This window comes from Amblyraja radiata, chromosome 18 (genome assembly GCF_010909765.2).
Source record: "Amblyraja radiata isolate CabotCenter1 chromosome 18, sAmbRad1.1.pri, whole genome shotgun sequence".
NCBI lineage: Eukaryota > Metazoa > Chordata > Chondrichthyes > Rajiformes > Rajidae > Amblyraja > Amblyraja radiata.
This window is the reverse complement of record NC_045973.1, coordinates 10,180,380-10,324,558: the sequence shown is the minus strand read 5'-3', so window position 1 is coordinate 10,324,558 and position 144,179 is coordinate 10,180,380. Positions and strand designations below refer to the sequence as shown.

The 144,179-nt window shown below is 42.6% G+C and overlaps 1 protein-coding gene across 3 annotated transcripts; it reads left to right on the top strand.

Moving 5' to 3' along the window:
- Nucleotides 1-35,934: 35,934 nt before the first annotated feature.
- mdfic2 (MyoD family inhibitor domain containing 2) lies at nt 35,935-87,113 on the top strand. 3 transcript variants are annotated; one of them, XM_033036697.1, is made up of 4 exons: nt 35,935-36,174; nt 36,770-36,857; nt 83,956-84,225; nt 85,594-87,113. In XM_033036697.1, the coding sequence occupies exons 2-4, from the start codon at nt 36,770-36,772 to the stop codon at nt 85,848-85,850; spliced, it is 615 nt and encodes a 204-aa protein (XP_032892588.1). In that variant the 5' UTR covers nt 35,935-36,174; the 3' UTR covers nt 85,851-87,113. The 3 variants fall into 3 exon arrangements, with proteins under 3 accessions (XP_032892588.1, XP_032892589.1, XP_032892590.1); XM_033036698.1 differs by having other exon boundaries at nt 35,936-36,174; nt 86,101-87,113; XM_033036699.1 differs by having other exon boundaries at nt 35,937-36,174; nt 86,175-87,113.
- The last annotated feature ends 57,066 nt before the right edge of the window (nt 87,114-144,179 follow it).

Below are 144,179 nucleotides of genomic sequence, written 5' to 3'. Positions count from 1 at the left end.
TTTTCAACTTTCCACAAGGTAAACGTAAGATTTAGGAAATTTCTCAAATTTGAGCATAAGAAGAAGGATTAAATTAGCAGGTCATCAAATGAGCAACAAGTGGCAGAAAGAACAGGAATGTGCTGAATCAAATATAATGTATGGGTTTAAAAGAAAACATATTTATTTAGTTCCTTTCACAGTAGGAGGGAAACCAATATGGTGACCAGAACTGCACACAATATTCATAGTGCTCAACACAGTATTGCTGTCTTGAGTACTGTTCAAGTGGTGTTACTGTCAAAGTTAAACAAGCTTGACTGTCAGTAAAGTCTCACAAGCAACACTGACATAATGTTCAGGAAATCTCACATAAAACTATCTGAAGAAGGGTCTCGACCCGAAAGATCATCCATTCTTCATTCTCTCTGGAGATGGTGCCTGTCCCGCTGAGTTACTCCAGCATTTTCGTCGATCTTTGGTGTTAAAACCAGCATCTGCAGTTCCTTTGTACACAAAAGTATCAGTTCCAGGCCAGTTTGATTTCTCCTGCTCTTGTTGGAACATTGCCACTGACGGCAGTGGAGGCCAAGTCAGTGGGTATTTTTAAGGTGGAGATCGGCAGATTGTTGATCAATAAGGGCGTCGAGGGTTATGGGGAGAAGGCAGGAGAAGGTGGTTGAGAAGGAAAGATAGATCATCCATGACGGAATGGCAGAGTAGACTCGATGGACTGAATGGCCTGCTTTTTGCTCCTATGACTTGTGAATTTATGAGCATGTTATACAGATGGGGTACTGAGTTGCGAAGAGGACATGAAGACAGCACAAGAAGATATAGAAAGGTTATGTACTGTAAGTGATGAAGTGGTGTAATGAATCTTTCTATTTCTACCACCAAGGACAGTTGGGTTTAATAGCTCTTCTGAAAGGAAGCCCTTACAGGACTTCAGTGCCTCCTCAAGGTTCAGTAGTGGGATTTGAAACCACAACTCACCAACTCAGGCAAGACCAACTAGCTAAGCCAGAGATAAAACAGTTGCCCTCTGGCTTCTGACTCCGATATTCTAAATGCCAATATGCTGCAAAAGGTCCATATATACCACTGTCAATGTTAAATCCTTTTTATTTATTTATTTTATTATTTATTTCGAACAGAATAAAAGAATAAAAAGCAAGTGTGTAACAGCATACAAAAAACAAAACAAAAATATTTATAAAGTGTAAACAATAAACAATATCTATAAATAAATGAAATCGTATGTGTCCGAAAAGGAGCAGGAAGGAGCAAAAGCTTATTAATTCCCACCCCTTAATATCCTTAATATTATTGCTTGACCAGACTGATTCCTGGGATGTCAGGACTTTCATATGAAGAAAGACTGGATAGACTCGGCTTGTACTCGCTAGAATTTAGAAGATTGAGGGGGGATCTTATAGAAACTTACAAAATTCTTAAGGGGTTGGACAGGCTAGATGCAGGAAGATTATTCCCGATGTTGGGGAGGTCCAGAACAAGGGGTCACAGTTTAAGGATAAGGGGGAAATCTTTTAGGAACGATATGAGGAAAACATTTTTCACACAGAGAGTGGTGAATCTCTGGAATTGTCTGCCACAGAAGGTAGTCGAGGCCAGTTCATTGGCTATATTTAAGAGGGAGTTAGATGTGGCCCTTGTGGCTAAAGGGATCAGGGGGTATGGAGAGAAGGCAGGTACAGGATACTGAGTTGGATGATCAGCCATGATCATATTGAATGGCGGTGCAGGCTCGAAGGGCCGAATGGCCTACTCCTGCACCTATTTTCTATGTTTCTATGTTTCTATGAAAAATGAGTTTTCTGTAGGATGCAAGGTCTTGCAGATGCTGGTTTACAAAAAAATAAGACGCAACATTCTGGAGTAAATCAATGGATTAAGCAGCATCTCTGAAGGGCATGGATAGGCGCATATATAATTATAGACATGGATAATATATAATAAATAAATAAATAATAAATTAATAACCACATATCTGTAGAAGTGTCCCGACCTTAAACATCATTCATGCATGTCCTTCAGAGATGCTGCCTGACCCACTGTGTTACTCCAGCATTTTGTGTCTTTATGAATTTTCCTTTTGTGTTTCAATAAGTTCAAAGGATTAATCAAGAGTTTTCATAGGAGGCAAAACAAGAAAGTGTATAAACTGTAGAAAACAAAATGGATTGGGGAAACATTTGGGTCAAAAATAGTATTAGGGAGAAAACAATAGGGGGAAAAAGAGCAAAAGGGCACGGTGGCGCAGCAGTAGAGCTACTGCCTCACAGCGCCAGAGACCCCAGTTTGATCCTGACTGCGGGTGCATTACTGTGCGGAGTTTGTACGTTCTCCCTGTGACCTGCGTGGGTTTTCTACGAGATCTTCGGTTTTCTCCCACACTCCAAAGACACGCAAGTTTGTTGGTTGTACACAGCAGCATCTATGGAGCGAAGGAAATAGGCAACGTTTCGGGCCGAAACCCTTCGTTGCCTATTTCCTTCACTCCATAGATGCTGCTGCACCCGCTGAGTTTCTCCAGCATTTTTGTCTACCTTCGATTTTCCAGCATCTGCAGTTCCTTCTTAAACAAGTTTGTTGGTTAATTGGCATGGTATAAATGTATAAATGTAAATTTGTCCCTTGTGTTTGTAGCGTGTATCGCTGGTGTGTGCGGGCTCAGTGGAGCGAAGGGCCTGTTTCCGTGCTGTATCTCTAAACTAAACCAAACTCGTTTGAGTGGGGTTTATAATGTTCTTTAATTACATCAGTATAGGAATGTAAAAGATAGAACATTGTTATACACTCTAGTGTAGGATAAATTACAGGACTATCATGAATTAGTGTTTCTTGTCTATTTAATGGCCCTGCAACTTCTTCATTGGGATAAAGAGTTAAAAAAAATCAATTTGATTGCAGCCACCAAGATATTAAATCAGCACAATTAAAGCTGATGTTTGGTTATTTAAAAGGTTGTTAAAGCTTGCCACAATGATTATACAATCTGCAGTTTATAGTCCATGATTCATTACTGCTGTTTGGAGGGACAAGAGGAAGAACGAGCTTCAAGGTTATTTTCTATTCAAGGGATCGAGCAACATGTTGCTCGTGTTCTTTGAATATTTTTAATATACTCCTGCTGCATGTTGAAATGTATTATCGGACAATGTGCAAGAAGGAACTGCAGATACTGGTTATACACTGAAGATAGAAACAAAATGCTGGAGTAACTCAGCGGGTCAGACAGCATCTCTGGAGAGAAGGAATTGGCGACGTTTCTGGGCGTCACCCTTCTTCAGACTTGAGGAGATTTTGCAATACATAAGGTCATAAGGTGATAAGTGATCGGAGCAACATTAAGCCATTCGGCCCATCAAGTCTAGTCCATCATTCAAATGTCTAACTCTTCCTCCAAACACCATTCTCTTACCTTCTCCCCGTAGCCCCTGACATCCATACTAATCAAATCAGTACATCTTCGGTGTATCTATCTTTGGTGTATAACCAGCATTTGCAGTTCCTTCCTATGCATTTTGTCTGCTCCACTGCGAAATCTCTTCACGTCTGAAGAAGGGTCTCGACTCGAAACATCGCCCATTCTTTCTCTCCAGAGTTGCTGCCTGTCCCGCTGAGTTACTCCAGCATTTTGTGTCTATCTTCAGATGTTTAATAACAATCTAGGATCTAAAACTATTTTTGATAGATGAATGTACTCTTAATGGCAGACCATCCCTTTGGAACAGCTTTTCTAGAGTTAAGTGTAAACTTTAAAATAAGTTTTACTCAAAGTTAAATAAATTCAATTTCCCGACAATATAAACTGCTGAGGGTTGGGTATGAAAATACTTCTATTTTATTATTCATCATTAAGGGAGCTATTTTCAAGGAGGATGAAACAAGTACTAAGCGAGTGTTGTACGAATAATGATACAACGGTACTTTATTGTCAATAGACAATAGACAATAGACAATAGGTGCAGGAGTAGTCCATTTGGCCCTTCGAGCCAGCGCCACCATTCACTGTGGTGAGATTCTCTCTCCTGTCAATCACGCCATGAAGGCCACGCCCCTTTTGGTGGGTGGTGGGAGGGACTATAAAATCCAGAAGTGTGGGCGTGGCTCAGTCTCTGCAAGATGGAGGAGGGAGAGGTCACGACTCACTGTCTTTAGTGGCCTTGCACCCTGCTTGAAATGGTATGAAACTGCACTTGAATTTGGTGGCCTTGCACCCTGCTTGAAGTGGTAAGAAACTGCACTTGAATTTGATGGCCTTGCACCCTGCTTGAAATGGAATTTCAAGGAATAGCTGTGTCAACTGCCAGCCCGCCAACCGTGAGTGAGTGAGCTGCCAGCACAACAGGCTTGAGTGACTGAGCCGCCAGCCCAAGAATCCATTCGGCCCACAATGTCCATACTAGCCCTCTTGAGACCAGTCCCTTCAGCCCACAACACCCATACTAATGCCCCAGAAAGAGTAACTCAGCGGGACAGGCAGCATCTCTGGACAGAAGGAATGGGCGACGTTTCTGGTCGACACCCTTCTTCAGACTGCGAGTCAGTGGCGAGGCCGACATAGAGATATTGAGTGATAAGGTGTGAAAACACAGCGAGCTGGAGGAATCCCAGAGGCGGAGCAGCGAGAGAGGGTGCTGCAGAACTCTCGTCGGAGGGAGGAGGAGAACCTCTTCATAACTTGAGGAGATTTCACCGTGCTCTGTGAAGGGATTATAAAGGAAGGCACTGTCGCAAGCCCTGCCTCATGGAATAAAGAAAAGTCAAAGCACACGAACTGCAAGCAATGACAGATGGCCAAGTCATGTAAATATTTTAGGGGATTTTTCCACCACATAATTATGTTGAAGAATTAAACATTCATGGCCTGTGAATAGATTCTGTAGCATACGTTTCCGTGACATGATACTGCTACATAGTGATAGCCAGGGATTTATCACGGAGCTGATGTTTTCCCTTAGGTATGTGGCAATTCCCTCCATACTTGTATGTGTAATTATAATCTGTGTTCTTGTAATGCAGGTACATTACATATGATTAATTCAAACTCTTCTTTACCTTCCAGGCACCCATGAAACTACATGGTGGGTTCTGACCTCTTCTAACTCCTTGGTGATTTGACCTCTACACTCATGCCATAGATAATGGAGATATTTCCTGGGGGTGGGGGGGAGCGTTAACCTTGCATGTAACATTCATTCAACAATGTGTTGTTGCAGACATAAGCTAGTGGTGCCTTAGGGCACACCACAGAATTCCGTTCGAGTGCGTACTGTGCTGTGCTGTTTAGTTGTGCCACGTGTTGTGGCCACATGTGCCTGCACTGGAATCGTTGAGAGTTGAGATGTGCTGAATTGAGAACAGATTGAGGCTGCGCATCTGGGGAATATTTAATACCTACGAGCAGATGTGATCGTCAATGATGGCAAGATGTGCGGAGAGCAAAATGGGGATTATTAGTTTCCAGTCTTTGATCGAGGCACCGGACAATGTTTTTGTGGTAAGGGTTCGTTCGCTCGTGTGGCAGACGATGTTGCTCACTCGCTGTTGGCTTCTGTCGTCGTTCAACACGTTGACGGAATTGTCGCCTGACGCGTCACTGAGTGCATCGAGTCGTCGCTTCCAGGGATCGCCACAAGGAGGCTTCTGTCATGATCTCCATGGTAAGGGTTATCCAGTGGCATTAAAACACGTTGGTAACATTGGTCTTTAACTTTGAAAGGTTCAAAGGGGTAACACGGTGGCACAGCGGTAGTGTTGCTGCCTTACAACGTCAGAGACCCAGGTTCGATCCTGACTACGGGTGCTGTCTGTATGGAGTTTGTACGTTGTCCCTTAGCCCTGCGTGGGTTTTCACCGGGAGCTCCGGTTTCCTCCCACACTCTAAAGACGTACAGGTTTGTAGGTTAATTTTTGTGTACCTTTGTAGGTTAATTGGTTTGGTTAAATTGTAAATTGTCCCTAGTGTGTGTAGGATAGTGTTAGTGTGCGGGGATCGCTGGTCGGCGCGGACTCGGTGGGCCAAAGGGCCTGTCTCTCTGAACTAAACTTAACTAAAAGACACAAAGTGCTGGAGTAACTCAGCAGGTCAGGCAGCATCTCTGAAAGACATGGGTGGGCAACGTTTCGGGTCAGGACCCTTCTTCAGTCTTATTGTTTTAGAGGGGGAGAAAGTTGAGAAAATAAATGGGGTCCTTGAATCTACTTAAAAAAGTTTGTTCTGTCCTGAACGCACATGACTGTGTAAAGGGCCTGTCCCACTGTATGAAGTAATTCAAGAGTTCTCTCAAGTTTTCCCCTGAATCGAACTTGGAGAATGTCCATAGCGGGTCCATAGGAGTTCGTGGATGTCTTGTAGCGGCTCGTACGAGTAAAAAGTAACACGTTTTTTCATCACGAGAATTTTTTTACTCGTGGACATTTTTCACAGTGTTGTAAAATTGTCACGAGTTTACCGGATTTCCCGAGTACCTACCGTTACTCGTACGAGCTGCTACGGGACATCCACGAACTCCTACGGACATTCTCCGAGTTCGAATCAGGGGAAAACTTGGGAGAACTCCTTGGTTACATGGGTTATGCATCCTTCTTGGCCACGCACAGAGTCTTTTGCCCAAAGTTGGGGATTCGGGGACCAGAGGACATAGGTTTACGGTGAAAGGGAAAAGATTTAGTAGGAACCTGAAGGATAACTTTTTAATACAAAGGGTGGTAGGTGTATGGAACGAGTTGCCAGAGGAGGTAGTTGAGGCAGGTAGTATTGTGACATTTAAGAAACATTTAGGCGGGTACATGGATAGGACAGGTTTAGAGGGATATGGACTAAATGTAGGCAGGTAGGACAAGTGTAGATGGGACATATTGGTCAGTACGGGAAAGTTGGGCCGAAGGGGCTGTTTCCACGCTCTATGACTGACTGACTCTATAACATGTGCAGTCATTAACAGACCACAGAATTATTTTTATCCCCAACCATAACAGAACATATGCAGCCCTTTACCAAGGAAAATAATATCATATGCATCAGGCGTTAATTAACTGTAATATACATGTCATGTTTCTTTTATAAAATATAGTTATGATTCTATTTGCTGTCAGTGCTGCGTTAATTTGGCACGGCAAACGTGGTTTATTGACTTCTTAGTTAATGGTCAACAAGCAGTAGAACCATAATGTGGGCCGTAATCAAAATGGTCGAGAACCGCGCAGCTTTTATGGGTAGAATTGATTCCTTGTAAGTGGAAAATCCCATTAGATAATTGAATTCAAATGCACCGCACATTTATGAAATCATTTACGTGTGGAAAGAATAATGAGCTCTTTTCTCCTCAAGAAATTAGATGTTTTTTGAGTAGCTCCAACTAATCACCTGTGTCAAGGCTAATGGCTTAGATGGGGTCTGAAGCATATTTCTGGTCTTTTGCCACAAGCCTGTCCCATTAAGTCCACTGACTAGGGTGTCCTGTGGTGAAGTATGTTCAATGGACACCTAGAATGAATCTGATTCCAATTACTGTTTGGTGAGCAGATTTTACATAGTATCAGGTACTGGTAACTTCTTAGCTACAATCAATTAAACAGCATGTCCCATGTGCTATTGCCATTTTGGCCAGTTTTGTGGCCTTAAGACTTAGACTAACAATACAATGAAATGTTGTGCACCTCCTCTCTAAATCAGCCGTTGTTATATGATGGCATTGTTATGTGTCCTCCTCATAAAAAAAAAACAGCTTGTGATTGCTGGTCGGTGCAAACTCAGTGGGCCGAAGGGCTTGTTTCTGCATTGTATAACTAAACTAAACTACTGTCCCCTGTAGGAAGGAATTGCAGATGCTGGTTAAACTACGGTCCTTCCCCTCTTTTATCAAGATACTGAACGGTCCTTCCATAAGCTAGGGTACCATTCAATTCACCTCTACCCCATTGAAGACATTGGACTTTGTCTATGGAACTGAAGTGCTACAATGTGAGAACTATATTCTGCACCCTGTATCTTCCCCTTTATACATTATACTTAAGTTTGAGCAGATTGTGCTTTTGTATGGTACACCTGATTTGTTTGGATAGCATGCAAAATAAAGCTTTTCACTGCACCTCGCTATATGTGACAATAATAAACTTAAACCCAACTCTAAATCTTCCCTTCCTAAATCTTTACAGCTCCACTTTTTATCACCACTAATACACTGTTTTTAAATTGTGCGTCTTTGACTAAATATACCTCTTTCACTAAACACCTCCACTATTACTGTTTAATACTATTATTACTTAGCGCTTTATGTTAAAGATATCCACCGTGTACAGATGCATGATAAATGGAATAATGTTTGGTGTAAGATAATGTCCAGTAAAGTCTGATTAAAGATAGTCCAAGTGTCTTCAATCAGGTAGATGGTAGCCAAGGACTGCACTTTATTTGGTGATAGGATGGTTCAGTTGCCTGATAGCAGCTGGCAAGAAACTATCCATGAATCTGGAGGTGTGCGTTTTCACGTCTCTGCACCTCTTGCCTGATGGGAGAGGGGAGAAGAGGGAGAGTCCAGGGTGAGACTGGTCCTTGATTATACTGGTGGCCTTGCCGAGGCAGCGTGGTGTAGATGGAGTCAATGGAAGTCAAGTCTGGGAAAGACTGTCAAATGTCCTTCCCTGAATGTAAGACCCTGAAGGACTTTCCTGAACCAGATAGATGTTTACAATAATCGAGTAGTTTATTTTATTGACATTAAATATTCCTGTTATTATGGTGAGATTTAAACGTGATTGTCTCAAACAGTGCTCTAGGTCTCTGGATTTAATTCCATAAGTTATCCACGGCTCTCTTTGTAAACAGTACGTGAAGCCCTGGAACCGACCGTCCAAGCACCGGGTGAGATTTATCAGCTCTAATGTAGCATTCAAGGCCCCAAGCTCTTCAGTGTTTGAAATGTACATTCAGATGTATATCAGCACACAGAAGGATCGGCACGGTGGCGCAGCGGTAGAGTTGCTGCCTTACAGCGCCAGATACCCAGGTCTGATCCTGACTATGGGTGCTGTCTATGTGGAGTTTGTGCACTCTCTACTTGTGACCACATGTGTTTTCTCCAGGTGCTCCGGTTTCCTCCCACACTCCTGAGACGCACATATTTGTATGTTAATTGGCTTCTATAAAATTGTAAATTGTCCCTAGTGTGTAGGATAGTGCTAGTGTACGGGGTGATCAGCGGTTAGTTCGGACTGGGCGGTCCGAAGTACTGTTTCCACGCTGTATCTCTAAGGTATAAAGCCTAAAGTCTAAACACACCTCCACAAGCCTTACATAAATATTGGTGAAGGCCTTTTATAGAAATGACAGATTAAGTAAAGAGGTGCATGTAGTAGTTACATTAAAGTGCAATTATTCTCTGTTCTAATGCTGTATTACAATATATATTGGCTTAACAGTGTAAGGTTTCTAGTCAATGGACCATAATGAGATACTCAACATGATCATCAGGTAGCAAGTGTCCAAATGCTGTCAAGGTGCAGCGAGGGAGAGGTTTTCTCACAATGTGCAGGATTGTGCGGATTGCAGATAAAGTATTTCTAGACGATGGGTTTATTTTGAAGCCACTGACCAAGGAGTGCTGGTCTATCAGCTGCTGGTTTATAGCTGTGGCCTTTTCCCACGTCAGTTTTGCAAATGATCTTGTGTATCCTCATAAGTGACAGGAGCAGAATTAGGCCATTCAGCCCATCAAGTCCACTCCACCATTCAATCATGGCTGATCTATCTCTCCCTCTCAAACCCCATTCTTCTGCCTTCTCCCCATAACCCCTGACACCTGTACTATTCTTGCTGGCCAGGCTTCATCCAGTAACTGCTTCTCAGCTCCAGTCAACTCAAGCACTCGGGCCCATTGTGAGCTTCTGCTGAGGAAGCTCGCAGGTCTACTGGAGCAGGCGAGTGTTCATTACCATTCCTTCCCAGCTGATTATTGGGACCAGTTTCGATTTGTTGTCAGTCTGAGCTGCCAAGGCATAATCGGACACAAACCCTGCTCCTGGTGTTCATTCTTGGATCTGCTGCTCTCGGTGAAAGTGGGCAGAGATGTCGTGCTTATAGTGGTGAATCAGTGGAATTCATTGCTACAGACAAGTGGAGGCCAAGTCATTAATCATTTTCCACTCCCTACACACTAGGGGCAATGCTCAGCGGCCAAATGACCTACAAACCCGCACGTCTTTGGGATGTGGGAGGAAACCCACGCGGTAACATGGAGGACGTACAGACTCCACGCAGCCAGTGCCTGAGGTCGGGATCGAACCTGGGTCTCTGGCACTGTGAGGCAGCTGCTCTATCAGCTTCGCCACTGTGCCACCATTCTGGTAACTTCCTGGCACACGTTCTGCACATTGCTTTCATATATTTCTAAAAGATCTGAGGAACATGACACATTCACGTGTACACATTCTTGCATGGCAAAATTCATGACCACATACTTATCTATATTGAAATTAATTTGACACTTGGAAATTTGTCCAAATTCCGATATAATCTTCAAGCATGATTTCACACCCTCTCAGCTTAACATTAATGTGTTCACTCTCTGGCTCTGCTCTGTATCCCTTCCTGCAGATACATCCTAAATAGGGTGGCACAGTGGCGCAGTGGTCGAGTTGCTGCCTTGCAGCTCCAGAGACCCAGGTTCGATCCCGACTACGGGTGCTGTCTGTACGGAGTTTGTACGTTCTCTTCATGACAGCGTGGGTGTTCTCCGAGACAACCATATAACCATATAACAATTACAGCACGGAAACCTTCGGTTTCCTCTCACACTCCAAAGACGTACAGGTTTGTAGGTTAATTGGTTTGGTATAAGTGTAAATTGTTCCTAATGTGTGTAGGATAGTGTTAATGTGCGGGGATCGCAGGTCGGTGCAAACTCAGTGGGCCGAAGGGCCTGTTTCTGTGCTATATCTCTAAACTAAACTAAGTATAAATCTAACTATAAAACAAAAGTTTTATACCTCGAAATATCTCAAATTTTCTCTTTGAGGTATTTCAATAAACAGGTTGAAGTCAACTTTATGCCTACATTATTGCAATGCTGGGTTTAACATGGTGAATATTATTAGGTAGCAACCATTAATGTAGCCCAGATTGAAATATAATGCAAATGTATTAATCAATGATCCAAAAATAGCAAGTGAAGAAAATTAAACCACTATGTGTGTTAAGAGTCAAACTTATGACAAGGGTCTCCTTCTTCTGCTTCCAGCTGCATCCAGTTTACATTGCCATTAAAAATATAAGGGTTTTTTAAAGAAACAAATCCAGAACTTTGATCACAGTTTTTATAACGTTAGATGATTTATATTTCATTTCAGTAAAGTTAATTTAGCCGCCCCAGTTGGTTTAACAAGTAAGTAGGCCTTTGTGGATTCAGGCCATACCTATCAAGCAAAGAAATCAAAACAGCTTGTTTTTAAGCAGGGTCTTTCATGAAATGGGGACTTTCCAAGATGCTTGGCAACCTACATTACGGGCACAATTTTCCTTTCTGTGGCTGAAATGGGCGACTCGTTATTTTTGAATCCCAGTCCAAGATTTTTCCTTCCAGAAAAAACATTCTGACCATATCCACATTACGAAAACCTCTTGGGATCTTATATGTTTCCATAAATAATTTCCCACTCTTTGAAATTCCTGCCCAGGGTACCCAACCTTTCCTCTTAAGTCAACCACTAGTGATCTCACCAATGCTCAACATAACTGGAACAGAACCTCCTCCCAACTTTTATTTTCATTACCTCCAGCAATAAATAACTTTCTCCTGGGTTTCCAAATTACTTGCTAGCTAACTTTTTGTGAACATGCGCTAGTCCATCCAAATCCTGCTGCATTCTCAGAGCTCTGCATTCTCTCGCTATTTGGATAACATGTTTCTTTACCAGTGCAAAAATGGACAGTTTAACATTTTTTCCACATTACATTCCACTAGTTTGATCTTTCCCACTCACTTTTTTATTTAGTTTAGTTTAGTTCCGAGATACAGCGCGGAAACAAGCCCTACATCCCACTTTGAGTCCGCACCGACCAGTGATCCCCGCACATTAACAATGCCCTACACACACTAGGAATAATTTTACATTTATACCAAGCCAATTAGCCTACAAAAACCTGTACATCTTTGGAGTGTGGGGGGAAACAGAAGATCTCAAAGAAAATCCACGTAGGTCACGGGGGGGGGGGAACGTACAACTCCGTACAGACAAGCACCTGTAGTCAGGATCGAACCCGGGACTCTGGTGCTGTATGGCAGTAGCTCTACCGCTGTGCCACCATGTTACCCACTTGACTCTCCTATATCCTCTTGTGGTGTCTTCATGTCCTCTTCAAAACATCTTTTCCCATCTACATAACATTTAGCAACCTCAACTTTAGCCCTTTCAATCAAATTATAGATATAAGACTGTAGAAAACCAAGACTACACAGCCATTCTGTATGGCACAAGAATCATGTACAGCTTTAAAATTAGTGTGTAATAATTCCATATTTTTTAATAGGCGTCAATGTGCAATTACTTAACGTGCCAACAGACTTGTTACTGTAAATGTTCTCAAGGGTCTTCTCTCTGCTGATGGTTGAAGGTTGAAAACTTCCTCTGATATCAGGGTCAACACAGTGGCACAATGGTAGAGCTGCTGCTTCATAGTGCTAGTGACCCGGGCTCGATCCTGACTCCAGCTGCTGTCTATGTGGAGTTTGCACGTTCTCCCCGTGACCACATTGGTTTTCCCCCAGGTGCTCCAGTTTCCTCCCACTCCCCAAATATGTGCGAGTTTATAAGTTAATTTGGCTTCTAGTAAACTTCACCAAGTGTGTCGGATGCGAAAGTGGGATAATCGAGAACTTGTGTCCAGGGTGATCGATGGTTGGCGTGGACCCGATGGGCCGAAGGGCCTGTTTCCACACTGCATCTCTGAACTAAATTAAACGAAACCTAACACTTAAAACGTATCATTGATTTAATTTATTTCTTTGCTATATGTAATATATAAACTTCATTTTTATTTATAATTTCAGGATGTTTTAAAATTTGCTTTGAATATGCCTAGAGGAAACCATTTTCTATTCTTGAATTTTTGTGTTGAAAACTTAGTAATACTTGGACTACATTAGAGCATTCATTAATATGTAAAGTGAGTGAGAGTTCAATCCTTGGGTTGGCAGCAGTGAGTTGTATATTTATAGCTATTTCCCCAATGTTTTTGATGTTTTAAATTAGCTAGTAGTTATTTTCTCTGGAACCAAACATCTATAAGGAAAGGCCCAAGGGTTTCAATTTAGGGAGTGATTTAATGCTGCTTATTTAACTATTTATTTCAGAGCTTGCATGTATATATTTTACAAGATACTGCCATGCTCAATCAATGTGATACTTTTAAAGCTAATTGATTCCTGTGACAATGACGTTTGCTCTTTGATATGAATCTAAAGCTCCAGACGTCTAGGTCTTGGAATATTTCTAAGCTGCCTTCGTACAAGTGCACGGATTGTAATGCCGTCAGGTTGCATTGAGACAGAATAAGTACATATCGAAAAGAGGCAGAGTTGAGTTTACAAGAAAACACACTTATTGTTAAATTCTGAGCCTCAAAGCAGCTGATGCAACTTAATGTTCCTGTTACATTGATTGAGGAGAGAGAAACAAGGAACTACAGACGCTGGTTTACACAGAAGAACGCAACGAGCTGGAGTAAAGGGCCTGTCCCACGAGCATGCGACTCCATGTGGCAATGGCGAGCTAAAAGGGCCTGTCCCATGAGCATGCGACTGCAAGCAGCAAGCGCGACCAAACCAGAAGCGGGGGCCGCGCGGAGGTTGAGTGAGTGACATGAAGTTGTAAAATTGTAAAATTGCCACAAGTGTGTGTGGGATAGTGTTAGTGTACGGGGATCACTGGTTGGCATGAACATGGTGGGCTGAAGAGCCTGTTTCTGCGTTGTATCACTAAGCTACACTAAACTAAAAAGATGCCATGATGTGTGAAGTGCAGCCATTCTGAAATTGTTGCCACATAAATATCCTCTCTCCCCACTCATAGGGAATGCCCCTCCATCTCCTCCTTCCTCGTATCAGTTCAGATTAGTTTACCGTCATGTGTACCGAGGATCAGTGAAAAGCTATTGTTGCGTGCTTTCCGGTCAACAGAAACATGATTACAATCGAGCCATTTACAGTGTATAGATAGATGATAAGGGAATAACATTTAATGCAAGGTGAAGCCAGTAAAGTCCAATCAAAGAAAGTACGAGGGTCTCCAAAGAGGTAGATAGTAGTTCAGCACTGCACTCGAGTTGTGTTAGGATGGTTCAGTTGCCTGATAACAGCTGGGAAGAAACTGTCCCTGAATCCGGAGGTGTGCGTTTTCACACTTCTATACCTTTTGCTCAATGGGAGAGGGGAGAAGAGGGAGTGGCCAGGGTGCGATTCGTCCTTGATGATGCTGCTGGCCTTGCCGAGGCAGCGTGAGGTGTAAATGTAGTCGATGGAAGGTAGGTTGGTTTGTGCGATGGTCTGGGCTGCCTCCACAACTCGCATCCCGGTGATGGGAGAGGGGGACCTCTTCCTTCACACCCTGTAAGCTCAAAATAGAAGTGAGTTGCCCATAAAAGTGTCCTCCAGGTCCCTTTATGTAACGCAGCAGCACACACAGAGGTGGACATGCTGACTCCTAATCACACTGAAACACCAGCAGGACATGTGTGAAGATGTGACCCTTTCCTGCATATGGCTGCATGGGGAATGACAACCGATTACTCATTCCAGCAAAAGGCATGTAAAGTTTATATGTGTGCGAGATTTGGATTTGGTCTGTGAAGTTAAGTTGTGTGTGAGGTTTGGTAGTGTGCTCTTGACATCTTTCCACATTCGATTTTTATGGGGACATTCTCCTTTCCCATCCATTTCAAATCACAGTCAGAGTGAATGAGGGACAAGGTAGTCATCGCAAATAGTTATAACTTTTCTTGCAGTGTTTCACACACGTATAATGCTTGTCTTAATTAATATAGATGAATATTTAGTGAAGTGAAAGTTACTTTTGTGATAACACCATTTTTACCTGTGCAATATATTCACTTTACTGCCATAATATCTAATTTTTCCTCCTTTGGTCTTGATATGCTGACTGCAAAGTCAGCATGGTTGAAGCATAAATCAGTAGCTGTAAGTGCAGCATATAGAGTATGGAGAAAGGTGAATGCTGAAACTGCCCATATAATTTCTCTGCGATAGTGATGAGGGCAATCAAAGCAGTCACATTGAACAGTAACTTGGATGAGCTGCCGAGTGTAAAAGATGCCTATCTGAGTCTTTAAATGCCTTGAGACGACTGGAATCACACTTTCCTCTGCCTTCCAGCTCTAGGTTTTCACCTGCATGGTGCTTCATTTTGTTTATTATCACGTGTACCGAGGTACAGTGAAAAGCTTTTGTTGCGTGCTAACCAGTCAGCAGAAAGATAATAAATGATTACTATCGATCGATTTACAGTGTACAGATACATGACAAGGGGATAACTTTTAGTGCAAGGTAAAGTCAGCAAACTCCAGTCAAGGATAGTCCAAGGATCATCAAGGAGGTAGATAGTAGTTCAGGACTGCTCTCTGGTTGTGCTTGGATGATTTACTTGCCTGATAACAGCTGGGAAGAAACTGTCCCTGAATCTGGTGGTGTGCACTTTCACCCTTTTATACCTTTTGCCTGAAGGGAGAGGGGGAGAAGAGGGAGCGGCCAGGGTGCGACTTGTCCTTGATTATGCTGCTGGCCTTGCCGAGGCAGCGTGAGGTATAAATGGAGACAATAGAAAGGAGGTTGGTTTGTGTGATGGTCTGGGCTGCGTCCACAATTCGATCCTGGATGGAGCTATGCTAGGGGTTGGGGCACATTTGGAGAGCCTTTGTCCCCAATCTAATAGTTATAGTTTAGAGATACAGCGGGGAAGGTCAATTCGGCCCATCCAGTCCATGCCGACTATCATTCCCCCGTTCACACTAGTTCAGTGTTATCCCACTTTTGCATCTGGCATGCTAGGGGCAATTTACAGAGGCCAATTGCCTTACAAACCTGCACGTCTCTGGAAAGTGGAAGGAAACTGGAGCACCCAAAGAAAATCCACGTGCTCACAGGGAGAACATACAAACTCCGCACAGACAGCACCCATAGGCAGGATCGAACCTGGGTCTCTGGCGCTGAGAGGCAGCAGCCCGAACTATCGAGCATTCTATACTATAGCAGCCTAACTACTATATCACCACATGACAAGTGTGTACAGGAACAGAGAGGTCTGGGTAAGTCCATGTGAACAGATCTATGAAAGTGGCAATATATAATGGAAGAGCAATTAGTAAAGCATCTGTGATCCAGGCTTCAGAAACAGAAATACCGAATACAAACATAGGAAAATTAAGCTCTGGTAATGCCACAACCCAAATATTGCATCCAGTTTTGGGCACTGTCTTTTAGGATGTGCTTGAAAGCTTGCAGATTTATCAGAATGGTTTCAGAGATGAAAGGTTTTAGTTAAAAGGTTCGGCTAGAGTGGCTTAGATTGGTCTCCCTGGAGGAAAGGCTTTGGGGGTGAGTTGATAGAGGTGTACTGGATCATAGCAAGTTTATATAAAATAGACAAAGAAATGTTGATGGTACAAGGATAAAGATTTACGTTTTGGACAGGATTTTTCACAGAAGGAGGAATGTTGTTTGTGTGGCCGCCCCACCATCAAAGAGATCTACAGGAGGTGCTGCCTTAATAAGGCTGCAAGCATCCTCAAGCACACACACCACCCTGGCCATGCTCTCTTTTCACTCCTGCCATCAGGAAACATAGAAACATAGAAAATAGGTGCAGGAGGAGGCCATTTGGCCCTTCGAGCCAGCACTGCCATTCATTGTGATCATGGCCCTATCAATAACCCGTGCCTGCCTTCTCCCCATATCCCTTGACTCCACTAGCCCCTAGAGCTCTATCTAACTCTCTCTTAAATCCATCCAGTGACTTGGCCTCCACTGCCCTCTGTGACAGGGAATTCCATAAATTCACAACTCTCCGGGTGAAAAAGTTTTTTCTCACCTCAGCCTTAAATGACCTCCCCTTTATTCTAAGACTGTGGCCCCTGGTTCTGGAAGAAAGTACAGGAGCCTGAAAACTGTACCATTCAGGTTCAGGAACAGCTTCTTCCCTACAACCATCATGTTATCGAACACTACAAACTCCAACTGCAAACTTCTTCTTCTTTCCTGTCCATCTTCCATGTTTCAAATGTTGACATCCCTGTCATCGTCCGTCCTGAAAAGGATGCAAGCTTCCAGCGACAATCGGTGAGAGTCATCACTTGTTGCAATATATGATGGTGGTAGCAGAATTAGCTCAGGATACTTCCAGTTTCCAGCCCCGTGACGTGGACACTTCTGCTATGGGTCCAACTACAAACTGCCTTGATTGCACCGGGGACTTTGGGCTTTGTTTTGGGGTTTTTTGCGCAATATTTAAAAAATGTATTGAAATTTATTTTAATGTTTGTGCATTATATTATCTATTGAGCATTGTGTTTACAATCCTGTTGTGCTGCTGCAAGTAAGAATTTCATTGTTCCGTTTCAGTACATATGACAATAAAACACTCTTGGCTCTCCTGATGTGGTACCTGGAGCACACAGGTGGTGAAAGCTGGTGGGCAATCGGGTGGGCATTCGATGGAAATCTACTTGCAAGGCTACGGGGATAAGTTGGATGAATGAAATGAACTGGATTACACTACAAAACTGGCCTGAACTCAATGGCCTGAATAATCTCCTTCTGATCTGTAATGACTCAATTACAGTGTTCAATCGTAATTATTTTTTAAATGGTCGGGCAGCACAGCAACACAGCGGTAGAGTTGCTGCCTCACATCGCCAGAGACCCGGCTTTGATCCTGACTACGGATGCCGACTGTACAGAGTTTGTACGTTCTCCCTGTGACCTGCTCCGGTTTGCTCCGGGTGCTCCGGTTTCCTCTCACATTCCAAAGACGTGCAGGTTTGTAGGTTAATTGGCTTGGGTAAAATTGTAAATTGTCCCTATTGTGTGGGATAATGTTGGTGTATGGGGTGATCACTGGTTGGTGTGGACTCGATGGGATGAAGGTCCTGTTTCATGTTGTACCTCTAAAGTCTAAAGTAAAGTCTAAACTGTCGAAAATGCAGGCAGGCAGGCAGATTTAGTTATCAAATTGGCAAAGTATGGTGCTGAAGTCAGTTGAATCTCCAAGCACAAGTGATACAGAGTGTGAGGGATATAGTTAATGAGAGTCGAGACAAGAATGTTTATTATTGGAACGTATCACAAAATATTTAATAATATTATATTGCAATGAATAAATTACAATATATTACTTACTTTCAAAGCCCAATTGCCTAACACTGCAAACATTTTATTCAAAGATTATATGTGAGGATTAAAGTGAATTTAGAAAGGAGATGAGGATGAATTTTGATAGTCAGAGGGTGGTGAATCTGTGGAATCCATTGCCATTGAAGGCTGTGGAGGCCAAGTCAATTAATATTTTTAAGGTGTTAGTTGATAGGTTCTTGATTGGTAAGGGTGTCTAGGGATATTGGGTGAAGGCAGGAGAATGGGGTTGACAGGGAAAGATAGATTGAATGGTGGAATAGACTTGATGGGCCGAATGGCCTAATTCTGCTCCAACAACTTAAGAAACTTATGAAAGATTAAGTTTAAAATATTATCTCTGCAACTAAACTACAGGGGGTGAAAAAACTGTTATTTCATACCGAGTCAGAAATAAAATAGCTGACAGAATGATTGCGCTTTGAACTCTTGAGCTTTTCTAACGGTCCCTCTTTACCTAGATGTTGGCACAATGAATATACCCGAGCCCAGTTGTCCTATCAGCCACCGCAGCAACATGTAATGCCTCTGTATTTTGTTAGGCATCCTTTTAACATGCCTTTATAGATAATAGATGTGAGAACAAAAGGTGACACAAACCTGAGGGGATCTGTGTAGAACTTTCCAAAGCGTAGAAGTGTAACGTCACCATTGAGCATTGTAAATGGTGAATTTGAAAACAACAAGTCTCCAGAGTACGCATTTAGTAAAGTAGTAACAATTATGTGTGTGTGCAAGGGAATAGAGGGAACCGAGAGGTCTAAATATTGTAATTCTGTCTGTCACTTCACTCCTTACCTAATGTGTTTGAGCAATATGGATTCTGCAGTATATAAGGCAACAGGGCAGCTTTAAATGGGTTTTGTCGTTCTGCGGTCTAATTTTATCTTAAATGTAAAATAGGAACACGGGGCTGTGCATTTATCATGTTTTTTATATATTTAATGGTTAGTTATTACTGCTGCGAATATTAACAGGCTAAAAATGAACATATTCAGAAGATATTTCTCTGTCCAGTATTTTAACAGTGATCAGTTTTAATGTTGCCGGCAAAGGATTTGCATTGTTCAGTGAAGATAGACACAAAATGCTGGAATAACTCAGCAGGACAGGCAGAATCTCTGGAGAAAGGGAACAGATGATGTTTCGGGTCGAGATCCTTCTTCAATGGTTCTTTATTGTCATGTTGGCAAAGGCAAAGGCATAGGTAGAGTGGATGTGGATAGGATGTTTCCACTGGTGGGAGAGTCTAGGACCAGAGTCTAGGATCATAGCCTCAGAATTAAAGGGCGCTCTTTTAGAAAGGAGGTGAGGAGGAACTCCTTTAGTTAGAGGGTAGTTAATCTGTGGAACTCATTGTCACAGAGGGATGTGGAGGCCAAGTCAGTGGATATTTTTGAGGCAGAGATTGACAAATTCTTGATTAGAACGGGTGTCAAGGGTTATGGGGAGATGGCGGGATCAAGGAAAGAGCATTCACGTCGCCCGACCCTGTTTTCACCAATCTTTCCACCACCACGCACAAGAACCACAAGAAGTTCAAGACAGACACCATTGTATGCAGATGCCGAAACGTGTGTTCAGTTCTGGCTGAACAACTTCTAATCTTGTGTGTGGACTCGATAAGAAGAAGAGGGAGATGGCAGGAAAATGGGATTAGGAGGCAGAGATCAGTCATGATTGAATGGCGGAGTAGATTCGATGGGCCGAATAGCCTAATTCTACTCCTATCACTTATGACCTTATGACCTCATGACGTAAGTACTGGAGTGGCCTCAGATCACCCCTGGCTGTTGCAGAGCCTTCTCTGTCGCCCTCGACCACCAACCAACGTCCCTCTCCCTGCCCGACCGCCTCTGTGTCCCGGGGGGCTCGTCCTGCAGCCGACCTTGCAGGTGCTGGAGGCAATACCCCCGGACCCTCTCCTACCAACCTACTCCTCTCATCCATCGTCGCCAGCCGTTCTCTCCTCCTCCACTCTCCCGTCTGGTCTTCAGGGCTGAGCTTCCCCCCTGCAGGCTGTGGCCCTCCGGGTCCTTCTTTGCGGCAGTGAAATGGGCCTTTGTTCCCGGCAGCCGCCCAGCCTGACTTCGTTCTTTTTTTAATTTAAAAAAATGTATTCAATTATTATTTTTTTTAAATCCACCGCCATAATACAAAATCACCAAATTATCTAATCACTAAATTTTTAAATAGCTATATCAATGGATACATTCCACCCCTGTGGTGCCCAGCGGTCCCGGAAATGCCGCCAGAGCGCCCGTTGTCAGCGCGTAGTTCCTCTTTAGTACCGCCCGGGCGCAGACGTAACCCCAGTAAAGGGGCAGGGAGTCGGCTCGGGCAGAGCCCTCTTGCGTCTGGCGCCATGACTCTGTCTTAATTCTCAGCAGCTTGACAGTCTTTGTTGGCGGCAGCCCTCCCACTCCGTACTTGTTCAGCTGCTGCGGTGCATCCCTGGAGCTTTCTGCTGGGTGCATACTGCAAATTATACACGTTAAAGCAAATATTGGCGAGTCTATTGTAAGCACTAGTGTGTCTAGACTGGCGAGTCTATTTGCTGACATATGGTATGTGGCTCAGGTTGACCTAAAAAGGCGATCCATCCTTAAACAGGCCATTGCTAGCTGTTTTCTAGGTGAGAACAAGAAGCTGGTGCGACTTGGGAGGGAGAGGGATGGATAGAGAGGGAACGCAGGGCTTACTTGAAGTTAGAGAAATCAAAATTCATACCACTGGGTTATAAACTGCCCAAGCGAAATATGAGGTGCTGTGCATCACTGTCTATATCGCTTGTTTCCCTTTCCCCTGACTCCCAGTCTGAAGAAGGGTCCTGCACCCGAAACATCACCCATTCCTTCTCTCCTGAGATGCTGCAGGTCCCGCTGAGTTACTCTAGCATTTCGTGTCCTTCTTCGGTTTAAACCAGCATCTGCAGTTACAGGTCCCCTGTGCTTCCGTCTGACTTGTAGTCCTGCCCATCAGCCATGTTTCTGGACACAGTGGAGGCCTCCCTGGTGTTTTCAGGTGCTGTGCTCGGAATGAAGGACCAAAGATGAATGTAAATTGGAGTAACTGCTCACCTGAATTTGAGCCATTGGCTCTGCCATGACTATCTATGATAATTGTTATTTCCTTAAGTGTTATTAACATTTAACATGTGTTGCTCAACTAAACATCCAGGGGTAAGAGTAGGGGGTGGCAGATGTAACAAGAACCATAGGATTACTGGAACTGTAGTTAATTGGGCCATTGACATCCTAATGTCTCAGGTTTAGTGTTCCGGGTGAATGGGACAGAACTGCGAAAAAGAACTCGGGAAGAATTCTCCAGGTTTGTTGCTTGCTTCACCATAACGTGATGTCACTTTGCTTCTTCCTGGGAATGAAATGAAACATGATAATGAGACTAAAGATGGGTCAGGCATCTGTTTGTTCATCTGCAATGAGTCTCTGATTCTACTGAGTGCCAGAATCTCAGTCCTGATGCTCTCCCTCAACTCTTCACCCAGCAACCAATTGTCATCTGGGCTCCTAATCGCCTCCCCGCCCACACCTAAAATGCTGAACTCTGGCACGCCGAGCCTAACCTCGGAAACGGGAGAACAAAATGGCACACTTTCAATTGCCTCGACTGCAACCGAAGCGTTATCATCCCACTGCATGTGTGCAATTGAAGCACTCAATTGAGACGAGGAGCGATCTTATAGAGGTCTATAGAATTATGAGAGGAATTGGTTGGGTAAATGCACAGAGTCTCTTGCCCAGAGTGGGTGAATCGAGGACCAGAGGACATGGGTTTAAGGTGAAGGGGAAAAGATTTAATACGATTCCGAGGGCTAACTTTTTCCACACAGAGGGTGGTGGGTGTAAGGAACAAGCTGCCAGTGGAGGTAGTTGAGGCAGGGACTATCCCAATGTTTAAGAAACAGTTAGACAGGTACATGGATAGGACAGGTTTGGAGGGATAAGACGGGCAGGTGGGACTAGTGTAGCTGGGACATGTTGCCCGGTGTGGGCAAGTTGGGTCGGAGGGCCTGTTTCCATGCTGTATCACTATGATACTCACTTGCAGTGCATTTCAGACTCGATGCTCATTTTGATTGCTTGCACAATTCATGTGCTCCCTTGTCTGATACATTAGCATACAATATTCTTTCTGTTCAATTTCATCCCAGATCTATTGTTTCCTGACATTTTGCTTTATCTTAGGGGGAACTTAATGCCTGGCAACTTACCTCAATATTCACTTAATACCTTACTTAGCTCTAATATACACAGTCATGGCCACTCCCAAGACAACGTCAACCTACATCTTTCTGCTAATGGGTCTTCTGCTGCCAAAATAAATTACTGAGTAAATGAGGTTCTCTGTTTTTGCACTTATTCCCATTATGGTTTTATGGGGCTTTCCTGAGAGTATAATAATTTACTCATCATACGTTTTTATGATCACATTCTCCTCTCATCACCAAATTAAATCCTCGCGTCTCTTGTTTGCAAGCGGTTTGCATCATTTCTTCAAATACATTCCCCACACCTAACAACAGTTAATTTCTTCCAATAGCTCCATGTATCTATAATAAACGTATTGAATGTTCCTTTACAATTACTATTAATGAGATTAATTTGTCTATCATAATGGGCTGAAATAAAATCAGACAATGTCAGAGACATTCAGCAGTAATGGTGGAAAGTGAAGCAAATTAATATTTCCCATTGAAGATCTTTAAACGGATTCATGAGCTATTATTATCTGTTTTAATGTCGCTTTCTAGTTTAGAACTGGGGTGGGGGGGGGGGGTCCACCGTGTCAGGATAAGAGGTAAGATATTTAGGACCAGGGTGAACGGAAATTCCTCCACGCAGAGTGTGGTGAACATGTAGAATATTCTACCACAGAACTCAATGGAGTATAATTATCAAGGATAGACACAAAACATGAGTAACTCAGCGGGACAGACAGCATCTCTGGAGAAAAGGAATAGGTGACGTTTTGGGTCGAGACCCTACTTCAGAAACGTCACCTTTTTCTTTTCTGCAGACCCACTGAGTTACTCCAGCATTTTGCGTCTAGCTTCGGTTTAAACCAGCATCTGCAGTTCCTTTGGGGGACCATCAGTCTGAAGAATGGTTTCGACCCAAAACGTCACCCATTCCTTCTCCCCAGAGATGCGACCTCACCCGCTGAGTTACTCCAGCATTTTGTGTCTGTCTGCAGTTCCTTCCTCCATAATTATCAAGGAGATAGATTTCTGGTTGGGAAACAAAGATGAAGATGTGTGGGGAGAAGGTGGGAATATCCCAGAATCTCAGCTCTGTCTTCCTTCAGTATAACTTATCTAAATCAGTTCTGTTGCTCAAAACAAACTCAAACTCATATCATCTACATATTTGATTACATTTTCATCTTTATATTTATACCGCCTAGTGCTAATAATACTGTATGCCTTATTTATGACCCTGGCATGTAGTAACTATTCAAAACGATTTTGCAGATCTGTACATAAGACCATTCCATTCCCTTGCTCCCAATAATCCATTATTTCATCAAAGAACTCCATTAAAGTTGTCAGGCATAACTTGCCTTTTAGAAATCCATGCTGACTCCCCTTAATTAACCTGTGTTTTCCTCAAAGGGTATTTAATTTATCCTATATAATGACCACAAGAATGTCTGAAGAAGGGTCTCGACCCAAAATGTTTCCTATTCCTTTTCTCCAGAGATGCTGTCTGACCCGCCTAGTTACTCCAGCTTGTTGTGTCTACATTCTGGAACTAACCATGCTGAAAGCTGGAGGCATGCGCTGATAAAAAAAAAAGCACCCTTAGCCTTTTACTAATAATTGTCTTTATAAGTGATTTATCTGTAATCAGCCACACATTGATAATAGTCAATACTTTGATTTTGTGTGGGGTATACAGTTTAACTTTTAGATTGGCTGATCTCAAAATGACTGGGTGTTTTTTTATGGTAGACCAGTGGTCCTTAACCTTTTTGGCACCAGTACGCGCATACGCGAACAAAATACGGTATGTGGTATGTACCTTTGTTAGGTTCCTAAACATGGCCTCAACAAATTGATATGTTATTTGTGTCCATGACCTGCGGCAAAGCCCCAAACGACCCCCATAGGGGGGTCATGACCCCCAGGTTAAGAACCACTGTCAGGTAGACAAAAAATGCTGGAGAAACTCAGCGGGTGAGGCAGCATCTATGAAGATTTTGTTACTATACTAAAATGGCTGTGAACCAATATGTTTTACACGTCCGCATTAACTCTGTAGATTTGCGCTGCACTCCTCTAGTTAGGTATCCCAGCTTTCTATTTGCTTTTTAATTGCTTCTCTGCACTGACTTGACATTGAAAATAATGTCTCCTTGTGCTGACTCAGACCACTCTGCAGTGCGGCACGGTGGCGCAGTGGTAGAGTTGCTGCCTAACAGCGCCAGAGACCCAGGTTTGATCCTAACTAGGGTGCTGTCTGTATAGAGTTTGTACGTTCTCCCCGTGACCGCGTGGATTTTCTCAGAGATCTTCGGTTTCCTCCCACAATCAGGTTTGTACATTGATCGGCTTGGTATAAATGTAAATTGTCCCTGGAGTGTGTAAGATAGTGTTAATGTGCGGGGATCGCTGGTTTTGTAAGCGTCCTTTAAGGGCGACTTTTTTTGTAAGCGTCCTTTCTGGGCGACTATTTGCATACTTTGGGTACGCATGCTAAGAATTTCACTGTGACTATCAAGTATTCAATTCAATACATTCCTGTCTACATTTTGACCACATTTTGACTGCCACTTCTTAATCTTGCATGTAGCTTTCGAAAGAGCAGAGGGTTGGTAAGAGACATTTTAAGGTTTGAGGCCAGTCTGAACAAGGGTCTCAACCCAAAACGTCATCTTTTCCTTTTCTCCAGAAATGCTGCCTGACCTGCTGAATTATTCCACCATTTTACATCTATCTTAAGGTTAAGGTCTGGCCGGAATCATTCTTCGGACTGAAAGATAGAGAAGGGCAGAACAAAAATACCCTTGTTGGTTAGCATCCTCTTCTAACATTCATAACAATACTTCCAGTAAGGTTGAGAGCTGGTTGCATTTTCCAGCATGTGTGCAAATCTATATTACTGTAAGTCTGATCTTGACCACTTCCTGTTTTTCTGTTTCATGGTTTTAGAAAAAACGCTGCCACTTACGGCTGTGATTTTTGGCCATCTTACTCAGAGTCCCCCTCCGCTGCGCAGGACAAGAGGATTTTTCTCATCGATGAAAAATAAAAGAGTTATTAATGTTTTAAAATGTTGAGATTACCTCTGCTGCCCCTGCTGGTGGGAGGGGGGAGGGACTATAAAATCCGGAAGTGTTGTGTCTCAGTCAGTCTCTGCAAGATGGGGAAGTGAGAGGGTCACATCCCTCAGTTTGAGCTGTCAATAACACTGAACACATGTCTACTAAACTGTGAGTGTGGTTTTACTGACCTTGAGTGCCCTTAATGTGGTTAAAAAATGAAAATGGGGTTTGGATTAAAGTAAAAGCACTGCAAATGGTTGGGGGTGTGGGGGGGGGGGGGGGGGTTGGGTTGAAATAAAATCACTGCAAATGGTTGGTGGGGATTTGGGTTGAAGTAAAAGCACTGCAAATGGTTGGTGGGGATTTGGATTGAAGTAAAAGCACTGCAAATGGTTGGTGGGGATTTGAGTTGAAGTAAAAGCACTGCAAATGGTTGGTGGTCTAAACTTGACAACTTCCTGTTTGCACTGTATATTGATTTTAGATAAGATGCTACCACTTACGGCTGTGATTTTTGGCCATCTTACTCAGTCCCCCTCCGCTCATCAGGTGCAGAGGATTTTTCCCATCAATGAAAAATAAAAGTGTTATTAGTATTTTAAAAATGTTGAGAATCTCTCTCCTGTCAATCACACCATGAAGGCCACACCTTTTCCGGTGGGAGGGGGAAGGGATTATAAAACCCGGAAGTGTGGGTGTGGCTCAGTCTCTGCATGATGGAGGAGGGGGAGGTTAGTGGGACCAGCGGGTCCCACTTAGTCTAGTAATATATAAAATCTGCTTATAGGTTGTGTGAGGCTCAGACTCCATTCTACAAATTCATAGGCTCTTGCTTATTCTCAGAAGATGAAGGGACACTACAACCATAAAAGTCCCTGCAAAGCATTTTTTTCACCTGGTGTGCCTGTATTACATACAACCTCTAATTCCATGCAACTTTATACAGTATGTGCTCTGCCATCTAATCCATCCCAACATCATATTATTCTCTCTCAGACACAAAATCATACAGTGTGGAAACAGGCCCTTCGGCCTAACTTGCCCACACCGACCAATATGTCCCATCTGCACTTGTCTCACCTGGCCCACATCCCTCTAAACCTGTCCTATCCATGTACCATCTCTTCCGAGGCTGGGACAATGATAATGTAACTGGAGGTATAGGTGCAGGAGCAGTCCAGTTAGACCACCTTGAATATATTCCCAAGAGCATTATTACGACTAGCATGTTTCGATACTGTAAATATATGTCCTTTTAGATAGAATAGAGTGAATGAATTCAGATCTGTTACAACCAAAACATTTTTAATTGAAAGGAAAATTAATTTCTAATATTCATAGTTGCTTTACTTAATGACCTAATCATAGACAGTGAAATTGAAATTAAATGGCACATTAAACGATAGCCATAAACACAAAATAGTGCTGTATTTCAGAGCAATTCCCATGTGCTTTCTGCCTATTATTTGTAATCATTATTTGCAGTTTGAAATTAGTTGTTTGTTTCTCAATGAAAAATTATTTGGAAAGTTAAGATTATGTAAGTGTTTGATGGACTTCGTAGCTTGTCAGAGATTGACTTACATTGAAGCTGCAATTATCAATCAATTTGGGTTTCAATGTAATTAAAATACTTTAATTTAGTAATTTAATAAAAATACATTTTGCTATATACGAGTGCTGTCTCTATATTAAGATCATAGTCCCTTCCAAAATCAGAACATTATTGCACTAAAACAAGTTTAGTTTAGTTTAGAGATCCGGCGCGGAAACAGGCCCTTCGGCCTACCAAGCCTGCGCCGACCAGCGATCCCCGCACACTAACACTATCCTACACACGCGAGACAATTTTTCCAATTATGCCAATTAGCATACAACCCTGATCGTCTTTGGAGTGCGGGAGGAAACCGGAGCACCCAGAAAAAACCGGGTCACAGAGAAAACGCACAAACACCGTACAGACAGCAGCTGTAGTCAGGGTCGAAACCGGGTCTCTGGCGCTATAAGGGCCCAATCCAGAATATGGGTGTTGTCTGTATGGAGTTTGTACATTCTCCCCATGACCTGCTTGGGTTTTCTCAGGGAGCTTTGATAAATAAACAGATCAGTGTATAAAATTGGACAACAAAATTGCATAGCAGGGTAACCTTTACTAATGTTCATATAGTCACTGTACTAGTTTTATAAACATGGTTTGTTCCTGTGTGGCCCAGGACAACAGCCCTTTCATGAAGCTGCCAACCAGATGGCAATACCTTTTTTAAAGAGGGAATTGTAGAAGAAATTCTGGCCCATTTTGAACTTGTTTTGGCAAGTCCAAACCAATGAACCTCATTTCATAAAGCAGCAATCTACCATAATGAGCAATTTAAAAAACATGTGCAGACTTTATCACGGTCATTTTGTGCAATTAACATGGCTAACTGCCCTAAAATCGTCCATCAAATCATTTCCCACATTTTACCCAGCAGAGTGCTCGATCAAATGCAACCCGTCCCAGTCCAAAAGTGGACCCTATAGCAGCTGAACCATTGGTTACACTCAAGGGACAAGATACAAATTGTTATGCATTTAGAATAAAATTAACCAGTCGTTGGAAAAATAACTATAAACAATGACGAGAAATTTAACCTTGCCTCTTATTATTGTTTTTTTTTTTTAGTTGAGAGATACAGCGCGGAAACAGGTCCTTCGGCCCACTGAGTCTGCGCCGACCAGCAATCCCCACACTATCCTACACACACTAGGGACAAATAACCTACAAAACTGTATGTCTTTGGAGTGTGGGAGGAAGCCAAAGATCTCGGAAAAAACCCACGCAGGTCACGGGGTGAACGTACAAACTCCGTACAGACAGCACCCGTAGTCGTGATCAAACCCGGGTCTCCGGCGCTGCATTCACTGTAAGGCAGCAACTTTACCGGTGCGCCACTGTGCCGCAATGCCGCAACTCTATCGCTGCACCACCGTGCCGTCCTTACAAAAGTTTCACCTGATATAGTAGTTAATCTTGCCGCTAGCTTCTCTGTCAAAAGCTGTAAATAGTACTTTGCTTTTGGAAACAAGTATATTTACAAACTTGACTTCTTTTTAGATCTATAGTTTTTTATTAATGCTGAATAATTTCCTACTGTAGACTATAGATCGGTCTGATGAATGGTCTCGACCCGAAACGTCACCTATTCCTTTTCTCCAGAGATGTTGCTCGTCCCACTGAGTTACTCCCGCATTTTGTGTCCATCTTCGGTGTAAACCAGCATCTGCATTTCCTTCTTACACATCGATTAATGCAGTTCCAAATGCTTCCTACTTCCTTTGTAAAACATACTATTAAGAAGCTCGTATAGCAAACTATAAATATATTTAGTTTACGTCAGCTGAATATTTATAATTTATAATTTCAGAGTTAAATATTGCAACAGCAAGTTATTAATTCTGCAACAGAAAAACTTAATATTCCACATTTAATTAATATGGATCACATAATCAAACAAGCTTACAATACAGTTGTCCAATTAGCCTTAAATCTGCTCTTTAATTTTGGTAGCGTAATTTAATTTAGTCTTCTACCTCAACCACATTGAGGACATTAGACTTTGTCTATGGAATTGATGCACCATGACATGCTACAATGCTGAGAGCTATACTTCGTAGCCTGAATCTTCCCCTTTGCTCTATCTATGGTACTGTGGGATCCGATCTGCCGGCTCTGGCCCCCAGAGCCCCGGCCGCAGGGAGGCAAATCTGACCCGCTGATCGGCCGCGATAGTCCCGATGGGGTTGAGATTGGCCATCTCACCCGGCCTAGGAGCCACATTTTCGAGGGGGACTTCCAGTGCACTCTCGTAATATTGTCTGGATTAAAGGAGGTGCAGGACCACCAGTTGCCGGAAAATCGGTGGTGGACCTGCGATTGGAAATAAACTTTCTTGGGACAGTCCAGTCAGTAGCTGTTTTAAAGTGATTGGCAAAAGAACCAGTGATGGCTTGAATTTTTTTTTTTTAATGCTGTAAGTTGTCACTATTTGGAATCCAGTCCTTAAAGAATTTGCAAAATAAAATTCCACCATAAAATCTCAAAGAATAATTACATAAATAATTATTAAAAATACTGGGGAATGGAAGAAATGTAAGATAGTGAGTTTAATTGAAAAAACCTGTAGAAGCATTTTTCTATGATGCTATGTTCTATGTTTTGAACAATGTTACAGCTAGTCTGAATATAACACGAATAACTAAGGACGAAGTTCGGAACAATCTAATGTCCAATTTTCTGTCTTAAAGGTTACTTTGATGAACCATGACATCATGGTTAACGTGAAATCGGAATGCAGCCTGGATAGACTAGATGTGGAGAGGATGTTTCCACTAGTGGGAGAGTCTAGGACCACAGGTCACAGTCTCAGAATTAAAGGAATTTCCTTTAGGAAGGAGATGAGGAAAAATGTATTTAGTCAGAGGGTGGTGAATCTGTGGAAATCATTGCCATGCAAGGGTGTGGAGGCCAAGTCAATGGATATTTTTAAGGCACAGATAGATAGGTTCTTGATTAGTACAAGTGTCAATGGTTATGGGGAGGAAGGCAGGAGAATGGGGTTGAGAGGGGAAGATAGATCAGCCGTGAATGAATTGTGGAGTAGACTTGATGGACTGAATGACCTAATTCTGCTCCCATCACTTGTGAACTTATGAACTTATGAGCTTAACAAACTCAAGAATACCACATTTATTTTACAGTTCAATGGTCACAATATTTGTGCAGGAAGGAACTGCAGATGCTGTTTACACCAACCGGATAGACTCAAAATGCGGCAATAACGCTGCAGGACAGGCTGCATCTCTGGAGAGAAGGAATGGGTGACGTTTCCGGTCTGAAGAAGGGTCTAGATCTGAAACATCACCCATACCTTCTCTCCAGAGATACTGCCTGTCCCGCTGAATTACTCCAGCAATTTGTGTAAATCTTTAGCTTTCATAGCAAAAGGATTTGAGTATAGGAGCAGGGAGGTTCTACTGCAGTTGTACAGGGTCTTGGTGAGACCACACCTGGAGTATTGCGTACAGTTTTGGTCTCCAAATCTGAGGAAGGACATTATTGCCATAGAGGGAGTGCAGAGAAGGTTCACCAGACTGATTCCTGGGATGTCAGGACTGTCTTATGAAGAAAGACTGGATAGACTTGGTTTATACTCCCTAGAATTTAGAAGGTTGAGAGGGGATCTTATAGAAACTTACAAAATTCTTAAGGGGTTGGACAGGCTAGATGCAGGAAGATTGCTCCCGATGTTGGGGAAGTCCAGGACAAGGGGTCACAGTTTAAGGATAAGGGGGCAATCCTTTAAAACCGAGATGAGAAGAACTTTTTTCACACAGAGAGTGGTGAATCTCTGGAACTCTCTGCCACAGAGGGTAGTCGAGGCCAGTTCATTGGCTATATTTAAGAGGGAGTTAGATGTGACCCTTGTGGCTAAGGGGATCAGAGGGTATGGAGAGAAGGCAGGTGCGGGATACTGAGTTGGATGATCAGCCATGATCATATTGAATGGCGGTGCAGGCTCGAAGGGCCGAATGGCCTACTCCTGCACCTAATTTCTATGTTTCTATGTTTAGCCACTATATATGTGATATGTTGAATATTATGGGTACAAGTTTGCTCTGGAAACATGGCGATTCTCGTGTACTGCTTCAGTGTAATGTACTGTTATTATGCTCTTGTACATGAGTATGTTGCCATAGAGGGAGTATAGAGAAGGTTCACCAGACTGATTCCTGGGATGGCAGGACTTTCATATGAAGAAAGACTGGATAGACTCGGCTTGTACTCGCTATAATTTAGAAAATTGAGGGGGGATCTTATAGAAACTTACAAAATTCTTAAGAGGTTGGACAGGCTAGATGCAGGAAGATTTTCACCGATGTTGGGGAAGTCCAGAACAAGTGGTCACAGTTTAAGGATAAGAGGGAAGCCTTTTAGGACCGAGGTGAAAATCATTTTTTGCACAGAGAGTGGTGAATCTGTGGAATTTTCTGCCACAGAAGGTAGTTGAGGCCAGTTCATTGGCTATATTTAAGAGAGAGTTAGATGTGGCCCTTGTGGCTAAAGGGGTCAGGGGGTATGGAGAGAAGGCAGGTACGGGATACTGAGTTGGACGATCAGCCATGATCATATTGAATGGCGGTGCAGGCTCGAAGGGCCGAATGGCCTACTCCTGCACCTATTTTCTATGTTTCTATGATTGCATCAATGCATAATAAAATGTTTACCAAACTGTATGCAAAAGCATTTTTCTGTACCTAGGTACATGTGACAACAAAGTAACATTGAACCGTTGAACCAGTTGGTAGAACTACTGCTTCACAGCGCCAGAGACCCGGGTTTGATCCTACCCTAGGGTGCCGACTGTGTGGAGTTTGCACGTTCTCCCTGTGGCTGCGTGGGTTTTCTCCGGGAGCTCCAGTTTCTTCCCACATCCCAAAGACGTGTGTGTTTGTAGGTTAAGTGCCCTCTGTAAATTGCCCCATAGTGTGTAGAGAGTGGACATGAAAATGGGACCACATAGAACTAGTGTGAATGGATGATCGATGGTCGGCGTGGACTCGCTGGTCCGAAGGGCCAATTTCCATGCTGTATCTCTAAACTAAACTACACACATTATTTGTGGTGTACTAACCAACGCAACACAAAAGCCAATGTGTATGAGGCAACTGAAAATGCTGGTTTAAACTAAAGATAGATACAAAAAGCTGGAGTAATTTAGCGAGTGAGACAGCATCTCTGGAGAAAAGGAATAGGTGACGTTTCTGAAGATAGAGTGATACAGCGTGGAAACAGGCCCATCGGCCCAACATGCCCACACCGGCCATCATGTCCCAGCTACACGTCCCACCTGCCCATGTTTAGCCCATCTCCCTCCAAATCCTGTCCATGTACCTGTTTAACAGTTTCTTAAACGTTGGGACAGTTCCTGCCTCAACTACCTCCTCTGGCAGCTTGTTCCATACACCCACCACCCTTTGTGTGAAAAGGTTACCCCTCAGATTCCTATTAAATCTTTTCACCTTAAACCTACCTCCTCTGGTCCTCGATGCACCTACTCTAGGCAAGAGACTGTGTGCATCTACCTGATCTATTCCTCTCATGATTTTATACAGTTTATTACATAGAATCTTAGATCAATATTTCTCACCCTTCTCCCATATTTCTCTCTCCCTCGACACATTGTTGAGACTTTCTGGCTTTTATTCTAGTAATGATGATCGACAAAATGCTGGAAAATCCCAGGGTCATAAAATACTTTACTGATTCGGGGACATGAAAGTTTATCATGATAGACACAAAATGCTGGAGTAACTCAGCGGGGCAGGCAGCATCTCTGGAGGGAAGGAATGGGTGACGTTTTGGGTCGAGAACCTTCTTCAGACAGTTTTTCATGTTTGTAAGACATTCTTCTGTTTCTTGATTTAATCTGTTAAAAATAAATAGGTCAAGGTCTCCATCAAAATCTCGCACAGGGGAAGCTCAATTGAATGATTTAGGGACACGGCTATCTAGTGTGTCAATAAACATATCTATGCATTCTAATAATATCATTTAATATCTATTTTATACATTCTATTAATATCATTGGCATTATTGACTTTTTTTCTCTTTTCATAAGTAATTTAATTGTGCGGCACAGTGGCACAGTGGTAGAGTTGCTGCCTTAAGCCCCTGTTCCTCTTATGCCCCTGTCCCACTTAGGAAACCTGAACGGAAACCTCTGGAGACTTTGCGCCCCACCCAAGGTTTCCGTGCGGTTCCCGGAGGTTGCAGGTGGTTGCCGGAGGTTGCAGGTAGTGGAAGCAGGTAGGGAGACTGACAAAAACCTCCGGGAACCGCATGGAATCCTTGGGTGGGGCGCAAAGTCTCCAGAGGTTTCCGTTCAGGTTTCCTAAGTGGGACAGGGGCATTACATCGCCAGTGATCCGGTTCGATCCTGACTATGGGTGTTGTTTGTATGGAGTTTGTATGTTCTCCCTGTGACCACATGGGGTTTTTTCTGGGAGCTCCAGTTTCCTCCCACACTCCAAAAACATGTAGGTTTGTCGGTTAATTGGCTTCGGTAAAATTGTAAATTGTCCCTAGTCAGTAGGATGATGCTAGTGTATGGGGTGATCCCTGTCGGCGTGGAATTGATGGGCTGAAGGGCCTGTTTCCGCGCTTTGGAAAGGAGATGAGGAGGAATTTCTTTAGTCCGAGGGTCGTGAATCTGTGGAATTCATTGCCACTGAAGGATGTGGAAGTCAATGGATATTTTTAAGGTTGAGATGGAAAGATTCTTGATTAGTACGAATCCCAGGGGTTATGGGCAGAAGGCAGGAGAATGAGATTAAGAGGGAAAGATAGATCAGCCATGATCGAATGGAGGAGTAGACTTGATGGGCCGAATGCCCTCATTCTGCTCCTAGAACTTATGAACTCTCCATATTTCTCTCCTCTCTTGTTTCAATATCTTCCTTTCCACCTGATTCACCCTCCCTCGACCCATCCACCTTCTCTCCCTCAGGCTCCCTCTGCTCCTCCATGTCCCCTCTTTCTCTCTCCCATTCCCTTAAGGGCCTGTCCCACTTACGCAATTTTTTAGGCTACTGCCGGAACCATTCATAGGTCGCCGAAAAATTTCGTCCTATGACAGGTGCCGGCAGTCGCCGAAAAGGTCGCGTAAGTGGGACACGCCCTTGAGTTTAGTTTATTATTGTCATGTGTACCGAGGTACAGTGAAAAGCTTGTTGCGTGCTTTCCAATCAGCGGGAAGACCATGCATGACTTCAATCAAGCCATCCACAGAGTATAAGATACAGGAGTAAGGGAATAATGTTTTGTGCACGTCCGGTTAAAGATAGTCTTCTCTCTTCAACTCAATTGTGGCCCCATAGCAGAAGTGTCCACGTCGTGGGGCTGGAAACTGGAAGTATCCTGAGCTAATTCTGCCACCACCATCATCTATTGCGACAAGGGATGGCTCCCACTGATTGTCGTCGGAAGCTTGCGTCCTTTTCAGGATGGACGATGACACCGAGGCCAACATTTGTAACAAGATGGACATGAACATTCCATTGTGTTTTTTCTTTATACCTTCCTTCTTTGATCTTTCCCCATACCTACTAAGCTTTTCCAACCTATTTCCCTCCTCCTATCCCTTTCCATTTCCCTTTCCTCCTCTCCCCACCTTCATTGACTTTTTCTCTCCTTGCTCTTCCTTTCACTGACAACTCTGCTTTTCCCCTCCATCCTATTCCCATGCTCCCTATTTCATTTCCCCAACACCTCCTCCTCTACTCTGCCTCTCGCTCTCCCTACTACCTTCGCTCCCTACTTGCTTCCCACAGTCTCCATCCTTTCCTCACCTCTGCCCCCTATTCTCTCTGTTTCTTTCCCTTCCCCATTTGCCCTTCCCTTCCCTCCTCCACCCAACTCCTCCCATCTCTCCCTCCCCTCTCCTTAACCACTCCCTCCCTCCCCTCTCATTTCCTGCCCTTTCTCTTCATTCCTTCCCTTCACTTGTTCCTTCCCTCCATCCTCCCTGCTCTCACTCAATTCTCTTCCTCCCCCCTCTCTCTCTCTCTCTCTCTCTCTCCCATTTGCTTCCTTTATTCCTTCCATTCTACTCTCCTTTCTTCCCCCTCTTTTCATCTCTTTTCCTTCCCCTCTCTTTTCCTTCCTTCCTTCCACAGCTTCACTCTTTTTGTTTCTCCCATTCCCCTTTTTTTCCTTCCCCCTAATCTCTCCTTTCCCCTCCCCTCGTCTCTTTTCTCGTTCGTCCCTTCCCCTCCTCCCCTCTTTCTTTCCTTCCCCTCTTCCCCTCTTCATCCATTTCCCTTCCTCCACGTCTCTCTCTCTCTTTTCCTTCCTTCTCTCCTTTTTTTCTTTCTTCCCTTCCCCTCCCATCCTCTCTCTCCCTTGCTCTCCTCCCCTCTCACACCTTCCCCTCATCTCTCTCTGTATTCATCCCCATCTTTTCTGCTCTTCCCTTTCCCATCCTCTCTCTTTCCCTTCCTTTATCTCATTTCTTCCTTTCTCTTATCTCTCTTTCCCTCTATTCCTCTCTTTTTCGTCCTCTCCTTTCTCTTTCCTTCCTTCCTGTCCTCTCTCCTTTTTTTTCTTTTATCTCTCCCCCTCTCTATCTCTTTCTATCCATCTCCCTCCCTCTCCCTCCCCCTCTCTTTCTATCTCCCTCTCTGTCTGTATCTGTCTCCCTCCCTCCCCCCGCCTCTCCCCCCCCCCCCCCCGCTCCGCTGGTTCGCCCCCGGCGGCCGCGTACACGCCCTGTGCCGGGCTGCAGGCGAGCGATGCCGGCGGGGCAGACGGAGCCTGCAGCGGAGAGGGGCTCCGGCACTGGGGCGGCAAACTGCGCTGCCCGGGCCGGCTACCCAGCGCCGTTCACCGGGGGAGTTGCTTTGCTTCAAGACGCTGCTGCCTCCGGTACTTTGTGCCCTGCACTCGTTTACAAAAAAATGCCTGTTATCATCTTTGCAAATTTTAGTTATTTTGCATTCACTGGTCTAAAATGCCCTCTTAGCTTATGCCTTTTTTGTAATGATTCTTTCTGATATAAACTGTGCAATGGATGAAGTCAAACAAGGGGTCTATTTCCTTGTTGACAAGCAGTGAATGATATGTGCCAATCCTGAATCTCTTGTGGTGCATATAAATAAGGTGCAACTAACGGTTTGACGTTGAATTGAGACATCCAGTATTTCAGAGTGAGGTGTCAATAATTTTGATAAAGTATGTTGATTTTGCTGTAAAATAATAAAATTATCAAATTCACTGTTGTTTCAGAAGTGCCTTTAGCAGTAACTCCTGCCTCAACTTGCAAAGTTGCAACTTAATTTTTCTTTGGGCATTAACACATTGACTTAAGGAGAAGGCAATAGAGCAAAAGTTATGAAAGAAACCCAGAGAATGTTTATGTTGCAGAAGTTTTAGTTTTACTTTATATAAAGAAGTAGATTTTTTTTGCCATTTACGATCCATTGAAGCTTTTTGCTGATTCTTGATTAACCTGCCTTTGTAGATGACTGAATTTGCAATGGATGGGAAAGAATTAATTCTTCCTGAATGCCCTGACCATCGAAAAGAAAACTGCTCAATGGTCAATAACGGTGAGTTATGGAGCCATTTCTGGTTACCTTTGGGAGTACTACTAAATTGTGCATGCAAGAGCAAACACACAACATTATTTTGCATTACTTAGATGTGTATTTAAGTTTTAAAAGGCAAGTAAATAAAATGGAACTGTTATCTATTTTGAACCTGTTAGATAAACAAATAGTTTGTCCATGTTAGGTTGCTATGAATGGATATTTTGCACCATTTCTTCTTTAAATTTTAATGTATAAACACAACAAAATGAATGTTCTAACAGGATTTACTTTCATGCAACAATTTAAAGGTTTATTTACAACTTTTCGTAGAACATTAATGTTTGTATAATTCATACGAGATGGAAAAGGGAAAATTTCAGAAAGAAGGCCAACAAATACATATAATTGCTTTCACGAAAGCAAATATTATTACATTCTTCATATGCTGAAGGTTCAGTATGACTAATGAATTTCCATTTTATTTCTCAGTAAATCCAGGAACCTTAATTGTTTTATCAGCTAAATATCTCTGGATAGATACTATCATTTATGCAGGCATGATACATATGACAAAAGTGAACAAATATACAAAGACAGCTTAAACAATATACTTAAGGGTAATGTAAATAGAAGTTCTGCACCAGATGTTATTTAACCCAAGATGATGAATGGTGTACATTTTGTAAATGTGAATCGAAAAGGAATTTAAGACCATGAACCATGGAGGGAGGAGAAGGGAAGAGGGGGAGAATAGTTTTCTGAAGAAGGGTCTCATAGAAACATAGAAAATAGGCGCAGTGGTAGGCCATTTGGCCCTTCGAGCCTGCACCGTCATTCAATATGATCATGGCTGATCATCCAAATCAATATCCCATACATGTCTTCTCTCCATACCCCCTGATCCCTTTAGCCACAAGGGCCACATCTAACTCCCTCTTAAATCTAGCCAATGAACTGGCCTCAACTACCTTCTGTGGCAGAGAATTCCACAGATTCACCACTGTGTAAAAAATGATGTTCTCATCTCGGTCCTAAAATACTTTCCACTTATGCTTAAACTGTGACCCCTTGTTCTGGACCCCTCAGTCGCGACCCAAAATATCACCCATTCCTTCTCTCCAGAGATGCTGCCTGTCCCGCTGAGTTACTCCAGCTTTTTGTGTCTGTCTTCGGTTTAAACCAGCATCTGCAGTTCCTTCCTACACAGTTTCAGTCATTCACTGTTTAGAAATGCACACTAACTTAAAATAAAAAAATGTACAATGATGGGTCAAGGATGTCACTTAATGGCTTCAGAGCTTCTTGAAAGAGGAAGGTAAACAGCCAGATGTTGTGACCCGTATCCGTACCAACAACGTGGATTGCAAGAGGAGAGATGCTCTCTGAAGGAGTTTACGACAATGGAATGTAGTTGAAGAGCAGGACCTCAAAGGCAGTGAGTCCAGAATTTGTGAGGAAGAACCAATGAATTTTTGGTGAGGTGGTGTAGAAAAGAGTTGTTAGATTCCTGAGGAATCGTTTACAGACAAGTGGGACCTTGCCAAGGGGTGAGTGATAACAGCAGCAGCCAATGTTTAAGAAGGAACTGCAGATGCTGGAAAATCGAAGGTAGACAAAAATGTTGGAGAAACTCAGCGGGTGAGGCAGTATCTTTGGAGCGAAGGAAATAGGCAACGTTTCGGGTCGAATCCCTTCTTCTGAAGAAGGATTTCGACCCAAAACGTTGCCTATTTCCTTCGCTCCATAGATGCTGCCTCACCCGCTATGCTTCTTCAGCATTTTTGTCTACCAATATCCTTATTATGGGATAAGTTTACTCACACTGTTGGGGTTGGTTTAAGCATGCTTGACAGGAGGATGGGATTCAGAAGGGGATCAGAAAGTTTAGATAAAGAGACAGTTCAGAAAGCAGATTAAAAGTATTCCGAGGAATATATTTTTGGTGTTGAATGGTCCCTAATGCAATATTACAATAGCGTATAGAATGATATGCTATTCCCTCTATAACTTATTGTATATTTAAACCCATCCATAGTGTGCAGAAAGGATTTTTTTTTCATGAACATCCATATAAAAATTAGTTACTCCAGCATTTTGTGTCAACTTGGGAGAATGGCATAGTATCTTTACTAAAGGCAGGATGGGAGGAATTATAGTGGAAGCAGCTATCTGTGAGTGTCTGTGGGGTTGCTGTGGGTGTTTGTGGCTAGCCTGGTACCTGAGATAGAGGCAGAGCGATCAGGAGGGGGAACGGAAATGATCAGAGGTGGACCGTGTGAAGGAGAGGGGTGGGTGGAACCTGCTTGGCGGCAAAAGTAATAAAAAGGTTCAAATTCTGCACAAGAGCAGAAAACAACGACAGTCATCAACGTACCAAAGGCAACAAATGTAATGACATTTTTGAGTTTTGTGTGAGTTTTGGAAGAAGGAAAAGTAATGTTGGCTTTTGATAATGGCATTCAACACAAGTACTTTATGTGGCAATGGGAATTCCTGGAATGGTCAATTTAAGTTTGTGGGCTGAGTCTTCTTCTTTCGTGGGTTTCGGCCGAAACGTTGCCTATTTCCTTCGCTCCATAGATGCTGCTGCACCCGCTGAGTTTCTCCAGCATTTTTGTGTACCTTCTTCTTTTTTCGTGTCCATCTTCCATGTTTCAAATGTTGACATCGCTGTCATCGTCCGTCCTGAAAAGGACGCAAGCGTCCGGCGGCAATCAGTGGGAGCCATCACTTGTTGCATTGTTGATGGTGGTGGCAGAATTAGCTCGGGATACTTCCCGTTTCCAGCCCCGCGACGTGGACGCTTCTGCTATGGGGCTGTGGGCTGAGTGGGTTGTATTCAAACAATGGTGTATTCTGAGTTTGGGTATCACGCAACCTTGTAACTCGGGTCAGCTACATCAGAGACTGGTTTAGTGTTTTGAATTAAAGTTTTTGTGGCATTGTGATATTACATGGATAGGTACTTGATCTGATTTGCTGCTAATCGGAGTGCAATCTACCTGCTCTGTACCTACTACACGATGAAGGGTCTCGTCCCGAAACGTCGCCCATTCCTTTTCTCCAGCGATGCGGTCGGACCAGCTGAGTTACTACGGCTTTTAATGTCTATTTTCAGTTTAAACCAGCATCTGCAGTTCTTTCTTAGACCCACGCCATGCACCCTCTCCCCAACTTGGCAGTTGAATTAGTAAGAGCAGCCCTACAAACAGTCAGTCATCAACTCAATGTAAATATTCTCCAGTGAAGTCAATCAAGACCAAGACTTGGAAACAAAATGTCTTAATGGATTAAAGTATTGGGAGATACTTCCAAGTGCCTCTTGACTTGTGTCACTGAGGTCCCACACAGTAGTTAGTTGTCAAATATTGCATAGTAGATGGAGGAAAACCCGAAACGTCATCTATTTGTTTTCTCTGGAGATGCTGCCTGACCTGCGGAGTTATTCCAGCATTTTGTGTCTATCTTTGGACGAAAGATATTAATTGCTCAGATGTGTGGATGGATTCCTTTACAACTTTCATTCCATTTTCCAGGATCAAGTGATACAGATATTTCTATTCAGAAGGCAAAGTCATTAATGGGTTAGAGCTATGATATTTGTAAAGCTGGGACTGTCATTCCATGTATAAGAGACTTTTGCCCTGGGATTGTCTAGAATTAAGTGGCCAAACAAATTTAGTTTAGTTTAGAGATACAGTGCGGAACAGGCCCTTCAGCCCACCATGTGCCTTACAGTGCCAGAAACCCGAGTTCGATCCTTACTATGGGTGCTGTCTGTGTGGAGTTTGTACGTTCTCCCTGTGACCGCGTGGGTTTTCTCTGGGTGCTCCGGTTTCCCACCACACTCCAGAGAGGTGCAGGTTTGTAAGTTAATTGGCTTCTGTAAATTGTCCCTTGCATGTAGGATAGAAGTAGGGTATGTGTGATCGCTGGTCGGCATGGACTCGGTGGGCCGAGGGGTCTGCTTCCAAGCTGAATCTCTAAACCAAACCAAACACTGCCCAGAAGAGTGATATAGCAACAGAAAATGTTGAAAACCTCAGTGAAGCAGGATAGATCTGTGGTATGAGAAAGAGTTAACATTTCAGGTCTATGGTCTTCCGTCAGACTCCAAAAGGTGATAAAACGTATGATTAAAACTGCATAAAGGAGGAATGGTGGAAAGAGCAAGGGGAAAATCTGCAATCGGGTGGAGAACATAAGGAACTGGTGCCACAAATGGTGATGATGCCATTTAAGAAGAGGTGCTGTATTCTTGTGGTTAACATGAGAACACGTTTAGCCAGTAGAATAAAGGGCCTGTCCCACTGTACGAGTTTACCCAAGAGCTCTCCCAAGTTTAAAAAAAAAAAATCAAACTCATGGTAAGTACGTAGCGGGTACGTCGGAGCTCGGGACGTCTCTTAACGGCTCGTAACGCTAACAGCAGGTACTCGGGAAATGCGTTAAGCTCGTGAAGCTTTTTCAACATTTGAAAAATGTCCACGAGAGCCCCGAGTACCTACGAGCGGCTATTAGCGTAATTCTCCGAGTTTGAATCGGGGGAAACTCGAGGAGGACTCGTGAATTACCTCGTACAGTAGGAGATGGCAAAGGGGGAATTGAATATTCTTTTCAGGAATAGAATGGAGATATAGAAGAATTGGAATCCATGGTGAACATAAGTTGATGGGGGCCAGGAAGCTGGACATTGCCAAAGTGGAGAGGGGCATTTGAAATATCATGAATGTAAACCATTGAACAGTACAGCACAGGAACAAGCCCTTTGCCCCACAATGTAAGTGGGAAGGGACAGGACAAGAAGAGAAAGAAGAGTCCCGAGAGGAAGAAATATGTTCTGCGGGCCAAGACCAGGCTGAAACAATGTGTCTACCAGAAAAGGACACTGAGGTCAGGCAACATCCCAGGAGGACGCAGATAGGTGACGTTTTGGCTCAGAACCCTTCCATTTCCAACCCTAAACACCACCGATCCATGTTCTCCAGGGATGCTGCCTGACCTGCTGAGTTGCTCCAGCACTTGTTTTGTAAGCCAGCACTTTGTTTCTAAGTTCAAGGAACACCTCCTCATCTTTCGTCTCGGACTACCACAGATCTCGGGGGTGCAGTTCTGATGTTGTCGACCCACAACATGAACTCGCTTTTTCTCCCTCCAAAGATGGTACCTACCGAAGCCAATTAACCTACAAATCTTTGGAGTATGCGATGAAACCAGAGCATCCGGAGAAAACCCACTGGGAGAATGTACAGACTCCGTACAGGCAGCACCTGGGCGTTGTGAGGCAGCAACTCTACCTCTGCACCACCGTGCCACCATTCCATCTGTTCCAGTCCCCCGGACTAATTCCCCATTTCCCCAATTCTGATAAAAGACCGCTGACCTGAAACAAAAAAAATTCTCTCTCCACAGACGCTGCCTAAAGGGCCTGTCCCACGTGCATGCGACCTGCATGCGGCAAGCGCGACCAAACCGGAAGCGGGGGCCGCGCGGAGGTCGAGTGAGTGACGTGAAGTTCGAGCGAAGTCCGCGGGAAGTTCGCGCATGACGTACGGCGTCAAGACGCTGTGTACGCCGTCAAGACGCTGCATATGCCCGTCGAGGCGGTGCGTATGGCGCCGAGGCGGCTGCGGGCTGGCAGGCCGTTGCCGCGTGGAATTTTTTAACACAGTCAGTTTTTCGGAGCCCCGTGCAATGTCGGGACCAGCTCCGCACAACTCCATACGGCTCCGGCGATCGAAGTGGGACCGGCCCCGCGAAGCCCTACGGCTCAAGCGACCACGTTAGGTCGCGCTTGCCGCATGCAGTCGCATGCTCATGGGACAGGCCCTTTACCCGTTGAGTATCTCCAGGACATTTTGTTCTTTTAAATTTACAAGATGTGCAATGCTTGTACAGTACTTTTAGTTTATGGGTCAGAAATGGATTAGTTGGGTTTCTTGCCTTGCAGACATCTAAAAGCATGTGATGTCCAAGCTGCCCATTATCAGGCTGAAAGCTTTTACAAAGAAATGTGTACATATCACAGAATTCTAGCCAGCATCTGCAGCGTAAATGGATTAAGTAGCATTAGAATAAGAAGAGACAAAATGTACAGTCTGCACATTGCAGTAATATTGGCAAATGTCCAAAATAGGCAACTATGCACGTTCTTTTTATAAAATATTGCTAGGTGCTAGAATTTATGATTAATTTTGTCACTCCTCTCCAGGTGAAATTTTCACCTGGAAAGGTAAAGGGAGGGGGGAGGGGGTGAAAGGTAGAAGGTTGTTTGGCAGTTATTGTCAAGTACAGCTATTTTCTTACTGGTTTATCAACAAATCTAGTTGGAAAAACACCTCTTGAAGAAGGGTTTCGGCCCGAAACGTTGCCTATTTCCTTCGCTCCATAGATGCTGCTGCACCCGCTGAGTTTCTCCAGCTTTTTTGTGTACCTCTTGTTTAATGCTGACCTGCATAGTCCAGATTTGCTACATACCTGATCAAATATGCCTGATATGGCTTCTGCCATGTATTTAGAGATGAAGGCCTTGTATGTTTAGTATTCATAACATGGAGACCATAATATTTGAAACTTTCTCCACTTCATGAAGTAATAGGTGAGTGCACTCGCTTTATATGAATGGGTTATAAGCAAGTCCTGATAAATCATGAAAAATAGAGCTCAATTTTATTACAGTTAGCAATTGGCTTGACAATTATTGCATATAAGGATAATGGTTTTTTATATAAGCAGTTTAGGCTATAATAGTTTATTTTCAATTAAGTATAATACTTAAATTCTATTCAATTCACAAAGTCCCACAGAAGAATTACCATCATACACAATGAATATGTAAGGGTGAAAGACTCTGACAACTGACTGATGATGGTAGAGCACTCAAAGGTTAATGAATGGTGATGTAATGCCTTTTATATAAATGTAATTGTCATTGAAGTTTAAAAATAATCAGATATTGGTAGGAGCAGTGAGTTTCAAATTATTTTTTGATGATTATATTGTCAACATTTCTCAAGTTAGTGATTTGGTCATTTTTTTCCATATCCTACAACAATTTAATTTGGTATCTCAAACTTTGAAGTTACCAGATAGTGGAAAAGATCTGAAATTAGCAAAAAGTTGTCAATTAAATGTTTATCTGCTTTTGCTGGAACTTCAGGTAGAGTGGGACCATGACATGATTGCATTGACTAAAAACAGTTTAAGCAGTTCAGGATTTTAGTTTAGTTTAGTTTAGAGATACAGTGTGGAAACAGGCCCACCAAGTCCATGCCGAACAGCGATCCCCATACACTGGCACTATCCTACACACACTAGGGACAATTTACAATTTTACCAAGCCAATTAGACTACAAACCTGTGTGTGTCTTTGGAGTGTGGGAGGAAATCGGAGCACCTGGAGAAAACTCACGCAGGTCACGGGGAGGCAGAGTAAGGCAGCAACCCTTCCACTGTACCACCTTCAGCATCAAATTGTGTGCAAGTTGCTCAACGGTAAACTGTATGCAAGTCAGGCATTGCTGGCGGGAACATCATTAGAAGCCATTGTTATTGGCATTATTAGCCATTAAACTCACTGGTTCCATCTGGAAAAGCAGGGGTTAATCACAGAAAACCGACATGGCTTTGTTAAAGGGAAACCACTCAAGAACAGCGTTGTCTTGTGAAGTAAAAAAAAAATCACAGTTCTGCAATAGATGTGCCTGGGGTGTTTTTAGGAGATATGACAAAAGGCCAGATGGAATATTTGTTTTTAGAATATAGAAGTCCATGTAATTAAAACAAAAAATGTGAGTGTGAATATGGATTTGATTTGGTGCCAAGGATGGGGGAGAATGGATGTATTCAAACTGAACTGTGGTTTGCGGTGTTGTTTGCCAAGGGAAATGCATTGGAGATGCATTACTCTTGATATCATTTATTTATGAACTCACCAAACCAAGGAGAACAGCGCAGTATTACAAGTCTGCAGATAATACAAAAGTTGGCAGAGTATTAGTTGGTCTCAAGGTTGTAGGTGTAGAGGCCATCATGACAAAGGTAGGTTTTCTTCCCTCTGGCTTTACAATCATCGTCATCAGGTGGCGCCACGAGCGGCAGCCTCGCCAGCAGCGTGTTTGTCCTTTCGACTTTTTTTGTTTTTTAGTATGTCTAAATGTATGTTTTAGTGTGAAAATTGCCACAAAACGTTGGAGTAACTCAGCGGGTCAGGCAGCATCTCTGGAGAAAAGGAATTGGTGACATTTCGGGTCAGGCTGGGAGTCAAGGGAAAGGGAAATGAGAGATGTAGACAGCGATATAAAGAGATATGGAACAAATTAATGAAAGATATGCAAAAAGTAATGATGATCAAGGAAAGGTGGAGCCCACAATGATCCATAGTTGGCTTTGGGCTAGGTGTTAATGAGTTATACAGACAGTGAAACTAGTACGACGAGTAGGGCTGGGGAAAATTCGGGGAGAGCAGAAATGCAGGGGTTACTTGAAGTTAGAGAAATCAATATTCATACTGCTGGGTTGTAAGCTGCCCAAGCGAAATATGAGGTGGGATGTTAAATGATACAATTTAGTGATATGAATAAGGTAAGACCATGCTCTATGTGGTATGACTTTGTAAAATTAAGCAGAAAAACATTATAGTTCAAATACACTGATCATTAAAAGCAATACAACTTGATTAGCTACCTATCAAAACAAGGCCTAGAAATTCAATTTTTTACCAAAAAATAATGATAAATAGTACTGCATTGGGTCTTTGCACTGTTTTAAAAATGTATAGTGAGATTTTGGAGAGATTCAGCATGGAAACAGCCCACCAAGTCCACGCTGATCAGCGATCACCCGAACACTAGCACTATCTTACACACTGGGGACAATTTTTAATTTAAGAAGCTAATTAACCTGCAAACCTGTGTGTCTTTGGAATGTAGGAGAAAACCGGAGCACCCGGAGAAAACCCACGTGATCACACAGGGAGTACAAACTGTGTATAGACAGCACCCGTAGTCAGGATCGAACCCGGCACCCGTAGTCAGGATCGAACTTGCGCCACCGTGCAGCCCTTCCATATTTCCTTTTGTGGGAAATGCATGGCCCACTAACCCTTCTGGTTTATTTTTGTCACAGGGGTGGCTGGTAGTTATGCAACTGTGGTGTTGAAGGGACCTGCACAACTATCACTTCTGCACGCGGTCTAGTAATCACCAGGGCAGGGAGTGAGCATGGGCTGACATCGCTAACAGTGGGCCCACACCTTGATGCCTGAATGGAGAGGATCTACACTAGGGGAAAGGTCCTTAATGCCAGGTTCCAGGGTCATTCAGCACCATGGACAGACATTCTTGGTGACGACACTGACTTCCAGCAGTGAAATGTGGAGATGCTTCATGATGACCATGCAAGATGAGTTTGAGAACACCATCGATAGACATAAAATGCTGGAATAACTCAGTGGGGCAGGCCACATGTCTAGAGGAGAAATGGGTGACATTTCGGGTTGGGATCCTTCTTCAGACCTAAAGCATCACCCATTCCTTCTCTCCAGAGATGCTGCCTGTCCCGCTGAGTTACTGCAGGATTTTGTGTCTATCTTTGATGTAAACCAGCGTCTGTAGTTCCTTCCTGCACTTTGAGAACACCATAGATGCGGTTTTCAAAGGCAACAAGCTGACCATGCAGGCAGCACGTCTTATCTCCCTACACAGAAAGTCCAGTGTTCCTGTCCCTCAACACCCTCGTAGATGGCCTCCCATCTCCAACACTCTCCATTCTCCACACTCACTGCATCCTGTCTTATATTTATCTAAAGCCCTTTTGTCTGCTTTTTACCTACAGCTATTATCACTTGCTCCACCCATCCACTAATCACCACCCTCCCCTTGCCTGTATTTTGCCTGTCACTTGAATTGAATTGAATTGAATTGAATTGAATACTTTAATTTCACATGTGACAAGTCAGTGAGATTCTTTGCTTGCATACCCTGCCAAGGTATGCAAATAATCGCCCATTAGAGCGCTTACAAAGTTACAATACCCGCCCCCCCTCACTGCGGTCCCCCCATGCCAGGTCCCCATTGCTCGTCCCCCTCTCTCACGGCGGTCCCCCCTCGCCGGGTCCTCCTTTGTTCCTTCCCTCGGCAGCGGCGACCTCACTTCCACGTGGTCCGTTCTCGTCCATCGGTCGGTGATCCCATCAGCGGCCGCACTGACCTCTCTGCCATCGCTTGCCAGATTTTGGCCCACCCTCATCTCTTTTCCAGCTTTCTTCCCATCCCCCCTCACCCCACGCCACCACAACCCCCACTCCAATCAATCTGAAGAAGGGTCTTGACCCAAAACGTCATCTATCCATTTTCTCCACAGATGCTGCCTGACCTGCTGAGTACATCCGGCACTTTGTTTGTTTTTTTTTTGCTCAAGCCTCCAGCATCTGCAGTTTCTCATCTCTCCAATCTACTGAAGACGTTTGCTTTGTAAATAATGGGGGCCAATTCAAGGTTCCTGAGCACCCGCCAGAAATTAATAGCAGTATTTATCGTTTCACCTTCCAATTGTGTGACTTCCTCTGAGGGGGAAGAGAGATTTTCTTTTAGTTCAATTTAGAGATACAGTGCAAAAACAAGTCCTTCGGCAGACCGAGTCTGCACCAACCAGCGATCCCCGCAAACTAACACTATCCGACACACACTAGGGACAATTTACATTGATACCAAGCCAATTAACCTACAAACCTGTACGTCTTTGGAGTGTGGGAGGAAACCGGAGCTTCCCGGAGAAAACCTACGTTGGTCACAGGGAAAATGTACAAACCCCATACAAACAGCACCCATAGTCAGGATCGAATCCGGCAACTCTACCGCTGCGCCACCTGTGCCGCCCCAAAGTGGGCTCGTCTGGGATTTCAACCAGGGACCTCTCGTACACAAAGTGAGAATCATATCCCTGGACCAACTGCGTTTTGGTAGCAGAGGATGGTAATGGTCATGGTGAGGAGGAGTGAATGAAGGAGTGATAAGCGGGGACAATGTAAAGAGGGAGAGAGATCAGGGCAGTCTAAGATTGAGAAGGAGATGGAGATTGCAGAGAGAAATAAAAAGCCTGCAAAAATGAATACATACAACCGCCTGCTTGCTTTCCTGAGATTGGCTGCCCAACTATGATATCAAACTCCATTAACCCAGAGGGAGCCAATTTGAGGTTTATAATCTTATTTTCTCATCCAACTCAAAGCCACTAACCATTAGAATTAAAAAGTAGGTCAGAGTAAAGTGCAATCACTGTGTGCACTGATATTACACAGCGTGAACTCACAGGCAATCTTTCGTGCAATGAAAATCATACTTTAATGGTGTTTACAAAACAGGATACTCACTTGATGTAATCTGGTTTCAAAACTAAGCTGAAATTTGGTATTTTTGGAATAACATAGAAACATAGAAAATAGGTGCAGGAGTAGGCCATTCGGCCCATCGAGCCTGCACCGCCATTCAATATGATCATGGCTGATCATCCAACTCAGTATCCTGTACCTGCCTTCTCTCCATACCCCCTGATCCCTTTAGCTACAAGGGCCACATCTAACTACCTCTTAAATATAGCCAATGAACTGGCCTCAACTACCTTCTGTGGCAGAGAGTTCCAGAGATTCGCCACTCTCTGTGTGATAATACTTAGTAATACTTTTAAACTACCATGTGTTCCTCACCAGAAATGATCCCCAACACCAAAGATATACAGGTTTGTAGGTTGTATAGGAAAGCACTGCAGATGCTGGTTTAAATCGTAGGTAGACACAAAAAGTTGGAATAACTCAGCGGGACTGGCAGCATCTCTGGAGAGAAGGAATGGGTGACGTTGCGGGTCGAGAAGTACCGTCTTGACTCGACCAGGACATGTCGGGTCTGAAGAAGGGTCTCGACCCGAAACGTCACCCATTCCTTCTCTCCAGAGATGCCATCTGTCCCACTGAGTTACTCCAGCATTTTGTGTCTACCAGGATTGTAGATATATGTATAAAAATGTATCCCTAGTCCAGGATAGCGTTAATGTGCGGGGATCACTGGTCAGAGCGGACTCGGTGGGCCTTTAGAAGATTGAGGGGGATCTTATAGAAAATTACAAAATTCTTAAGGGGTTGGACAGGCTAGATGCAGGAAGATTGTTCCCGATGTTGGGGAAGTCCAGAACAAGGGGTCACAGTTTAAGGATAAGGGGGAAGTCTATTAGGACCGAGATGAGAAAAACATTTTTCACACAGAGAGTGGTGAATCTCTGGAATTCTCTACCACAGAAGGTACTTGAGGCCAGTTCATTGGCTATATTTAAGAGGGAGTTAGATGTGGCCCTTGTGGCTAAAGGGATGAAGGCAGGTACAGGATACTGAGTTGGATGATCAGCCATGATCATATTGAATGGCGGTGCAGACTCGAAGGGCCGAATGTCCTACTCCTGCACCTATTTTCTATGTTTCTGCGCTGTACCTCTAAACTAAACCAAACTAAACTAAAGCAAAGCTTTGGAATAAAATCTAGATTTTCATTAAAACTTTGTGCTGCAAGTACATTTCTTTATTTTAATAAGAACTTTTTTTTCCAATATGTGTCCTTTTTAGGTAGTGCTTTGCACCTCTATTGATTTTAGCCTGCAATATCTTTCTGTCAATAGTAATACATCTTAACAAATGTTGCTGTGGTGTTAGACAACTAATCAATTCAAGTAAACATCATATTATATTCTACTTAAAATAAGGCTGTAAAAGCTAGATGTTCCGCCATTAATTTCTGTGAATACTTGTACCTCGAGGCATATAATAATAGTAATTTCTGTATAATTGTGCACTCCATCCACACAGTATACAATTAAATAGATTAATGGCCTTGTTTTTAGCTTTCCAAATGTTAATCCATCATTCACCTATAAATGGATTTCTCTTACAGGCTAGGGATAAAAATCAGCTGTATCTGTATTTTAATCAACTTCTAATCACAATTTGTACTACAGTGGGTGCATAAAGTTGTGTTTCAGTGCATATCATCTACGCATTGAAGAAACTGTTTCATGACTCACTTCGCTGAGATGTACCATTATGTAAGCACAATAGCGCATTTGTGCTTGTAAATGCCAGTGAATGAAACATTTAGCAAAAACATCTTCATTGTCCAGAATACCTGTGACACCATCTATGGCTGTTTTGAGATGGGAATTCATTGAAGTGATACCTAATTTTATCTTCTGCGTGCAAACATGCCACGAAAGGTGGCCTTACAGCGCCAGAGTTCCTGCCTTACAGTGCCAGAGACCCGGGTTAGATCCTGACTACGGGTGTTGTCTGTGCGGAGTTTGTATGTTCTGCCTGTGACTGCATGGGTTTTCTCCGGGTGCTCCGGTTTCCTCCCCCACTCCAAAGACGTACAGGTTTGTAGGTTAATTGGCTTGTTAATGGTCCCTTGAGTGCGGGATAGTGCTAGTGTACGGGATGATCACGGGTCAGCGTGGACTCAGTGGGCCGAAGGTCTTGTTTCCACGCTGTATCTCTAAATTCTAAAGCCAAAAATCATAACACAGGGCACGTGGGTCAGAGGCTCAGATGTCTTCAACATTAATGTTTAATTAAAAAAACATCTTAAAGTTTGAAGATATTAGTGTTGAGGAAGACAATTCATATTTAAAAAGAAGAGAGGGAGCTGAAGAATTGCGACACTTGTCTAAGAGGTAGGTTTTAAATAAAAACACTTTTGTTTCAGAATTGTGCCCTCCAAGTTTAAATTCCTTGAGGTGATACCTAAAGGGGCTGTCCCACTTGGGCGACCTTATCCGCGAGTACTGGCGAGTTTGCCCTCGACTCATACTCGCAGCATGGTCAACACGGAGTCGTAGGAGGTCTTTGTAACTCTCCTTCATGCTCGAGAGTGGTCTCCGCGGACTCGAGGCCTCAGCTAGGTTGCGGCGTTTTTTAAAATATGTTAAGAAATACCAGCGAGTGAAAAAAGGTCGTCATAAAAAATCGATACTTTTTTTAATCGTGGGTTTAGTCGTAGTAGGTCGGCATGTTAGTCGTAGGTAATCGTGGGTAGTCGAAGGTAGTCGTAGATAGTCTTCATCATAGTCGAAGGGAGGTCGAAAGAGATCGAAGGAGGTCGTCTTCACTCTCCACTATTCGGTGTCCAATTTTCCCAAAGTTAGTCGTAGCTAGTCGAAGCTGGTCTTCAACATAGTCGAAGGAGGTCTTCAACATAGTCGAAGAAGGTCTTCAACATGTCATTTTTTCAAACTCTTCTAAACTCGCCAATTAGGTCGCCCAAATGGGACAGCCCCTTAATTCTGTGTGTAAACACTCCAAGACAATCATCAATCAGGGAACAAGTTGGTCAGAGGCTCAAGTGTCTTCAACATTACTGCTTAATTTAAACTTAAGCTTAACCATCTTAAAGTTTGAATTGAGTTTTTGTGGTGAGGAAACAATTTACATTTAAAAACAAGAGAGGCAAGAGCTGAAAAATTGAGACAAATAGCTTGCGTCTAACAGGTTGGCTTCAAAAAAAACTATTGTTTAGGAACTGTGCTCTCCAAGTTTGTACCGTAATCTTTATAAATTAACCTCCTCACAGACAGGTTGCAAAGTGAACTAGATATAGATTGGTACAGAGTCAATTGCAAATCTTGCTTGACTCGACTGGAAGTGTCTTTCTGATACTAATACATCCTTCAGGCTTCAACGTTGAGATTGTCAAAGAATGCCTTTGAGGAAGCAGCAGTACAAATGTTTATTTAAAATGGATCGCACGCTCCTGTTAACTAATACCTTGTCTGCGGTGACAAATGAGAAGCCAAATCCTACCCAAAAGCCCAACAAACGTTAGATCTGAACAGCCCAAGCTTGTCATTTGTGAATTGACTTTGAAGAAATAACGACAAGCCTGGACTAATTCCAATGTCAGGTAACAGCGCAACCATGTCATAGCTCAACAATGTGCCTCCACCTTGTGCAATAGCACTCAAAGTATTCTCAAACAGCATCAAGATGACATTTCTATTCCCTTCATCAATTGTCCTCACAACCTGTCAGAAAGTGATTGCTAGTTGAGTGCCACTGTGCGATCAGTTTTATGCTGAGAATTCACACCCACTAGAAATACATTTTGCATAGGATCATTATAGTCATCAAAGAGAAAAGATTCCCCCCCCCCCCCCCCCCCCCCCCCATCAGTCAGGGCAGCTTTCAAACCTAGTTCTTCCATATCTGTCAAACACATAACAATTTATTCTGCTACTTTGAAAAAAATCAATTCATGCCATCTTTATGTCAAGTTTGCTTTATCAGCTTTACCCATCACCTTTTTTTTTTTTGCTGACTCCTGTATTTTATCCCAGTGGAAACTTTATGTCATTGTTTACCTGTTGATTGATTTAGTTGTTTTAAAGTTTTGTTTTTTAGTTTTAGAGACACAGGGCGGAAACAGGCCCTTGGGCCCACCGAGTCCGCACTGACCAGCGTTCCCCGCACATTAACACTACCCTACACGCACCAGGGACAATTTTACATTTGTACCAGGCCAATCAGACTACAAACATGCACGTCTTTGGAGTGTGGGAGGAAACCGGAGATCTCGGAGAAAACCCACGTGGTACACGGGGAGAACGTACAAATTCTGCACAGACAAGCACCTGTAGTCAGGATCGAACCCGGGTCTCTGCCGCTCTAAGGCAGCAACTCTACCGCTACAGCGCCATGCCGCTCATTTTGACTCTTTGCGTTCGGCCCTCTGTGCGCTCTTTAGCTTGATCCTCGCCTTTGTTTTACTCCCTCTGTCTGTTAACCTACCTCAGGCTGAACATGTACATGGAAACGTGCCAGCAAAGAGAAAGAGATGAAGTCTAATCCCTGCTGCAGATCACATTTTTGGAAATCTTTATTAAGAACATTTTTGAGAGGATCTGAGAATGATATAATTGAAATTGACCCGAGGGTATAATTTTCAACCATTATGCTGTTATTCAGAAAACGACATCATGTGATTACATATTTTGGGGAAGAAATTGGCATGAAGTCTGTTTCTTCACGGTTCAGAACTGCACGCAGTGTGTCTTCAGCTTCCGCTAGTAATTAATGACAAAGTTTCTCACCACCAGAGTCATGCTTGGAAAATTATTCTTAAAAAATATATTTTAAATTGTGAAATGATTTTAGGTACTGCGGTACCAGATTAAACGTGGGGCATCGTGAGAGATTTAGTATCAATATAAGAATATCACAAATGAGAACTTTTGTTCAAATGAATGTTTTTTTCTTGTTGGTGTGATATAGTCATTGTTGGGAATGTCTTCACTGTAAACCCTTGCTATAACGGCCTGCAGGATGGTGTCCGTTATTGCCAATTGTCCGCTATAACCAAGTGAGGTGGGGGGTAAAGGTTATCCCGAGGCTGGGATAAAGAAAACTGGCGTTGTGGGGATTAAACAAGCGATAATTCATAGGATGAAGAGATAGGAGTAGTATTAGGCCACTCGGCCCATCAAGTCTACTCCGCCATTCAATCTGAATCTCCGCCATTCGGTCTGAACGACAAATAAAGGATTCAATTCAATCAGGGCTGATCTATCTCTCCATCCTAACCCCATTCTCCAGCCTTCTCGCCATAACCCCTGACACTCGGACTAATCAAGAATCTATCTGTGCCTTAAAAATATCCATTAACTTGGCCTCCACAGCCTTCTGTGGCAAAGAACTCTACAGATTGTGACTGAAGAAATGTCTCCTCATCTCCTTCCTCAAAGAACATCCTTTAATTCTGGGACTCTGACCTCTAATCCCAGACTCTCCCACTAGTGGAAACATCATCTCCACATCCACTCTATCCAAGTCTTTCACTATTCTGTATGTTTCAATGAGGTTCCTCTACTCATTCTTCGAAACTCCAGCGAGCACAGGCCCAGTGCTGCCAAATGCTCATCATAGGTAAACCCACTCATTCTTGGGATCATTCTTCACAGGCCGGGGAGCCACTGAGCCCCCGGGCCCACGCGCGGTGAGACAGGGACGGGCCCGGGACTCACGCCATCTTCACGCTGCTCGCTCTCTTCCCGCCTGCGACAGGAAGCTCCTGCCACGTGGCACCAGCTCCTTGCAAGGAGAGCCTCGTTCCACTATAACCTAAACCCATGATATGTAATGGGTTTAGGTTATAGTGGAACGAGGCTCCCCTTATTGCAAAGAGGTCCATTATTGCAAAGGTTTACTGTATTGTCTTTGATAAGCAGGTTGTGAAGGTTCAGGCCCTTTCAAATTGAGCAATATGGAAACTACGCCATACCTGGCCATTTCAGCGGTCAATTAAGAATCAAGCTGTGAGTGAGGTGTCTACAAATTAGACAGACCAATGCGAACTCTAGACGTAGGTATTTAGTGAACTAAAGGGAAATTTACTATTAGTGATAGTGGCATTTTAGTCACTAACTTAGTTAAATAATTGATTTTAAATTCCACATGTTCTGTTGGCATTTATACACATGTTCTTGGATTATTAGTTTAGCATTACGAGCCCAGTAACATGACCATAATGACACTGTACGTACCACAATGCACCAGGTTTTCACTCGTACAGTATAATAATGTTTATTTTACGATCTTAGTTCAAATTGAAAGCTTATAATTATTTATAATAAGACAAAGTTTATTGTTAACATTAGAGGTGTTAGAGTCGTAGTTACACAGCATGGGAAGAGGCCCTCCGGCCCAAATTGCCCATGCCATCCAAGATGCCCATCAAAAAGGCAGCCAACATCATCAAGGACCCACACCATCCTGGCCACGCACTCATCTCTCCGCTACCATCGTGCAGAAGGTACAGGAGCCTGAAATCTGTTACATCCAGGTTCAGGAACAGCTACTTCCCCACAGCCATCAGGCTATTAAACTCACCAACAAACAGATTCTGAACTGTAACAGCTTGTTGCACTTTATCTGCTTATTTATGTGTATATTGAACTGAACTGTTCTGTATTTTTGATTACAATATTCTGTTGTGCTGCAGCAAGCAAGAATTTCATTGTCCTATCTGGGACACATGACAATAAACTCCCTTGACTTGACTACACCAGTCCCACCAGCACGCATTTGGCCCATACCCATCTAAACCTTTCTTATCCATGTACCTGTCCAAAGGTCTTTTAAATGTTATTATAGTACCTGCCTCGACTACCTCCTCTGGCAGCTCGTTCCATATACATACCACCCTATGTGTGAAAAGGTTGCCCCTCGGGTTCCTCTTAAATCTTTCTGCTCTAAACTTAAACCTATGTCCTCTAGTTCGTGAGTCCCCTAGTCTGGGTAAAAAAACGATGCCTCCACCCTATCTGTTCCCCTCATGATTTTTATACCTCTATAAGATCACCCCTCATCCTCCTGCGCTCCATGGAATAAAGTCCTAGCCTGCCCAAACTCTCCCGATAGCTCAGGTGCACAAGTCGGGCAATATCCTCATTAAAGTTATTAAATGTATTGAAATCCAGTTCAAAACTCCAACAATAGGATTTGAACTTAATGCAATAACAATGCCAAAAGTTAATCCAAACATCAACAAATGATATCAGTTAAACCCTGATTACATGGAATCTTCACTTTTGGAGGATTGAGTAAATATTGAGTTAAAAAAAACATATTTTTAAATCATTGATAATTTAACCTTCTTTCCAGACATCTATTGCAGCTAATTTAATTGTTAATTATTTTTGCCCAGCCACCTAACTCTTCCCTACTCGAGCTGGTTATATTATGATAGCAGAATCGTACTTGGTATTTAATCATAAGCTGCAATTCACCTAAGGATGCAAGCAGTCTTTTGAAATCCACGTGCTGTGATTATCACTCACAGTTCGCAAAGTGAAACATTGAAGCTGGAGTTTAAAATCAGAAGTGAATTATTGAATGACAGTATTTACCTATTTTTGAAACTGGCTGTGTAGCACGTGATTGGAACAGGACAATTATTTATGATAAACTATATATTAGGTTTAAAAAAAAGACACAATGTGCTGGAGTAAATCTGCGGTTCAGGCAGCATCTCGGGAGAACGTTCTCCACAGATGCTGCCTGACCGGCTGAGTTACTCCAGCACTTTGTGTCTTTTTTTGTAAACCAGCATCTGCAGCTCCTTGCAGTGCAGTACAGTACAGTAGGACTGTAGTTTTATGTCTTCCTGGCAAAAATACATGTACTATAATGTTCTTAAATCAAATCAGAGTTTGATTGGGAGTTTTTAAGGGCTTTTCTGATTAAACTGTCTGAAGACCAGTTTTACAGTGCTTTAAGTCCTCACCGACCAGCACTATCCTACACACTAGGGACAATATACAATCTTTACCAAAGCCAATTAACCTACAAACCTGTACGTCTTTGGAATGTGGGAGCTAGCCGGAGCACCCGGAGAAAACCCACGTGGACACAGGGAGAACGTACAAACCTCATACAGACAGCATCCGTAGTCAGGATCGAACCCGGGTCTCCGGCACTGTAAGGCAGCAACTCTTCCGCTGCCTTGTTTTCAATGACATTCGCCTAAATTTATAGTAGCGAAACTATCAAATCTTGGCATTGTGAGAAAGAATACATTTCTCATTGAGCCAACAGCACCAATAATGGCCATTTGCAAACCTCCAGACTCACCCACAAAGTACTTTGTGTTTTAACAGTAATTCCAAGACCTAAGCCAAAACCTAAACATTCTGCCAATCTTCCAACTGGCCACTAAGGATCCTCTACCCCTACCCCATTCAGCATTATGTTGGCCTCCCAGCATTGTTTACCTCTATCCCATCACACACCACTTGTGATCATCACTGTACCACTCTCCACACCACCCACCCCAGACTATTTATCACAGCATTCCCCCACAGCCACCCAGACACAGCCTAGAAAATATGTGATGCCAGGGTTTGCACAGAGTCATAGAGTCCATACAACTTGGGAACAGGCCTTTCAGGCCAACTTGCCCACACCGACCAATGTGCACTATTCCCACCTGCTTGCGTTTGGCCCATATTTCTCCAAACCTGTCCTATTCATGTCCTATCCACTTGGAGACAATTGACTAAACCACCTCAGTGCTACACTCGTCTTGCCCACCATTTTGGCTGCTGTACGATTTTCAGCCCAGGATAGCTGAAAGAGAAGAATGAAGTTTTCAAAATGATGAAAACAATTGATTGTTCATGAAACAGAATTGAAAGCAAAGGTGAACTGTATACATAATCATATCATGCTTGCTGCCTATCAATTGATATTAAAAGGCAAGGGTCTTACAGCACCAGAGACCCTGGTTCGATCCTGACTATGGGTGCTGTCTGCACAAAGTTGGTATGTTCTCCCCATGATCTTAGGCTGTGGGCCGAGGAGCTTTTTCGTTCAGGTTCGTGACCCAACTCACGGAACTACCTGAATTTTTGACATATTGTGTAAAATCTATGCAAAGTTTCATGTAGTTCTGAGACATGGGTCACGATAGTTGATTTCTAGACACATTTTTGATTCTTGGCCCAGAGCCTATCGGCGTGGATTTTCACCGGATGCTGTGGTTCCCCCCACACTACAAAGACGTAGAGGTTTGTAGGTTAATTGGCCTGATATAATTGTAAATTGTCTCTAGTGTGCGTAGGATAGTATTAATGTGCAGACTCGGTGGGCCAAAGGGCCTGTTTACATGCTGTATCACTAAACTCAACTAAACTAAACTAAACTAAGATAAAATAAAGGAGCTGTTATTGTTTCTAGAAATTGTGCGATTCCCTACTTTGCAGTAGTTTTGGAACCCAATTTTGTTGGATTATTATGGTAAGTAGTCTTTAATACTATGCCATGCCTCAATTATATTTACAATGTATCTCATAGATTTTTTTCTGTTGAAACCTGTTTTGGTCTCCAGTGCAAGAAAGGCTTCTCAGAATGAAACCTAGGTACCGATGTAACGGATCCATTCTTATCTCTTGCCTCTACAAGATCAATGCGGGTTTTACTTATGGACACACTTATATTGCCAGCTGTACAATAGTGCAACAATAAAATAACAGGAACTCTCCATCCTTTTACTCTAGAGATGCTGCCTGACCCGCTGAGTTAATCCAGCACTTTGTGTCTCTGCTCAATATATACCAACATCTGCAGTTCCCTCCGACACATTTTGTTCTTCCTCAATCTCTGATTATACAGCTGCATTTTAACTGAGCAGCAACTTGAGAGTTAAGTCCTGATTTGATTTATAAAACTGTGACCATGATTAGTGATTTATAAACACATCGTGGCCTTCTAATACATTTAGCCAACTGCTTTAGGATGTTAGGTGTGGCACGGTGGCACAACGAGAGAGTTGATGCCACACAGCGCCAGAGACCCGCGTTCGATCTTGATTGCGGGTATTGTGTGTGTGTGTGTGTGTGGAGTTTATAATCCCACAGTCCAAAGATGTGTACGTTTGTAAGTTAATAGGGTTCTTTATATTGTCCCTAGTATGTAGGATAGAATGAGTGTATGGGTGATTGCGGGTCGGCACGGACCCGATGGGCCAAAGATCCTGTTTCCACGCTGAATCTCTAAACTAAACTGAACTAAATGTCCCCAAATGAAACACGGACACATTGTAAACTTACGACGGAACCCTTTTCAATTCTTAAACGTGCAAACAATGGTGAAGAGAGTGAAACCGCACATTTGACACTGTGTTTTGAGGGGTAATAGCCGAGGAATTATTTGGTCAGATGAAAATCACACTTTGTTAAACAATACATTCATCTGCTCTTTGTATCGTGGATGATTAGGAAGCAATTAGCCGACCACATCTCAGATCTGGTTTTGATACACAATGCTACAAAAATACAGGAAAGAAACACATGTCAGTCTGCCTTCATCCAGAAAGCTTTTATGTTACTATGGGAGAGTCAAGGGGGAACTGATACATGGATAACCTTACATAATTGGCAGGAAAATGGTAATCTACAGAATCACACAAGCCTCTTAGTGAAACCCAGAGTGACAGATAACTGTATACCTTGAAGATTGTTACATTTAGCATGTCTGGGGCTTTTAAGTGAACAAGGAATGAGAGTACTGATACCTAATTGTATTAGGAGAATGTGCATGTGAAATTCTACTCCTGTTGGTCAGTCCTTTTCGCAGACAAAGGGATTACCTTAAAATCCCTAAAATAGACACAAGAAGCTGGATTAACTCACCGGGTCAGGCAGCATCCCTGGAGAGAAGGAATGGATGACGTTTCGGGTCGATATCCTTCTTCAGACACTAAACGTCACCAATTCCTTCTCTCCAGAGATGCGGCTTGTCCCGCTGAGTTACTCCGGCGTTTTGTGTCGCTCTTCGGTTTAAACCAGCATATGCAGTTCCTTCCTACACCTTCAGGTGCCAAGTCAAGTCAAGTCAAGAGAGTTTATTGTCATGTGTCCCAGATAGGACAATGAAATTCTTACTTGCTGCAGCACAACAGAATATTCTAGGCATAAATACAGATCAGATCAGATCAGTGTGACGTTGCACTTGGGGTGGTGAAGGATTTCTCTTCATAGTTTCTGCAGTGCAGGATGTATTTTTGTCTTAAAATAGGCGCCATATTTGAGGAAGGATGTGTAGGAAGGAACTGCAGATGCTGCTTTGCATCGAAGATTGAGGCAAAATGCTGGAGTAACTCAGCGGGCCAAGCAGCATCTCTGGAGAGAAGGAATTGGTGATGTCTCATGTCTGAAGATGAGTCTTGACCCGAAACGTCACCCATTCAATCTCTCCAGAGATGCTACCTGTCCTGAGTTACTAGAGCATTTTGTATCTAACTGAGGAAGGATGTGCTGGCTTTGGAGAGGGTCCAGAGGCTTACGAGAATGATCCTGGGGATGATTGGGTCAAAATATAAGAAGCTTTTGAAGGCACTGGAGTTTAGAAGAATAGAGGGGGGACCTCATTGAAACATACAGAACAGTGAAAGGCTTGAATAGAGTGAATGTGGGGAGGATGTTTCCACTAGTGGAAGAGTCTAGATCTAGAGGCCATAGCCTCATAATTAAATGATGCTCCTTAGGAAGGGGATGAGGAGAAATTTCTTTAGTCAGAGGGTGGTGAATCTGTGGAATTCTTTGCCACCGAAGGCCGTGGAGGCCAAGTCAGTGGATATTTTTAAGACATAGATAGATGGATTATTGATTAGTACGGGTGTCAGGGGTTAAGGGGAGCAGGCAGGAGAACGTGGTTAGGAGTGAGAGATAGATCAGCCATGATTGAATTGCGGAGTAGACTTGATGGGCCGAATGGCCAATTCTGCTCTTATCACATGACCTTTTGACATGACTTTATCTCTAACCTGCTTGGATGCTCATTTGCTCCTAGATTTTTCAGCACATACTCATAGAGTGATACAGTGTGCAAATAGGCGCTTTGGACTTCAGACTAACTTGCCCACACCGGCCAACATGTCCCAGCTACACTAATCCCGCCTGTCAATGTTTGGTCCATATCCCTCCAAACCTGTCCTATCCATGTACCTATCTTAACTGTCTCTTAAACATTGGGATCATCCCTGCTTCAACTACATCCTCTGGCAGCTTGTTCCATATATCGATCACCCTTTTGTGTGAAAATGTTACCCCTCACTCCTATTATATCTTTTCCCTATCACCGTAAACCAATATCCTCTGGTCCTCGATTACCCTACTCTGGACAAAACTTCGCTGACAAAGTTCAAGATCAGACAGAGGTTTTTAGAGCAATTAATGAGCTAATTGTGGACCTGGTAGCTTCTTCTCTGCTTCTGATAACGAATGATTTGTTCATAAAACTATTTTTTGGTTTACTTAGTCTTAACCATTTGTCTGCTTTGGAGTGCATTCTTTCTCCATGTATGGCTCCTCCTTGGAGATTACTAGGGTAATTTTTGAATCTATTACTGGTACATTTGCTTTTAATTAGTGCTGAATTATTCAAGTTCACTTCTATAAATTGATACGGACTTACAAAGGTAGTATTTTGTTTGCCTTCTCTAAAAGGTTTAGGTTAGGAACAGTCAATGCTTGTGACAAATGTGAGCAGTAAACGAGGCACTAAACAATGTTAATAATGATAATCGGTTGTCCGTAAAAAAAACCTGATTAATAGATTGTTTAATTAATTGTTGAATACATTGAAATCAAGGAACTGTTGTAGAATTAAAGCTTTTAAGTTTACTGATGCTCGGCTCTGTGGAGAATATTAGTCCTGCACAGCCACATAGTCTTCCTTCACTTTAAATCTTTTCCCTCTCCTAAATATTCCTTAAGGAGCTATCCCACTTGGGCGACCTAATCCACGAGTTGAGAAGAGCGTCTTTGACCTTCAAGCTCGAGGGCACTCGCCTGGAAAGCCCCGAGCTGAACCGACCGTCAGCGATGAAACCGCGAGCTGGATCGACCGACCACACACACACACACACACACACACACACACACGCACACACACACGCACGCACACACACACACGCACGCACGCACACACACACGCACGCACACACACACACACACAAACACACACACACACACACACACACATCGTGAAGGTGGGGGCCAGGGAAAGCGAGGGAGCGCTGTCTGAAATTCACACCTGCGATGAAAAGGAAGGTAAAACGGCTGCACAGTATCAGCAAGTCCTTTAGAGTGCGTGGGCGGGGGGGGGGGGGGGGGGGGGGAGAGAGGAGGGAGAGGGGAGAAGGGGTGAGAAGGAGTGGAGACACTTTTAAGAAGTCAGACAACTTATAATAAAGTTTAGCGGGCATTTTACCTACAGGCAGGTTTTCCTTGGTCCTGAAAACCCCAATGAGCCAATCAAAATGCTCGGTTAGCGAAGGAGATTACCTACAGCTGCCCTCGACTGCCTGTAACTACATAGCGACCCCACTCCACTGCACTACGAGTTCAAAAGAACCATGCCAACCAAATTATTCTTGCGGAAATTTTTTCAACATGCTGAAAAATTGTCCACGACCTAGCTGAGGCTGCGAGTATTCAGGAACTTCCCTCCTAGGACCACGTGTCGGCCATGCTGCGAGTTTGAGTCGAGGGCAAACTCTTCTAAACTCGCAAATTAGGTCACCCAAGTGGGGCAGCCCCTTTACCTGTTCCTTGTTCGTTTATTTCAGATTTATTCCCCCTTTATGCCAACCACCTACTCTCATTTAGCCTTGCCATTGAGGGGGTCTTTGCTCTTCTCATTTTAGCTGGGTTATTCAATGGCATCTTGGCTGCCTATACTTTCAATAAAAGACACATCGTGCTGGAGTAACTCAATGGGTGGGGCAGCATCTCTGGAGAATGTGGATAGCTCTGGATAGGACTAATCAGTCTGTAGAAGGGTCCCCACATGAAACATCACCTAGTCACATTCTCCAGGGATGCTGCCTGACTCGTTGAGTTACTCCAGCACTTTGTGCATTTTTTAGTAAACCAGCATGTGCAACTCCTTGCTTCTATGCTTTCGATAATATTCAATATTCAGGAGGGATAGACAGAAAGGGAAAGGAGGTGGGGTAGCGTTGCTGGTTAGAGAGGAGATTAACGCAATAGAAAGGAAGGACATTAGCTTGGAGGATGTGGAATCGATATGGGTAGAGCTGCGAAACACTAAGGGGCAGAAAACGCTAGTGGGAGTTGTGTACAGGCCACCTAACAGTAGTAGTGGAGTTGGGGATGGCATCAAACAGGAAATTAGAAATGCGTGCAACAAAGGTAAAACAGTTATAATGGGTGACTTCAATCTGCATATAGATTGGGTGAATCAAATTGGCAAGGGTGCTGAGGAAGAGGATTTCTTGGAATGTATGCGGGATAGTTTTCTAAACCAACATGTAGAGGAACCAACGAGAGAGCAGGCTATTCTAGACTGGGTATTGAGTAATGAGGAAGGGTTAGTTAGCAGTCTTGTTGTGCGTGGCCCCTTGGGCAAGAGTGACCATAATATGGTTGAGTTCTTCATTAGGATGGAGAGTGACATCGTTAATTCAGAAACAAGGGTCCTGAACTTAAAGAAAGGTAACTTTGAGGGTATGAGACGTGAATTGGCCAAGATAGACTGGCGATTGATTCTTAATGGGTTGACGGTGGATATGCAATGGAAGGCATTTAAAGACTGCATGGATGAACTACAACAATTGTTCATCCCAGTTTGGCAAAAAAATAAATCAGGGAAGGTAGTGCATCCGTGGATAACAAGGGAAATCAGGGATAGTATCAAAACAAAAGATGAAGCGTACAAATTAGCCAGAAAAAGCAGCTTACCAGAGGACTGGGAGAAATTCAGAGACCAGCAGAGGAGGACAAAGGGCTTAATTAGGAAAGGGAAAATAGATTATGAAAGAAAACTGGCAGGGAACATAAAAACTGACTGCAAAAGCTTTTATAGATATGTGAAGAGAAAAAGATTAGTTAAAACAAATGTAGGTCCCTTGCAGTCAGAAACGGGTGAATTGATCATGGGGAACAAGGACATGGCAGACCAATTGAATAACTACTTTGGTTCTGTCTTCACTAAGGAAGACATAAATAATCTGCCGGAAATAGCAGGGGACCGGGGGTCAAATGAGATGGAGGAACTGAGTGAAATCCAGGTTAGCCGGGAAGTGGTGTTAGGTAAATTGAATGGATTAAAGGCCGATAAATCCCCAGGGCCAGATAGGCTGCATCCTAGAGTACTTAAGGAAGTAGCCCCAGAAATAGTGGATGCATTAGTGATAATTTTTCAAAACTCTTTAGATTCTGGAGTAGTTCCTGAGGATTGGAGGGTAGCTAATGTAACACCACTTTTTAAAAAGGGAGGGAGAGAGAAAACGGGGAATTACAGACCAGTTAGTCTAACGTCGGTAGTGGGGAAACTGCTGGAATCAGTTATTAAAGATGGGATAGCAGCACATTTGGAAAATGGTGAAATCATTGGACAAAGTCAGCATGGATTTATGAAGGGTAAATCATGTCTGACGAATCTCATAGAATTTTTCGAGGATGTAACTAGTAGAGTGGATAAGGGAGAACCAGTGGATGTGTTATATCTGGACTTTCAGAAGGCTTTCGACAAGGTCCCACATAAGAGATTAGTATACAAATTTAAAGCACACGGTATTGGGGGTTCAGTATTGATGTGGATAGAGAACTGGCTGGCAGACAGGAAGCAAAGAGTAGGAGTAAACGGGTCCTTTTCACAATGGCAGGCAGTGACTAGTGGGGTACCGCAAGGCTCAGTTCTGGGACCCCAGCTATTTACAATATATATTAATGATCTGGACGAGGGAATTGAAGGCAACATCTCCAAGTTTGCGGATGACACAAAGCTGGGGGGCTGTGTTAGCTGTGAGGAGGATGCTAGGAGGCTGCAAGGTGACTTGGATAGGCTGGGTGAGTGGGCAAATGCATGGCAGATGCAGTATAATGTGGATAAATGTGAGGTTATCCACTTTGATGGCAAAAACAGGGAAGTAGATTATTATCTGAATGGTGGCCGATTAGGAAAGGGGGAGATGCAACGAGACCTGGGTGTCATGGTACACCAGTCATTAAAAGTAGGCATGCAGGTGCAGCAGGCAGTGAAGAAGGCGAATGGTATGTTAGCATTCATAGCAAAAGGATTTGAGTATAGGAGCAGGGAGGTTCTACTGCAGTTGTACAGGGTCTTGGTGAGACCACACCTGGAGTATTGCGTACAGTTTTGGTCTCCTAATCTGAGGAAAGACATTCTTGCCATAGAGGGAGTACAGAGAAGGTTCACCAGACTGATTTCTGGGATGTCAGGACTTTCATATGAAGAAAGACTGGATAGACTCGGTTTGTACTCGCTAGAATTTAGAAGATTGAGGGGGGATATTATAGAAACGTACAAAATTCTTAAGGGGTTGGACAGGCTAGATGCAGGAAGATTGTTCCCGATGTTGGGGAAGTCCAGAACAAGGGGTCACAGTTTAAGGATAAAGGGGAAATCTTTTAGGACCGAGATGAGGAAAACATTTTTCACACAGAGAGTGGTGAATCTGTGGAATTCTCTCCCGCAGAAGGTAGTTGAGGCCAGTTCATTGGCTATATTTAAGAGGGAGTTAGATGTGGCCCTTGTGGCTAAAGGGATCAGGGGGTATGGAGAGAAGGCAGGTACAGGATACTGAGTTGGATGATCAGCTATGATCATATTGAAAGGCGGTGCAGGCTCGAAGGGCCGAATGGCCTACTCCTGCACCTATTTTCTATGTTTCTATGATAAGCCAGTTGAAGCTTCACCAGCCTGTATGCACTGGCTTTAAGCTCCACATGCAGGATAAAATTAACTTGCAGGATGTTGGTGAAGATTTTCAATACAGCAGAATGTGTACACATGAACTTTAAGGTATCAAGGAAATGCTGTTTTTGGTGTAGGAAGGAACTGCAGATGCTGGTTTATACCAAAGTTAGGCACAAAATGTTGGAGTAACAGCAGGTCAGGCAGCATCTCTGAAGAAAAGGAATAGGTGACAATTCAGCTCACAACCCTAATCTTTAAATTATTTGAAATAAAATTTGACATGATGAAAGAGTGGGTCGACTGCGCTTGTATTCACTGGAAATTAGAAGGAAGAGAGGAGATCTTATTGAAACATATAAAATTCTTAGATTGGACAGGCTAGATGCGGGGAAAATGTTCCCGATGTTAGTGGAGCCCAGAACCAGGGGTCACAGTTTAAGAATAAGGGGTAGGCCATTTCGGACTGAGATGAGGAAAAACGTTTTCACACAGAGTTGTGAATCTGGAATTCTTGTCACAGAAGGCAGTGGAGGCCAATTCACTGGATGTTTTCAAGGGAGAGAGATTTAGCTCTTAGGTCTAAAGGAATCAAGGGATATGGGGAAAAAGCAGGAACGGGATACTGATTTTAGGTGATCAGCCATGATCATATTGAATGGCGGTGCTGGCTTTAAGGGCCGAATAGCTTACTCCTGCGCCTATTTTTCTATGGTTTTATGTTCTACGTAAAAGGCATATTACATCGATCTGTCTGCAGCATTGCTGTTGGCATCCAAGCGTTTAATCTAATCCGTTACTGTGTCATTGTCTCCCTCAATTCAGGGGGACTGGAGTTTAATTTCATTGGCAAAATAAATCCACTCCACTTGCAAGCAACCTGCAAACTGCTTTGAAGTTTTAAATTAGCACAGGCAATTACAATTTTTAATTTTCTGTTTTGAAAATTGAATTCAATTTGCGAAAGAATTATTGAGTGCAACTGATTTTGCTGTCCGGAAAATATTCACTACAATAATACTTAAATCAAACATGACCAATTATGATAACATGCAGGGGTATCAGAATTTACACTTCATTGCGACGACATGTTGGAGAAATTGGTCAATGCAGCTTTCTGACGACAGAAGATGAAGCCCAAATTTATTTCAGCTTGAAGGCTGGAGTCTTTAATAAACCTCCCCTCAGGACTGGCCTAGAATATATTTTTGGAGCGCGTCGTGTTAAATGCTGTGGTAAACCCATCTTCGGACCTGGACTGCTCTTCAAAACGATGGTTATCATATAAACCTCGTGCATGTTGAGTAAGGAAGTGCCAGACCTAGCCTTCAACAGAGAGCATAATTTTATCAAACATACTAATTAAAAAGATAAGTAGATACTAGTTGTGATTAGGAGGAGTCGTGGGCTTCAGCAATCTCCTTAAGTTTGCTTGATTAACTTAATGGGTCAGAAAGGAATTGCCTTAGTTTTCCTTCAATTGACTGTAATTAGCATCTCCTGTTGTTTTGCCTTTCCCAAGATATTAACATGGTTCGAGGGTGGGCGTATATTCTCCAAGGTTATATCATTAAATGGATGGTGAATTTGATAGGCCTACTGGTCTGTTCAGATACTTTACATTTTTAAGTATCTTTTGCAGAAGAATGTGCAAACTAATGATATTGTGGAGAATAGTTCTGCGTTTGAGTCATTATCAACCTTTCACAGCTTCTGGCTTTGTAACTATTCTGCTCTTCCAAAGATGAGTATATTGTAAAATACGTGCTCTTTGAGTGGGGGGAAAAGCCAGGCCACGTTTTTATTGGAGACCAAGTTATACTGGAGCAGCAGCCTTTTTAAGAAACTAATTTTGTGCCCCCCTCTTAATTTTGCTCTCTTCACCAATAGATATTATGCAAAGTGAACCTCCAAAACATTTTAGTAAGTCAGTTCAGTTCATTCCAGCGATACAGCATGGAAACAAGCCCTTCGGTCCATCGAGTCCACGCCAACCAGAGGTAGCCAATGGACTAATAATAATAATAATTAATAATAAACTTTACTACGGACTCAAGGTCCAGACAAGGGGCAATATTACATTAAAATTGCATTGCATATTAAATATCATAAAATACATATAAAATCTTAGTATATCACTTATAAAAACATCATAATTTATATATTTTTTAAAACACAATACATAAGTTAAAAATCCAGATTAAAAGAATGGTTAGAGGAATAGTTCTCTCCTGCAGACAATTTACAGAAGCCAATTGACCTTGTCTTGACCATGTCTTTCGAATGCGGGAGGAAACCAGAACACCCAGAGGAAACCCAGCGGTCACAGGCAGAATGCACAAACTCTGTACAGACAGCACCCGTAGTCAGGATGGAACCGGGGTCTCAGGAGCTGCAAGGCAGCAACTCTACCGCTGTGCCACTGTGACGCCCCCAGACGACTTTATTCAATCCAGCAACATCAGCTTGGCACAATGCAGGACTCTTTATAGATTTCGGTTTCATTTTTTTTGCTAGGTTGGACATTTTCGGTGTAGAGTCATTCCTGAGTCATCAGTTCATTGTTTACCAGAAGTGGGAAAATAGAAAATTTCCAGTCTCGAGAAGAAAGCTCAGAAAGATCATGCTGCACATTTGAAGAGAAGGATCTTCAGGTGGCCAGAGAGATAGGAAGATAGAGACACAAGGGACAACAGATGCTGGAATCTTGAGCAAAAAAAAACAAACTGATGGAGGAACTCAGTAATTCGGGCAGCATCAGTGGAGGCATTCGACAGATGATGTTTTGGTCGGGAATCAGGGGCAGTTTCTTCCCAGCTGTTATCAGGCAACTGAACCGTCCTTTTACCAACTAAAGAGCAGTCCTGACCTCCCATCAACACTATTAGAAACCTTTGAACTATCTTTACTAGACTTTATCTTGCACTAAACATTATTCCCTTTATTCTGTATCTGTGCACTGTGGACGGCTTGATTGTAATCATATATTGTCTTTACACTCACTGGATAGCACGCAACGAAAAACTTTTTACTGTACCTCAGTACATATGACGATAATAAACTAAACTCAACTAAACCTTTCAACAGACTGGTCTTTTGAGTTTAGTTTATGGTCACGTGTACCGTGGTATAGTGAAAAGCATTTGTTGCGTGCTAACCAGTCAGTGGAAAGACAAAACATGATTGCAGTTCCAGTTTGAAACATCACCTGTCCATTTCCTTCCACAGATGCTGCCTGACCCACTGAGTTCCTCTGCCAGTTTGTTGTTTGAGACTGGAAAAATAGTTTATCCTGAGCATTTAGATTTTACAATTGGAAAAGAAGAATCCATTGAAGATAGAAGACATAGGATAAAGAATGAATACTAATCCATTAGTATTGGAGCGCAGTGGCGGACTGGCCAGGGTGTCAGCTTGCCCGATGACAAGTGGGCCCCTGATGAAGTGGGCCCCCTTTGTCTCCTAGCAACCAATATTTTTTGACCCAGTCCGCCACTGTTGGAGCGTACATGAAGGATTTTGCAGTGGTGATTTACTCCGCCACCCTCACCTTAAAAAAGCTTTTAAACTGAAGATGTGAAAGATTTTGTTATTAGTTGAGTTCTGACAATGCACTTTGGAAGTCCATTGTCAATAGCAATAACATTTCAGATTTGGAATTCCTTTAATAAGCTCTGCTTTAATCTTACTCCATCAAAAGGAACCACTGAGATGCTTCGTCTGAGAATCTTTTAGCATCAGGATCCAATTTCAGCTACTGAACAAATTGATCTTTTAAAACAATAGCGTAGGTTAAAATAATGCCATGCAAAACACATTGCAGGAAAGCCTAACTATTTAATAACCTGATTCAAAAACTGTGTTGCTGACAATATTTATAGGAAGGAACTGCAAATACTGGTTTACACCGAAGATAGGCACAAAAAGTAATTCAATGAGTCAGGTAGCATCTCTGGAGAATAGGTGACATTTCGGGTTGAGACTCTTCTTCAGACCCTGACGATATATGTCTACTCAGGAGTCTAAGCTTTTCCTGACATTCGTTTCTACTTTTGCCTGGTCTTCCAGGTCTTATTTTAGTATCTGTTCAGCATCAATCACTTTTTTCTTTAATAAAGCTGAAAAATATTTATCTCACAGATTTGTAATGTTGAAGATTTCAATGTGCATTTGTTGGAAGATGTTCGAAGTGATTTTCCCAGCTTGTGGTTTATACTTGAACCTTGGTTTGGGCAAAAATGTTTAGATTCCTTTAAAGAAAAGTAAAGGATAGTTTAGTCTTTCCGAACCTCATTCAGTAACGGCAGGATCCAAGCACAAATTAAGCTTGAGCCATTCAGAGTTTTAATCCAGACATATTTACTACGTATATCAGAATGGAGGTGGCACAGTGGCGCAGTGGTAGCGTTGCTGCCTTACAGCGCCAGAGACCCGGGTTTGATTAGGACTACGACTGCTGTCTGTATGGAGTTTGTGCGTTCTCCCTGTGACTGCTCGGGTATTATCCGGCTGCTCCGATTTCCTCCCACACTCCAAAGACATACAGGTATATAAGTGTAGATTGCTCTTTCTAAGCTTTCCCCCAGTCTAGTTTCAGTCAAAAACCACTGAATCAAGCACTTGATCAACTAATCTTTATTTTGACAAAACACAATTACAGTTCCCACCACTGTACCTAACCACCGCGGGTTCGATCCTCGTGTCTGCCTAATTCAAGCCCTCTAGGCCTCGCTCAAGCAGAGACACTCCAGAAGGTCACTCAGTCCTAAGTGCTCTCCCAGAAGATCGACACAGAACCTCGTGGCAGCGGACTTTTATAGGTCCCCGGACTTTGAGGGGCCGAACCACATCCAATTACAGATATCGATTAACCCCATACATAATAGACATTTCCCTAACCCAATAATACAGCAGCTAATATATTATATTCAAACAGGGCATCTCACGGAAGCAAACATAGCAACATTTACCCTGATCTGCAAGAAAACCAGACAAGGCTCAATACCTCATCCAATCAACACTCGGCAAAGTAGAACTTTGCAACATTATTTACAATTATTTACAAGGTGTATGTCTGGTTTGCAGCCATCCAATCCATTCTATGCATTTTGCACCTAATTGACAGGGTCTGCAGATGTTCTTATTCTTTTCCTGCAGCTTGGATCTAGGCTCTAGACAAACTGGCACAACTCTGCAGCTTGTCCCAATTCCACAGAGAGCACTTTCAATTGTCCCTGTGTAGGATAATGTTAGTGTATGGGGCGATCGCTGGTCTGCGTGCATTCGGTGGCCCGAAGGGCCTGTTTCCGCGCTGTATCTCTAAAGTCTAAATCAGAATTGTGAAGAGAGTGCAAAAGGGTTTCCTTGGAATCGATTGCAGGCTTTGCACATATTTGTACTTTATATATGCTGATGGTTCCTAATGAACATGTAAGAGGTAACAATATTCAAACCATGTATCTAACAAGGCTTCGGTTTGTTAATGTGTAAGAAGGAACTACAGATGCTGGTTTAATCCGAAGATAGACACAAACAGGTGGAATAACTCAGCGGGACAGGCAGCATCTCTGGAGAGAAGGAATGGGTGACGTTTCGGGTCTGAAGAAGGGTCTCGACACGAAACGTCACCCATTCCTTCTTTTCAGAGATGCTGCCTGTCCCGCTGAGTTACTCCAGTTTTTTGTGTCTATCTTCATTCAGTTTGTTAATCCCAGCCTTATTTAGTGGAGTATATTCAATAAGGAAGGAATATGTGCTCTAGCTGGGACAAATGGAAACTTCATGTGGGTTTCCTGCCACTTTGCTTTTTGAATCTTCTCGGATGGCAAAATATATCTGTGTTTATTAAATGCCCATATAATTCCCCCATGGTTACATAAATGTGGTTATTTTTATTTCACCAGATGAACCAAATTGTAAAATCCAATAATTTCTAAATCAATTAACTTTTAATGTCATAATTAGAGTCAGGTCCAGAGTGTTTTATTGGCATATGTCCCGAGACAGAACAACAAAATCCTTACTTGCAGCGGCACAACAGATAAGTGAACATATTACTCTGTAAAGCCCATAATAAACAACACAAAAAAAAGTTCAGAATATATTTAAAAAACAGACAATACATAGACAATAGTAGTGCAAAGATATTGTCCCCAAGTCTATAGAGCTCTGAGCTTATTTGTGGGTTATCCTGTTTAACAGACTGATGGTTGTAGGGAAGATGCTGCTCCTGAAGATAGACACAAAAAGCTGCAGTAATCCAGCGGGTCAGGCAACATCTCTGGAGAAAAGAAATAGGTGATGTTTTGGGTCGAGACCCTTCTTCAGAGTCTGAGGTCTTCAGGGTCTGAAGAAAGTTCTCGACCCAAAACGTCACTTATTCCTTTTCTCCAGAGATGCTGCCTGACCCGCTGGATTACTGCAGCTTTTTGTGTCCATCTTCAGTGTAAACCAGCCTCTGCAGTTCTTTCTCTACACATTTAAGCTGCTCCTGAACCTGGACGTTACAGTTTTCAGGCTCCTATACCTTCCATTGTCCTCAGTTATATTCTCTATCTTTATTTAACTACTTTGTCTGTTTTCACTTTTTATTATGTTTAGGCATTATCCTTTTCTTCGCAAGACCTCTCTGTAGCTTTATAATATGCAGATGTTCTTGATTTCACCGACACAAGATCCAATTCGCTAAGTTTAGTTTAGTTTAGAGACACAGCGCGGAAACAGGCCCTTCAGCCCACTGAGTCCGCGCCGACCAGCGATCCCCGCACATTAACACTATCATACACACATTAGGGACTATTTACATTTACACCAAACCAATTAAACTACAACGTCTTTGAAGTGTGGGAAGAAGCCGAAGATCTTGGAACAAACCCACGCAGGTCATGGGGTGAACGTACAAACTCTATACAGACAGCACCCATAGTCAGGATCGAACCTGGGCCCCTGGCGCTGTAAGGCAGTAACTCTTAACACTGCGCCACCGTGCCGCCCAAGGGAAAGATAAGAGATACCACAATCCTCACAGCACAAGAAGGACCGGAGAGCCTTCTCTGCTCAAGCAGTAGGAAGAGTCATGATCATATGCCCTTTTTATTTTACCCTGAGTGGTAATAAAAGCACCATTGAAACATTTTCTTTCCTGACTATAAGGCAATAGAACTTGATGAAAGTTATCTGGTTCATGGCAGTGTGACCTATTAAAGTGGCTCCTGAGAACACTAAATGTCGAATCGGTGATAGGTTATCACTGTACAGCAGCATTGAAATATATTATTTATTCTGTTAGGCTGTTTATTTAAATGTTATTTAGCAAGCAAATAGCAGGCAAACGCTCAGTTCAGAGTAGAGTTCCACCTCTGTGTTATACGGCAACATCAAAATGTAACTCAATGGTGTCGTTCTTTACGGACTTAATGTGAGATCCATTAAAACAGTTTGGTCTACAGTTTATTATGTGCCTGCCTGCCTGCCTGCCTGCCATGCAACTTAAAGTCAGTAGGGACACTGTTGTATTCTTCATACACATTTTCCCACTTCCTACAGAACTTATAAACAGTGCGCATGCCTTCCAGGCATACATCATGATAGGTCAAGAAACAGAGTGGATTGGGAGAGGAGGTTGTTTAAATCCCAGAAAGGAACTGCAATTGCTGCATTACACCAAAGATAGACACAAAATGCTGGAGTAGCTCAGCGGGATAGGCAGCATCTCTGGAGAAATAAAAGGAATAGGTGATGTTTTGGGTCGAGAGCTTCAAGGGCCGAATGGCATAATTCTGCTCCTATCACTTATGACTTCAATTAATGTTTTTATGGCAGAGATAGATAGATTCTTGATTAATGCGGGTGTCAGAGGTCGTTGGGAGAGGCAGAAGAATGGGGTTAGGGGTGAGAGATAGATCAGCCACGATTGAACGGCGGAGCGGACTTGATGGGCCGAATGGCCTAATTTAGCTCCCATCACTTATGACCTTATGACCCGCTGAGTTACTCCAGCATTTTGTGTTTATCTTAGGTTGTTTCAAGTGCCTTCTCTGCCTCAGAGGGCGGTGGAGGTCGGTTCTCTGGATGCTTTCAAGAGAGAGTTAGATAGAGCTCTTAAATATATAGCGGAGTCAGGGGATATGGGGAGAAGGCAGGAATGGGGTACTGATTGTGGATGATCAGCTATGATCACATTGAATGGCGGTGCTGGCACGAAGGGGCAAATGGCCTACTCCTACTATTGTCTATTGTCTTCTGCAATTATTCTCCAGTCACCACCCAGGATGCTTTGGGACAATGGCCTGATATGATCACATGATTCAAATATATTCCCTGACTAGACATAGGGCATAGCTAGGATAGACAGACAGAACCATTTTCTCAGGGTGGAAATGGGGTTGAGTATGTTGTGTCTTATTCATGCACCCTTTAAATGTCTGCCTCAACCACTTCCTCTAGCAGCTCCTTGCCTTTACTTACCACCCTCTGAGTGAAAAGGTTGGCCCTTAGGTTCCTATTAAATATTTCCCTCTCACCTTGATTCCCCAACCCTGAGGAAAAGTCTGCAACTGCAGGAGATGTGACACCAGTCTCCAAACCTCCTCCCTCACATCTGTCCAGGAACCTGAGTAGTCCTTTCAAGTGAAAAAGAGGTTCCTCTAACCTCATCTACTGCATTCCATATTCCAGATGTGGGTTCCTTTAAATCAGTAAGACCAATTGTAGACTAGGCGACTGTTTCTCCGATCGTTTGCGCTCGGTCCGCCAAGGCCTGCTGGATCTCCCGATTGCTAACCATTTGAACTCCCCTTCCCATTCCCACACTTACGTTTCTGTCCTGGGCCTCCTCTTGAATAGAGTTTGATCCTATCTAGTCAATCCAAGCTTGGATAGAGTGGATGTGGAGAGAATGTTTCCACTAGTGGGAGAGTTGAGGACTAGTGGCCATAGCCTCAGAGTTAAAGGACGTTCTTTTTTCTTTTAGGAAGGCGATGAGGAAGAATGTGGTTAGTTAGAGGGTGGTGAATCTGTGGAATTCTTTGCCACAGGAGGCTGTGGACACAGACAGTGGATATATTTAAGCAGAGATAGACAGATTATTGATTAGTACAGGTGTTATGGTGACAAGGCAGGAGAATAGGATTAGGAGGGAGAGATAGATCAGCCATGATTGAATGGCAGAGTAGACTTGATGGGCCGAATGGCCTAATTCTCCTCCTATCACATGATCATGATCCTCCATTGCTAGAATGAGGCCACATGCAAACTGGAGGAACAGCCCTTCACATTCTGCTTGGGTAGCTTACAACCTAATGGTATGAACATTGAATTCTCCAATTTTAGGTAATTTTCCTGCAAACCACTCCATCTGCCCCCCTCCTTTGCTCGCCCTTTCTTCCCTGTGCATCACCTGGATTCATTTCTCCCCTTCTCCTCCCCTTCATTCAGCTCCTCCCTTCATTCTGTGCAGGCGTCTTCAGGGGAAGGACTGATTCACTTGCATTTTTCTAATCTACAGTGTTTTTGGTGTTCACAAAGTCAGTTCAGTTTATTGTCACGTATACCGAGGTACAGTGAAAAAGCGTGCTATCCAGTCAGCAGAAAGACAATACATGATTACAATCGAGCCATTTACAGTGTGTAGATACAGGATCAGGGAATAACGTTTAGTGCAAGGTAGAGCCAGCAAAGTCCAATCAAGGATAGTCCGAGGGTCACCAAAGAGGTAGATGGTAGTTCAACTCTGCTCTCTAGTTGCGCTAGGATGATTCAGTTGCCTGACGAGTTGCCAATGTACATTGTAATCCAGACATAGACTGGGTGAACATTGTCCACAGAAGTGGCTCTGCATTCTGCGTGTGGCTCGTAACTAAAGCTTCGCCTGCTTACGCCGGTCTCTCTTCTGGTGGCTGCAGTGGGAAATGCAACGCAGTGCGACGTGCCTGCAATTAATAATACAGCAGGTGAGACATTGAAGGCAGATTTTCTAAGCTATTGACGTTCCTCTGTCAAGTCTAATTGTGGTAAAGCACGGAATATTATTATCTGAAAATAAAGAACCCTAGCTTGTCACGCCATCATTTCCAGCAATGACTGTTCCTTTTGAAAAACTAATTAATGGTGCAGCAATGTGAACATTTTAACATGCCTAATTTTAGAGGATATTTTGGCCTACCACACACATTCAGCTCTTAATAGCAATGAATAAATACCCTACAATAATTCTGACTTTGCTGACTTGTGTCTCCTGCCACCAATTATGACTAAAGCTGGCTGCCATTTGATGCTAAAATTCCACATATTGTTAAAGAAAATGTATGCATTTTATCATAATTGATACAAAGGATAATTGGCTTGACTTTGGAACACTAGGCAATTATCTTCCAGAAGTGTTTGTGAAGAAGCCTCTGTGTGTTATGATTGCTGTGATAAGTCACTGACATAGGGGACTACACTCCTAATTAGTGGGGTAGTCAAGGTTGATTGGAGCTGCAAATAGAAACAGTGCAAATTGGTTAAAAAAAATATTGTGAAAAATGTGGTCAAACTAATAGTGCCCTCCTGTTTAACAATTTCTCATCCCCGTGTGCTCTGCCCTATGTTAAAATTATAGAAAGACAAATATTTTAAATAAAACACATTCCATTAGTTCCACACTGTTTTTGTTCTGTTTGCCCAGTTTCCTCGCGACCATGCTGAACCAATTATGTTGATTTTTTTTCAACAAACTTCAGTAAACATGCCAGCCTCCCCAACAAGCAGATTGCTCAGCCTTTCCTGGGTAATTTGCAAGACGCAGTCCGCAAACGTGTAATTTACATCTGTTTTAACGTGAAATAATTTTGAACATTCCCCGAACAAGGGGAAAAACGAGATTTGTCGAACATGGCACATTAAAATACATAATAAATTCAGCCAACGTGCAGAAACAATGCATGCAGGAATCTGTCTAGACGCTGTCTACCGCGCTAATTGTCGAAACTTGTGAAGCTTAGGAGTAAACTATTTTCAGATTTATGTATATAAAAAAATAAATCAATGAATCTCATTAAATTTTATAATGCAATTGGACTGATGATTGAATTTTAAATGATGCCTTAAAATTTCTTGAGGTCTCTACGGCTTGAATATATTTATATTCTAATCCTTGTTTAAAATGAAATAGAAGGTTCCCCTTTCCCTGAAAAGAAGGAAATTAGGAAATAATTAATTGGGCCATATAAATAATGAGTGATTCGTGCAGAAGCTAATGTGGAATAATCTGGTGCTCCGATTCGGGAATTGTGCCCAATCCCTTGTAAAATCATGGTTTGTTTTTGGAAATTACAGGGACACATTCTTCCTCTGAATGTTGTGTCCACTAAGTGTGCCAGATTGTGCAATGGGCACTTGGAGAACACTTGAGCCTCATTAGGTGATACGTAAATTGTATTTTCCAGTCTTTAAGGCTGGTGCTCTTAAGGCTGGAGGAAATGTGGAGTGATGGTCGGCACAGTGGCATGGCGGTAGAGTTGCTGCCTTTCAGCACCAGAGACCCAGACTTGATCCTGACTATGGGTGCTGCCCGTGTGGAGTGTGCACGTTCTCCCCGTGAGCATGTGGGTTTTCTCTGGATGCCCTGATATCCTCCCACACTCCAAAGATATACAGGTTTGTAGGTTAATTGACTTTGGTAAAATTGTACATTGTCCCTAGTGTGTTGCGTAGGATAGTGCTAGTGTACGGGGTGATCTCAGGTTGGCATGGACTCGGTTGGCCCTCGGGCCTGTTTCCACGCTGCATCTCTAAACCAAACTAAAATAATGGGATGTTGGGTTAAAAATGCAATAACCAATTTCCCATCAAGTATGATTCCAATGTCAATGTTTCAGATTGACATCAGGAAGCTTTGTGAGAAAGGAACTATTTAAATACCAGAACGGATCTTATCAGACCTGTCTATTGAGCAACACATTTTTTACTTATACAAAATGAGCTAAAAGAAAGCAATGTTCATGGAACAGTTCCAGGTCTGTCAGATTGTCATAGTCAGAGAGTCATACAGCATGGGGAAAGGCCCATCGGCCCACCATGTCCTTGTCGACCAACATGTCCCATCTACACTAGTACCACCTGCCCGCGTTTGGCCCGTATCTCTCTAAACCTGTCCTTACCATGTACCTGTCTAAAACCATGTCCTTAACATGTACCTTTCTTAAATGTTGCAATAGTCCCTGCCTCAACTGCCTCCTCCGGCAGCTCGTTCCATACACCCACCATCCTTTGTGTAAAACAATTACCTCTTAGGTTCCTATTGAGTCTTTCTCCCCTCACCTTAAACCTCTGTCCTCTGGAATATATTTTTTCTCACTTTTATACCACATTTTTATCACTGACCTTGCTTTATGACATTCCACCGTGGACTTAGAACTGAAAATGGCCTTTAGGAAGAAGGGTTTGACAAAAAATGGAAAATAATTGGTTTCCCCCTTGTTACATTTCCTTCCCTCTACTTCCTCATTTCTTAATTAACAAAATGTATATTTGATCTACATAATATGGGTGGAGGTAACATTGTTCCGTTTATGTGCACAGATTGCACATTGCATAACAAGATGTGCCACCCAAGTTTCTTTATCTATATAGAACATAGTAGAGTGCAATGCATGACAGGCACTTTATCCAACAATGTCCATGCCAAACATGGTGCCAAGTTAAAGCAATCTCCTCTGCCTGCAATTGATCCATATCCCTCCATTTCCTGCCTATCTTTGTGCCTTTCTGAAGCCTCTTAAATCCCCTCTATGCCCTCTACTGCAAATCTTATCTGCCCCTACCACCCCCAACCCACACCCTCGGCAACACTTTCCAAGAAGCCACCGCTCTCTGGATAAAAAGACTTGCCCCGCAGATTTAAACATTGAACTTTGCCCCTCTCACCTTAAAGCTGAGCCCTCTGGTCTTTGACATTTGTACCCTGAGAGAAAGGGTCTGATTGTCTATCCTGTCTATGCTTCTGGTGGTTTTATATAGTTTGATCAGGTTTCCCCTCAGCCTCTGATGTTCCAACGAAAACAATCTACACTTGTCCAACTTCTTCGACACGTCAATAGAATCTGGTAAGAGGTGCAGGAATAAAGGCGCTATTTTGGGAATGTAGAATGTGCTGGGCAAGTCTGTACAAGTGGACACTCTCTCCGATAAATAGAAGATTGCATTCCACAAAATGTCCAGCTGGTCTCAGTGGTACCTGTGTCAAACACTTTCACAACCTTATCAACTTCATAAGTTCATAAATGATACTCGTACTAATCAAGAATCTATCTATCTCTGATTTAAAATATCCATTGACTTGGCCTCCACAGCCATCTGCAGCAATGAATTCCACAGATTCACCACACGCTGACTTAAGAAATTCCTCCTCATCTCCTTCCTAAAGATACATCCTTTTATGTTGAGGTTATGGCCTCTGGTCCTAGACTCTCCCACTAGTGGAATCATCCGCTCCACATCCACTCTAGTTTCAGTTCCCGTTTAGTTTATTGTCACGTGTACCGAGGTACAGTGAAAAGCTTTTGTTGCGTGCCACCTAGTCAGTAGAAAGACAATACATGATTACAATAGAGCCATTTACAGTGTATAGATACGTGATGAGGGAATAATGTTTAATGCAAGATTAAGCCAGCAAAGCCCGATCAAGGATAGTCCGAGGGTTACCAATGAGGTCGATAGTAGTTTAGCACTGAACTACCCTACACTCAGTTCAGCATTCTACCCAGGCCTTTCACTAGTCGATAAGTTTCAATGAGGTCCCCCCCCACCTCATCCTTTTAAACTCCAGTGAGTACAGGCCCCGTGCCGTCAAACGCTCATCATATGTTAACCCAAACATTCCTGGGATCATTCTCGTAAACCTCCTCTGGACCCTCTCCAACACCAGCCCTTCCTCAGATATGGGGCTCGAAATTGCTCACAATGTTCCAAATGCGGTCTGAAGTATTGTAAGAATATTTGGGCCCCATATCTGAGGAAGGCTTGTGCTGGAGAGGGGTCCAAAGGAGGTTTACGAGAATGACCTTGTCCGTGTGCATGCTTTATTGGTGCCTACCAAAGTTGTTGAAAAGTGTTGAAAAATGTTTGCAGACAATTTTTGCTGTCGTAGGTTGTCGCCAGGTGTCGTAGGTGAATTCTATTCAAATTAGTTCCTGGCAGTCGCCTAAGTGGGACAGGCTCACAAGGCAGCAACTCTACCGCTGTGCCACCGTGCCACCCACTATTTATTTGCTAATTCACTGAAAGTCAAAGCTTCACATGTTAAATAGGGGGTTGTCGAACGTTCAAAATATTTCCCTTGTGTTTGGTATTGCACTGGCGTTTGCTTCTATCTAGTTTCCTGAGGTAGAAACCAGGAACATTTGTAATAATTGAGCCTGTGTGTTCTTTGCATTTTTTAAATTTATGATTTGATCTAATTACTGCCTCCAGAACAGTTAGGTGTAACATTCACTCAAGCGAGTGTGTTGAAGTTGCTTGTGTTGTGTTCACGTGCGTGGGGAATTACTTACGCAGAGACTAAAGAGAGCAAATAAAACATTTTTCACTACTTTCTCAATGTTTGTGAGCAGGTGATGAAGTATACCTAAGATAGACACAAAATACTGGAGTAACTCAGCGGGACAGGCCACATCTCTGGATAGAAGGAATGGGTAACGTTTCGTGTCAAGACCCTTCTTCAGACTGAGAGTCATGGGAGAGGGAAGCGAGATATGGAAGGGTAAGGTGTGAACATGAGAGATCAAAGGGGACTTAGAATAGATCATTGCCAGCTAGAGGAAGAGGAAAATAAGGCATACAAAGTAAAATTTAATCAGGAGGACTATCAAACTAGTCGGAAAACTAAGATGGGGAGGGGTGGAGAGAGACTAAAAGTAAGGGTTAGTTGAAGTTAGAGAAGTCAATATTCATACCCCTGGGTTGTAAGCAGCCCAATTATACCTGTTTGGTCACCACAATTTTTTAAACCTAATAAAATAGTAGTTGCACATTTTGCACTGGTAGCAACTGATGTGAGTTTAAATGTATTGTTATTTAGTGGAGCATAGAGTGTATTCCTGCTTTCAGCATCCCAATATGAAATCTCATCCATGGGGTGGAGGCTATTGTCATTAAATGCAACATGTCCGTCTTAGTGTGACATTGGGCGGCTTTACAAATTGAATGTTTAGAATTGTGGCCGAACATAAATTTGGGAAGTTTTGAAAGTTAATAGTACTTATTGTCTCACATTCATCAGAGTCCTGTAATTTATTAAGTAAATCAGTTATTTCATGCATTTCCTAATGAGCTATTACAGATGGGCTGTCAGTCTCTGTATAACTAATTCTCCATGCATATGAAATCACACATATAAGTTCAACACACACTTGAGTGAATATGATTGTCATTTTAAAAAATAGGTTTTGGCCTGACCTCGCTGTATTAAAATGAAAATAAGATTGCATAAATGGCATTGAGGTTAAACAACATTATTCTGCTTCATTCAACATGCTTCACACGATCAAGGCGTTAGGCCCATCTTAATTGTTTTTTTTGAGAAATGGCATGATTTTACAAGCATAAACAAATGTAGGCTTGGTTTCAGGATGAAGATTTTGCACAGGGTCTCAACTTCAGTGTTTTTTTGTGTGACTCCCACGCCAGTCCAGTTTGCTTTTTACAGGAAAGAGATTGTGGTTTTTTTTGCTGAAGATAGACACTAAATGCCAGAGTAACTCAGCGGGACAGGCAGCATCTCTGAGTGAAGGAATGGGTGACATTTCATTTCGAGACCCTTCTTCAGACTGACTTTTACTATCTTCTCAGTTAGACTCATATCCCATGCATTTATTATTCAAGACATCTGAAGAAGGGTCTCGACCTGAAACGTCACCCATTCCTTCCCTCCAGAGATACTGCCTGTAGCATTTTGTGTCTATCTTCGGTGTAAACCAACATCTGTAGTTCCTTCCTACACATTGTGTTTTTTACTGCCAGCATTGCATTTTATGGTGCCTGCGAGTGCAGTTCTTCAATCGTGTTCAAGTCTGTGTGTCACTTGAGTGACTTTAAGCGCATTGAAAGAGTTTTTGTTCAGGAGACTGCCAACTGTACGAATCAATGATAATTTGTGGTGGAACTAATCTACAATTGAAATAATAGTTTATTTTTCAAATTCCAGGCTCCTGATGATCACCAGGAGATGAAATTTCCCTTTTGCTTCACACGTGTGGATGATCAGCCGTGATCAGAGTGAATGGCGGTGCTGGCTCGAAGGGCCGAATGGCCTACTCCTGCACTATTTGTCTATTGTCAAAGTTGTTTTCAAGAGAGTGAGAACAGGATTACTAAGGCAGTTTTTATGGTCAGATGTGGATGGATCAGGAACTAAACATCAGAATAGGCAAGAGATCTGAATAAGACAAGATCCTTGCAATCTTCAAATGCCCTGCCATCGGCACCTTAGAGTTGACCATTGACCAGAACTGGGGACAACCACATAAGTACCATGGTATTACATTTGCCTACATCGTATACTCTGAAAGCATTTCTTGATCCTGGAGTCTCTACCACCAAGAATAGCAAGGGGGCAATCAGAACCAAGTAAGGGCAGCACAGTGGCTCAGCGGGCAGAGCTGCTGCCACACAGCACCAGAGACCCATTCGTGAACAAGACCTCGGGTGCTGTCTGTATAAAGGTTGTACATTCTCCCTGTGCTCCGGTTTCTCCACACATATCAAAGACATGTGAGTTGACAGGTTAATTGTCCTCTATAAATTGCCCCTGGTGTGTAGGAAGTGGATGAGAAAGTTAGATAACATAAAACTAATGTGAAATGCGATCGATGGTCAGCGTGGGCTCAGTGGGCGATGTTTCGATGCTGTCACTAAACTAAACTAAACTAAACCAAATCTAACGAAGTGTCTGAAGAAGGGTTTCGGCCCAAAACGTTGCCTATCTCCTTTGCTCCATAGATGCTGCTGCACCTGCTGAGTTTCTCCAGCATTTTTGTGTACCTAACCAAATCATAATTAGACACAAAAAGTTGGAGTAACGCAGCGGGACAGGTAGCATCTCTGGAGAGAAGGAATGGATGACGTTTTGGGTCGATACCTTTCTTCTGACACGAAACGCACTAATTCCTTCTCTCCAGATATGCTGCCTGTCCCGCTGAGTTACTCCAGCTTTTTGTGTCTATCATCAGTTTAAATCAGCATCTGCAGTTCCTTCCTATACAGCCAAATCACAGCTGCATGTCACTCTTAAAGTCACACATCACCCTAACTTGGAAATGTATGGCCAATTCTTCATCATGACAGGTTCTAAATTCTAGGCCTACCTTCACAAAGACATTGTACGAGTCTCAGAGGAACTGCAGCAGCTCAAAAAGACAGAGGTGAACAATATAGACATTATCTGCAGGAATTGACAACCCTGATCCTAATAAATAAACATATTTTTAAAATCTCTATAACCAACAATGGCAGTGTATCTCATATCCTAACCACATGACGTATTTTACAAAAGTGTTTTCCATGGTTCTGTCACGATGGCGGAAGGCGCAGATCGGCTGCTCCCCCGCTGCTTTTCGCCGTCCCCACAGGCTTGCACTCTCGGAAAATCCCACGCATCAACGGCCTGTCGGCCCGCAGACGCATTGAGGGCGTACGCAGCGTCTCGACGGGCGTACGCAGCGTTTCAACGTCGTACGCAGCGTCTTGACGTTGTACACAGCGTCTTGGCGTCGTACACAGCGTCTTGACGCCGTACGCCTAGCGCGTGGCGTTGCGTGATTACGTCAGGCCGCCCCCCCCCCCCTTGCAACCGCGCATTGCGGGAACAGACCCAACGGGTCTGCACTTGGTCTAGTTTTATAATAAATATTTTGCCCATAGTTATAGTTTTCTCTATTACTCTGTCCATACATTTCGTAAAATATTAAATACTTCCATCAAATCCTATTGCAACTCTTCTGTCCAAGACATCTTATTTACTGGAATCATTGCGATAAATCTCTTCCGCATCCTCTTCAAAGCCTTTACATCCTTCGTGAAGAACAGTGACTAAAATGGACACCTTAATGAGAGTCTAAGGAGAGTCACAACCTGACGACATTTACCCTGAAGTTAAACATAAAATGCTGGAGTAACAGTGGGTCAGTTAGCATCTCTGGAGAAAAAGTATAGGTGACGTTTCGGGTCAAGACCCTTCGTCATCTATCCATTTCATCTACAAAGCTCCATCCAAGACCGCAAGATATTGCAGCGAATTGTGGACGCAGCCCAGACCATCACACAAACCAACTTCCCTTCTATTGACTCCATTTATACCTCACACTGTCTTTGTGAGGTATAAATGTCAAGGCCAGCAGCATAATCAATGACGAGTCGCATCCTGACCACCCTCTCTTCTCCCCTCTTCCATCAGGCAAAAGGTATAAACGTGTGAAGCTTCAGATTGAGGGACAGTTTCTTCTCTGCTGTTATCAGGCAACTGAATTATCCTACCACAACCAGAGAGAAGTGCTAAACTACTATCTACCTCTTTGGTGACTCTTTGGACTATCCTTGATTGGAGTTTGTTGGCTTTACCTTGCACTAAAAATTATTCCCTCATCATGTGTCTATACACTGTAACTGGATCGAATGGAATCATGTGTTGTCTTTCTGCTGACTGGTAACATGCAACAAGTGCTTTTTCACTGTACCTCGTTACATGTAACAATGAACTAAACTGAACCTGAGATGTTGCTTGAACTGCTGAGTTCCTCCAGGACTTTGTGAGTTATTTGATCCGTATTGTGTCAGCAGCTTTTTTTTTCCCCCCCCTCTGTTTCATTTCAGGTGAGACGTTCTCTTCACCAGATAGTCAATCGTCGGATGACGGGCGATGTAACGTTATTAGCGGCGGAGGGGCAGAATACAAGAAGGATGGCGCAGAATACAAGAAGGATGCAGCGGTGCGTTCAGTCGGCTCACTCTCACCGTCCAAAAAAGCACCGAGCGATGACTTTTGGATGGGTTCAGCTTCATCGACGTATTCCATGGACAGTAAGAAAAGTAAATTTGGCTTCCAAACGCCAAGTTCACAGAGTCATAACACACATACTGAAGGTAGGCCTGGTGGTGGATGAAATGTTAAAAAAAACACCAGAGTAAACATGGCACACAACTGTATTCAAGTCAAATGGAGAATTTGGCTTTGATATTTCACAGTTCCCTGCTCACATCTGCTTAGCTTGTCCTTCCACCCTGCATGCCTGGGATCTTATTCATTGGCATGAAGGAACATGGCCTTCATGCAGGCCAGAGACCTTGGCCGAGATATGGTCATCACATATCTAGGTTATGGACGAATGCCAGGCCAGGTCAGTGGTCTCTGACCCGATGTAATGGAAAGCCAGAGGGTTGTTGTACCCCCTCAATTAGGATAAAGTCAGTTATTGTCAAATTTAAGCTCCAGTGGCTCTGACTATAATGAGGATTGCCTTAACCTGAAACCAATTCATTTTCTCAAAGTACATCGACAATTGAACAGTACAGCACAGCAATGGGCCCACAATTACTGTGCTGAACATGATGCCAAGGACAATTCTTATCTGCCTGCACAAGATCCACATCCCTCCGTTGAAATCGTGGTTCAAATTCTACCCACTCCGTCCCAAACTGGTAGAATATTGTGGAGGCACAAGGAACTGCAGATGCTTGAATCTTAAGCAAAACACAAAGTGCTGGAGTAACTCAGCGGGTCAGGCAGCATCGGTGCAGGGAATGGATAGGTGACGATTTGGGTCGGGACCATTCTTCAGACTGTCGCCGAGTCTGAAAGAGGATTCTGACCCGAATCATCATAGAAACATAGAAAATAGGTGCAGGAGTAGGCCATTCGGCCCTTCGAGCCTGCACCGCCATTCAATATGATCATGGCTGATCATCCAACTCAGCATCCTGTACCTGCCTTCTCTCCATACCCCCTGATCCCTTTAGCCACAAGGGTCACATCTAACTCCCTCTTAAATATAGCCAATGAACTGGCCTCAACTACCTTCTGTGGCAGGGAGTTCCAGAGATTTACCATTCTCTGTGTGAAAAATGTTTTTCTCATCTCGGTCCTAAAGGATTTCCCCTTTATCCTTAAACTGTGACCCCTTGTCCTGGACTTCCCCAACATCGGGAACAATCTTCCTGCATCTAGCCTGTCCAACCCCTTATCGGTACATTCCCTCCACAGATGCTGACTGATTCATTGAGTTACCCCAGCACTTTGCACTTTGGCCGACTATAGCAGTTCCCAGTGGAAAATCCAAAGTATAGAGACTTTTAACATGGCTTACTGATTGATTCATTTTGCGCTGCTTAGCATTGCTACCTGAATTGCTTCTGTCACATGTCCCAATGCACTTCCCAGCTGTCTTTAATGTTTCCATCCTTTCTATTTCACAACAGCTAACTGTGCCTTTATCATCTCATCTTTCTCATCAGATGAATGCGCCTCTCTCATCCTGACCTGTCTGTTTTGCCGGTTTTACGATTTTCTGCTCATGCTACCTCACACATGCGCACATCTCTGGACCCGGACATGTTGCTACGACTGCCACAAATATAGCACTGACGTGAACAACGGCACCTGTGATTGTAACTGCAAGTGTGACTTTGACTGTGGTCTGTTTGACGCCTGTCAGGAAACCAGTGAGTGCTTGGAACTGGCTTTAGAAATTTCTGAAGTTTGTTATCGTTGAACGTTCTCATGGACATGAAATCACTGTCTGGATACCTAGTTGCACACTCCCCTTCTCTCTCTCTCCTAGAGCAAGTGCTACTTGCAACAACGAGGTCACCGTTGCAAGTATAAACACTGAATACAAGCAATTTTTTCTGAAAATATCTAAAATAAACCTGTGTTCCAGCTTTACTTAGTGTTCTAAATTGTCTGTATATATCATATAATAACGCTGTAATGCCAGATCACTTTATTTTCTCTGTCCTCATCCCTTGGTATGGTTAAGAAAACCACTGTGGTGAATGACTGTTGGGGTGGCTAATGTCGTGAAACTCTGTTCCAGTGTTAATCCATCTCCAATATCACCTCATGTGGATTGAGTATGATGATTGAGTATCATCAGCTACTGTAGACTAGGGAAGACACTGGGTGCTACAGTCTGCCGTCAGAAGAAGGGTCTCGACCCGAAACGCCGCCTATTCCTTTTCTCCAACGATGCACCCTGACCCGCTGAGTTACTCCAACATTTTGACGTCTATCTTCGGTGCAAACCAGCATCTGCAGTTCCTCCCCGCACACATAGTCTACACTGTACGGACTGTAAAAGCACGAAGGAAAGTTGTGAAAATTGAGTCAATTGTTCTGAATGTTGTGGTCTTTGCTTTCTTTAATAACCACGAGGGGATAAATCTTTGGCTCCCAACCTTGGCTACAAATTTTTAAGTATTTAACAGCATGTTTACAGAAAATGAGACCACCGATAATGAAGTGGGACCACAAATGGAATGCGTTCAAAATGGTTTGTGTGTAAATTTGTTGGCGTCCTTCATGTGGTGACTCTTGTATACCTTGGGTATGCCAAAGAAAGAATATTACTGTGACTTGTCCCACGTGACAATAAAGTACCATTCATTCATTCATTCATTTATACTGTATGCCTTGATATCGTATGGATAATTTCTGGTTAGGATATTTCAGATACTTAAGAAGTTAAAGGAAAGTTATTGATAGTTGAGCACTGAATTTCAAAACAGATTTTTTTTTAATATACTGCACTTAAAATTACACAAGGGAATATTTGAGAATTTAGATGTCATTTCATATTAATGTGGCACAAGACATGTAGAGTTTTCAACGGTAAAACTGATGAATAATCATACTTCTCTGACATGTTGATGCAAGTATTCAAGATCTTTGCAAGGAGTTTGGCTGTGTTATCTTATGCATCTTTTTCTTTTATCATCAACTGTATAAATAAAGATATAGATACTATTGAACATTATCACGCATTTGATGTCTGATTTGCTCTATGGGGCCTGCTATAATACTTGGTATTAGTTTAGTTTAATTTAGAGTAACATTGCGGAAACAGGCTCTTCGACCCACCGAGTCCAGGCCGACCAGCGACCCGCACACACCAACACTATCCTACACATATTAGGGACAATTTGCCTCATGTGTTTCTCCAACCTTTCTTTAACTGCATCTCTCCTCTTGGTTTCAAACATGTCCCTTAACAGGATTCCAAAAAAGTTAATTTGCAAGTCGAATCGGTAGTAAGGAAGGCAAACCCAATGCTAGCATTTATTTCAACAGGGCTTGTATACAAAAACAGGGATGTAATGCTGAGGCTCTATAAGGCGCTGGTCAGGCCACATTTGGAATATTGTGAGCAATTCTGGGCACCATATCTGAGGAAGGATGTGCTGGCTTTGGAGAGGGTCCATAGGCGGTTTACAAGAATGATCCTGGGAATGAGTGGGTTGACATATCATGAGCATTTGACGGCCCTGGGCCTCTACTCGCTGGAGTCAAGTCAAGTCAAGTCAAGAGAGTTTATTGTCATGTGTCCCAGATAGGACAATGAAATGCTTGCTTGCTGCAGCACAACAGAGTATTGTAAGCATAAATACAGAACAGTTCAGTGTGTCTATATAGCATAGACCATATATATGCACACATAAATGAACAGATGAAGTGCAATAGGCTGTTATAGTTCAGAGTTTGGTTGATGGTGAGTTTAATAGCCTGATGGCTGTGGGGAAGTAGCTGTTCCTGAACCTGGATGTACCAGATTTCAGACTCAGAGGGGGGACCTCAAGGAAACTTATTGAATAGTGAAAGGCTTGGATAGAATGGATGTGGAGAGGATGTTTCCACTAGCAGGAGAGTCTGGGACTCTCGTCTAGGTCATAGCCTCAGAATTACAGGACATTCCTTTAGGAAGGAGATGAGGAGGAATTTCTTTAGTCAGAGGGTGGTGAACCTGTGGAAATCTTTGCCACAGAAGGCTGTGGAGGCCATGAGTGGATATTTTTAAGGCAGAGATAGATAGATTAGTACGGGTGTCAGGGGTTATGGGGAGAAGGCAGGAGAATGGGGTGAAGAGGGAGAGATAAGATCAGCCATAATTGAATGGCAGAGTAGACGATGGGCCGAATGGTTTAATTCTGCTCCTATCACATGACATTATGAGAGTAAGTTTGACTTTCTTACTAGTAATCTATTTGGAAATGCTGCCTGACCCACCGAGTTCCTCCAGCACTTTGTGCATCTGCAGTTCCTTGTTTCTACACCCTGTAAATTGTCTTGTTGATTATACTAATTGATCTTCGTGAATTGGAATTGATTAGCTTAGAAAACTGAAGCTTGAATGGTGACAGGTGGATGCTTTAGTTTGCAGAAACCCTTCAAAATACTTACAGACTAAATTGCTCACATTTACAGTAGTTTAGTTTAGACTAGAGATACAGCGCGAAAACAGGCCCTTCGGCCCACCGAGTCAACTCCGACCAGCGATCCCCGCACATTAACACTATCCTACACACACAGGACAAGTTACAATTTTACAAAGCTGATTAACATACAAACCTGTACGCCTCTGGAGTTTGGGAGGAAACCGAGGATCTCAGAGAAAACCCACGCATGTCACGGGTAGAGCATATAAACTCCGTACAGACAGCACCAGTGGTCAGGATCGAACCTACGATTCTGGGGTTGTAAGGCAGCCACTCTACCGCTGCACGACCGTGCCACCCGTGTATCAAGATCATAAGCTCATAAGCTGTCTGTACGGAGTACGGCCATTCGGCCCATCAAGTCTACTCCGCCATTCAAACACAGCTGATCTTTCTCTTCCTCTCAACCTGCCATTCTCCCTTCCCCACTAACCCTTGACACCCGTCCCGATCAAGAATCTGACAATCTCCACCATAAAATATCCATTGATTTGGCCTCCACAGCCGCCTGCGGCAATGAATTCCACAGATTCACCACCCTCTGACTAAAGAAATTCCCCCTCATCTCCTTGCTAAAGATTCAAAGTCAAGTTCAAACCCAATCCACTCCAATCTTCAGCTTGTATCAGATGCTTTGAAGAATCAGTTGAAGACAGAATTGGGTAGATTAAAACGCATAGTGGTCTCAATGAAGACCAACCAGAGTGATTTGTAGGGTCAAAAATGGATAAGGCTGCTTAACAATGTGGTGGTCTAAGCAGTTCAGGTAGTATGCCCAGTTTAGAACGGCACGGTGACACAGCGGTAGAGAACCGGGTTCGATCCCGACTACGAGTGCTGCGGGGTGATCGCTGGTCGGCGCGGACTCGGTGGGCCGAAGGGTCTATTTCCGCACTGTATCTCTAAACTAAACTAAACTCGGGATGTTGTCTAACCTACGGAACCTTTTTCTTCTTTTTAAATAATGGAAAGGTGGAAACAATGTTGAAGGGTTGGCAACATGAAACTACACAGGGCAGGGTTCCTCTCGAGGCATGGCACAGCACTGTGCTAAATTTTTGCCAGGTCTGACAACAATAATGAGAACTGCACAGCAGGTTATTGACAAAAGGTGCAAGGTGGAATTGAGGGAAAGAGCCATAATCAATACTGTAAGAAGTATCTGGGGATTAATCGCTTGTCACTACGGTACAACACCTATATTGAAACCTGTATGTGCTGTTTCGAAGTATGATTGAGACTGTAATCAATCACGTGCAGTAAGTAATGTTAAGAAAATCTATTGTGTTTGCATCATCTACTTTGAGAATACCTCAGAGAAATCTTGCTCAAATTGAAAAAGAAGTGTAAATGTTAACAGTTTCTTCCCAATTGTTATCAGGCAACTGAATCATCCTACCACAACTAGAGAGCAGACCTGAACTACTATCTACCTCAATGGTGACCCGTGGACTATCTTTGATCGGACTTTATTGACGTTACATTACACTAAACGTTATTCCCTTATCATGTATCTATACACTGTCAATGGCTTGATTGTAATCATGTATCATCTTTCCGCTGACTGGTTAGCACGCAACAAAAGCTTTTCACTGTACCTCAGAACACATGGGAATAAACTAAACTGAACTGAAGGGATTGCCTTTGGTGTGAAAGTTTCACTGATTTCTGTTGGGCACATCTTTGGACTTGATAAGTTCAAGGAGCAGAATTAGGCCGTACGGCCCATAAACTCTACTACGCCATTCAATCATGGCGGATCTATCTTTCCTTCTCAACCCCGTTCTCCTGCCTTATCCCCATAACCCCAGGTCCCGCACCGACCAGCGATCACCCCTACACTAACAGTATCGTAACCCCTGGCACCCTTACTAATCAAGAATCTGTCCATCTCTGCCTTAAATAATATCCTTTGATTGTCCCACTCAGCCATCTGTAGCAACGAATCCCACGGATTTAACACCCTCTGACTAGATTTGGGTCCAGTAATTCCAAAGGAATTGAATTATGGAAGTGAACAAGTCCCAAATGCTCCATATTTAATATCGGCAATCTTTCTACCACAGAGATATTTTTTAACGTGGTAATTTCTGCAAATGTAGGAAGATCACACTATTTTCCACCAATTGCAACTATGGTGACTCATGCAGTCACGAGGACACTACCCCTCGATTTTGAACACTATGTTGCCGTTTCTGTTACCCTGGATTAAAATCAGTCCCTCTGTCTGCAGTTCTAGGGACAACTTCCTATCCGATGGTGCCAGACAAAATCAATGTTTCAACTTATTGGAAAAGTTTTGCTTTGTTTTAATGGATCTTTTGCAGAGAAAATGAAGCGGCGTTCACGAAGTGGTTCAGCTGATACCAAACCGACTGGTTTTGTAAATTGACCATTATTAACATTAAAGCCAGCCAGGTTGTCTCCAGAAGCAGAAACGTTGGCCCAACACGCGTGTAACTTGAGTGTTGACTTATTTCTTGAAGTAAACTGGATATTAACCTTGTAAAACTGCTGAAACACAAGAAAAATACGCCAAGGACAATACCCTGAGAGACTGATTTTTCTCTGCTTTGTGCCTTGGGTAGGCATTTTCCCCGAATGTGTAAACAGGTGGAGGTTCAATCTGAGAAAAAATGGTCTTTGGGCCACTGGTCTTGCAAGGAAAATAACAGGGCAGCATGGTGGCACAGCGGTAGAGTTGCTGCCTTACAGCGCCAGAGATCCGGGTTCGATACTGACTACGGGTGCTTGCCTGAATGGAGTTTGTACGTTCTCCCCGTGACCTACGTGGGTTTTCTCCGAGATCTCTGGTTTCCTTCCATACTCCAAAGACGCACAGGTTTGTAGGCTAATTGGCTTATAAGTATTGTAAATTGTCCCTGGTGTGTTTAGGATAGTGTTATGCCCCTGTCCCACTTAGGAAACCTGAACGGAAACCTCTGGAGACTTTGCGCCCCCACCCAAGGTTTCCGTGCGGTTCCCGGAGGTTGCAAGTGGTTGCCGGAGGTTGCAGGTTGTTGCCGGAGGTTGCAGGCAGTGGAAGCAGGTAGGGAGACTGACGGGAACCTCCGGGAACCGCACGGAAACCTTGGATGGGGCGCAAAGCCTCCAAAGGTTTCCGTTCAGGTTTCCTATGTGGGACAGGGGCATTAGATCGGGGATCACTGGACTCGGTGGGCCAAAGGGCTGTTTCCGTGCTGTATCTCTAAACTAAACTAAATTAAACAATCCTGTCAATAGTCAGTCCTATGCCAGAGAATGTCCATTGATGGTTTGTACCCAAAGTTATACATGGGCTTAGTTCCAATAAGATCAGAAGCTTCAAAACAATTAGCTCTGGAATATTTGTTGTTCTGTTTCATGTTTTGTGTCTTCACTGCAAAGAGTCCTAATGATTAAGAAATGTGTTGTAGAAAATGTTCTTGCATATTTCAGGCAATTGGAAGGGTGACTTTTAATCTGTTATTAAACGATTATGATCTTTCCACCTCAAACAAAATGACATTATTTGGTAACAATCCTAATTGAGTAGCCATCAGATAACTATTTTATTTTGTTTCAGCAGCAGTATATTTCCCCAAAGAGACAAAATTAAATTCTACGTCCACACAATATGTATTAAATTAAGGCAATCCAATGGTTATTTTTAAATGTACAGGTATCATAGAAACATAGAAACATAGAAAATAGGTGCAGGAGTAGGCCATTCGGCCCTTCGAGCCTGCACCGCCATTCAATATGATCATGGCTGATCATCCAACTCAGTATCCTGTGCCTGCCTTCTCTCCATACCCCCTGATCCCTTTAGCCACAAGGGCCACATCTAACTCCCTCTTAAATATAGCCAATGAACTGGCCTCAACTACCTTCTGTGGCAGAGAATTCCAGAGATTCACCACTCTCTGTGTGAAAAATGTTTTTCTCATCTCGGTCCTAAAAGATTTCCCCCTTATCCTTAAACAGTGACCCCTTGTTCTGGACTTCCCCAACATCGGAAACAATCTTCCTGCATCTAGCCTGTCCAACCCCTTCAGAATTTTGTACGTTTCTATAAGATCCCTCCTCAATCTTCTAAATTCTAGCGAGTACAAGCCAAGTCTATCCAGTCTTTCTACATATGAAAGTCCTGACATCCCAGGAATCAGTCTGGTGAACCTTCTCTGTACTCCCTCTATGGCAAGAATATCTTTCCTCAGATTAGGAGACCAAAACTGTACGCAATACTCCAGGTGTGGGCTCACCAAAACCCTGTACAACTGCAGTAGAACCTCCCTGCTCCTATACTCAAATCCATTTGCTATGAATGCTAACATACCATTCGCTTTCTTCACTGCCTGCTGCACCTGCATGCCTACTTTCAATGACTGGTGTGCCATGACACCCAGGACTCGTTGCATCTCCCCTTTTCCTAATCGGCCACCATTCAGGTACTAGTCTACTTTCCTGTTTTTGCCACCAAAGTGGATAACCTCACATTTATCCACATTATACTGCATCTGCCATGCATTTGCCCACTCACCCAGCCTATCCAAGTCACCTTGCAGCCTCCTAGCATCCTCCTCACCGCTAACACTGCCCCCCAGCTTTGTGTCATCCGCAAACTGTGATGTAGCAGCTCTACCAGCCGTGCCACTGAGCTGCCCTTTTTCTTCAAACACCGTGGGTTCTGCTACTTAATAAATCACACATATTCGCCATGTTTAGCAGGTAGAGATGCCACATCCAGTGGCGGACTGGCTAGGGTGTCAGCTTGCCCGATGGCAAGTGGGCCCCTGATGAAGTGGGCCCCCTTTGTCTCCTGGCAACCAATATTTTTAGACCCAGTCTGCCACTGGCCACATCTGTCATGTTGAGGCAGAGCTGGCATCCGCAGTTGCTTCCTACACATTTCATCTGCTCCACTGCAAGATCTCCTCAATGTATTCCTACTTTGAGGAATTTCTCCTGCTCTCTCCAACGAGAGTGCTGCAACATCCTCTCTCACTGTTCCCCCTCTGTGATTCCTCCGGCTCTCCCACCACGTTTCAACCTGGACTATCATCGTTGCATTTTAGCATATCTTTCACTCATTTGTTGTATTTACCTTCCATATCTCTCGTTTTCCTTTCATAAGATCATTAGAGATAGGAGTAGAATTAAGCCATTCGGCCCATCAAGTCTGCTCCGCCATTCAATCATGGCAGATCTATCTCTCCCTCCTAACCCCATTCCCCTGCCTTCTCCCCATTATCCCTGACACCCATACTAATCCAAGTACCCCAGACTCTCAGTCTAAAGAAGTGTCTCGACCCGAAACGTCACCTATTTCTTTTCTCCAGAGATGCTGCCTGACCCGCTGAGTTACTCCAGCTTTTCTTGTCTATCTTCAGTGTAAACCAACATCTGCAGTTCCTTCCTACACATCAGGAGGCTATCTTATCAACTTGGATTATATAATGATCGTTTACAAACCAAACTACCTTAATTTTCCGAAGGTAAATATCTACCAATTACAAAAACTTGATTCATACATTCTTCACACACGGGTTCTGGTATCAATTTGTATGAATGTTTTCAGAAGGAAAATCGCGGCTGAGCCCTTAATTATTCGACATTTATTCCACTGGCAAGCCAAATACTGTACCTATTAAATCTGAAGTAAAATATTTTGAACGACAAAGTTCCCTGTCCCACAAAAAAGAACCACAAATAATTTATTTCGCAACGTGTGACATCATTCCCCAGTCCATTGATATTTTGGGAGCAGGAAATCAACCTTCACATCAGAAATGTTGTAGAAATCAATAAGAATATAAACAGGGCACTTACTCCCTAGAGCTTCAATGCCATGCAGTTGGATTATGGCTGACTCCATTCACCTGCTTTGGCTCCATGTCCTTGAATATCCTCACCTAAAACATGCTGTTGGTGATGGTAGAGAAAAATGATGGAAAAACTCAGCGGGTGGGGCAGCATCTATGGAGCGAAGGAAATAGGCGACGTTTCAGGTCAAGACCCTTCTTCAGTGATGTGAGGGGGAGGGGGGGGAGGGGCGGGAAGAAGAAAGGAAGAGGCGGAGACAGTGGGCTGAGGGAGAGCTGGGAAGGGGAGGAGAAAGCAGGGACTACCTGAAATTGGAGAAGTCAATGTTCATACCGCTGGGGTGTAAACTGCCCAAGCGAAATATGAGGTGCTGCTCCTCCAATTTACAGTGGGCCTCACTCTGTAATATCTTCTTCTTTCCCACAATGTGTGTTGGCATTTTATGCGACTGGTATAAAAGGTGATTTCATCCAGTGCTTCTTAAAGTATTTCAGCGACTTTCACCCTTGAGTTTTTTCCACAAAATTTCATTCACCCACGACTAAATTTTCTTCTGTTTTTTTTGGTGATTTTCATCTTATTCTCCCTTGTGTATAATTTTATATATAATTTATTTGTCACTTGAGCAAAAAACACAAATTAACTCATTTCTTAAGTGTTTGTTTTATTCAATTTTGTGAACATCCTAAAAAATATGTGAATAAAACTAGGAGTGAAAAAAAAAGTTTAATTACCACTGGATTTGGAAAATCATTCTGTTAGAATGATTAAAAAACATTCCAACGTCTAAACACCGGGCTTCAGCCCCATCCTACCCTTTTGGGCTTTATTATACTAGTGTAAATTTGGGAAATATCCTGCTACTTCGAAATTAGAAAACCATAGGTAGAGAGAAAAAAACATATTAAATTTCCAGCTCCACTGCCATTAAAACCAATAAGAGCTTACTAACCACTTTAATGGCAATGCCTTTTTTAAGTATAGAAAAAAATATGTAAATATCTGAATAAATTAAGTCATTCACCCTTCATTCACCCCTCTGGTTTCATTCACCCCAAAATAATTTAATTCGCCCTTGGGTGAACCATTCACCCGTTTAAGAAGAACTGATTTAATCCACCCCTTGGTAAGCAAGTTGCAGTGATTAACTGAGAGATACAGCATGGAAACAGGCCCTTCTGCCCGCCGTGTCCATGCCAACCATCGATCACACATTCCAACTGGTTTATTCCCTACACACTAGGGGCAATGTACAAGGTCAATTAACCCACAAACCCACATGTCTGTGGGATGTGGGAGGAAATCGGAGCACCCGGAGGAAACTCATGCTGTCACAGGGAGAACGTGCAAACTCCACAAAGAGAGCACCCAAGGTCAGGATCAATCCTGGTGCTGTGAGGCAGCATGTCTACCAGCTGAGCCACTGTGCCGTTCCTGCTGCTCATTTGATTCATACGCCTCATATTGAATTCAGTGTACATCTCCAACACTGCCAGGACTTCAAACATAATGCTGAAATAATGTTCTGAATAATGAATGCCAGGATGATATACCAGAACATTTATGGTAAAGCAGTTTCAACCAAGAAGGAGCCAGCAGTTTGATAAGAGAAGATGGGGAGATGATTGGCAAGATAATGCCATGTTTTTTTGTTTTTTTTTGCAGATGCATTTTAAAATGCAATCTGTATCCCTGTTGGTTTATGCTGCAATACTGCTGCCTGTCTTTCACCAGCTACACATCTCTCATCAATTTCATTAATCTAGGATGATGTCTGCCCTCCAAAGTGATTTGCGAAGGAGAAATAAATCCTGCCAGCCCGCTTTACCCTTGAAAACCAAATTTGTAGATGTTTTGTAACATTTTATTTTCTTCCAGGGACACGGCCAGGCATTATTTCCAAGGCTGCTCTGTTCTGGGCCCTCAAGTCAGAGCGCAAACCTAGCTGCACTTCTCAAGCGAAGCAAGCTTTAACACCCACTTACACAGAACTAAACCAAACTGTAATAACAAGCAGAGAGACAGCTTCCTTGGGAAAGTGATGTATTCTCAAATTTAATTAACTTTTCCCCCGAGATGGAAAAACAAAACTCTCCTTGATGTTCTCCTCTACTTGGATATTACAAGATATCATTTCATGATTGATTAGGGAATTCTCAACTTGTTTACTGTACCCCTCGACAGCCAGCAGCTTTTTATAAGAGCCGGTGATTTTCTTCCATCCAGAATAGAACACACTGCACACGGGACTTTAGTTTAGCTTAGAGATACAGCACTATTCAAGTGTGTAGCCGCATGCAGCCAGTTATGAAGACTTGGGTAGTTGCCACTGAAGAAAAGTTTAGTTTAGTTTTCCTTAGTGCTACAGTACGGAAACAGGTCCTTCGGCCCATCGAGTCCATGCCGACCAGCGATTTCCCGTACACTTGTATCTTGCACAATAGGGACAATTTACAGAAACCAATTCACCTGCAAACGTGTACATCTTTGAGGAGTGGGAGGAAACTGGAGCACCTGGAGAAAACCCACACTGTCACAGGGAGGACGTGGCATTGAAGCTCTTGGGAGTAAGTGCCCTATTTATATTCTTATTGGTTTCTACAACATTTCTGATGTCAAGGTTGAAACTCCGTACAGACAGCACCCATGGTCAGGATCGAACCTGGGTCTCCGGTGCTATAAGGCAAGAACTCTACCACTGCGCCACCGTGCCGCATGTGACTACACATAATTACAATCTAGCCGTCCACAGTGCACAGGCACAGGATAAAGGGAATAACGTTTAGTGCAAGATAAATGTCCAGTAAAGTCCAATTAAAGATAGATTGAAGGTCTTCAACGAGGTAGATGAGAGGTCAGGCCCACTCTCTAGATTGAAGGTAGACACAAAATGCTGGAGTAACTCAGCGAGATAGGCAGCATCTCTGGAGAGAAGGAATGGATGACGTTTCGGGTCGAGACCCTTCTTCAGACTGATGCAGGGGGAATGGGCGGGACATAGATAGAATATAGTCGGAGACAGTAAGACTGGTGGGAGAACTGGGAAGGGGGAGGGGATGGAGAGAGAGGGAAAGTAAGGGCTATTTTAAGTTAGAGAAGTCAATGTTAATACCGCTGGGGTGTAAGCTACCCAAGCAAAATATGAAGTGCTGGGCCTCAGTCTGACAACGGAGGTGGCCCAGGACAGAGAGGTCAGATTGTGAATGGGAGTGGGAGTTAAAGTGCTGAGCAACCGGGAGATCAGATAGGTTAAGGCGGACTGAACGGAGGTGCTCAGCGAAACAGTCGCCGAGCCTGGGCTTGGTCTCGCCAATATACAGGAGTTGACACCTGGAAGAGCGGATATAGTAGATGAGGCTGGAGGAGGTGCAAGTGAACCTCTGCCTCACCTGGAAAGATGGTCCGGGTCCTTGGATGGTCGAGGGGGGAGGTAAAGGGACAGGTCTTGCACCTCCTGCGGTTGCAGGGGAAGGTACCTGGGGAGAGGGTGGTTTGGGTGGGAAGGGATGAGTTGACCAGGGGAGTTGTAATGGGAACGGTCTCGGTGGAAAGCAGAAAGGGGTGAAGATGGGAAGATGTGGCCAGTAGTGGGATCCCGTTGGATGTGGCCAGTAGTGGGAGGATTATATGCTGTATGCGACGGCTGATTGGGGTGGAAGGTGAGGACGAGGGGGACTCTGTCCTTGTTACGAATGGAGGGGAGGGGGAGCAAGAGCAGAGCTGCGGGATATCGAGGACATAGATAGCACTCTTTAGATTGCTCTACCTCACTCCTGCCCCTCTGTGATTTCTTCTGTTTGGTTCTGAAGGAACGTCGCGACCCAAAACGTCACCTATCCATGTTCTCCAGAGATGCTGCCTGAACTGCCGAGATCCTCCAACACTTTGTGTCCTTTTGTCTGTAAAACTAACAAATGCAATGTGTTGCTTCTCCCACTAAAATATACCGTTTAATTATGTGACGGGGAGATGTAGGGGTACTATAAGGAAAAATACATGGACTAATTAAAATGCTGGAAGCTAGTGATGTATTTCAAGATGCAGGTATTATTAATTTCATTATCAAGTCAATTGTAATTTATTAATGGAATCAGAATCAGAATCTTGCACCAAATGTTATTCACGATATTCCGTTTATCATGTATCTGCACACTGTACACTAACACTGAAATCATGTATAGTCTTTCCGCTGACTGGTTAGCACGCAACAAAACCTTTTCACTGTACCTCAGTACACGTGACAATAAACTAATGATGATGAAATGCTAGGTAGACACAAAATGCTGAAGTAACTCAGCAGGACAGGCAGCATCTCTGGAGAACATGGATACCCATGACGAAACATCGCCCATTCCTTCTCTCCAGAGATGCTCCCTGTCCCGCTGAGTTACTCCAGCATTTTGTGTCGACCTTCGATTTAAACCAGCATCTGCAGTTCCTTCCTGCACAAGATGAAATACTATTTGCCTTGTTAATTTTGGATGGAGCAATTGAAAGCATTAGGGACAGCCGTGGTGAATCTGAATGACTTCGTCCAGAGTAACGTTCACGTTCACTAGTTATAGGAGTAGAATTAGGCCATTCGGCCCCTCGAATCCTATCCGCGATTCAACCATGGCTGATCTCTGCCCCCTAATCCCATTTTTCTGCCTTCTCCCCATAACCCTTGACACTCGTTCTAATCAAGAATTTGTCGATCTCTGCCTTACAAATATCCACTGACCTGACCTCCACAGCCCTCTGTGGCAATGAGTTCCACAGATTAACTACCCTCTGACAAAATAAATCCCTCCTCGCCTCCTTTCTGAAAGAGCGCCCATTTAATGCTGAGGCTGTGCCATCCGTTCCTAGACTCTCCCACCAGTGGAAACATCCTTTTCTCATCCACTCTATGCCTCTCATTATCCTGTAAGTTTCGATGAGGTCCCCCCTCAACCTTCTAAACTCCAGCGAATAGAGTGCTGTCAAACGCTCATCATATGTTAACCCACTCATTCCTGGAATCATTATTGTAAACCTCCTCTAGACCCTCTCCAGAGCCAACACATCCTTCCTCAGATATGAGGCCCAAATTTGCTCACAGTGTGGCCTGACCAGCACCTTATAGAGCCTGAGCATTACATCTCTGTTTATCAATTCCAGTCCTCTTGATATAAATGCTAGAATTGAATTTGTCTTCCTTACTACTGATTCGACTTGCAAATTAGCTTTTTGGTAGTCCTGCACCAGCACTCTCAAGTCCCTTTGCACCTCTGATTTCTAGATTCTCTCTCCAGTTAGAAAATAATCTATGCCTTTATTCTTATTAACAAAATGCATGACTCCGCACTTTGCTAGACTGAATTTAATCTGCCACTTCTCTGCCCACTCTCCTAACCTGTCCAAGTCCTCCGGCAGAGTCCTTGCTTCCTCTCCATTGCCTGACCCTCCACCTAACAAAGGACATGACACTCTGACTGATCGAATGGGCAGCCAGCTGGACAACATGACGCCTGGTTCCTTTATGAGAATTTGTCTGGAGAACTATTCCAGCTGTGCACATGGCCAGATCTCCTCACCCAGAGCGTAGCCTCCAGAAAAGACATGTCGACAAGCTTGTGGTCTTCCGATACGAAGACGAGGACTTTGGACATTTCTCCAGGAGATGAAGTCATTTGCCTTCCTTGCTCCAACAGCCCCAATATCTTGTGTAGAAAGGAACTGCAGTTGCTGGTTTATATCGAAGATAATCACAAAGTTGTTGGAGGTACAGCACAGAGACAGGCCCTTCCACACCGACCAGCGATCACCCCATGCACTAGCACTATCCTACACACTAGGCACAATTTGCTTTTTTTTAAACTGAAGCCAATTAACCTACAAACCTGTATGTCTTTGGAGTGTGGGATGAAACCGGAGCACCCGTGGAAAAACCACGTGGTCACAGGAAGAACGTACAAACTCCGACCAGACAACACCCGTAGTCAAGATCGAACCCGGGTCTCTGGCTCTGTAAGGCAGCAACTCTACCACTGTGCAAAAGTGCTGGAGTAACTCAGCGGGTCAGGCATCATTTCTGGAGGAAAAAGGATGGGTGACCTTTTCGGGTCGAGACCCTTCTTCAGACTCAATGTCTTATTATCTTCATCAGAATTTAAAGGAATCCTGATGATATATATGTGTACAGGTATATCCTCTAAATCCTGATGAAAAAAATGCAGTATTTATTTCAAAAATGACTTTTGAATAAATATGTTACAAGCCCTATTTAAGCATGTAGCCGTATTCAGCCAGTTTTGAAAAACAGGCACATCGGCCCAACAAGTCCATGCCGACAAATGATCACCCGTACACTAGTTCACACCCGTACACACATAGGGGCAATTTTACAGAAGCTAATTAACCTACAAACCTGCCAGTCTATGTAATGTGGGAGGAAACTGGAGCACCTGGAGAAACCCCACACAGTCACAGGGAGAACATACAAACTCCGTACAGACAGCACCCGTCTTCAGGATCGAACCCGAGTCTCTGACGCTGTAAATCCCCCGTCCCACTTAGGAAACCTGAACGGAAACCTCTGGAGACTTTACGCCACACCCAAGGTTTCGGTGCGGTTCCCGGAGGTTGCAGGTGGTTGCCGGAGGTTGCAGGTAGTGGAAGCAGGTAGGGAGACTGACAAAAACCTCCGGGAACCGCACGGAAACCTTGGGTGGGGCGCAAAGTCTCCAGAGGTTTCCGTTCAGGTTTCCTAAGTGGGACAGGGGCATCTACCGCTGCACTACAGTGCCACCCTTTTCCCCATTTACTCTTTTCTGCATGGAGTTATTAATTTATTGATTTATTTTCGTTCGTTATATGTTATCAAGGAGTATTGTGTTTAAGGGCCTGTTACGTTGTTGCAAGAAAGACATTCATTGTTCCGTTGCTACTCCATATGGCAACTAGCACCCTTGACTCTCTTGGCTACTAGGAGCTCCAGCAAGGATAACAGTGGACATAGATGAACACCACCATTGACTATTTATTCCATTCACTTATTGTCTGATCAGAACTCATTTTAAGCTTTTCACATCTATGAAAATCAGCGGAGGATTGTGAACTTTGTATTCTGATCTGTATTCTGGCCACTGTACACTGTGTTGCATTTCGTTGTCTCTGTACTGTACACTGACAATGACAATTAAAGTTGAATCTGAATCTGAATCTGAATCTTTGAAAAGACTGGTTTGGTACAAGGACCACAGATCGCATAGAACATGCAGACTTCCAAAAAAAGGCACCACCTTCTGACACGCAGATTAGAATTTCGGGCTTTCCTCGCGGAGGTGAAGCGGTTGTTTTTCTCGCTGCAACATGCCTGGGATTTATAGGAACCCTGTTGGAAATAAATGCGGTATTTATTTAAAGATACACTATTGGAAATTACATATTACAGCTGACTCTTCAACTTACTGTGCATTCATGAGGCCATCTAGTGGAGTTTAGCAACTAACATCAAAGAACACAGCCTACGAGCTCTTGCTTTCTGAAGGCGCTGAGACCAAAAAGAGAACATGCAATTTCCCAAATAATGACCTCAGTCTAATTACCAGAGAAAATAGTTAATTATTAGTCGAATACAAATGACTTTACACTATGCTGCTGTTCTTCAGGTCAACTGGTAATAGTTCAGTGTAGCAAATGATCGTAGTTTAGTTTAGTTTAGTTTAGAGATACAGCATGGAAACAGACCCTTCAGTCCACACTGACAAGCAATCCCCACATACTAACACTATCCTACATACTGGGGACAATTTACAATTTTACCAAAGCCAATTCACCTACAATCCTGCACGCATTTGAAGTGTGGGAGGAAACCGGAGCACCCGGAGTAAACCCATGTGGTCACAGGGAGAAGGTAAAAACTCCATACAGACAGCACCCATAGTCAGAATCGAACCCGGATCTCTGGCACTGTAAGGCAGCAAGTCTACCGCTGCACCATTTTACCACCACATCTGACAAAGAAACAAACTCACCACAGCTTACACCAGAACGTTATGAATTCACACCTACAAGTGCATCTCGACTCCAACACGGAACTGAGAGGTGTTGAGGGTGTTGTCTTTCGAAATTATTAAATAACATTTTACTTTCTCGAGCTGGTACAAGGTCCTGGAACACTCTTTGCCAAAGAAGCCGCAAAAGGCCGTTATTTTTTAGCAATAGCTACATCTCAACTGGCCACCACCATTACAGATTAACTGTGCTAATTAGCTCATTGCTGCTATTGAGACCTTGCTGTGCACAAATTGGCTGATGCATTCATCTGCGTTATAAAAGTGACTACACTCTGAAATTAATTAATTAGCTGTGAGCCGCCCTGCGGTGTTTGAAGGGCGTGCAACGCATTATTTCAATGAGTAGTTTTATTTACCAATTACCATGTGTTACCTAAAGTATAAAGACAATTTCTTGTTGGGGGAAAAAAAGCAGAAATATCAGTGCAGCAAATGTAATAATGATTTTAATAAATCAGTGGATGAAGGTGACTCATATCAAGGTCACAGAAGCAGAAGAAGAGGAATGCAAGAATCTTTTTTCATAAAACAAAAGCCCATTGAAATGATACATTATACTATCATTTACTGGACCTATTTGTTCAGCTATTGCATGGCTTTGAAATCTGCAAGTCGATATGATAATATGTTAAAAATCATCACCATTTTAAAACACAGGCTTATCTTTCGGATTACTTGTTAAATTAGATTTCTGTAAAATACCTCATTGTCTCTTTAGTTTTCAAACTGGTATTAACAAGCAACTGCCTGTGTCATGACAAATCTCTGAGCTCATCATTTGGTAATAGTCCAGTGATGTGGTCTATGTGGTCAATTTACAAAGGAATCAACATTTTTCTTTTGACAAAATTGCAATCCTCACCACCTTGTTTTACCTGTGTCTTCTACAAAATCTTGATCTCACCATATCTCACAACCCAGCAGTTTGAATATTGATTTCCCTGACTTCAAGTAACCCTTGCTTTCCCTCTCTCTCCGTCCCTCTCCCACCCTAGTTCTCCGACTAGTTTCACTGTCCTCCTAATTAATTTTACTGTTTGTATGCCTCGCTGTCGCCTTCCCCTCAGCCAACAATGAATCATAGTACATTTCCTTGATCGCCGTCTGCTTTGATCTGTCCTTTCTACACCTTACATGCTCTTTGCACCCCTCCATACGAGGAACAGATGCATACGATGGTCACTTGAACAGCTTTGAACTGAGATTTTTTTTTAAAAGCTGCTCACTCCCAGCTAATAATGATCTATTCTACATTTTCCTTGATCTCCATTCCCTTTGTCCTATTTTCACACCTTACACTTCCTTATCTATGTATCTCATTCTCTCCCCTGACTCTCAGTCTGAAGAAGGGCCTCAACCTGAAATGTCACTCATTCCTTCTCTCCAGGGATACTGCCTGCCCCGCTGTGTTACTCCAGCACTTTGAGTTTATCTCACTCAAATGCCCTTATGTTTGAGGAGCAGCCTATTTCGTTAAGGGAGGCATCACATCTAAAGTGATCGATTTCAATATCACAACACCTTCTTACATGATCCTTGTGTGGTGGTCTCCAAATAGTATGGGGAAACAAGTATCTATTCTGGTGCACGAGTCAATTGCTTTAGTACCTTGTAGACTATCTGGGACAGATCATTGAGGCAGCACTGTGGGTAGAGCTGTTGCCTCACAGCGCCAGAGACCCTGGTTCAATCCTCACCTCTGGTGCTGTCTATGTGGAGTTTTCAAGTTCACCCTGTGACAGCGGATGCTCCAGTTTCCTCACACATCCCCAAAGACGTTTGTAGGTAATTCGGCCTCTGTAAATTGCCCCTAGTGTGTCGGGAGTGGATGCGAAAGTGAGATAGCATAGAACTAGTGTGAATGGGTGATCGATGGTCAGCATGGACTTGGTGGACCACAGGGCCTGTTTCTATGCTCTATCTTCCAATTCAACGAAGATAGACACAAAATGCTGGAGTAACTCAGCAGGACAGGCAGCATCTCTGGATAGAAAGAATGGGTGACATTTCAGGCTGAGACCCTTCTTCAGATTGAATTCAACCAATTCAATTCACTTCTATTCAATTCAATTCAATTTCAATGCTTCAGCAAGTAAGGTTTAATTAATACATTTGAAAGACATTGGGCTCCAGCAAGTAAATGCATGAAAACTGTGGCTGTAATTTTAGTCATATATTAATCCCAGCCGTTGCAGTTAAACAATCTATTTCATCGCTGAAACACCTGTTTGAGGTGATAAACTCAATTTAACATGCAAATTGTGATCTCATACTCAAGTAGAACTGATCAGATCTTAGCTCCAACCCACAAGCTTGTCACAGGAGATGGTTTCAGGATCTTTGGCTTGCTTGTTGGATTCAACTCAAGCAAAGTCTTAAAATAACAGCAGAATCTTACACTGGTTGGAGGAGCTAGCTACTTGGCTGTGCAAAAAAAAATATATATATATTTTCCACAATCTCGGATACCAAATAAACATCTCATCTGTTTATACAACAAATGGGCAAGCGAATGATGCATTTGATTCCACTGCAACTGATTGTTTTCCAGATATCATTCAGGACATCTAATTGAATTTATTATCTCGAATTCTGGTAGATGACTGCTAGTAATTGTTGAAGGTTTTTTAATTACGCTTTGTGAAAGCCCTCTTCTTGAGGAGAATGGAAAACACAGACTTGAGAGGGTTTTTTAGGCTCGGAGCCATTGGTTGTTTTTGGAAACAGGAATGTGCTGATTTTTCTGCCTTTTGAAACTGATAAAATGTAATGTGGTCTGAATTGGGAGGAGGGGAGGGGGGTAGTAAAATTGTGGAAAAACCTCCAGATACAAGGACTGAAAATATCGCTTTTGTTAAGCTCGGCAAGAAAGCAAGAATTGCTCTTCCTTCAATTTGATTTGAATATAAACAGCAGTATATGCCAGCAGCCCCAGGCTGTTGGCTCGTTGCCTACAAGTCTAAATAAACACAAAGGTGAAGTCCACAATTTTACATTGCATAGTATTGAAAAATAAGCTTCTAAAACATGCAGAGACAATGAGAGTAAGACCCCAGGGTAATGTTTGAGTACTGGCATCTTTTATTGATTTAAAATGAGTGCAGTTCTGCCGCTATTAAATGAGGACACTTTAAAGAAAGTAGTAAAGGAGTCATGCCAAACGAAGGGTAAATGCTGCTACTACAGGTACTGTTCCTTGTTGGAGGATAATTTGCAGTGACAGAAATATTTTCATTTAAATTAAATATGACAATTGTTCATTTATAGAATGGCACTTGGCCTACTGCGTGAGTTTACACCGTTTTTCCACTTTTAAGGCTATATATATATAGCCTTAACTAGCCATGCTGTATCTGTGTATATATATATATATATGGAAAAATGGTGTAAACTCACGTAGTACGCCAAGTACCATTCTATAAATGAACAATTGTCATATTTAATTTAAGTGAAAATATTTCTGTCTGCAAATTATTCTCCAACAAAGAACAGTGTATATATATATATATATATGAGCATCTCTTTCTAATTAGAGCTGTTTTTCGCTGTTTGTGTGGAATTTTGTGTTTTGTTGAGCTTTAAAAGCTAATTGAAGGCTTGTTAAAACACACAACACTTGAATGCATTAAAGCCATTTTATGTTCCAAAGAAGCAATTTAAATTCAAATTCCATAAATGATCATGTTTTAAAAAAAATATCTCGGCCCACTTAAAAGGAGTGAATTCATCACAAATAGGATTAAACATCCTATTACATGGCACACCTTGCCAAAAATATACGCCTTTCATCCCAGTTGTTCCAACAGGGTTGGGGCCTTGCTTGAAGTGAAACCATGTGAGCAATTTATATATTCTGGCAAAATACACACTCTCAATTGTTTGTTTATGACTAAACCACCCACAAGAGCAATCTGTGTAAAAATAAATTTCTAACATACTGTCTTTGTTGTTTTCTTTGTAAAACCTGCGTGTGCAGCATCTGCTGAAGAGGCAGCCTATTCCCCCATCTAAGGCAGTACTTCAGACACAGTGAGGGTGGCACGGTGGCGCAGCGGTAGAATCGCTGCCTCACAGCACCAGAGTCCCGGGTTCGATCCCGACTATGGACGGTGTCTGTACGGAGATTGTACGTTCTCCCTGTGAACCGCGTGGGTTTTCTCCAGGTGCCCCGGTCTCCTCCACACACTCCGAAGACGTGCAGGTTTGTAGTCTAACTGGCTTCTGTAAGTTATCCCTGGTGTGTCGAACTAGTGTACGGCCGGGTGATCGCTGGTCGGCACGGACTCAGTGGGCTTCTTTCCGTGCTGTATCTGTAAACTAGTCTCTAAACTAAATTAAACTAAACTAGACACATCAAATAAGAGTTAATCAAAAAGAAAGAAAATATCTTAGAAACATTTCTAAACTACTTGGAATATTTTGATGGAAATTCTATTTAGCAAACAATTTTTCTGCATTTTTTCTTTCTTAAAAGGAAAAAAAGAACAACATTTCTAGTCTGAAGAAGGGTCTTGACCCAAGACATCACCTATTCCTTTTCTCCAGAGATGCTGTCTGACCTGCTGAGTTACTCCAGCTTTTTGTGTCTATCTTGGGTTTAAACCAGCATCTGCAGTTCCTTCCTACACATCACTTCACGAGTATTATTTTTTTCCTGACGTGTTTATTTTAGATTCTGAATCTACTTATGCTTCTATATTGATCAGCTACAACTGCAGCTGACAGGGATTTTCTTGGTCTCAATCTCTCACCCATCAGATTCACATCTTCCTATCAAGAACACTTAGCAGGTATGTACATCTCCCCTCGTACCACTTATCAGAAGACTCGCTTGCACACCAGTGGGAGAGACATTTCATCTTAGTTTTAGTTTTAGTTTTAAACATATGGTCAGGTTGGGGGGTTAGTTCTCCCTGCCACGGGTACCATGTAACCCCGTGCTACCTGCTCCATGGTCGGATAGTCGGCGACTAAACCGTCTCCCCCACCCGGTTTGCCAGGTGAGGAGGGGGCTGTGGACCCCCAGCAGGACCAAAAACAAGACCTGTCAAAGGGCTGATGAGCTTCTAGCGAGCCAACGGCCACCCACACTTCAGTAGAACTTGCGATCACTGTCGTACACAGCATTGTAAGGCACCGTGCCCGTTGATGTTTTCAACGATGATGATGATGATGATTTAAAGGTACAGCGCTGAAGCAGGCCCTTCGGCCCACTGAATCCATGACGAACAAACGATCCCTGCACACTAACCTACACACACAGGGTCAATTTACAGTTATACCAAGCCAATTAACCTACAAACCTAAGTACCGTCTATACCTTTTTTTCCCCATTTTTCCCTGACTCTCAGTCGGAAAAAGGGTCTCGACCCGAAACATCACCTATTCCTTTTCTCCAGAGATGCTGCCTGACCCGCTGAGGTACTCCAGCTTTTTGTGTCTGCCTTTTGCAAAATGTAGGAGTGGCTCCTTTCCCATTCTTGCTTCCAAATGCTTATTTGGCATTATATTTTCATGTTTTTTGTTTCAATGTTGCGGATTTCCTTTTCCCACATCTGTTTCAATGAATGAGATGCATCCTGAAATATTTTGCAGGGCTATATTTAATATTAACATTTTGAAATATAGCGGAGATAATAAAAGGTAATGAAAAACAAACCGCCTTTCTATTTACTATTTGTTAAAATCCAAGACGAACTTAAAATGTAATTAATGTTGTTAGTTGACAGAGGTTTGACTTCGATCACGGAAAATAATATATTTGTAAATCATTCCTTTCCAGTTCACTCTCAAGGTAAAAATCAGAAGGTTTATTAGTTCAAATCACAAGAAAAGGTTTATACATATTAACAAGGGATGTTAAAGCACAGGTTTAAAAAAAATAGGAGCTTCAATTAAACTGCAGAATTAACCTGTAATCAATCAAACAGTAATTGTCCACTGAAGACCATAAATCAAACTTGATGACTTTTCTGCTTCATTTATGCACATACAAATCTGTGCATTAAAAATTGTAAAGCAATTAAATTATTGCTTAGTTATAACTTTTTTTCAAATCTTGGGTATCTGGTAAAGGAACCGAGTTGAAGCTAGTCGGCTTAACTAGTTTATTAATGCTTGCACTGCGATTAGTCGATTGTCACTGGTATTTTCATGATGGTAATATTGCTACTGTCTGTAATCGTTGGATGAATATCTGCGTGAGGATCTCCCCACTTGTCTGAAGTAATTATGGAGAAGTGGACACTAGAACCCCGATACAATAATAATAATAATAATAATGGATGGGATTTATATAGCGCCTTTCTAGAATACTCAAGGCGCTTTACATCGCATTATTCATACACTCCTCAGTCACACTCGGTGGTGGTGAGCTACTTCTGTAGCCACAGCTGCCCTGGGGCAGACTGACGGAAGCGTGGCTGCTAATCTGCGCCTACGGCCCCTCCGACCACCACCAATCACTCACACACATTCACACATTCACACACAGGCAAAGGCGGGTGAAGTGTCTTGCCCAAGGACACAAAGACAGTATGCACTCCAAGCGGGATTCGAACCGGCTACCTTCCGGTCGCCAGCCGAACACTTAGCCCATTGTGCCATCTGATACGTGCCGAAGTTGCATTTATTCCTTAATTCTGGGCTTTCCAATGCTTGGTCAAATTGTTAAATGATATCAACTAGAAGGTGCAGACTCACCGGAAAATACAGCTCAGAAAATCTAAGTAAACTGAACAACAGTCCATGAGGTTTAATGTAGGTAAATGTACAGTGTAAGAAATAAAGACATAGAATATCTGAAAAATGGAAAGACAATACAAAATGTGGAAACAAAGAACTTTATCATCGGCTTGGTGGTGCAACGATAGTATTGCTGCCTTACAGCGCCAGAGACCCTGGTTCAATCCTGACTACGGGTGCTGTCTAGACGCAGTTTGTACGTTCTTCACGTGAGCTGGGTGGGTTTTACCCGAGGGTTCCGGTTTCCTTCCATATGTACGGCGTTGCAGGGTTGGGAATTATCTTTGTAATATTGTACATTTTCTCGTGTGTTGGATAGGGTTAGTGTATGGAGATCGCTGGTCGGCACGGACTCGGTGGGCCGAAGGGCCTGTTTCTGTTCTGTATCTCTAAAACTAAAACTAAGAAAAATTGCAGATGCTGGCTCATACTAATGAGAGACACAAAGTGCTGGAGTAACACAGCAAATCAAATCAAATCAAATCAAATCAAATACGTTTATTTGTCATTGCACAACAACTGTACAACGAAATTTCATTGCATCTCCTTCAGTGGTATACATAGAAGACACAGGATAAAAGATTAAAAGAACAAAAACACAAACAACCATTGACTCCTATATACCAGCAAGATCAGTAAATGAAATTAATAAAATAAGATTAATAAATAGATAATAGAAATATAAAAAATATTCCGCATTATATCGCCCCACAAATAGTGTTGTGTTGCCCACAGTGTTATCTATTTGAGCTTAGTTCTATTATGGCACGTGGGTAGACACAGCAGGTCTTAAAGCCATGATTAAAGTCAGTTTTTTAGAAATAATAGAAGTAAATTGTACTTTCGCTGACTGTACAGCACGCAACAAAATAGATTTTTGTACTACACGTGACAAACCTAAACTATACTAAACCGTTGCAGTATTGACACCTTATTGTGGGTCGTGTCAGTCTTTACTGTACAAAGGTCCATCATTTTATGCTCACCATTTACAGGATGTGAGTTACCTCTTCCATGGACACAATAAACTGCACTTTACTGCCATTAATAATGCCCATTATCATAGATTCGTTAAGACCAACCAAATTCTTACTCTTCTATTCAACCAGCCTTATTATTAAATCCCATATCTTACCCTTATTGTCAACGGTTCAGTTTCATCTACATCTTTCCTACCACAAGTCGAATGATGTTGAAACATTTACCTGGACTTTTATCATCTCAGGCTCTTTATTACAGATTAGATTTTTTTTTTCAATTTGCTGACGTGAATATGGTTTTTCACTAAAGCTCGGTGCAGCCAACACCAAGGCTTTGTGGGGGAGGGCCACAGTCTAGGCCCCTTCTGCTTCTGATCTCTGAGGAGCAGAGTCGGCTGAAGACACCCCTCAAACAATAGGGAAGGGAAGGAGCGGCAGACTGGCACAGCTGGCAGAGATGGTTCCTCACTGCACCAGAGAACCTGGTTCGATCCTGATCTCGGGTGCTGCCTGCGTGGAGTTTGCACGTTCTCCTTGTGACCACGTGGGTCTCCTCGCACATCCCAAAGACGTGAAGGCTTATAGGTTAATTGGCCTCTGTAAATTGCCCCTAGAACGTAAAGAATGGATGCGAAAATGGGATAAGCTAAAACTAGTGTGGAACGGGTGAATGATGGTTGGCATGGACTCGGTGGGCTGACGGGCCTGTTTCCATGCATTATTTTTTAATCAATCAATGATATCACTCCAGGGGGAGACACATGAGTGGCAAGGGTGTTTTCTATAAAGATAGCCATGAGCCCGACTGAGAGTATCGACACTGAGAATGTATGAAGAGTTTTAGCATAGTTCTTGTTTTGTATATGTGTATTATATTCTGAATAAAGTTTATGTTTGAGAGATATGCCAGCTCTCTCCGTCCATTTCTCCAAGGCAAATGTTTTTATCTAGGACACCCAATCTGCTTTATACAGAGGACAAATTGATTAATTTTCCGACAGAAGCTTTCAGAAAGACTTTCGATGCGTTGAGTTATTCTGTTTTGATCAATAATGGTAATTAAGTTTTTAAATCGTATCTTTTTACCTTTAGAGAACTGGTAAAGCAAGAGTTGATGATTTTATTCTTAGTTACACAATTACGATTTATTCATTTGGATAGGGATGAGAATTATTGCGATATTTTAAACATGCGGCTTTGAAAACAAACCGGTGACATAAGATCTCTCCAGTCTTTATCGTGTTCTCTTTAAACAATAATGCATATATATTCCGGTTCCCGGAGGTTTTTGTCAGTCTTCCTACCTGCTTCCACTACCTGCAACCTCCGGCAACCACCTGCAACCTCCGGGAACCGCACGGAAACCTTGGTTGGGGCGCAAAGTCTCCAGAGGTTTCCGTTCAGGTTTCCTAAGTGGGACAGGGGCATATATAACTCAGCGGGTCAGGCAGTATCTCTGGAGAAAAGGAATAGGTGACGTTTTGGGTCAAGACCCTTCTTCAGACTAGAAGTGATGTTCTTCTGTTCCTTTTAAGAAAGCTTTCTTCAGTCTAAGAGTTAAGGGAGAAGGAAACTAATGGTATGAAAAAGTACAGTCCAAATCAAAGCTGGCAATATACAATATGGTAGTGTCGTAGTTAAGTTGCTGTTACTGGGTTAAGTGAAGTTACTGGGCTAGCAGTGGTGGACTAGTAATCCTGTGAAATGATTTTCTAATTCCACCATACACCCGGGGAATTTAAACTCAAGTGAGTTAATGATTCTGGAATAAAATTAATCTAACCATTATTACTGAGACCATGATAACAAAGACCCACCTGCTTCACCCATGTCCTTCAGTAGGAAAGTTGCTGACCTTACCTGGTCTGGTCGTAGGTCGTAGGTCGCAGGGCCAATTTACAGACGCCCAATAATCTACAAACCTGCACATCTTCGGAATGTTGGAGGAAACAGGAGCACCCGGAGAAAACCCACGCAGTCACATGGTGAACGTACAAACTCAGCACAGACAGCTTCCATAGTCAGGATCAAACCTGGGTCTCTGGTGCAGTGAGGCAGCAACTCCTCCGCTGCTCCACCGTGCAGCCTCAATGTAATTTATCCTTCACTGCATTCTCAATTCAGGGGGAAGTTAGGGATATGCAATAAATGCATTATATTATTTTTAATGAATGTAGGATACGTTTGGCTTTGACATTCATTCATAAGAAACTAAAATTGGGAACAATATTTACTTGGTGGCCCGAACCTCCAGACTCAGAAGCAGCTTTATTCCAAGAGCTATAGCGGCTCTGAACCGGCCCTGCTGAGTGCCCCCCACCCCCCCTGGACTGTCTCCCTCGGATGGTCACGACACACAGCTTATTTATTTATTTTACTTTTCTTTTTCATCGGTTGGAGCTGCATACTAAATCTCGTTGCACTGACGTGCAATGACAATAAAAGATATTATTATTATTATTATTATTATTATTATTATTATTATTAAATGGATGTTGCCCATTTTACAAAGTGCTGGAGAATCTCAGCAGGTCAGACAGCATTCTGGAGAACTTGGATTGATCACCTATCCATGTTCTCCAGAAATGCTGCCTGATCCACTGAAATATCAACTCTGTTTACGAGACTTTTTTTGTACAGTTTAGTTTTAGTTTAGAGATGCAGTGCGGAAACAGGCCCTTCGGCCCATCGAATCCACACCGACTATCAATCCCCGCACATTAACACTGTCTTACACACACTTGGTACATGTTTTTACATTTACACCAAGCCAATTAACCTACAAACCTGTGCATCTTTGCTGTGTGGGAGGAAACTGAAGATCTCAGATAAAACCCGCACAGGCCATGGGGAGAATGTACAAACTCCGTACAGACAAGCACACGTAGCCAGCATCGAACCCTGGTCTCTGGCGCTGAAAGGCGGTATCTCTACCTCTGCGCCACCGTGCCGCACTTTTAATGGGCATTGAATGCATCTACTTCCCAGAATTGGTGTGGGAGGGTGGGACCATTTAGAGTCCATGTAATGGCAAAAAAAAAAAAATCAATCTAACTGCAAGATCCAATTGCATCAACTTCAGCCCTGGATCATACTGTAAATATTAATTCTTTTATTGACCACATTCTAACCATTGAACGAAAACACTCGGCTATCAAAATCACCAAGACTGATTTAATCTGACAAGCGAATGTCTAATAAAAAGTTCCCTTTTATGGAAACGTCAAGTGTTACATATGCTTGCAAGGGAAAATTGTTATTTGGTTTATTATTACAAGATATAATTTGACCGAATGACCCCTGTAGCAATTAGCTACGCTGGGATTATATGTCCAAGGTGAACAGACATCTTATGCTACTTATTATATATGCTATCACCTTCATAAACTTTCAGTATTGCTGTTCCCAGAAACAGAAAGAAAACAATCAGAAAACTATTAAACAGACATGAACTTTAAGTAATATGACTAGCTTGGAGTCTGTTTAGGACCTGATCCTGATTATATTTCTTGCCATTATTTATAACTTAATTATATTGCTTTAGGATTGCTTACAGAATTGTATAATGAACAGATGACTAAGGAATATTTTGTTACTGTTGCTTGCTATGTTCATCTTGATTTAATATAATATAAGCCTATTAGGGGTATGGCTGCTCTCTGCATATGGATTCCATTACAGATGTCAGTATTAAAAATAAGAAGCTAGCTACTACTTATTCTGTTTATCCTAAGTATGCAATGCAGTTATATGATTATTTTGCTTTTCCCTTAATGCAGTTGAAAGGAATTTCTGAGCTACCAATTTCCTTAATGCATTGAATTATAGGACAAGCCTAATATTTTCTGAAGATAGACACAAAATGCTGGAGTAACTCAGCAGGACAGGCAGCATCTGTGGGTGGCGGTCTGAAGATCCGAAATGTCATCCATTCCTTCTATCCAGAGATGCTGCCTGTCCCGCTGAGTACTCCAGCATTTTGTGTCTATCTTCGGTGTAAACCAGCATCTGCAGTTCCTTCCTATGAACATTTTCTGAGTTGGATTTCTCCTGATGCGCTCATTTGTCTCACGACGACAATGCTTCTGAAGGTTGAACCACTTCTCTGAAGTTCTGTAGAAAGTGGTGCTTTTTTCAGGAATAAGGACACTTGCGAAGTTTGAAATCATCAAGGTGAACATATGAAAGAGTTGTAGTCTAAGAATGAACAACAAACATTAAATAAAATGAAAAGACCAACTTGAAATAATGACCAACATTATGGTTCATACCATATGATTGCATTTGGGGATAAGGCTGCTTGTGTTGACTCTTTTTCTTTGTGGGCTGCTGTGCATAAATTCACTGATATGCAGTTTTGTCTTCTTGGCGTTCTGGAAATGCAGGGAGTAGAAACACATAACTGCAGATGTTGGTTAACCAAGGAAAGGCACGAAATGCTGGAGGAACTCGGCGGGTCGGGCAGCTTCTCTGGAGAACATGGATTGGTCAGCATTGAACGTGGTTTGAGTTGGGTCGTTGCAAGGGTTGGGGGGAAGAAAGCTATAAGAATGGGGGGGCAGGACGAAGAGTAGCAGTTCATCAAAGAAAGGGGACGGCAAAGGAGAGTTTGATTATTTTATTGTTTTATAATATAGACACAAAATGCTGTGGTAAGTCAAGCGGATCAGGAAGCTTCTCTAGAGGACATGGATAGGCGATGGTTTGGCTCAGGACATTTTTTTCAGATCCAAAACGTAGCCCATAACTCTGAAGAAGTGCCCACTGAAAGGTTGCCTGTCCACGTCCTCTAGAGATGAGTTACTCCAGCACGTTGTGTTCTAAGTGTTGTTTTATAATGGTTCTTCATGGAACAGCCTCTCCTCATCAGAGGTCTTCGTCAAAGGAGCCGTCCCGTCTAGGCACATACTCGCAATGCAGAGATATTGATTAAGCAGGCTGTGAGAAACTGGAATTGTGACTGTACCTTCTCACTATTGTGACGGTTTCAGGTCCTTGATGTGAGGTAAGGTCAAGCAGCAAGTATTCCGGTGCTCTGGAAGCTACTTCTCCAAACGGGGGAGGGAAGGTTTGGAGGTGGCACGGTGGCACAGTGGTAGAGTTGCTGCTTTACAGCGCCAAAGACCTTGGTTCGATCCTGACTATGGGTGCTGTCTATACGGAGTTTGTACATTCTCCCCGTGACCATGTGGGTTTTCTCCGGGTGCTCCGGTTCCCTTCCACACACCAAAGACGTGCAACTTTGTAGGTTAATTGGCGTTGGTAAGTTGTACAATTGCCCCTGGTGTGTGTAGGTTAGTGTACGGGGTGATCGCTGTTCGGCGCGTACTCGGTGGGCCGAAGGGCCTGTTTCCGTGCTGTATCTCTAAAGTAAAGGATGTGGACGGTCTAATAGTAACAGGAAACCAAAACCAGGTTATTTATCTCACCATGAGGTACACAGAATTAGTCACATGTTCACAAGTTATAGTAGTAGAATTAGGCCATTCGGCCCATCGAGTCTACTCCACCATTCAATCATGACTGATCTCTGTCTCCTCGTCCCATTTTTTCTGCCTTCGCTCCATAGCCCTTGACACCCGTTCTAATCAAGAATTTGTCTATCTCTGCCTTAAAAATATCCACTGACTTGGCCTCCACAACCGTCTGTGGCAATGAGTTTCACAGATTAACTACCCTCTGTCTAAAGAAGACCCTCCGCACTTCTTTTCTAAAAGATTCCTGGAATCATTCTTGTAAACCTTCTCTGGACCCTCCTCTATTGAGAAAAAGAATCCTTCATAATGGTTCATTCAATGCCTCGATTTTATTTTTGCTTCATGTTAGTCTAGTCACAACCGCACATTTAGTACCAAAGAAATGTCATTGACAGGGTGATTACATAAGTGCTAATTATGATATCTTTAAAAGGGTTTGCTAATTGAGATTTATACATTAATTATATCAATCCTTAAAACAGTAATTAATTCTGCCATTTAACATCTGAGAAAGATTTTTTTCTGTTAAAGTTATGACCTACATCATAACACAAGCACAAAATTGGACAGATATGAAATTTGCTTTGATTTCTTTTCTCTACGGATAGCATTGATTTTGCTTTCTTAATTTCCCCGAATAAACTGTGATGTGAACTGTAGGAAGGAACTGCAGATGCTGGTTTAAACCAAGGATGGACACAAAATGCTGGAGTAACTCAGCAGGACAGGCAGCATCTCTGGAGAGAAGGAATGGGTGACGTTTCTTCTGAAGAAGGGTCTCTTCCCTAAACGTCACCGATTTCTTCTCTCCAGAGATGATGACTGTCCCCGCTGAGTTACTCCAATATTTTTGTGTCTATTGGGGATATGGACTAATCAAAACAGCGGTTGATTAAGATGAAGGTTTATTTAATTTCCAAATAAAGCCAAATGGACAAAACCAGTAAAATGAAAACAAAGAGTGAATGGTAAAGTGATTCATGAACACATGACTGCCTAATACCTGATTCTCATCCATTTATAATAAACAGATTTTCAAGTTGATTCTTTGCCATCTTCAATAGCACATCATTTTGCATTTTGAAACAGTAGTAGTTCCTTTTTAATCCTGCATTACCGTCTTCCTCACAAATAAACTGAGGTAGTTTAAGTTATTGAAGAAGGGTCGCGACTGATACGTCACCTATTCCTTCTCTCCAGAGATGCTACCTGGCCCATTGAGTGACTCCAGCATCTTGTGTCTATCTTCGGTGTAAAAATGCATCTGTAATTCCTTCCTACCCAAGTTATGAGTAATCTATGCTTCCAAAGAGTACGTTTCGAGAGCCTGCTCTCTTTCTGAAGATGTCCATCTTTGAAGTGGACGTGCCATTAACCCATGTCTGAATGCTAATAACAATTAACATTTAAAACATTAAACACCTTGTCAAAAACCTGTCCCGCTGAGTGGCTATCTTCGGTTTAAACCAGCATCTGCAGTTCCTTCCTACACTAATATACATACATATATATATATCTATCTATATAGATAGATATATATATATATACTATAGAACTCTGATCTTGGATGTTTACTTGTGGGGATTTTTGCTTGCTTGAACTTTTTCTTTGATTCACATCGCCTCGAAAACCCGACGCAGTAACGGTGAAATGTTTACATATTCCGGTAGAGATTTACCTCATGATTTAAAAAATCCCCTCATCTGAAAATTTTATTCATTATTTCCTGGGTTTTTTACTAAAATTGTTTACCAATCTGACATCTTTTTAAAATCTAACATGCTGAAGCGAAATGGATGACTTCACAATGCCTTTGCTCCACGCGGCAAGCTGCGCAGAATTTTCAACGCGCGGGGCCCTCCCTCTCTGCACCCCCCTCTCCCTTTCTGCCCTGCCACCCCACTCTCTGCCCCACTCCCTTTCTAGGGAGTGGTGAATATTGGGACCTATGGGTGAGTGGTGGAGTATTGCGTGCAGGAACCAGCCCTCCCATGTGACGGGGGGGGGGGGGGGGGGGGAGGGGGGGGGGAGGGGGGGGTTAGTTTGTGTGTGGGTGTGACGCTGAAGCCCCCTTGGTCTACTCTATAATTATATATTCATTCATATATATCAATGTCCAGCAGGAGATTCTGCAATTAGTTAATTGGAATCTAAAATTAGAGCAAGGCTTCTCAAATGTGGTGGGGAAACACTTATACAGGTGAAGTTTAATTCAATTCAATTCAATTCAATTCAATTCAATTCAATTCAATTCAACTTTAATGTCATTGCACAAATACTGAGTATGGGTACAACGAAATGCAGTTTTGCGTCAGTCCGTAGTAGTGCAATATAGAAATTTAAAAAAAAAGAGGATACAGAATAATAAAAAATACAGAATAATTAAACAATGGGGACGGAGGGATCGGAGGAATCTATCGGCGGGACTCCGAGTTCAGCAATGCGACGGTATGATTGTAGAAGCTGTAGATGAATGTTTAGAAATATTTTGCACAAAGTTTCTGTTATATTATGTTCCTACGCTATTGTGACCACTGTCAGTAGAGTAATATTCTTTTAAGTGGCCTGGACTAACATAGCTTAATGTGCCTACCATGTAGTACTGTTGACGTTTAATGGATATTGAATGTTTACAGCATTGTGCTGGGCACTACAAAGCTATTAGAGGCCCATTAGGTCATTTATATAATCATTGGAGATTTAATGAAGGAGCAGATATATAACTTCAGCACCGCTTGCATTTCCCCAGCGATGAAGTGCTGTGTATATTGTCCACACACAAACCATTGACAGCCAAGGCACAGCAACATCACTGATACAAAGCAAACTGTTCCCAGCCTTGGTGTATCCTTTATTCATCTGACTCATCAGTAAAGCTTGTCATGTTGGTGCAGTATTCGATTGTGAGAAGAAAATCTCTAAATCCAGCCGGTGCTGATTTTTCCACATTAGAAAGGTCTATTCACTACAGCCAATGTGGTCTTATATAAGTTCTGGTTTGAAGCTTCAACCCTTTGAGTGTTTGAAGTATTGCTCAGTGGCAGACTGTACAGATAAGTACTTTGAAGTGTCAAGTCTGAGATCCCTTCTTGAAAGAAAATAGACCTGTGACTGGCAAACAAATGTCAAAAACCCTACACACAAATATCAAAGAGTTAGTAGTGCAGATGCTTGATGTGCCGTGTTTCATTATTATTTATCACAGTGCCTTTAACTTACCTGTGGATAGACTATCATGGGCGCGAGAGTTAAAACAACAAGAATGGTAAGTTGCATTCAGAAACTATGACGTGGAAATGTCTTATTTTGCATGTTTGGAGATACGCAAATTTATAGCACCACATAAAAGATTATTTTTAAATCATGTGATGACATATTAGATTGTAGATTAGATCAGTTTGGACCAAAGCTTTTCACTGTACCTCAGTACATGTGACAATAATATACCCAAAACCTCAAATGTGTGTATTGTTTAATTGCTTTCTGTGGTAACTCTGGGATTGTTTATAACTGCACAACACGTCCAATTTAATTCCCATTTATGAATTTAGTCTATACAAGATTTTATTACAAATTATTCTGCCTTTTTTTATAGAAGTGTCTGTTATTAGTAAATGTTTTAAGTATTTATTGTTCCAATAGAACATTAGAAACATAGAAACATGGAAAAATAGGTGCAGGAGTAGGCCATTCGGCCCTTGAGCCAGTACCGCCATTCAATATGATCATGGCTGATTATCCAAAATCAGTACCTCGTTCCTGCTTTTTCCCCATATCCCTTGATTCCCTTAGCCCTAAGAGCTAAATCTAACTCTCTCTTGGAAACATCCAGTGAATTAACCTCCACTGTCTTCTGTGGCAGAGAATTCCACAGATTCACAACTCTCTGGGTGAACTTTTTTTTCCTCATCTCAGTCCTAAATGGCCTACCCCTTATTCTTCAACTGTGACCTCTGGTTCTGGACTCACCCAACATCGGGAATTTTTTTCCTGCATCTAGCCTGTCCAATCTCTTAAAAATGTTATATGTTTCTGTACCATCCCTTATCATCCTTCTAAATTCCAGTGAATACAAGCCCAGAAAACCCATTCATTCATCATATGTCAGTCCTGCCATCCCGGGAATTAACCTGGTGAACCTAAGCTACACTCCCTCAATAGCAATAATGTCCTTCCTCAAAGTGACCAAAAATACACACAAATACTCCAGGTGTGGTCTCATCAGGGCCCTATACAACTGCAATAGGACCTCCTTGCTTCTAAACTCAAATCCTCTCGCAATGAAGGCCAACATGCCATTAGTATGACTTCTGTTCACTGTCAGCAAACCTAGTGTAGTTTGACACAGAATGGAAAGTAATTTGATTTTAATTTGTGTAGTATTGGTATTCTGTCCTTGAATTACATCAGTGAAACCAATTGGAAAAAAAAATTCCAAGCTGATAGGGCAACACCATTCTCCCAAAGAGCTTACCTCTGAAAATGGTTAAGAATTGTCAAAATGTTCTTTAAAATTTAACAATATAAAATTGTTAGCATCTAGCTCTTGCCAGTTAAGGACTAACAATTATGAACTGCTAATTCTTAACAATTGTTAATAATAGCTCGTTGTGAAGAATTGCCAACAATTCCTAAATTGTTAAGAATTTTAAAGAAAATTGTTAACTGTTAAGTCATTAACGGTTACTTTTTAAAATTGTAAAAAGGTGGATTTACAAAGCTTGAGCCAACTAGTAAGACAAAATAAGTCTACCTTTAAAGAAAAAAATCAACATCAAAATTATTTTCTGAATATGAACCATGACTGAATGGCGTAGTAGGCTTGATGGGCCGAATGGCCTAATACTGCTCCAATGACTTCTGAACTTATGAACCTTCCAATGGCTTTTGCCCCCAGGTTCCTGCATCTAGCTTTCATAAATTTTGTAGCTTTTCCTTATAAATAAAATATAATGCGCACACTATTGATTTGTGGTCGACAGCTCCATGCATTGATGCAATGCGTCAATGCGTATTCCCGCGACTGATAGGATAAGAATTAGCTACAGTGATTACGCAAATTATGCCCACTGTTGATCTTGACGTGCGGATCAGAGTAGAAACACTGAGCAGAGAGGCTTGGGAGCAGTTAGTGGTTAAGAGGTAGGAGAGGAGAGCTACTGTAGTACAGCATGCTGTTTCCACACTGCTCCCAGCCTCCAATTACACAGAGAGCAAGAAGCTTGGGAACAAGTTGCCTGCCACTGTTTTGGATTGTCACAGTGGTTTGTGAGGCAGGGATTAATACAGAGGTATGGGAAATAGCTCAAGTAAGTTAATTAAAACATAATGGATTGTCACAAAGTATATTGTGTTCCTAAATCACATTAGGTAATAAGACCAAATATACCGCATTAAAAATAAATAAATAATTGTTGTTGTGAGTGGAAAGGTCTTGAATTTCATGATTCTGAAACCAAATGAGATAATATTTGGTTACCAAGTAAAATGGATGAACCTTTCTCTGCACCAATAAATACACTGTCAATTAAACGGATGACGACTGATTTGAGTGTAAACCCAGAAACACTTCACTAATTAATTGGTTCGATATTCCCAGTGGATCCTCCTCAGACTTTTATAATTATGTTACTATATTTTTGCTCAGTTAGATCTTCAGTCTCTTGCCTCTCCCCCAACTCAATTTGTACCGCTTCTAAACAGGAAGCAGCTGATGATTTTTTTAACTTTTTCACGCAAAGCTGGTGGGTGTATGGAACGAGCTGACAGAGGAGGTTGTTGAGGCATGGACTATTGCAACACTTAAGAAACAATCAGACAGGTAGATGGATAGGACAGGTTTGGAGGGACATGGGCCAAACGCAGGTAGGTGGGAGCCGTGTAGCTGGGTCCTGTAGGCCAGTGTGGGCAAGTTGGGCCGAAGGGTCTGTTTCCACTCTATGACTATGAACCATGTACCTGTCCAAGGGCCTTTTAAATATTGTACCAGCCTCTACTATGTCCTCTGGCAGCTCATTCCATATACACACTACCCTCCATGTTTGGAATTTATCTAACCCAATTTGGAAAACCTCTCATACAATGTGCAGCTTTACATGTACTTTTGGTCACATTTTCAATTCCTTTGGTCTCACCCTAATTCAGCTTAGTTTAGTTTAGGGATACAACATGTCCCTTCGGCCCACCAATTCCGTGCTGGCCAGCGGTCATTCATGTACGAGATCTATAGTACATTCTAGGGACAGAAGCTAATTAACCTACATACCTGCACGTCTTTGGGACATGGGAGGAAATCAGAGCACCTGGAGAAAACACATGCGATCGTAGGGAGAACGTACAGACAGCAACCTGTAGTCAGGATTGAACCTGGGTTTCTGGCGCTGTAAGGCAGCAACTCTACCGCTGCGCCCATATGCCACGCATGTTTACTCCATCTATCCTGTCCACGCAATTCTAGCAATTGAGAGACGGAGTAAACATCGTAATCTCCGACCTATATCACAATGACATTGAACCAATTATTAAATTGCTCATAGCAGGCTGGGAGGTGACTCTTTCTCCCATCTTCCTTCCACTGCACTGTATCTATCATCAGTGACAAATAAGCAGGCATATTGCTGCACAATTATTCAGCTAAATCTTTTGAAGAAAATGGCATGCAGAAATAATTTACAATTTTTAATGGAACTGCAGTCCACAAAGTAAATGTAACTTTACATAATAATTAGTTTCCTATGTTCCAGTGCTTGTATTTGGTAAGTATAAATATCTTCTCATATTATGTTATCTCGCTATCCTGGGAGGAATTGAAAATAAGTTAAATGCATCCTAATTATTCAAAACATCTGATCACTCCTGAAAATATATTACAGTTCAGATTTGGATAATGTTTTAGATGTTCGCAGATGACATTGAGGTGTGTGAAAGAGCCCAAGTGTTAACTTTTAATTACTATCCACCCTGGCCATGCTCTCATTTCACTCCTGCCTTTGGGAAGAATGTATAGGAGGCTGAAAACTGTAACGTCCATGTTCAGGGACAGCTTCTTCCCAACAACCATTAGACTATTGAACACTACGAACTCTACCTAAGCTCCAAACCTCAAACTGCAAGTAAGAATTTCATCAATCCATTTCAGCACATATGACAATAAAACACTCTTGACTCTTATTGTATAGTAATAGGATAGCATATTTAATAAAAGGAATTGTGTTTGTTTCTGCCAGTGATATATCCAGTCATAATTCACCCCAAATACCATTAACTCTCTAAAATGGAAGAGCAGCTGGGGTTCTTAAGACTTTAGAGTTTAGAGATCCAGCGCAGAAACAGGCCCTTCAGCCCACCGAGTCTGCACCGACCAGTGATCAGGGCGTACATTAACACACTACTAGGGACAATTTTTACAACTCACCAAAGCCAATTAACCTACAAACCTGTTTCTGTGGAATGTGGGAGGAAACCAGATCACCCGGAGAAAATTAACGCAATCACAGAGAGAATGTACAGTGCCTGCAGTCAGGATCGAACCTGGGTCTATAAGGCAGCAACTCTACCACTGCGCCACAGTGTCACCCCTTTCTTTTTACCATAATCTGAGACAACTGCACCCTTGGACTGGCAATGTATTAAGAAAATGATTCCTATGTTTGCCATTATTCAAGTGAGGTATCTAGGAGACTTCATATTCAAGGTAATTCTGTACACATATTCCCACATTTAGAATAGAGGGCATTAGCTACAATGATGGGTGAACTTGGATTGTTTTCTCTGGAACACAGGAGGTTGAGGGGAGACTTGATAGAAGTGTATACAATTATGAGAAGCATAGATGGAGGAGTTAGACAGAATTTATTTTTCCCAGGGTGGAATTGTCAAACACTAAAGGGCACAAACAGCTTTAAAGCAAGAGGAGCAATGATTAAAGAGAAGATAGACACAAAAATCTGGAGTAACTCAGCAGGACAGGGAGCATCTCTGGAGAGAAGGATTGGGGGACGTTTCCCCATTCCTTCTCTCCAGAGATGCTGCCTGTCCCGCTGAGTTGCTCCAGCTTTTTGTATCTATCTTTGGTTTAAACCAGCACCTGCAGTTCCTTCCTACACTAAAGATTAAATAGATGTGTGGGGCAGGATTCTTCTTCACATAGAGGGTGGCGCCATGCCTGTAACATGCTGCCATGGACGGCGATGGAGGCAGCTACAAAAATGATGATTAAAAGACTTTTGGATAAGCACATAGATATGCAGGGAATGGAGGTAAATGGATCATGCATTTACCTTAGTTTATAGAGAGTCATACAACCTGGAAACAGGCCTTTTGGCCCAACTTGCACAACATGTCCCAGCTACACTTAACTTGTTTGTATCTTGTGTTTATCACCGCTTATCTTGGCATCATGTTCAGCACAGACATTGTGGGCCGAAGGGCCTGTTCTTGTGCTGTACTTTCCCACATGCTACGCTCTCTTCACACCTCTCACTTACATCGAAATGCACGGGATGGGAGAGGGGTGAGTAGGAAACCATGCAGCCTCATTTGGTCCTTTCCTTTAAAACAAATGCCAACAATATGTTTCATTTTGATAATTAATGAAATGGTTTGTAATTTATTTATGAAATGTATTTCCTACTCGTGAAAGGCACAGTCAGAAATGTAGAGGTCACGAGCGGATCTTTCTCCCGTTTGGGAGGGGGAGAGGCAGAAGGAGCAGCCGTGTGGACGTTCAGGCCAGAATCTAATGATACAGTGAAGCATAAAGCAGTTGTGACCAATACACCGATGCTGCCCTCAGGTGTAACCCGGCGTGGGGGAGCTGCCGAGAACACGGCGGCACGGCGGCGCAGCGGTAGAGTTGCTGCCTCACAGCGCCGGTGACCTGAGTTCGACCCCGACTACGGTTGATTTTTTGTACATAGTTTGTACATTCTCACTGTGACCTGCGTGGGTTTTCTACGGGAGCCTCGGTTTCCTCCAACACTACAAAGGCGTACAGGTTTGTAGTGTTAATTGGCTTGGTATCAATGTAAATTGTCCCTAGTGTGTGTAGGATAGAGTTAGCATGTGGGGGTCGCTGGTCGGTGCAGACTCGGTGGGCCGAAGGGCTTGTATCTCTAAACTAAGTTAAACTAAAAATAGAGGGGACTAAATGGAATACTTTGTAACTTTGACCATGTCCTATATGCTGTGAGTCTTTGTGACACGTCACATGTGATAATAATGTTTCATTCATTCATTCATTCATTCATTCATTCATTCATTCATTCATTCATTCATGCTGGGTGTCCTTTGCATTTTCCTGTTTAGTTTCAGACCTCCACATCTATGTTTTATCAGAAATACAAATGGAGCCTGAAATCGGATTTGTACGCCACTTGCAGTTGCGGTGGATAATTGGCAAGAGAACAAGTGACAAAGCAGATTGAACTGCAGGTCCACCACCGATATTCTGGCATCTGGTGTCCGGCACCTCCTTTAACCCAGACAGGATTACGAGAGCGCACTTGAAATCCCGCTCGAATGTTGTCGTCCCTCCCCCCCTCGATAATGTGGCATGTAGGCCGGGTGAGGCGGCCGATCTCAAACTCATCGGGACTTCCAGCCGATCGGCGGGTTGATTTTGGCTCCTGTGGCCGGTGCTCTGGAACTCCTGCCCCAGCCAGAGCCGGCAGATCCGTTCCCACCGCCGACTTCCGAGGACGACTTTGCGGGCCAGTATCTCGCACCGTTTGACTGCTCTCAGAGGATGTGACCTCTGTCTGTCCGGCTAAACCGCTAATCTAGAAAGGCTCTGGAACCAAGGGTCGGGCAACATCTGTGGAAGGAACAGACAGGTGACTATTTTTATCAGGTTGAAGAAGGAGACCAACATGAAAGAAGACTTAGACTATAATCCTGATCTTCCAACCTGTTGGTGGAAAGGTTTCATATAAAAGAAAATATTTGGACATGAACTGATATGATATGAACTTGCATAAATGAATCTGCATTTTTGAAAGGAATTCCTGACTCATATCAGCTCATCAGATCTGGTGGCGAATCTGTGGAATCCATTGCCACAGACGGCTGTGGACAAGTCAATGGATATTAATTAGTAAGGGTGTTAGGGGTTATGGGGAGAAGGCAGGAGAATCGGGTTGAGAAGGACAGACAGATCAGCCATGATTGAATGGCGGAGTAGACTTGATGAGCCAAATGGCCTACTCCTCCTATAACTTATGACTGTATGAACCTATAATCCAGTTCTGTTTTAATGAAGTAGTAGTTATGCCAAGGTACATGAACCCTCAGAGTACTAATGCTTTATAAAGCTGTCTCAACTTCTGGCTTATTCCATTATATGTTACAAGTTAATAATATGCATTATCTCATATTTGCAGTGACCAAACCTTAAACTGGGCATATTTGCAGTGCCCAGTGCTAAAAATCAAAAAAAGTGCCCTAATTCTGGGGTGTGCAAATATACACGATAACAACAAAATTCCACGGAACATTGCATAAGCACAAGCTTTCTTTCTGCATAGAAGTTTCTTCTAAACAAAGACTGTTCGATATAAAATAAAGAATATTGCTATTTTAATCATTTGAGCAGATGTCACTTTTCCTAGAGTGGTTTGCATTTAGACTTTGAATATGTAGACCTACCATTTGTTAGGATAAAAACCACATCAGTGGGAAATAAATACACTTGAACTTTACTCTGAGACCAAGCCTTGGTTGTAAATAATAAGCAATTGCAAGTTGGTGAATTTAGCTTTTGCTTGACATGAATTAAATTGAATTTATTGCTTTAGAGTAAATAGGACTTACAAAGACATTCTCCTGTTCTCTCAATAAACCCATCATGGAGTTGGGGGGAGGGAAGGGGTTTTCATACTGGCTCAAGAAATATTAAATAGTGCTGTATGGTGAAGATTGGATACATTCATAATTTTAATCATTTATATCTAGCGCGTATCAGGATATAATCAAAGTATAGAATGGGAAACGATGAAACATACAATTTATTCCATTTGTAGAAAGATCTTCATAACCTATTCATGTATTTTCCATTCATGATATGATTTATTTTCCACTTGTAGAATGAATAGTGCAGCATCCCTCAATGCAGTGACACCAACTATAACAATACTATCTCAATCACACACCTGCAACATGTTTATAATTGAATTTAAATATATTTTGTCCACATACATTTTAAATAGGCATTTATTAAGATGCAGATCAATAATTTCTTACTTGATTTATTTTACAAAAGGAGGAAAATTGGCAAAACTAACATCTTATAGAGTGCCACAGTTGTGAAGACTGATGTGCCGTTAATACAAAGCACTTTAGCATGTCAATGTCACAATATACACAAAATATCAATACAGATGACTTGTAAAACTACTCGCACTTCAACTTAATTCAAAAAGGCACAGTGCATACCTCAGCATCCTAGGATAACATCTAATTGTGAACCGAACAATCCCATTTCAATACAAATTGAAAAGAGTTGGCAGCATCTGCACATATATTGTGGCACAGGTGTTATCTGGGCAGGTCTATATATAACAGCAGTAAAAACCCTTCTCTCAACAGTCAATAGTATTTATATGCAACCAGTTTTACATCTTGATAACGTTCAGAGTTTAGATGGCAACGGGACTCCTCACGTTGTTTAAAAGTCATGAACTTAAAGCTGGGAAACGGGTTAAAATCCACAGATATTTTACTTGAGTCACTGATAAAGATTTAAACTTACCAGAGCGATTTAGAAATTCTGGGTCTTTCACCACCATTTTACATCACATAGAAGCGATGGTTATTGTTGTTCACAGTTATTGTTTTTCATACCAAGTGTAGGTTTTTTTTTCCGAATTAACCTGTGTAAAGTAAAACTGTTTTTTTTAAATGGAAAGACAATAGACAGAGTAAAGAAGCAAATTACGTACTGTTGAGGCGGAGAAATGAGCCCAGTACCAATGTTATTGCTTCGTTACACAAGGAAATGCAGATGCTGGAATCTTAAGCAAAATGCAGAGGGCTGGAGGAACTCAACGGGCCAGGCAGCATCTGTGGAGGGAATGTACAGGTGATGTCTCGAGTTGGGACCATTCACTAAACCTTGCTTGCATTCCAGTGTACTAGTTATTCCCTGCTTTGTGATTATATTCCGCATGAATAAGTTGATATGTTCATAAGTTATAGGAGCAGAATTAGGCCATTTGGCCCATCAATACTCCATCATTCAATCATGGCTGATCTACCTTTATCTCTCAACGCTATTCTCCTAACTTGTCCCCATAACTCCTGACACCCGTTCTAATCAAGAATCTGTCAATCTCTGCCTTAAAAATATCTATTGACTTGGCCTCCACAGATGTCCGTGGCAAAGAATTCCACAGGTTCGCCATCCTCTGACTAATGAAATTCCTCCTCATCTCCTTTCTAAAGATACGTCCTTTTATTTTGAAGCTATGGCCTCTGGTCCAAGACTCTTCCACCAGTGGAAACATCCTCTCCACATCCACTCTATCCAGGCCTTTCACTGTTCAGTAAGTTTCAATGAGGTCCCCCGTCATCCATCTAGACTCCAGCGAGTACAGGCCGAGTGCCAGTGCTCCGGTTTCCTCCCATACCCAAAAGATGTACAGGTTTGTAGGTTAATTGGCTTTGGTAAAAAGATTGTAAATTGTCCCTGGTGTGTAGGATAGTGCTAGTGTGCGGCGATCGCTGGTTGCCGTGCATTCGGTGGACCGAATAGCCTGTTTCCACTCTGGATCTCTAAACGAAACTAAAATAAACTAAAGGAGTAAATATATCTTAGAGGAGTTATCGGGGCCCTTGTAGAGACTGCCCATGGGGGTATTATGTATGGTTTTGTACTCTTTGTCTAAAATAGGGCACATATACCAGAAAGGGAGTGCAGAGAAGATTCACTACACTGGTTCCAGGGACAATGTGAGATCGAGTCGACTAGACGTATTCACTGGAGTTTAGAAGCATGTAAAGAGATCTCATTGAAACCTGTAAAATCCTCACACAGGGTTCAACAGAATGTTTTGTCGGACTGAAGAATCTGGACCCAAGGGTCAGTCTCAAAGAGGACAACATTGAGGATCAAGAAGAGAAAAAAAAAATCTTCAGACAGAGGAACAATTTGAATTCCATCTGAGGGACCTGTGGAAGTTCAGTGATTAAGTTCTTTCAAAAGAGAGACTGAAAAATGTCAGGATTTTAAGGGAATAAAGGAAAACGGGTGAGTGTCGAAAAATTACGTGCATCTACGTGAAAATCTACATGAATGTCAAATGGACATGAGGAGGCAAAAAGCACACTCATGTTCCTAATTCTGGTTTGCTTATATAGGGTGAAAAGTTATGGATATCGTTCCGCTATTTAAGAGAGTTGAAAATCTGTAAATTATTAACTCATGAGTCTAAGATCTGGCATTAGAAAAATAGTGAGGCTAAAATGAAAGATAATGTGAGTGAATATCTTGAAGATGCTCAGTTGACCAGTAAAAACAGCTTGCACTGGAGATGGAATGACAAGGAACCAATAGATGCTGGTTTATCTTCTTCTTGTCGAGCCCACACACAAGATTAGAAGTTGTTCAGCCAGAGCTGACCACAGTTCTCGGTATCTGCACACAATGGTGTCTGTCTTGCCCTTCTTGTGCTTCTTGTGCATGGTGGTGGTGGTGGTGGAAAGATTGGTGGAAACAGGGCCATGACGTGAACGGCCTTTCCTTCACCCATGCTGGTTTATAACAAAGATAGACACAAAATGCTGGAGTAACGCAGCATCTCTGGAGAAAATGGATTGGTTTCGTAAGAAAAAAGGGTCTGGACCCCAAATGGGTTTAGTTTAGTTTTGTTTAGAGATACAGCATGGAAACAGGCCCTTCAACCCACCGAGTCTGCACCAACCACATTTACACTATCCTACACACACACTAGGGACAATTATACATTTTATACCAAGCCAATTAACCTGTACACCTGTACGTCTTTGGAGTGTGGGAGGAAACTGAAGATCTCGGAGAAAACCCACGCAGTCACAGGGAGAATGTACAAACTCCGTACAGACAGCACCCGTAGTCGAGATCGAACCTGAGACTCCGGCGCTGTAAGCACCGTGAGGCAGCAACTCTACTGCTGCGGCACCGTGCTGGTTTGGGTTCTGAATCCTCTACCCTAACAGAAGGCAATTTGAAGGATAAGTTAAGAATCGTTACAACATTATCCTTCCACCCCAATAAACTTTACTCAAGAAAAGAAAATGGCCAAATCACAAACGGTCAAATTGCAAAAGAAGACTGTACAATCTCACAAACTCAACATGACCCCAAGGTGCTTTACAGCCTCTGAGACACTTTGAAGTGTATTCTCCATCTGTGGAAGAGTGTACCTCCTTAATTATTTCAAATGCTCCCGGTCCATGCCCTCTCCACATTGCTACCATCCGGCAGGAGGTGCAGAAGCCTGGAGTTGCAGACCACCAGGTTGAGGGAAGCCAATGTTCCCACAACTGTTACAACCCTAATTGTACTGTGCAACCTTGTCGGAGCCCTATAGGTGGCGACTCTTTGCATACTTTATGCATGCTATGTCAAACAAAGAACTTCACTGTGACATGTCACATGTGCTAAAAAAGTATCAATCGAGTATAGTTCATGTTATAATGTATAATGAACACCATGGTTTGTGTGGAAATCCACATATTTGGGTTTCCTGAACAAAATTTCGCTCCCAATATCCCACTGATCGCAAAATCCACCACAGTTTAAATATGGGCCTAAATATCTCTAAATTTTACTCCCGTTCAATTCAGTCTGATTGTCACCAGTTTTTCAAACTTATACTGAAAATATGAATAAAGTTCAGTAATAAGATAGATCACTAGCTCAGTAGGAAAGATGCCCAATATGCATTCCTTAACATTGCACAATCCTGTAGTATCTTTATTGCTACAGTTGTGTCCATATTTCCAAATGAACATTAATTTCCAAGTGGTAATAACTAACAGCTTTTTTTCTACAGCTCTTTGATCAGCGGTACGTATCATTTTAGCAGAGAAGAACCAGAATGACAATCTGTGTCATTTCTGAGAGCCATTCTCTGGGAACATGTTTTATTTTAATAACTCATAACCAGGTACTGATACATGCTTGTGCTTATTAGTAACCGAGATTCTGTTCAGATCGCGGCCAAACAACAACAAGCCAGGAATGACATTTTTTAAATTTAAATGATGGAGAATTACAGAGAATTGCCTGTAGGTACAGTGACTGCAAATTATTTTGAAAGCCCTTATCAGTCCTGGACACGCAATAATAGTCTAGTTTTCTTATCCAATCATCATCTCATCATTGATTTTAAATTATTCACTACCACACAAATTAAGGTGCGTTTAGATTATTCAACAATCATGCCAGAAATTAATGCTCAGTAGCACTGCTAAATGCACTAGATGATAGTGGTAGCTTATTTACCTGTTTCTGAAATTCAGTTCCAAAATCTGGAAGCTAAAAACATTACCATACAACACGTTATGTTCTACCGAGGCCTGATATAAATTCCTGTGTATTCAGATTTGTTGACATACTGTAAACACGCACTAGTTAGAACATAGTACATTGAAGAGTACAGCACGAACAGGCCCTTCAGCCCACAATGTCTGTGCCGAACACAATGCCAAGGCCAACTCGTATCTGCCGACACATACTCCATTATGTCCCGCATATCCTTATGTCTTTCAAAAAGTCTCTTAAATACCACTATTTTATTTGTCTCCACCGGCAATGCGTTCCAGACACTCACCACCATTTGTCTAAAAAAATAGTATTTCATCCTGGGGTTAAAGGATCTATGCATCTATCCTATCTATGCATCTCATCATTTTATATACCACTATCAGGTCTCACTGCAATCTCCAGCGTTCCAGAGAAAACAATCCAAGTCTGTCTAACCTCTCCTTGTAGTAACTATCCCTTAATGCAGGCATCATCCTGGCATACTCCGAATCTTCTGTATACAGTCCAGTATGCACTATCCAATGCACGAGGGACAATTTACAATTTTAACAAAGCCAATTAACCTACAAACCTGCGTGTCTTTGGAGCGTGGGAGGAAACCTGGGCACCCGGAGAAAACCCACGCGGTCACAGGGAGAATGTACAAACTCCGTACAGACAGCACCCGTAATCAGGATCGAACCCGGGTCCCTGGTACTGTAAGGCAACAACTCCACCGCTGCGCCACCGTGCCACCCGTATAGCTGAAACATAATACCGTGCTATTTTCTCAGACATAATACAGTTGTATTTTGTAGTACACTCTTTCCTACCTGTCTGAATAGCAGCCTAATGGTTCCTCATGGTTTAGGCTTGTCTCAGTTGTATGAGCATTCAGAACACCAGGAGGACCTGTCGGCAATGGGCACTTTTAATACTGTCATCTTAACTATCTGGAAGAATATTTATATGACCATCCCAGGGATATTGATTCAGATATTTATGTGTATCTGGCTAAATGCCTTTTAAACCAACACATAAATAAGACCGCAGTATTCCTTTTACGGTCCAGGAGTAACATGATATTATTATGCAGTAACTGCAAGGGACCACCCAGAGAAAACTGCAGCCCATAGGATATATATAGAGATGGTTCATTTTATAAGCACCGTCATTCCTTAGACTCATAGCTTTAAATCATAGTAAATGCTATGTTACAATGAAATGGATGAATGTACAGCCTCCGAGAATGTCGGAAGAATTTTTGCACAGTTGCCGTATCGTTTTTCTTTATACTATGAATAAAGTTTATTTTTTATTTTTTTTAAAAGGAATCATAGCCAGTCGTATCGGGAATGAAACAGATAAAACCAATTTCAATATGTTGTATGGGGTGGGAGATTGCAACCTTCACGTGGCCCACCCTGTTTCGATGAATGCAATCAACCCGGCGTGCACAATCAAAAAAGATCAAATAGAACAAGTTGTCCTACAACTTTAGGCTGTGCACGCCGTACGCAAGATGAAGAATATAGAAACATAGAAACATAGAAACATAGAAAATAGGTGCAGGAGTAGGCCATTCGGCCCTTCGAGCCTGCACCGCCATTCAATATGATCATGGCTGATCATCCAACTCAGTATCCTGTACCTGCCTCCTCTCCATACCCCCTGATCCCTTTAGCCACAAGGGCCACATCTAACTCCCTCTTAAATATAGCCAATGAACTGGTAACTGGTAGTTACCTTCTGTGGCAGAGAATTCCACAGATTCACCACTCTCTGTGTGAAAAATCTTTTTCTCATCTCGGTCCTAAAAGATTTCCCCCCTTATCCTTAAACTGTGACCCCTTGTTCTGGACTTCCCCAACATCTGGAACAATCTTCCTGCATCTAGCCTGTCCAACCCCGTAAGAATTTTGTAAGTTTCTATAAGATCCCCCCTCAATCTTCTAAATTCTAGCGAGAATATGTTGTAATTGTCAAAACTGCTGCATTGTTGTGGTTTTTTTAAGGCTAAACTAATGTAAAAATATGATATTTTCTGATCAATGGAATTCCACCTCAGAAGAGTTGAAACTTCCTGCCACTCTATTTAAGACCATGCGTCAACAAGTTTTGGATGAATATGTCTGAAGCTAGTGCATGAGGGAATGCAGCAGAATACATTAAATACTTGTGACTAATGTTCAGGGGCACAATATGCTGTCAGTAGTACCTGTAACATATGTATTATTTTAAATTAGTTATCGAATAAATTCTAATGGCAGCAACAAATAAACATTGCACTTGTTGCAAATATCACAGAGCAAATTCAATTATTAATGATTTGTGGTCGCAATGAATATTTAACTGCTAAGAATTTCAGTTCTTATCCAGGGACCTCTATTTGTAATTTTGTTGGTTTAAAACAAAAGTATTTGAAACTAAGTAACTTTTTATAGGCATCAACAGCCAGTGATTTTGAGAATTTATCTTTTTTTGATCGGAATTCAGGACTATAAATTCATCCATTTGTGCGATAGGGAGCAGAATTAGGCCATCTGGCCCATCATTCAATCATGGCTGATCTATCTTTCCGTCTTAACTCCATTCTCCTGGCTTCTTCCCATAACCCCATGACACCCGGACTAACTATATATTAGGAGAACATTTAAATCATCAATAGAAACTAAACTCAAGGGGTCTGTTAAAGCCCATATAAATATTAAATGAATACATTCTCTTAGCTTGCCAATTGCTTTGGCATATGCAGCATGGATTGTAACTCCATTTGGAACTTGAATTCAGTCATCTTAATGGATTAACAGTATCCATAACAGTTTCCCATCAAGTTCAAGTTCGTCCACATTTATTGCCACATGCGCCAATTATGGTCCAGTGAATTTGATTACCATGGAGCCATAAAATCAAATACAACATGAACATCCACCCCAGTGGAATCAACATTCTTCACTGTGATGGAAGCCAATAACATTCTGTCAGTCCTCCTGCTTTGTTCATCCGTGGTCGGGGCCATCAACCCTCCGCAGTCGCCGCTACGGACGGCCCGATGTACAGGCCCTCTCGTCGGGATGATCGAAACTCCGACATCAGGACGGACGGACGGACACTCCGCGGCTTGGGGGTCCCGAATCGGCCTCTTCCTACCAGAGACCGCGGCTTCACGATGTTATAGGCCGCAGGCCGGCGGTCGGAGCTCTTCTCCGGCGATCCCCGGCAAGGGATCCCAGGATACGATACGATATAACTTTATTTATCCCAAGGAGGGAAATTGATCTGCCAACAGTCATAAAACACAAGATACATGAAACATAAAATTAAAGTGACGAGAGGAAAGGATTGTGGATGTGCAAAGACTTGGGAAGAGAGGGGAAAGGGAGTCAGTCTACTCCACGACAGAAGGGGGAGGAATTGTACAGTTTGATAGCCACAGGGAAGAAGGATCTCCTGTGGCATTCTCGACTGTTTGGTGGAACCAAGTACAAACTCTGCTTAACAGAGTACTCGCAAGAGGTTCAACAGCAACACAGATCCATGGCTTCCCAGCTTACCATTTATTTTCAGGAGTAACTCATCGGGTCAGGCAATGTCTCTACAAGACAGGGATAGGTGATATTTTGGCTCAAGCCATCACCTATTCCTGTCCTCCAGAGATGCTGTCTGATCCACTGAGTTACTCCAGCACTTTGTATTCTACGCACAATTCCATCATTTGCAGTTTCTAGTATCTCCAATTTGTTTAGAATCATAGAGTCATACAGTGCGGAAACAGATTCTTTGGCCCAACTTCCCCATGCCGAGCAACATGCCCCATCTACACTAGTCCCACCTGCCTGCGTTTGGCCCGTATTCTCCTAAACCTATCCTATCCATGTACCTAGCACCAAATACTGGAGTAACTCAGCGGGACAGGCAGCACCTTTGGAGAGAAGGAATGGGTGATGTTTCGGGTCGAGACCCTTCTTCAGACTGAAGAAGACTGTCCATGTACCTGTTGAAATGCTTTGAAAACATTGTGATAGTACCTGCCTCAACTACCTCCACTGGCAGCTCGTTCCATGTACCTACCACACTTTGTCTACAAAATGTTGCCCCTCAAGTTCCTATTTAATCTTCCTCCTCCCCCCTCATCTTAAACCTATTTTCCTTCTTTCTTGATTCACCTACTCTGTGTTAAAGACTATGCATTCACCCTATCTATTCTTCTCATTTCTGGTACTATTGATGACAACCATGAAATATTTCCACACTAGTAATCAGTATGGTTTATAATTGATCTGCCACAATAACATAAGCAAAAGATTGCTCTCAAATCTACCAGTTTATAATAATTGCCTTTTGGTTTAAAAAGGAACTGCAGATGCTGGAAAATCGAAGGTAGACAAAAGTGCTGGAGAAACTCAGCGGGTGCAGCAGCATCTATGGAGCGAAGGAAATAGGCAATGTTTCGGGCCGAAGCACTTCTTCCAGCGAAGGAAAAACGCAACGTTTCGGGCCGAAACCCTTCTTCCGGCAACGTTTCGGCCCGAAACGTTGCCTATTTCTATCGCTCCATAGATGCTGCTGCACCCGCTGAGTTTCTCCAGCACTTTTGTCCACCTATAATAATTGCCTGCTTTAAATACTATTGAGAATATTATTTTGGTTTGGAATCTGGCCCTCAACTCAACTCTTTCTCCCACTGAACAGTGTTTGGCTGTTCTAGGCTTGGTACTCTCAGCAAGACTGTCGGAACGGTTCACACACCTTACACATCCTTATCTCTGTGCCTCCCTCTCCCCTGACTATCAGTCTGAAGAAGGGTCTCGACCCAAAACGTCACCCACTCCTTCTCTCCAGAGATGCTGCCTGGCCCGCTGAGTTACTCCAGCATTTTGTGTCCATCTTTGCTGGAACGGGAGTTTAGTTTCCTCTTTCTACAATAATTGAATCGTTGAAAGACACAGCATAAAAACAGGCCCTCCGGCACTCCGAGTCCACACCGACCATCGATCACACTAGTTCTATCTTAACCTACTTTCGCATCCACTCCCTGCACATTAGAGACACTTTCACGAAGGACATTTGTTCTACAAACCCTCATGTCTTTGAACTTGGCAGGAAACCAGAGGGAGGATCCCGCATGTGGGAGGAACCCAGAGAAAGCACAGAGGGAAAGAGGGAGAACGAGCAAACTCCACACAGACAGCACATGAGGTCAGGAGCATAATGGATAATAACGGCCTGGTGTAAAGGACAAACTAGATTGGATATGAGGGTTTAGTTTACCTTTGAGATTTGTAGACCTGGGGAACAGACGACCAGTGTGTACAGCAAGCAGCGATTCCCTTACTTTCTGCTAGTAATAGATTGATATGTTTCTGGTTGCTTCAGAGAACTACTCTACAGGAGGTAGATGGGCATAGCATTAATTGGGGTCATTCTAATCTCCTGGACCAGTACCTCTTGACGATGAAGTTCCAGAGGAATCTTCCAGATTTCTTCTCTCCGATTGTCCTGTGTTTTCATCCACTTGTTCAACTTTTCCATGACTTTGAAGTAAATGCAGTGATGCACAGGGCAAGGTGTGGGGAAAGACACAAAGTGCTGGAGTAACTCAGCGGGTCAGACAGCATCTCTGGAGAAAATGGATGGGTGACATCTCGGCTCGGGACCCTTCTCCAAACTGAAAGTAGAGGGGAGGGAACTGGAGGCAAGAAAAGGCCAGAACAAAGCAGGGCTGAGAACAGATGACCAAGGAAGGGTGGAGACCATAATGGCCCATTATTGGCTGGGGAAGAGGTGATAACGAAGAGATACAAGGATGCGAACAGTGGAACTAGTAGGATGCCTGCAGGGCGGCGCAGCGGTAGAGTTGCTGCCCTACGACACCAGGGACACGGGTTCGATCCTGACCACGGGTGCTGACTGCACGGAATTTGTACGTTCTCCCCGTGACCTGCGTGGGTTTTCTCCGGGTGCTCCAGTTTCCTCCCACACTCCAAAGGCGTGCAGGTTTGTAGGTTAATTGGCTTCGGTAAAATTGTAAATTGTCCCAAGTGAGTAGGACTAATGTACAGGGATCGTTGGTCGGCGCGGACATGTTGGGCCGAAGTGCCTGTTTCCACTCTGTATTTCTGGACTTAAATAGACTAGGGTGGGGGACGGGGGGGGGGAGGGAATGCAAGGTGTGACGAGGTGTGGCAAGGTGTGGTTAGGCCTAAGTCTCTTTTGCTGCATGTCATTATGTAGGTGCTCATTGCTATAATTGGCATATCAGCAATGCTATAACATTAAAGGTGATGTGTGGGGGGATAAAGAAGAGATGAGTACTTTTTGTAACCTTGTCGGTACCTTTGTGGCGACTCTTTAGTGTACTTTGTATGCAAAAACAAAGAATTTCACTGCACCTAGCTCGATATAAGTGACAATAAAATATTATCATCACCATCATAGTCATTGCCATTGGCAGAAGTATTGGGAGATCCATTCATTCTTCTTTTTTCTCGCTCTTATGTTTAATTCAAACTTTTGTTTTGCTTTCTCCACATGATCTAGTAATGAAATAAAAATTCCGACTCGTGTTTCCTAGTTCCAACTGTAAGTACGTTTTTCACTCTGATTGTCAGTGGTGAAGTACAATTCTATCAGCTGTTCACACGAGCGCCTGGGGCACTCTAGAGGGGGCAGCGCTAGATTAACACAAGTGCCAGATCAAATAGCTATCAAAGGTCCATGGGCAAGTGTAAGTTTAGATCTTGGATTATGCTGGGAAGTATCACATTCCTGCTTAAGGGACCACCTCCTTGTGACCTCTGTCACTGAAAACCCACGTACCGTCTGAAGACGGGTCGCGACCCTGAAACGTCGCCCATTCTTTCTCGACAGAGATGCTGCCAGTCCCGTTGAGTTACTCCAGCATTTTGTGTCTATCTTTGATTTAAACCAGCGTCTGCAGTTCTTTGTTTCCACGTTGCAGCACATCACTTCCATAGACAAAGTTCAATGTCCACAAGTGGGTAGACATGAATCAAGCAGTACCCTAGCTTATGGAAGGAGCATTGAGAAGCCTGATAACTGAGGGGAAGAAGCTGTTTCCGAATCGGGCGGTGTGAGCTTTTACATTTCAGTACCTTCTACCCGATAGGCGTAGGGTGAAAAAAGGATGGCCAGGGTGGGACAATCTTTCACTATGTTTACTGATTTATCGATGAGGCATGAAGTGTAGATGATGTCAATTGTGGGGAGTCTGGTCTGTGCAATGGACTGGACTCCATCCACAGGTACACAAAATTGCTGGAGGAACTCACACCACAACTCACTTCAATTTCTTTAAGAAGGAACTGCAGATGCTGGAAAATCGAAGGTACACAAAAATGCTGGAGAAACTCAGCGGGTGCAGCAGCATCTATGGAGCGAAGGAGATAGGCAACGTTTCCGGCCGAAATCCTTCTTCAGACTGACGGTCAGACACACCAACTGGAACTTATTCCATGTCATTAAATTCCAAAAGCACATGTCAGTAACAAACTCTGAATAAACATGGAACCATGACTGCAATATTCAAGCCTCTAACTTCCTTGCCAAGTTGATACATAAAATGCCAGTTTTGTTTTCCCATAAAGACAACTTCTTATTATAACCATTAAGACTGAGAAAGTAAAGAAAGTAAAACCTTCAGTGACCTCGATACAAGCAAATGCTTCAAGACAATTAAATACTTTTAAGGAGTAGTCCTGAGATGCAGGGGAAATGTGCTATTCACTTTGCACGCATCAATCTTTCCCAAACAGCAAAGCGTGTAAAACAAGATTATCTGTTTTAGTATTCTTGGCTGAGGGACAAATGCTGGCCTGGGAGCAGTAAACCCCCCCCCCCCCCCCACTCTTCCTCAAATAAATGCATGGGATATAAGTCTAACTGAAAAGATAGTCAGTCTGAAGAAGGGACTCTACATGAAAAGTCACCCATTCCTTCTCCCCAGAAATACTGCGTGCCCCGCTGAGTTACTCCAGCATTTTGTGTCTATCTTCGGTGTAAACTCCGCATAGACAGCATCCATAGTCGGGATCGAACCCGGGTCTCTGGCGCTGTAAGGCAGCAACTCTATTGCTGCCACAGTGCCGCCCATTGTATTCAATGGTCAGTATATACAGACAGAAGGAAATGCAGATGCTGTGATCTTCAGCAAAATGCAAAGTATTGGAGGAACTCAGCAGGTCAGGCATCATCTGTGGAGGGAATGGACACATGACGTTTTGGGACAGGGACCTTCTTCAGACCGATAGACTTCACATTGTGAAGACATTCTGAAGAAGGATCCCAACTTGAAATGGCCCCCCTCCACTCTCTCCACAAATGTTGCCTGACCACGCGAAAGGCTATTTATAGAAGGATCTGGATCATTGAGGGAAGTGTGGCAATGATTGTTCGCGCCTTCCACTGGTGGGAGAGTCTAGGACCAGAGGTCATAGCCACAGAATTAAAGGGCGCAGTTTTAGCAAAGGAGGTGAGGAGGAACTTATTTGGTCAGAGGGTAGTTAATCTGTGGAACTCATTGCCACAAAGGGCTGTGGAGGCCAAGACAGTGGATATTTTTAAAACAGAGATAGACAAATTCTTGATTAGAACAGGTGTCAAGGGTTATGGGGAGAAGGCAAGAGAGTGGGATTAAGAGGCAGAGATCAGCAATGATTGAATAGTAGAGTCGACTCGATGGGAAAGAATAAAGAAAAGACAGACCAGGATGTTACCAAGCCTGAAAGCCTTGACTTATAAGGAGAGACTGGACAGGCAGCAACTTTTTCCCCTGTAGTGTCGGAGGCTGAGGTGTGACCTTATACTGTAGAGGCATACAGCATCCTGAGATACATAAATAAGGTGAATGGTCACAATCTTTTCCCTAGGGTTGAGAAGAGCAGAACTAGAGGGTATAAAAGGAAGGGTAAGTAAATGGAGAAAGTAAGGATTTAAGAGACCTGAGGGGCAGGTTCTTCATGCACAGGTTGGTGGGTATATGGAACGAGCAGAGGGAGGAAGATGTAGAGGTTCCGAACAAAGGTGACATATAGAAGACATTTAGACAGTTAAGGGCCTGCCCCACTGTGGCGACCTAATCCGCAAGTTCAGACGAGTTTGCCCTCGACTCATGTTCTCAGCATGGTTGACAAGAGGTCCTAGGAGGTCTTTGTAACTCTCCTTCATGCTTGAGAGTAGTCCCCGCGTACTCGAGGCCTCAGCTAGGTCACGGCGTATTTTTCAACATATTGAAATATGCCCGCGAGTAAAAAAAGATTGCCATGGAAAAAATCGATACTTTTTTTACTCGTAGGTTTAGTCAAAGCAGGTCGTAGTAGGTCGGCATGTTATTCGTAGGTAATCGAGGGTAGGCGAAGGTAGTCGAAGGTAGTCCGATATAGTCTCCACATAGTCGAAGTAAGGTTGAAGGGAGGTCGAAGGAGATCGAAGGAGGTCATCTTCACTCTGGTTATATTTACCCCTGACCCTCAGTCTGAAAAAGTAACCCATTTCTTTACTCCGGAGATGCTGCCTGTCCCGCTGAGTTACTCCAGCATTCGGTGTAAACCAGCATCTGCAGTTCCTTCCTACACAGGAAGGTGTATAATCCCTGAACGCTCCCCTAAGAAGTGAGGAGACCTATGTGTTGTTATTATCCCACAGCATTTTCAAACTTGTCCCATTATTGATATGTCATTGTTTCGCTTGACAGCAAGAATAATTCTGCATCTTATGCAATTTGTAATTTGCAAATTGCATCTTTTATTTCAATCCCTGAACAAACATATTCATACAACTGTGCCTAATGAGGAATTACCTGAAAATTCACAGGAATGACAGTGACGGAGTCTCGAGCTGCCAAATCCTGTTCATTAAGGTGGCATAAATACATTCTAAGCATTAATAAAAATTCCAACTTTCTGATAAATTAGCATTTCAAGAAGCATGTGACACCTTGGTTAACATATTCAACCTCAATTATATTTCCCTTCAGCACCGTGTTATCTTCAACCTTTGCTGGCAATCAGAGGTGGTGTTTTCAGCAGTCAATTTCCTAGATAATGTGCCTTATCAACACTGTATGTAAACTTGCCAATGGAAATCAGACTGCAATGAACCACGGCGTAGCTAATTGCATCCAGTTTTATGCATATTTACAGACTGTCACTTCAGAGAAATCACCAGCCCATAGAGGCACCCAGTTAGCAGAAGAATTGCTTTTGCTAATGAAAATAGGCAAACAAGCCACTGATAAATACAAATGAACAAAGCCTCTGAATGTAGCTTTGTTCATGGATTTAATTTAGCCCCCGTTCATTTCCACCGGCATAAACTTAAATTTATGCTCTCGCATCAGTCGGGATCTATGAGCGCCTGGCGTGCTTCTGGAAGAATAAAACAATAATCCTCATCTTCTTCCCTGAGATGGCTGCTTGCACAGAAACCTGTCCTTTTCGAATGTTTTCATGATGAGATGGATGTAGTAGATGGGATGATGAAAATTTAATTTTGTTTTTATGTACGGCGCGGCAGATTATTTTAAATATGTCTCTGCAAACGGCAAGAAGCTTTTAATACGGTTTGCATAATTCAACAGTGCATCAATGTTACAAGATACATCCTGCAACAAAATGCTTAAAGTCTCCGAGTTAAATTTAACATGAGGTAACCTGCGAGATATTCATTTTATTTAAATCAGAAAAGATTATGCATGCTTAGCTTTCAGATTTAAACACTTAAGCTTTTTGTATCTGATACAATACACAATTGAACGCTGATAAATGCATAACTAGTTTTCAAAGAAATGTTATGCTTAGATCAGGATCACACTTGGATCAAGATTTATAGAAGCCCCATCCAAAAAACGAAAAATCTGCAATAATTTTCATCAGTGCACGTTTGCATTAATTCATCCACTAAACTAAAAATCAGAACAATAATTAGATTCACCATGAAAGACACCGATGGAATTGGTTGCAAAAATTATTTAAACCTGCCATAATGACACACACTATGCAAGATGTAACCCAGTGACACTAAACATTCAAATACATGTGTCCATTGCACCATTTCAATGATGTACATTAGACTCACTATTAGGTGTGGGTTAGTTACTCTACAAATGTACCAAATCTTCCCAAAAAAAAGTATATGCCAAAAATACATAACGCTAAATACCTTCTGTTAATATCATGTGGCCCGCAAATGATGTTAAAATATCAAATATATCAATAGCTCAAATATTTTGTACCTGCTCTGCATTAATAGAATACCTCTTGCACTGCAGAATCTAATTATTGAATTAAGGCTTCTAACTCACTTCAAACATACTTTTAAGGAGCTTTTTTAAAAGTTTCATTTTTCTATTAGCATTCCCAGTGATCACTTCCAAATCAGGCACCATCACTGAACCTGAAGCCTCATACACAAGAGCATTGTTCCTGATACCAACCATGGTATTACTGGTGAGGTGTTGGGACATGGTTCGAAAAGGGCCACCTCACCTGTAAAATGGACACAATGTAAGTATCACACAGGAGCTTTACCATCCATTAAGTGCTGGTTGTATTATCTATCACGCTTGCTTATCTGTTCATGCTAACATCAGCAATCACTACACATCTGGCCTTGAAATACTGTGATATAAAAATTCATATAATCGTTAATGTAGCCGTCTGATATATACTGCGCATTATTGACCTACCTATTATATGTAGGCTAGGATTTCTTTGAAAATACAGGAGGTTATATAGATACTTAGTTGACCTGTTTATTAGGTGGAGTTTAGGGTTTCTTTAAAAGCATAGTAGTTTATGCATAGGAATTTCATTGACCTCTTTATTATCTAAGGGTTGGTATTTCTTTAAAAGTACAGTGGTTTATATAGGAACCTCATTGGCCTCTTTATTATGTGAAGGGTAATATTTCTTCAGATTTCTATAGGAATATCATCCATTCATGTTGTAACTCTCCACCCTGCTCATTTGCATTAGCGTGATTTCTGAAGCAATTCACATGCTGATGTGTAAGAATATTAACAGCTGAAATGTCATCATTGCGGTTAAACTGAACTAATATTCTGACCATCATTTAATTTACAAAGAATGTTATAATGGCTGAACAATTAGAGATTTAATATGTGATCATCTTTGTGTGGTAATAATATTCAGCATATTCACAGTCCAAAATGTAGACTATGGGTCAATTGCCACTCACAGGATTCATTCTGCGTTCCGCAAAGATCAGGCATTTCTTTAACAAATACATTTTCAACACTTGGATTCTTTCTTGATTACGCTATTTACTCAAAATAAACGTGTGCAAAGTTGATTTTCTACATTTTTTTATTTAATAAAATTAAAATTGCTCATAAACAGTCTTTAAAAGCAACATTACCATGAAGCCATCACTTTAATGTACATTAATGCTGCATTTTAAGAACATTACAATGTTATTTCTTTATTTTTGCATTATTGGGCACTGAGTTTGGACACTCAACTACAGTATTTCATTTTATTTTTCATTTTAAATACTCAATTTCATCGCTTTCTGCAGGTTTACAATTTTTGTAAGCCGCTCCTTCCAAGATTGAAGATGAAGGACATTAAATAAGTAATCTGCCTTCAATTCATTAATTAGTATAGATGGGGTAAGGTTTTAAAAAAATCCAATTTGGAATAGGGAAGTCATGCAATGGAGAAGGAAAATGAATAGGAGCGAAAAAGATGAACTTAAACGTCTGATTTTTATTTTGAATTAAAAGTGACTTTGAGTCATTGCATGCTGAATGGTAAACTGCTGCAAATCCTACATTACAATCAGGGCTATATTAAAAAAAACACAGTTGGCTATTAAACCCCAAGGATGTCTTTAGTTTGTAACAAGCAACGTATAGATGCAAATCTTTATGTCGGAAGGCAAATATTTAAAATCATTGTCAGTTCATAAGAATGGAAATGCTGGTGAAGCCGACAACATCTTAAGGTTTAGTAAAGTAAATAACAGACAATGGCAGGGTGGCACGGTGGTGCAGCGGTAGAGTTGCTGTCTTACAGCGCTT

Coding starts and splice junctions, on each gene's coding strand:
- mdfic2 (XM_033036697.1), top strand. CDS start 36,770: ATGACTGAATTTGCAATGGATGGGAAAGAATTAATTCTTCCTGAATGC. Junction 36,858..83,955: donor CTGCTCAATGGTCAATAACG/GTGAGTTATGGA, acceptor GTTTCATTTCAG/GTGAGACGTTCTCTTCACCA. Junction 84,226..85,593: donor TCATAACACACATACTGAAG/GTAGGCCTGGTG, acceptor CTTTCTCATCAG/ATGAATGCGCCTCTCTCATC.